The 144,179-nt window shown below is 45.8% G+C and overlaps 2 protein-coding genes across 3 annotated transcripts; both read right to left on the bottom strand.

Annotated features, from left to right (window-relative positions):
* Positions 1 to 13,023: 13,023 nt before the first annotated feature.
* Positions 13,024 to 21,858, bottom strand: LOC142760760 (transcription cofactor HES-6-like). 2 transcript variants are annotated; one of them, XM_075863938.1, is made up of 4 exons: positions 21,679 to 21,858; positions 19,199 to 19,294; positions 14,127 to 14,205; positions 13,024 to 13,718 (listed from the first exon to the last, which is right to left on the bottom strand). In XM_075863938.1, exons 1-4 carry the CDS (start codon positions 21,733 to 21,735, stop codon positions 13,402 to 13,404), a joined length of 549 nt encoding a protein of 182 aa, XP_075720053.1. In that variant the 5' UTR covers positions 21,736 to 21,858; the 3' UTR covers positions 13,024 to 13,401. The 2 variants fall into 2 exon arrangements, with proteins under 2 accessions (XP_075720053.1, XP_075720054.1); XM_075863939.1 differs by having other exon boundaries at positions 14,127 to 14,202.
* A 42,625-nt stretch (positions 21,859 to 64,483) lies between these two features.
* LOC142760759 (vesicle-associated membrane protein 1-like) lies at positions 64,484 to 143,878 on the bottom strand. The gene is made up of 5 exons (XM_075863937.1): positions 143,796 to 143,878; positions 107,722 to 107,791; positions 67,353 to 67,511; positions 66,032 to 66,083; positions 64,484 to 64,809 (listed from the first exon to the last, which is right to left on the bottom strand). Coding segments are annotated over exons 1-5 (300 nt in total). The 5' UTR covers positions 143,798 to 143,878; the 3' UTR covers positions 64,484 to 64,792.
* Positions 143,879 to 144,179: the final 301 nt, after the last annotated feature.

Below are 144,179 nucleotides of genomic sequence, written 5' to 3'. Positions count from 1 at the left end.
ATGGCCGCACCGTCCATGAGGCGAGATGAGCCACCCCCTCTTGCATTAATTGTACCTGCGTCTATACGCCGGAGATACAATTACATTCATTAGCGCTGATTCCGTGCCCCGACCATTCTGCGCCGTACAATGACGCTGATTGGCAGGGCAAAATTACTTGCCCCGCCAATCAGCACCTTTCAACGACGCTAGCGGCGTGATGACGTCATCGCGCCGCTTCCATTGTTGAAAGGCGCTGATTGACGGGGCAAGTCATTCTGCCCTGCCAATCAGCACCTTTCAACGATGCTAGCTGTGCGATGCCGTCGTTCAGCCCCAACAGACCTGCTCAGAAGTGAGCAGGTCTGCATTGCCACCGGACGGCGCGGGGAACGGGATCATGTGAGTATGTAAAATTTTTGGTTTTTTTCTAATAAAACTGTGAGTGGCATTATCTACAGAGGGGTCTATATGTGGGGATGTGGAGCACTATCTACAGGGGGAGCTCTATGTAGGGCACTATCTACAGGGGTGGGCTATATGTGGGACAGTATGTATATACATATGTGAGGCACTATCTACAGGGGTGGGCTATATGTGGGACACAATATACAGGGGGAGCTATATGTGAGGCACTATCTACATGGGTGGGCTATATGTGGAGCACTATCTATAGGGGGAGCTATTTGTAGGGCACTTTCTACAGGGGTGGGCTATATTTTGGACACTATATACAGGAGTGGGTTACCTGTGGGTCACTATCTACAGTGGGGCTATATGTAGGGTAGGGCACTGTCTACAGGAGTGGGCTATATGTGGGCTATATGTGGAGCACTATCTATAGGGGGAGCTATATGTAGGGCAGCACGGTGGCTCAGTGGTTAGCACTATTGCCTTGCAGCTCTGGAGTCCATATCTGGGCACTATCTACAGCGGGCTGTATGTGGGGCACTATCTACAGGGTCTTCTATATAGGGCACTATCTACAGAGGCTCTATGGGGGTCACTATCTACAGGGGCTATGGGGGCACTATCTACAGTGGGCACGGTGTGTGTGTGTGTGTGTGACACAGTGTATTATAATTGGACACAGTATATGGTGCTATTATAATTAGAGGTGCAGTGTATGGCGCTATTATATTTAGGGGCATTGAGAATTTTATCTTCATTTATAGGTGCAGAAATATTTTAAAAGTGAGAAGCTGAAGACATTTGAGCGGAAAACTGCAGAAATGGGGTGTGGCCGGGAGAAGTCATCATAGAGGTCTGGACCGGATGGAGAAGAAAAGAGAAAAAGAACAACTAGAATCTGAGATAGTCACCAGTGAGTCACTTAATGTAAATGTTTATTCTGCCTCTAATCAGTAATATAGTCACTGTATGGTCTGCAGTGAGATGATGGGTGGTATGATTATGATATGATTTTTTTTGTGAAACAGCATCTCCCAGTATATCCTTACATTGTTCGAGCCATGCTGGGAGCTGTAGTTTTACGCCGTACAAACCTATACGGCAGGGGTTGCACTGTATTTGTTCTGGTGCTGTATATATGTACTGAGCTTGGTTCTGGGGCTGCATATATGTATTGAGCTTTGTTCTGGTGTTGTATACATGTACTGAGCTTTGCTCTGGTACTGTATTTATGTACTGAGCTTGATTCTGCAGCTGTATATATGTACTGAGCGTTGTTCTGGTGCTGTATATATGTACTGACCTTTGTTCTGGAGCTGTATTTATGTACTGTGCTTTGTTCTGGTGCTGTATTTAGGTATTGAGCTTGGTTCTGGGGCTGTATTTATGCACTGAGCTTCGTTCTGGGGCTGTATATATGTACTAAACTTGGTTCTGGTGTTGTATATATGTAATGAGCTTTGTTCTGGAGCCGTATATGTCAGAGCTTGGTTCTGATGCTGTATTTATATATTTATGTATAGGATATATTTATAATAATAAAATTGCAGGGCAGATTGAGTTGTTTTCCATTCATTTTATATTTAATGGGAACCTGTCTGGTAGTTTTAACCCATTGAACCGCCACCATGCGGTAATACATGACCTGACAATATTTCCAAATGTATTTTTTTTTTAGAGGCCGCAAAATCTATCAAATCAACTTTTAAAACGACGCACCCTTTATGCTAATTACTCATTAAAGGGTCATGGGGCGGTGCCGCTATCTTGAAGAGTCACATAGTCCTGCCTCCAAACCCACCTTTCCATGTTTGATTGACATCCCCTGGCTGATACAACTTTCTCGGATGCGCCATTGCCTTGTACTACTTGGGTACGGAAACGTGCAGCAAGGTGTACTCTGCCGGGCTTCATCGCTGCACCATGCATTCCAGGGGAGTACAAGGCAACGGCGCATCCGCAAGAGTTTGAGGAGGCTGGTAGTGATGTAGAACAGCCAGGGGGATGACAAAATCTGGGGGGCGCCATTTCAATTTTCGCCTCAGGCAGCAGAAAAGCTAGCCTGCAGCCTATAGGGCGCTGGAAAGACTTCCTGCGCAGGCCGGCGTGGTGACATCAATGCATCACACTGGTCTGCGCATGTGTCCCGACTGGAGCCTGTGCAGCAGTCCGTCTGTCGCGGAATGGGGCAAGGTAAGTACAATATATTTTTTGGGGGGCTGTGTGGCACTATATACAAGGAGGGAGCAGGATGGCACTATATACAAGGGGTGAGCAGTGTGGCACTATATACAACGGGGTAGCAGAGTGGCATTATATACAAGGGGGTAGCAGGGTGGCACTATATACAAGGGGGGAGCAGGGTGACACTATATACAAGGGGGGAGCAGGGTGGCGATATATACAATGGGGAGCAGGGTGGCACTATATACAAGGGGAGAGCAGGGTGGCACTATATACAAGGGGGGGCAGGGGGGCACTATATACAAGGAGGAGCAGGGTGGCACTATATACAAGGGGGAGCAGGGTGACACTATATAAAAGGGGGGAGCAGGGTGGCACTATATACAAGGGAGGGAGCAGGATGTCACTATATACAAGGAGGGGTAGCAGGGTGGCTCTATATACAAGGGGGAGCAAGGTGGCACTATATACAAGGGGGAGCAGGGTGGCATTATCTACAAGGGGGAGCAGGGTGGCACTATATACAAGGGGGGCTGTGTGGCACTATATACAAGGGGGAGCAGGGTGGAACTATATACAAGGGGGGATGTGTGGCATTATACACAAGGGGGCTGTATGGCACTATACACAAGGTGGGAGTTGTGTGGCACTACTTAGGGGGGCTGTATGGCACTATTTACAAGGGGGAGGGCTGTGTGGCACAATCTACAGGGGTCTGTGTCTGGCACTATCCCAGTACACGAAGTGATTTCTAAAATAGGATTCGGCATGTTATCCTCTCTAGCTAACTAAGCCAGCGAGAGGCCATTCTTAACCCCCTGCTCAAAAACTCTCCGTTGGGAATATAAGGGTATTTTCCTGGTGAATTCAGTTATTAAAAGGGTATATTCACGTTGCTTCACAGTGAATATAGTAAAGGCCGAGGAGTCCCTAGTCCTGAGATATTCCTCCTCCGCTACAACCAGTTCAGCTTCCAATGCTACACGTTGTTTAGCTAGTCCCTTTCTATGTGAGGATATTTCTCGTACAACCACCCCTCTGATATATGCTTTGAAGGCATCCCACATCAGATTGCTATCAGTCGCTCCTATGTTAGTATTCCAGAAATCAGTAATTTCTTGTTCTAAGGAAGTCGCGACCTCCATGCAGGAGAGTCATAAGAGACTCAATCTCCATATTTGCCGTTTTGCAACTTCAGGGAACACTAAAATGATCATGATGGGAGAGTGGTCCGAGATAACCAAAGGGAGGTATTGTGCATTTACCACATATACTAGAGAAGCATCATTTCCAAATGCCAGGTCGATTCTGGAAAAGGGCCTATAGGCGGGTGAGTGGCATGAATAAGCTAAGGAATGAGGATAGCGAGTCTGCCAAATTTCCCGCAAATGATAAATTGCAGCCCAATTAGCTAAAAGGAAAAACCGCATCGGACTCCCCCCAGTTTATCTAATACAAAGCACAGCAAAAGGTTGAAATCCCTGAGGAGCAGGGCCAAATTAAGTCACCAGCAACATTATATGAGTGAGTAATTGGACAGCGGCTGGAGGAGGATTATAGACATTAACAATGAGAAAGAACGTAAAATGTATCTCACCTAGCAGCACAATGTATCTTCCCCTAGGATCTGTCTTAAAGGACGGGTGTTTGCGAAACTTTTTATATCCATTTGCTTTTAGTTTTTTATGAAAATTTTTATTTATTTGTGTGTTTGTGTTTAAGTTTTTTTTATTTGTTAACTTTTTTTTGTCTATGGGGGCTGCCATTTTTTTTTTCCATCTCTGTATGTGTCGATTAACGACACATACAGACATGGAATACGGCACATACAGCCCCATAGTGAATGCGAACGGGACCCGTTCCATCCACTATGCAGTACGCCGTCTGTGTGGGAACGGCGCATGCGCCGCTCCCACACAGTTCAATTTGAAGGTCTTCGGCCGAGCGACGTCCGGCGCCATTTTCTTGTGGACCGGAAGCCGCGGCCGGACAGTAAGATTACTACTTCCGGTCGCGGCTTCCGGACTTGTGTTCTGAAGCAAGCACTTGGAGCGGAGGGAGCAGACGGAGCGGACAGACCGGAGGGAGCGGCGGCGGCAGGAGCAGGAAAGGTTATTTCCGTGTATGTACGTGTTTTAGTGTGTGATTACTACTGTATGTAAACCTATTACACTGTGTGTTAGCTCAAAAAATGGCGACACACAGTGTAGGAGGTTTGACCGTTCAATCCCCTCCTTTCTCCTGGCACTAGCCAGGATAAAGGAGGGGGGATTCTGTGAGCTCACTAGAGCGAGTGTGTATTCTCAAATTTTGCAGCATAAAGCAATGTGGTTGCTTTATTACATGCCAATGCTGCAATTTTGGGAATTGCTCCATCTAGTGACCAGCACTGGGAAATGTTATAAATTAGAATCTAAAAAAAAAAAAATTTTCTAGCGACACATTACCTTTAACAGATGTATCCTCACATTGTAAAGACTTGTGTACCAGCAACGAGACCCCACTTGAGTAACTGGAGTAAGAGGCATGATAACCATACCTGACCCATGGCCAGGGACGTAGCTAAAGGCTCATGGGACCTGGTGCAAGAATTCAGCTTGGCCCCCCTACCACTCCCCAACACCCCTGACGCACCTATGCCCAGCTGCCTTGCCCAACAGCCCCCACAGTATAATGCCACCCATAGCCGCCCCCACACAGTATAATGCTCCCCATAGCTGCCCCATACAGTATAATGCTCCCAGTAGCTGCCCCATACAGTATAATGCTCCCATAGCTTTTCCCCACACAGTATAGTGCTCCCATAGCTGCCCCCACACAGTATAATGCTCCCCATACAGTATAATGCGCACCATAGCTGCCCCCCTACGGTATAATGCCCCCATAGCTGCCCCACATAGTATAATGCTCCCATAGCTGCCCCACACAGTATAATGCCAGCATAGCAGACCCCATACAGTATAATGCCCCCATACAGTATAATGCCCCCATAAATACCCCCATACAGTATAATGCCCCCATAGCAGCCGCATATGTCACGTAGGGTTCGTGGACCCACAGGGCCGTACTGCTTTGGCGGTATGGCAGCTGGCCAACAGGGCAGGTCAGAGTCTATAGTTCATATAGGGTACCTGTGGCAGCTCGGTCAGTAGCAAGGCAGGTTTGGCTTGGACTAGGCAGCAGGTAGACGTCAGGCATGGAGTAACAGGACAGGCGTGGTATACAGCACAGCACGGCAACAGCTCAACACGGCACTAGATCAGGATACAGGTTACAGGATACAGGAACAGGGAACACTGGGAGCAGGAAACACTAGGGGACCATTTGCAAGACAAACGTAGGATACGACAACAACGCTCAGGCGAGGGAGGAAGGGGCTGAGACCTTCTTATAGCCCAGGGTGCTCTGGGAGCAATCAGCTAAATCTCCCACATGCGTGCACTCTGGCTTCTTGAGTCTGGACTGAGCTCGCGAGCGCACCCTGGTAGTCACTGTGGAACAGGACAGCCGTATGTGCAGACATCTCTGGAGAGAAGGGTGTCGACTGGATGGAGAGAGTTCATGGTCAGAGACCACGGACGTTACACCATGCAGTATAATGCCCCCCTTAGCTGCCCCCCACAGTATAATGCCCCATAGCTGCCCAACACAGTAGAAATCTCCTCATAGCTGCCCAACACAGTATAATGCCCCCATAGCTCCCACATACTGTATAATGCCCCTCATAGCTGTCCCCACAGTATAATGCACCCCTTATCTGCCCCCACAGCTGTCTCCCCACAGTGTAATGCCCCCATAGCTGCCACCATACCAGCCCCCCATACAGTATAATGCCCCATACCTGTCGCCCCACAATGTAATGCCCCCATAGCTGTCACCATATCAGCCCCCCTGTATAGTATAATGCCCCCATAGCAGACCCCATACAGTATAATGCCCCTCATAGCTGCCCAACACTGTATAATGGCTGGCCCTTATAAATGCCCCATAGTATAATGCCCCAATAGCAACCCCATACAGTATAATGCCCCTCATATCTGCCACCATATCAGGCCCCCCATACAGTATAATGCCCCCATATGGGCATAATAGAAAAATAATACAATTACTTACCTATCCCCATTTCCACGATGGGTGGAGGAGGAGATCCTTCTCCTCCTTCGCCCTGTGTTACGAATGACTCAGCGCAGACAGGCGCGATGACGTCACTAAATCGCACCTGTTTGCGCAGAGTCGCTAATGGCTCACGGCACAGTGAATGCTGGAGGAAGGAGCCTTCAGCTCCTTGCTCCAGCATTAAATTCAATTGTATCTGCGTCCTGAGGACACAAATACAGTTGGAACCAGGACCTCGATGAGTGGCTCGCGACCCCTCAGAGGTCTTCACACGACCCCCCAGGGGGTCGCAACCCAGAGTTTGTAATGTATTGTATCGTGCAGTTTGTATTTTTGCAGTGGAGAGAGAGGAGAGGGGGGGCCTGTAATTTAACCCCCCCTGTCTCCCCTCTCCACTGCAAACACAGACAGTACAATACAACACACATACATTACGGGCCCCCTCTGCAGCTCACCTGGAGTCCTCATGCTCTTCCGCACCGGCTCTTCCACAGTGGCTGGAACGCTCTTCACGTGACGTCGCGGTCACATGGTACACTGAGTGTACCATGTGACTGTGACATCTAAAAGAGCCCTGACCGTAACCAGGAAGTGCCCCCCAGGCTTAGGGCCCCTGTAGATAGCACCACATACAGCCCCCCTGTAGATAGTGGCACACAGCCCCCCCTTGTAGATAGCGCCACACAGCCCCCCCCTTGTAGATAGCGCCACACAGCCCCCCCTTGTAGATAGCGCCACACAGCCCCCCTTGTAGATAGCGCCACACACAGCTCGCCTTGTAGATAGTGCCACACACATCCACCTTGTAAATAACGCCACACAGACCCCCCTTGTAGATAGTGCCATACACAGCCCCTCTCTTGTAAATAGTGCCACACACAGCCCGCTGCCCCTTTGTAAATAGCGCCACACTCCCCCCTTTTAAATAGCGCCACACTCCCCCCTTGTACTTAGCGCCACACTGTAAACAGAGCAGCGAGCGGTAGCCTACCGCTACCACTCTCCAATCTGCATGATGTGACTTACTGGTGGAGGCGAGGAGGTAATGCGGCGCAGGCAGTGGCGGAGTTCCTTCTGACTAGGGTCGGTGACAGCCAGGGCCGGCCTTAGGTTGGATGGCGCCCTGTGCGGGACTCTCTATTGCCGCCCCCTACACAAACCTGAAATTAACCACATTTATAGACACGCATATACTGAAACATATATACTGTACATACGTAAATACAGATATTTAGACATACAGGCAAATATACATACACACATCTGGAATATATGCATACAGGTAAATATATAGACGTACACACACACACACACACACACACACACACACACACACACACACACCAGCAGATAAATACACAGACCGGAACATATACAAATACATAAAAGGCACATACTGTATATACAAGCACAAAGACACATTCACAAACAGACCCATATATACCCAGTACAGATAATGTAGTAGATGTTACCTGCAGTCCTATGTAACACCACAGATAACACACAGTGATTACTCTCTGAGTGCAAATAATGTAGTAATGTTACCTGCAGTCCTATGTAACACCACAGATAACACAGTGATAACTCTCTGAGTGCAAATAATGAAGAAATTACCTGCAGTCCTATGTAACACCGAAGATAACACAGTGATAACTCTCTGAGTACAGATAATGTAGTAGTGTTACCTGCAGTCCTATGTAACACCGCTGATAACTCTCTGAGTACAGATAATTTCGTAGATGATAACTATACCCACAGACAGATACAAACACACACACAGAGGCATATATATAAATATAGGTCAGCAGAGTATATAAGGGACAGCAGGGTATATAGGGGTCAGCAGGGTATATAAGGGGCAGCAGAGTATATAAGGGGTAGCAGGGTATATAAGGGGCAGCAGGATATATGGGGCAGCAGGGTATATAAGTGGCATCAGTGTATATAGTGGCAGTAGGGTAGATAGGGGCAGCAGGGTATATAGAGGCAGCAGGGTATATAAGGGGCAGCAGAATATATAGAGGCAGCAGGGTATATAAAGGGCAGCATGTTACATAAGGGGCAGCAGGATATATATGGTACAGAAGGGTATACAGGGGCAGCAGGGTAAATAGGGGGCAGCAGGGTATATAGGGGACAGCAGGGTATATTAGGGGCAGCAGGGTATATAGGGGCAGCAGGGTATATAGGGGCAGCAGGGTATATAGGGGGCAGCACAGATATCTGCATTTTATCTGTTCTACGTTAATATTGAACACACACTTTTACAAAGAGACAAACACATGCAGAGACACACACACACACTGTAACATATACACATACAAACACAGTGACATATACTGTATACCCACTACACACACATATACACACAGACAGACATAGACACTCACCATGTCTCTTTGCCGAAAGGATCACAGGTTTCTTGCAGGACGGGCTGTGGACGGAGCCTCCACCTCTGCTGTTATTTACTCTGTGTGTGTAACAGCAGAGCACAGAGTAGAGGCAGAGCCCAGTGGTGCCCCCTGCATGCTGGGAGGTTGCAGCATCCTCTGCGCTTGCACACCCCTAAGGCCAGACCTGGCGACAGCCCAGGAGTGTACCAGTCCAGTCATCTGACCTCATGTCACTGACATGAGGTCAGGTGACAGGTCAGGTGACTTGTCCACTCCCTGGACCCCAGTCAGAACGCCGCTGCATGATCTCCTGGCTACTGCAGGTGTCCGACATACAGGGTGCCTATCAGCAGTGATCAGATGCCCTGCGGCACCCCCCCTTTTCTACCTCCTAGTTGCGCCCGGGGCACATGCCCCACCTGCCCCCCCCTAGCTACGCCCCTGCCCAACAAGTCTTTGCTGGTTGTAGTAGGACTGCTTTTTGATACATAGCTAGATCCGGCACCCCCATTCCTTCTGACCCAGACAGATTAAATAACGTTGTCTTAGCGATTCTGGCCAAATTAGCTCCCCATATCAAATATAAAATTGTTTTCTGCAGCTCCGCTATTGTCGATTTTGGAAAGGGCAGTGGTATGCATCTCATAGTGTACAGTATTACAGATAGAATGTTAGTTTTAACTATATTTATTTTAGCTATCCAGGAGAAGGAAATTTGTCTTGCTTAGTTTAAAGGGTAACTAAACATTGCCAAACTTCTGACATGTCATAGTGACATGTCAGAAGTTTTGATTGGTGTGGGTCCGAGCACTGAGACCCCCACCAATCGCTGAAACGAAGCAGCAGAAGTACTCGTATGAGCGCGCAGGCGCTTCGTATCTGTTCGGCTTATTCCGGAAACCCGGTGTATCCGAGTACGGGCTCAATAGAAAGTCTATGAGCCCGTACTCCACTACATCGGCTTTCCGGAAAAAGCCGACCAGAAACGAGGCGGCTCAGCACTCACCCGAGCGCTTCTGCCGCTTCATTTTAGCGATTGGTGGGGGTCTCAGTGCTCAGACCCCCACCAATCAAAACTTCTGACATGTCACTATGACATGTCAGAAGTTTGTCAAACGTTTAATTACCCTTTAAGAGCATTTAACTTAATAATTTTAGGCAGTGAAGTTGAGCTTTGAATGCCCAGATAGGTCAAACCCTTTTTTGGCCCATGAATATGGAAAACTAGACTTTATTACAGAAGATAATTCTGCGTTTGAATTAATAAGCATTAATTGACATTTAGTTACGTTTATAGTACGAGACCCTCAAGTAAGCTTGTCTGTTTGTCTGTCATGCACTTATTGAGCGTAGGGACCGTCGCCCAGTTGTACCCCGTCGCCTAGGGCGGGTCGTTGCAAGTAGGCAGGGACTGAGTGGCGGGTAGATTAGGGCTCACTAGTCTGTTTCCCTACCCCCGTCATTACATAATCACAAGCCTGAGTGATGGAAGATGGAGTCAGTCTCACAGACATAGAAGCAGGTGCAGACTGATTACCTATGGGCGTTGACACAGAAGCTGTGCCTGGCAGATCCTTTACAGTGGGTTTATATATTGTTTTTTTTAAATATTCTTGAATGATATGAAGATAATGGTTAGAGATAATATTTAAATGTCAGTAATGAAACATTAGCTCTTTCCTGTGGTTAAGACCCGAGGGAAATCTCGTGTTGAGATGATAAATCTAGAATGTTTCACGTGTTAGTAATCTATGTTTGAGATCACCTCCTCTGTTAGTCCTAATTATTTTTTCAATACCGTATATTTTGAGAAAATTGATATTTCTGTTGTGACAGGTTATAAAATGTCTGCTGACATTTGAAATTTTAACGATGGTTGGGTTTCTAATATAGCTTAGGTGTTCTAAAATCCTGACCTTGAGTCTCCTTGTGGTGCAACCCAAATATTTTAGATTACATTGAAAACATTCAATAATGTAAACTGCGTGGTCACTGTTATAGTTAATGTACGTTTTTATTGGAAAATTGGTTGCACCATTGGAATCTGAAAACTTCTTAGTGGTTTTGCTGACTGTGCATACCTTGCAGGGGTGGGACCCACACCTGAAAAAGCCTGTGTAATGTAACCAAGTTGGAATTGTTTTATGAGATGGCAGAGATGAGGGGGAAAGAATGTTCCCCAAAGTTGGTGCCCTGCGGGAAACTATGCGACAGCCGTTCTTAAGTATTGATTAAAGTTTAGCATCCTCAAAAAGTATGGGAATATAGCGGTACACCATATCTCGTATTTCGTTGAACTGATTGCTGAATTGTAGGACAAGTGTGGGTTTTGTTGCTCTCAGAGCTCCTGAGGGGTCACTATCTATCCTGCGATTATTTATGGTTAATAGGTCCTTCCTGTCTTTGGAGCTAACTATAGCTTGCGCTCTATTAAGGGTCCATTTCTTATACCCCCTATTAGATAATTTTTTACAGATTTTTTGTTGCTCCAGTATGAAACTTTGGTTGCTGGTGCAATTTCTTTTCGCCCTGGTTAGCTCACCCACAGGTATTGACGAAATGGTATGCTTGGGGTGGCTACTGGAAGCATGGAGGATGGTGTTACCAGAAATGGGTTTGTGGAAAATCTCGGTCTGAATGATTTTACCCGCAGTACCCAACAATGTCAGATCCAAATAGTTAATAGTGGTTTGGTGGAAGGTATGGGTAAATTTCAGATTGAAAGAATTAGTATTAATATATTCAAGGAATTCGGGTATGGCAGAGACATCTCCCTCCCAGATGATCAGGAGGTCATCGATGTATCTGCCATACCAGTGCACCTGATGAAAAAACGGGTTGAGAACAGAGAATAGAGCAGTTTCCTCCCACCACGCCATGACAAGATTTGCTATAGAGGGGGAAAACTTGGCGCCCATGTAGACCCCTCTATTTTGAAGGAAAAAGCAACCCTCGTATTGAAAAAAGTTATGAGTCATAAGGAATTGGAGTACATCTAACATGAAAAGCTGTAATGTCTCATCATATGGGCTATACTTTGATAAATGATGTTCTAAAGCTTGAGTGGCTGTAGAGTGGGGTATGGATGTATATAATGCCACCACGTCACAGCTCAGCCAGGTGTGATTATGGCCCCAAGTTTTGTTGTCAAGAATATGTAGGACATCTTTGGTGTCTCTAAGGTGACCGGGGGTTCTCTGTACAAGAGGCTGTAACAAAAAGTCCAGCCACTCAGATAATTTTTCAGTGAATGACCCAATGCCAGAGACAATGGGGCGCATGGGTGGGGGAATGATACCTTTGTGTGTCTTGGGTAGGGCACTCCTAATACCATGAATGTCCTTGTTTATTCTAATTGTCTGTGTCAGAGGTTCAATTGTAAGGTTAAAGATTAAGGGTGATAAAGGGCATCCTTGACGGGAACCATTTGTAATGTTGAATTCTTTTGAATTAAACCCCATGTTAAACACTCCTGCAGTAGGGCACGTATAGAGCGATATTATTGCGTTCAATATAAATCCGGAGAAACCAAACTTGACCAGTGTAGATCTGAGTAAAACCCCAGCACACTCGATCAAACACCTTATCAGCATCAAGCGATAGGATTGCACTCGGGGTTCCGGACAGACCAACCAGCTGGACCAGGTCGACCACTTTTGTGGTAGCGTCCCTGGTTTGTTTATTTGGCATGAAGTCAACCTGATCTTGCGAGATAAACATTTCTTGTTTTGTAATTTTAATACAATTCTATATATTTGTCATATTGGTCAAATGTGATATGAATAGTGCGTTTAGACCGCTACTTTACTTGCATAGACACAGGGATGCCCGGCCGACATCAGTGTTACAATCTCATATAAACATCAGTTGGCAAATGGCATTAATAAGCTTATGAATAACATAACACAGTTTGATGTATATATTATAATTTATTCAGTAAAAGGAAGTTGTAAATTATCGTGTGAATAGAAATGTTACATGTTCTGTAATAAATAGGGTGAAAAAAGCCTTCTACAATGCAGGCTACAAACATGGGGCTCCAGCCAGAAGCACCTGGTCTTTAGTACACCTACTGGGGTATGCACCCCAATGTGTTAAAGCATATCTATAAGATACATATATATACTGTATGGAAGACAAGCTACAGCCAACAGCAGGTTCACTCTCTGCTCCTATATCCAATGTAACTGCAGGGTACAAGTTAAATACACAGTAAGGGTGGATAAAAATGCTAAGGAGAGAGGGGAACAGTAAGTCTGCCTATGGCGTTACCCAGTCTGCACTATAAAGCCCCTTTAACTAAGGTGGCATGACATGGTTACCATGGTCTCCACATCTTCAGTGAGCCCATAAGAGGACAATGTTTCTGCAGTACATTCATTTGTGGTTTTGTGTCAGTATCACATTTCAGAGTGGGTGGTGGAGTCCTTCCAACGCCCTCCTCCATCATAAAGGGCGGCTCAGACTTTGCATCCATGGCCTTGGGAAGTGATTTTAACAGATGATTGAGAAGTCGTGCACCAAGGGCCTGATCCATCCAGTCACAGTTTAGAAGCAGGTTGTGGAGCTCATGCATACACTGAATATATCCTGTGCTGAATCTTTGCTGGCTGTCTACAGTTTGAGATGTTTCACCTGAGAGAAAGAAAGGATGTTGCACAGGTAAAAACAATCATATACTGCCCGATAGAGGTTGTCTCAAAATTGACTAATCAATTAAACCTGCCAGAGATGGGTTGCTAAGTGGGGTTTAGCTATTAGGACGCCCAGTGATCCCACAAATGGGCCAATGACAGTGTCTGCCAATGGGGAAATGGTTTTACATGATTGGTCAACCAACATCGTATTGCATGGGCACTCTCTAATAAAACATCCAAGTGAGCACTGGGAAGTTTGTGTAACTCACATTATTCATTAAGGGACACATTTACAAGAACGGCGCGCTGCAATCTAATCTAGGGACTTGTTTTATAGGATTTGTTTTTGGCAAGAAATTTATGGGTACAAAATGGACCAAAAATACCAATGAATGCAATTTCTCACCTGTGGTTCTGCTTTTCTGAATATTTTCCAGATGTCTCACTGTCATCTCCAGAATGTCTGCTTTCTCCAACTTTGACTGCTAAAAAAAAAAATTAAAATGTAATGCGGCTATTTGGGTTGAATTCATATTCACTGGCGAAGTGATCCATGAACGAATGTTTTAAAAAAACATTCCAGAAAACTAATGTAAATATGAAAAAGTTTTGTTTTTGGATGAGTTACAGGTATTAATAAGAATCTGTCACTGGAGTACAATTTCGTTGAATAATAAGTGAAATGTTCATTTATCTTATTACATGCCATTAAAACATTTTATAAGATGATTGCTAGAACAAAAGGAACATGCCATTCCTCTACAAGTTTACATGCTATGCCCCTTTATACATTGCCAATCCCCGAGTCTGGCATTGGGTTTCCCAACTGAAGTCAATGAAGCTGTTAAGTGCATGCTTTAGGTAAGATCCAGAATAAAATGATCTGCTGACATTTCATAGATATTTGCCAGAAGATTACTTTGGTGGAATTAGTGAGCTCAGGCCAACAGTGATTTACAGACTGAAGGAGCTGCAGCTTTCCACAGAGCGCCCAAAACCTATGGCTCGGCCCGGGGATTTTAGTTACTGAAAATCTCTGATACAACATTCAAAGCAAAGCTCCAATGATCTGAATGTCCGGAATTCGATTTTAACAGATTTCCAGTGATAAAAATCTCTTTGCTGTTATATATCACGCTACAGTATAGAAATTGGAAGAGGGGATAGGTTCAAGCTCCACAGATGGGATTTTCTGACATATATATAATGTGTGTATATAATATATATATATATATATATATATCTCACACACCAGAAGATAACTTTTTGTGTTGATTTTGAATGTAAACCATCCCCAGCGACATTTAGAGATCTGAATATGAAAAAAAGGAGCATGGTGCTTATTTTATATGACGGTGGACTTGGACTCCATTTATGACGTCAGAAGATGAACAGAGACGAACCTTGAGTTATCTAACTGCCTCAACTTGAGGTTACAGCTACTTACTCCTTTCATGACTCTATCCCCTGTACTTATAGACAGTAAGTTCATATAGACAGTAAGCACTCCTAATGTATCTAGCCTACACTGTGTTTGCAGTTGTCTATTTGTGCTTGTTAAAAACATCTAAATGTTGTATTATGGTGACATGTTACATAGCTATATAAATAAATTACAATAAAATTGGCCCCATGTATGCAAATGTAAAATGTATTATCCTTTGCTTTAATTTGGAAAGAATAAACACATAGGGGCAGATTTACGTACAAAGCGGTCTATGATTTAGACAGCATAAATTAAACCAGACAGTCTGGCTTAGGTTTTGTTTGGCACACTTTGGTGAATTTAAAGCCCAGCCCCCTACCCTGCTAAGGCGCAAACATCTGTTCTTAAAATAGTCTAAAATAAAATGCAACAAATTATGCCAAAATTTGGGGAATTTCTCAACACGTTCTAGACACAGACAAAGTAGTAAATCTGCCCCATGGTGTGCCTAAATGTATAGTGAGAGCAAACACTTTTTGTTTTATATTCTTTTTATTATTGTCAAAAACAGACAATTGTAAGCATGAGTTTATCATACCATTAATACATATCTTAAATTAAAGGGGTTGTCCACTTTGGACAATGCCTACTTTTTAGAAGGGTTCCTTGACAACAAGATGATTACAATGTGTCTCTCTGCCGTCACCCCTAGCTATCAACTGTTACTTGCAGCACCACCACAGGAGGAATTAATAATTACACAGTACCTATTCAAATCAATAATTTGTCTGTGTAATGTAGGATAGGGCAGGTCCTCTAGAACGAGAGATGCTCTTTGTAACCGCTCTCCCCTCTAGCCAAGAGTTGAGGATCCTGTACCAGAGGATCCCCTCTATTAACTCAGCATTCCCTAATAGAATATATATGAAACTAGCCCTTTAGGATTATGATCTCCCTCCCCCTTCCAAAGAGATCAGATATTTTTCAATCTTTCCTAAGCATCAGAAGCAAATGATGCAAACGCTGTCATTTGTGGAGTAGTAATAGAAAATAACTTTAGAGATTTGCCCTGGATAAACATTTAAAGAACCATCTCCTTAAAAAATAAAGAGTCCCCTATCAATTCATATATGTGTGACAGTGAAACCCTTTTAGGGCCAGTTCACACTGAGTTTTTTTAAACGTTTTTTAACCCGGAAACAGCGTCGGAAAATGCGCAAAAAAACGGCCGAAAATGCCTCCCATTGATTTCAATGGGAGGCGGAGGCATTTTTTTCCCGCCAGCGGAAAAACCGGCTTGTGGGAAAAGGAAGGGACATGCCCTATCTTCAGGCGTTTACGCTTCTCACCTCCCATTGACTTCAATGGGAGGCAGAAGAACCGTATTTCGCGGGCAAAAAACGGCAGATATTCCTCCTGCAAAAAACTCTGTGTGAACACAGCCTTAGATGGATTTAAAGGGATAACAATTCCTCTTAAAGGGTTTCACACGTGATTCTAAAAATGGCACTTATTTTTTAAAATGTCCATGCGGTCTGTGCGTCAGCCAAACATTGAAGCTGGCCGAGATCAGACTAACTAAATATAAGTCCTGTATTAGAACATAACCAGAAAAAAATTGGAAAAATTAAAGAAGTGGAGGAAGATCAGTTTGGAGAAACCTCTGTTGCATCAGGGGGTGAACGGGTCTCACAGCCATATTACAGACACTAAAATACTGCCGTAATATGGCCATCATTCATGTTGAGTAATATAGGTATACTCCATGCATAGGAAGGTGGAATAAAATACCTACCATGTACCTTTATGCCCACACTTGACAAAGAGGGCGTCACCCTCTAAACGTCGCATGGATCGATGCTGTGATGGCATGTGAAGGGAGGTAGACACTCGGTGTGGCTAGGAAGCATTTGTTACTTATTGTAATGTAAGAATATCCTAATGAAGGAAATGACGTTCGTAAGAAAAGAAAACAGATGTCTGTTAAAGTTTATGTTTGTGGTTCCTGGGTTTAAACTTCAATCTTACTAAATCTTTTAACAAGCTGACAGATGAGGACAACTCACAAACGTATATTTCCAAGTGATTATTTTTGTTGGGAGAAATGTCCTTCAGCCTATACACGACCAGGGTATTTGGCCTCAATGACCAGACATTTTTAGGCTTCGTTCACACGTTCTATTTCTGACAGATCCATGATGGATCAATTTTTAATGGATTGAGACAGAAGCCTGACAGATCCCACTGACTTTAATGGTCCAGTTCAGGACATTCAGGTCTGAGCTAGGACTTCAGACTGGAGGGGGGGGGGGGGGGGAGGGTAACTGCTGTCACGACAAGCCACCTGCTTGGTCATCCAGGTATAACTCTGATGGGCCATCTAAAGTTTGTGTACCAGAATTATGACCATGACTGCCAGCTGTAGGAACATGTTGAACGGTTATTAGGCAAGTTTTACACAAAGCGTTTTGACGCGTTTTCCGTGGTGGTTGTTTTTTTTTCACGATTGTATGGGGGGGGGGGGCAAAAACATGTTAGCTAAAAGTCTATAGTGGAATATGGAAAAGTCTACATACACAGTGTTTTGGTTTGTGGTATTTTTTAAGTTAGTGGCAGTTTTATCGAAACGCACTACACTTTATGTATGACATTTTTCTGTCATTTTCCTTTATAGGCTTCTCCATAGAACTTAATACAAATAATACAAAATGGAAAAATGCCACCAAAAGCGCATATACACAACGCCATGGTGTTTTTTACATGCATTTTAATCCCAGCAAAAAGTGTGTGTGTGAAGGAGGCCTTAGGCTGGGTTCACACGACCTATTTTCAGACGTAAACGAGGCGTATTATGCCTCGTTTTACGTCTGAAAATAGGGCTACAATACGTCGGCAAACATCTGCCCATTCATTTGAATGGGTTTGCCGACGTACTGTGCAGACGACCTGTCATTTACGCGTCGTCGTTTGACAGCTGTCAAACGACGACGCGTAAAAATACAGCCTTGTCAAAAGAAGTGCAGGACACTTCTTTCAGACGTAATTTGAGCCGTTCTTCATTGAACTCAATGAAGCACGGCTCAAAATTTACGGCTGTCAGACAAGCCTCGCAAAATGCGAGGAGGAGGAATTAGGGTATGTTCACACGATGAGAGGCATTTACGTGTGAAAAGACAGACTGTTAACAGCTGCCTCGTTTCACACGTAAATGCTCCTCCTCGCATTTTGCGAGCCGTCTGAGACGCTCGTAAATCTTGAGCTGTGCTTCATTGAGTTCAATGAAGAACAGCTCAAATTACGTGGCAAAGAAGTTTCCTGCACTTCTTTGCCGAGGCAGTCCATTTACGCATCGTCGTTTGAGGCTGGGTTCACACGACCTATTTTCAGACGTAAACGAGGCGTATTATGCCTCGTTTTACGTCTGAAAATAGGGCTGCAATACGTCGGCAAACATCTGCCCATTCATTTGAATGGGTTTGCCGACGTACTGTGCAGACAACCTGTAATTTACGCGTCGTCGTTTGACAGCTGTCAAACGACGACGCGTAAATGGACTGCCTCGGCAAAGAAGTGCAGGGCACTTCTTTGCCACGTAATTTGAGCTGTTCTTCATTGAACTCAATGAAGCACAGCTCAAGATTTACGAGCGTCTCAGACGCCTCGTAAATTACGAGGAGCATTTACGTGTGAAACGAGGCAGCTGTAAACAGTCTGTCTTTTCACACGTAAATGCCTCTCATCGTGTGAACATACCCTGACAGCTGTCAAACGACGACGCGTAAATTACAGGTCGTCTGCACAATACGTCGGCAAACCCATTCAAATGAATGGGCAGATGTTTGCCGACGTATTGTAGCCCTATTTTCAGGCGTAAAACGAGGCATAATACGCCTCGTTTACGCCTGAAAATAGGTAGTGTGAACCCAGCCTTACGGCTGAAACGAGGCAGCTGTTTTCTCCTGAAAACAGTCTGTCATTTCAGCCGTAAAAGCCTCTCATCGTGTGCACATACCCTTAAAGGGGTTAATATACATACCGAGCAAGTTACTTACATCAAGATGAAATGCCCTGATCACAGTTTCTTTCAGTTGCTCCAGGCAAGAATTAATTCGTTCTCTTCTCTTGCGTTCAATAAGTGGCTTTCTGAGCTAAATACAGGGAAAACTTGGGATAATTAATACCTGTATCATTAATGTAAATTAACTAAAACTTAATAGCTTATCTCTTGCGGGTACAGATGCCAGACCCATGACGAGCAGCTGACATGCCATTAAATACTCTGGTCATGCCACCACAATGATTCCTGTTCATACCTGAAATTACACTAAATTCTGCTTAGTAATTACCACACATGTCATACTATATCTACACTAGAGTCACACAGAGCCTGCACAACAGCCACCTTGCAGACATATCCCCATTCTAGTTTCCATACAATTCTGCAAATACTGTAGTCACAGCCTTAGTTTTGCTCATGCGATAGAACCAGCCGCAGCAGTGCCCATATACAGCTGTGGTTAATTCTGCCCATATACAGCGGTGGTTAATTCTGCCCATATACAGCTGTGGTTAATTCTGCCCATATACAGCTGTGGTTAATTCTGCCCATATACAGCTGTGTTTAACTCTGCCCATATACAGCTGTGATTAACTCTGCCCATATACAGCTGTGGTTAACTCTGCCCATATACAGCTGTGGTTAACTCTGCCCATATACAGCTGTGGTTAACTCTGCCCATATACAGCTGTGGTTAACTCTGCCCATATACAGCTGTGGTTAACTCTGCCCATATACAGCTGTGGTTAATTCTGCCCATATACAGCTGTGGTTAATTCTGCCCATATACAGCTGTGGTTAATTCTGCCCATATACAGCTGTGGTTAATTCTGCCCATATACAGCTTTGGTTAATTCTGCCCATATACAGCTGTGGTTAATTCTTAACTTGACACTGATAACTTGCTGCAGCTTATTGATAGCTTATTGTTTAGCACAACAAAATCCATGGAAAAACCATGGAAAAAGTCAAGTTAAAGTTTCTTGCCACAGTGTATTTAACAGCTTACGTGTCAAGTTAAAGATTGCTACATCTGTAATATATAGTCATAGCAGCAGCAGTGCCTACATCATTTAAAGTCCAAGCCACAGCAGTACCCATATAAAATGAGGTGCCAACCACGAGTGCAATACTGACACACTCGCATGTCGCTCCCATCACTGACAGCCAGAAAGTGACATGCGGGCACTGGCAGCCTTTCATAAACTGCTCCTACGTTACGTCCTTTCTCTGCAAAGAGAACTTTGAAGTATGGCAGAAGCAATTTCTGTTAGGACATCTTTGTGGGTTTACAGGACACTGAATAGGATGTTTTTCTAAGCCTGCCTAGTTATGTATCAAAATGGGGACAGTCGATAGATTACTGTATAACTAGGCAGGTTTGTCTTGGAAGTAGAGTGACAACCCTTGTGGGAGCTGTAATGTCAGTTATATTGGTTGTCACCAAGCTTTCCTAGAAATATATATATAAGGCTCTGATCACGCTAGCATTTCCCTTTCCGGTATTTTGACAGCAAGAATTGTGTAGTGTTCAGTGCATTTCTTGCTGTCGAAAATATCAGAACCTTGACGGAAACCTTATGCACACCATTATAAACCAATAGGATCCATTCCATAATGGATCCGTCATAGCTTTCATGGAAAACATGAATGAAAGCCATGAGACTTGTGTGAACAGAGTATTAGAATGACTAATTATATTATTATATTTTTTATGGTGCTGAGAGTTTTTAGCGCTGTACAGAGATTTTATTACATATCACGTTTGGTCCCTATCCCAATGGAGCTTTAATTTCCCTATCATAACTATGTAAGCATGCGCAGGCTCCACAAGAAATCAATACTCTTCCCAACCTGGCAGGAAATGATTGGCAAGAGGAAACCCACACAATCTGCACTTACACTTTATACACATGGTTCAGAACTAGTCCTATACCCATATGGCAGTACTATCTGCTGTACCTTTAGTTAATAAATATACATATTAAAAGTATATACAGCTATAGTACTCCTGATATTGTGGCAGCGTAAGTAATACTTTGGCAAGGATTGCCAGTCTTCATATTCAACCTATACCTGTCAAGACATGCCACCAACTAAGACAGCTGATTTCTGTAGTCTTTTTTTATTGTGATATAAATGAATACAACATAAAGCCACGTGGTATTCATATATGAGGCTTTTATACCCTACATGCTGTGATTCTGAAACAGCCAGACTCAACATGCTGCTTCTTGCTGTGTGTGAATCTTTCCAATTGGCAACTAGACACAGCAAGGCAGCAAAGTTGAAATGAGTCCAGCTGCATAAGTGTGTGTGAACTGTGCCATACTGTGGATCTACAATATGTGTGGATCTGATAGCAGATGTCCCATGCCAATATGTGCAAGGGGTAAGTACCATATGAGAGGTGAAAGACAGAAGGTCTGCAGTGTGCCAGGAAAGGTGTCAAATGTGATACTGATCTGGTCTTACCTTTCTTTCTTGTTTAGAATGGGATAGTTTTAGGGGATCCTTGGCTGCCGCAGACATTGCCACCTGCTAGTGCTGTCCAGCTTCCTAGTGTGATCCCTGGCTGAGATTGGCTCAACACTTCTTGTACTGTATCTCACTGCTGTGGTATTTGTGCCTCTCTAACCTCCCACTCCCTGTGTCTATGCCTTTTTCTATGTCTCTACAACAGTTTCCCGCTCTCGCATTATATACAGGCCTCTATTAGCATGTGAATAGCTCGCTCTTTTCCCTCTCTATTCAAGAATCCTTGGACCAGATGTCCGAATCAGGGTCCTTTGTGAAGATAACACCCCCCCCCCCCCTGAAGCCCCCATGTCACGATGTAACCTTGTCAAAAGAATGCAACTTGTAGATAAACATCATAGGTAGTCATGGTATGGGAGAAGTTATGGAAAATATAGATGCATATGTGCAAAATGAAGTTTGTATTGTCAGAATGATAGTATAAGACTATATGGTATAGTATAAGATATTGAAAACAGTATATAATCCCACTACATTTATAGCTTCCTGCTTGAAAATATTTATTACAGCCGTACTCCACTACAATAACGGCACACACAGTTTAGTTACTATTATTACATACTCTTGCGAATGTGACTTCTTTCATCACTTTTGGTACATTCTGTAGGTTGTGATAGTTCAGGTCGCCTAGCAACCGCTTGACTTCCTGTCTGGTTGACCACCATTTGATTACATGTAGTAAAGTGGTAACACTGCAGCTCTATTATACACAGGCTTGGTTTACATCCTTCCCTTCAGGCATAAAGAAATGTGAGACAAGGTCATGAACAAAACCAAGCAGTCAAGTTCAGAAATAAGAACGATTTAAAGGGAATGTGTCATCAGAAAATGACCTGTGGTTTAAAACAAGTTTTTATGTTAAACATGTTTTTTAAGAATTTTTGGTGATTTTTCTTAAATTTTCTATGTCATTACCTATATTAAACAATAATCCTAAAATCTTGCAGCTTCCTCTATGGCCACTGAGCCTCATAATAGACTGTTACTTAATGTACCATAGAGATCACTTCTGAGCAGATATGATCATCTCAGGCAGGATTACAATTGAAGGTAACAGTTATATATAGATAACACAGGACCCACCAATGACAAGAGATGATGGACACAGTCCGTCCCGTCCCCCCCGCAAAATGACCTCTATACAGGTCACGGAACATGCTCAGAAAACTTTCCCATAGTAGTCAATAGGTCCCCTCCTGTTCACAGGTTCTTATGGTCCATGTGGCTGCTGTAAAGCATACCTCTAAATGCAGTTAAAGAGGCTCTGTCACCAGATTTTGCAACCCCTATCTGCTATTGCAGCAGATCGGCGCTGCAATGTAGATTACAGTAACGTTTTTATTTTGAAAAAACGAGCATTTTTGGCCAAGTTATGACCATTTTTGTATTTATGCAAATGAGGCTTGCAAAAGTCCAACTGGGCGTGTATTATGTGCGTACATCGGGGCGTTTTTACTACTTTTACTAGCTGGGCGTTCTGACGAGAAGTATCATCCACTTCTCTTCGGAGCGCCCAGCTTCTGGCAGTGCAGACACACAGCGTGTTCTCGAGAGATCACGCTGTGACGTCACTCACAGGTCCTGCATCGTGTCGGACGAGCGAGGACACATCGGCACCAGAGGCTACAGTTGATTCTGCAGCAGCATCAGCGTTTGCAGGTAAGTCGATGTAGCTACTTACCTGCAAACGCTGATGCTGCTGCAGAATCAACTGTAGCCTCTGGTGCCGATGTGGCCGACACGATGCAGGACCTGGGGCAGGAAGTGAGTGACGACACAGCGTGATCTCTCGAGAACACGGCTGTGTCTGCACTGCCAGAAGCTGGGCGTTGTGAAGAGAAGTGGATGATACTTCTCGTCAGAACGCCCAGCTAGTAAAAGAAGTAAAAACGCCCCGATGTACACACATAATACACGCCCAGTTGGACTTTTAATTTAAACACGCCCACTTGGACTTTTGCAAGCCTCATTTGCATAAATACAAAAATGGTCATAACTTGGCCAAAAATGCTCGTTTTAAAAAAATAAAAACGTTACTGTTATCTACATTGGAGCGCCTATATGCTGCAATAGCAGATAGGGGTTGCAAAATCTGGTGACAGAGCCTCTTTAACAGCAGCTCAGGCAATATGGCCGTCCCCATAATCATGTACAGGAAATAGAATAAAAAATCTACAACCAGAAAATAAAAATATATTAGAAAAAAAGATTATGTTTCACTATCTGGTTTTAATTAGTAAAAAAAAAATATAGGTGATACTTTCCCTTTAGGCTCTGTGCTATTTCTGTACTAAGTGCAGGATGGGGGTACATTGTGCCGGTAGCAGAGAAGCTTTAAAGAAACAAAAAAAAACTTTACTCTTATCTCCATTGCAGCGCCGATCTGCTGCAATAGGAGATAGGGGTTGCAAAATCTGGTGACAGAGCCTCTTTAAGCTGGACTGATCATACCAACGTGATTGGGCGTTTTAGAAAAGATGGAAGATGACAAAACAACAAACTGAACTTTATAATCTTGTCCTATAATACAGAAAGTTTTTACAGATTGGTTAACAGCGGCTCATAGAAGAGGCAGTCCCTCCATATAAATATTGAATGTTGGCAGTGTGTGTAGTATGGAAAATAGGGAATTATTAAAACTGGGGTGTGCAGCGTATGATCTATTGCAGCCTGCGAGGGAAGAGCTAGAAAATGCCAGGCTTTCGTTTTTACAACAAAGACATCGAATTTTACACAATTTACAGGATCCATTGGAAGTTTTATAATAACTGGAGACCCAGTTTAAGAATATTATTTGTAATATCAAATAATATCAATGACGTTTATGTTACACCTCTCACTTACTATTGACATTAATGTATTCAGTACCATGGACAGGGATGACTGCAGCTTTTATACCTGAAAAGGGACCTGAGAGTTATGCAGCAGGCAGACTTTTTATAATGAATGATCACTTACAATATTCATTCTAAAACTAAACATAATTCTGAAGATAATTTTGTATAATTTGTCGTTCTTATTATTGGACAAGTATACAGTAGTATGACGTGCGTCTGTCACCTTAAAAACAAGCAGAACAGATTGTATTGTATTTTTGTTTTATATACCCTGTTATATTTGCTGACCTATGCAAATCAGACCCGGGCACTGATTCCTGCCTTAAGGGGGTTTTACACTGGGCAATTATCTTGCAAACAAACGTTCATAGAGGCAGCGATCAGCGGATGAACGAGCCAACGCTCATTCACCTGCTGATCGTATTGTTTTAAAATCATAAAATATTATGGTTGTCGGAAGCACATCTCCCTGTGTAAACAGAAAGACGCGCTGACAACATGATAAGAATGAATGGGGATGAGCGATCGAAGTAACGACCACTCGTCCCCATCCATAGCTCCTTGTGACAGGAGCAAGCGAGAGCCGATTAAGGAACTGTCTCGTTGATCGGTGCTCACTGCACTGGCCAAAATCGGCCGTTGTATTAGGGCCTTTAGATTCCAGTGATGGTATTAGCATCCATTGATACTGTGATGAGTGGAATATACAATATATGGACAAAAGTATTGGGACACACCTCCTAATCATTGAATTCAGGTGTTTCATTCAGTCCCATTGCCACAGGTGTATAAAATCCAGCACCTAGTCATGCAGTCGCCTTTACAAACATTTGTGAAAGAATGGGTAAATCTAAAAAGCTCACAGAATTTGAGCGTGGCATTGCAATAGGATGCCACCTTTGTAACAAGTCAGTTCGTGAAATTTTTTCCATTCTAAATATTGCAAGACCAAGTCTGACTGGTATTATTGCAAATTTGAAGCGTTTAGGAACCCCAGCAACTCAGCCACGAAGTGGCAGACCAAGTAAAGTTATGGAGTGGGATCGCGGATTCCAGAGGCGCATAGTGTATAAAAGTCGATCACGCTCTGCTGACTCAATAACTGCAGAGTTCCAATACTCCTCTGGCATTAACATCAGAACAAAAACTGTGCGCCGGGAGCTTCATGACATGGGTTTACATGGCCGAGCAGCTGCATGCAAGTCTTACATCACCAAGAACAATGCCAAGCGTCAGATGGAGTGGTGTAAAGTACGTGGACACTGGACTCTGGAGCAGTGAATAAGTGTTCTGTGGAGTGATGAATCACGCTTATCTATCTGGCAGTCTGATGGCCAAGTCTGGGTTTGGCGCATGCCAGGAGAACTTTACCTGCCTGACTGCATTGTGCCAACTGCAAAGTTTGGTGGAGGGGGGATAATGCTATGGGGTTATTTTTCAGGGGTTAGCTTAGGTCCACTAGTTACAGTGAAGGGAAATCATAATGCTTCAGCATACCAAGACATTTTAGACAATTGTATGCTTCCAACTTTGTGGAACCAGTGTAGGGAAAGCCCTTTTCTGTTCCATTATGACTATGCCCCAGTGCACAAAGCAAGGTCCAAAAAGGAATGGTTGGGTGAGTTTGGTGTGGAAGAACTTTGAGCCCTGACCTCAACCCCATCCAACATCTTTGGAATGAGTGAGAATGGAGATTACAGGCCAGGCCTTCTTCAACATCAATGTCTGACTTCACAAATGCTCTTCTGGGTGACTGGGCAAAAATTCCCCCACACACACTCCAAAATCTTGTAGAAAGCCTTCCCAGAAGAGTCAAAGCTGTTTTAGCTGCAAAGGGGGAGACCAACACCATATTAATCCCTATGGATTTAGAATGGGATGTCATAAAAGCTTCTCTAGGTGTTTTTTGTAGGTGCCTCTAAACTTTTGTCCATATACAAGTAGTAGATCACATCTTATCAGTGTTTTATTCAGCTATATTGAGTTACACATGAGTTAGGCATAGCTGGATGAAACCCACCATGCTATCATTAAAGCTCCAACAGGGCTCGTCACCTAGATCTCTTAGACTCCTAAATATCAAGTCTGCCTACTTATATTGGGAATTAATATACTGTATAACTAAAGAGATTTGTCTCTAAGGCCCCTCTCACATTGCGTTTTCCCTGTACATTTGACGTTTAACACGAAGGAAGTTTTTTTTTTTACCCAGACAACATATGTACATACACAAAGAGGGAAAAGTATTATACCACTCAGAACTTTTGTCTGGGTAAAAATCCTTCTTTCATATTAAACACGTTCCCATTACCTACACACCTTCTATACTGTTACAGTGTATATGCTGTTTTTTACATAGTGTCATTCCATGCCCCCGCCTCGTGCTTCTTATGAAGTCTATACTACTAGAGCCATACAGACTCTATAATCTGAGTCTGTCTGTCTGTCTTTCTGGTCGTTTTTTCTCAAACTTGGATCAAAGAAAAAAAATTAAAATAATTTTTTGTTTATCGTAGACTTCATATGTAGGTGTGAGATCTGGGTCCTATTTACGGTTCCCACTTCTACACAGTCTACATTGCGGTCATACTGTTGATTGCGACTGTAGCAAGTTTAATTCAGTCATTGATCTTTTGCTATTTTGAATGACTACACGAAAAGATCTGGATTGGTTGGATTCTAAACACGTGATTTGTAGTAGAACGGCACTGTGTTCTATGATTTATGAATGGGAACACTGCGTAGTTCTGTGATTAGTTTAATTGGGTCACGTGTTAGGCACTTAAAAATGAATAGCCGATAGCCTCTTTTTATGCACAATATATATTATCCTTATTTTTAGAGCATCATAAAGTTTTATGTGGATATAAAAGTTTTTCTTCCTGTCTGTACATGTGTTATTCCACACAGCATTTGTTCTCAGTGTTTATGCCATTCCTTTTTTATACATATTTTTTAAATTGTTGCATTTCTGAATATGTTTAAATAGTCTATGATTATTATTAAGATATTCTACATGTGGATTTTGCATTTTCAATTGATTAAAAGGCACCTGCAACGCACGCCTAGTATGTCCCGAAAGAAGCCGATACGGCAAAACCCAGGGTCAGGCAGAGACTTGTTGTGCCACGTTTTTATTGATACATGCTGTTTTTAACTTATCTTTGGGAGTACCATTAAAACCTTAAAAATTGTGCTGTGCTGGTGGTGCTATTCTATTGTCAGTTCTCTCAAATCAGGTTTGCCTGAAGGTATTGGGATGGTGTTAGAACTACAAAGGCCAGCCCACATCTATTAACGCTGCACATCCCACATTTACCTTTCCTCAATATGGAAAGTCCCCTTTCATTTACCTTTCCTCAATATGGAAAGTCCCTTTTCATTTACCATTCCTGAAGGTGGAAAGGGAACAGTCCCCTTTCCCTCTGTCCTATAAATGCAGTGTTGGGTGATGGGATCTCAGTGAACTGTGTCTGAGTCCCTGAGAGCAGTGTCGAGTGTAGTGTCACGATCCCAGAGGGCAGTGTTGGGTGATGAAATCCCAGTGCCCTCCCTCTGTCCTTTTCTCTGTGCTATTTTGAAGGCAATAAGTGGTCACACAAAATATTGATTTGATTTAGATTTCTCTTCCGTTCAGTTTGTTTTTGTTAATTCATAAAAAAAATTCTATTAACACTAATATTTTTGAAAGCATTCTTTCTTTGCAGCATTTTTCCACAACTGCCTAAAACTTTTGCACAGTACTGTATGTCGGGAGTCTTCCCGTATACCTCAAAAGAAATGCAGAATAGCAGTGTAGAATGGGCCTTAGGAGTCCAGGGAAGCTATTTGACAACCTATGTAGTTGCCATATGGGAAGTTAGCTTCGCTAGCAATGATTGGTGGAATAGATTGCTTAATTGGGTTTTCTCATGAAGATTAGCCTTTTCTAAATAGAAACCGATCATCAGCTGTTTGCCATAGGTCCAGCTTCTCTCGCCCACCTTTGTACCAGCTATTATTGTAGGAGGAAGCCACAACTAGTTACACTTTTTGACTACTGCAAGGGATTATATAGCTGAACATGGCGGACATTTAAATTAAATGACAAATAGCGACTCCGTTCTGGCTCTTAGAGGTGAGTATGGGAACAGCTCCCTATAACATCAATATACCACAATAGGGCACATGGACAACGGGTGTCGATGTGAGGTAACAGAAGGCAGATACTGGTTTCTCTATATATTTGGGAAAATTTATGAAAAGTAGAACATACACTACATGGACAAATATATTGGGACACCTACGCATTTCACCTACAGGATCTTTTATGATATCCCATTTTAAATCCATAGGCATTAATATGGAGTTGGTGTCCCTTTTGCAGCTAAAACAGCTTCCACTCTTCTGGGAAGGTTTTCTACAAGATTTTGGAGTGTGTCTGTGGAAATTTTTGCCCATTCATCCTGAAGAGCATTTGTGAGGTCAGACACTGATGTTGGATGAGAGGGCCTGGCTTGTAATCTCTGTTCTAGTTCATCACAAAGGTGTTGGATGGGGTTGATCTCTGGGCTCTTTGCGGTTCAGTCAAGTTTTTCCACACCAAACTCACCCAACCATGTCTTTATGAACCTTGCTCTGTGCACTGGGGCACAGTCATCCTGGAACAGAAAAAGGCTGAACCCCAAACTGTTCCCACAAAGATGGAAGCATACAATTGTCTAAAATATCTTGGTATACTGAAGCATTAAGATTTCCCTTTCCTGAAACTAAGGGGCCTAGACCAGCCCCATAGCATTATCCCTCCTCCACCAAACTTTACAGTTGGCACAATGCAGTCAGGCGGGTAACGTTCTCCTGGCATTCACCAAACCTAGACTTGTCCACAAAACTGCCAGATGTTTCATCACTCCACAGAACACGTTATCACTGCTCGAGAGTCCAGTGGTGGCGTGCTTTACACCACTCCATCTGACGCTTGGCATTGGGCTTGGTGATGTAAGACTTGCATGCAGCTGCTCGGCCATGAAAACTCATGCCATGAGGCTCCCGGTGAACAGTTTTTGTACTGATGTTAATGGCAGAGGAGGTTTGGAAATCTGCAGTTATTGAGTCAGCAGAGCGTTGGCGACTTTCATGCACTATGATCCTCAGCACTCGGTGAACCCGCTGAGTTGCTGTGGTTCCTAAACGCTCCCACTTCACAATAATATCACTCACAGTTGATTGCGGAATATCTAGGAGGGAAGAAATTTCACAAACTGACTTGTTGCAACGGCGCCATCTTATTACAATACCATGCTGGAATTCTATACAACGACCCATTCTTTCACTAATGAGGCAGATTGCATGACTAGATGCTGGATTTTATACACCTGTGGCAATGGGACTGAATGAAACACCTGAATTCAATGATTAAGAGGTGTGTCCTAATACTTTTGTCCATATAGTGTATATAGAATAGTGATTTTCCTAGGCAATATAAACAATACATATGTAAGACGTAGCTTTGTCCTTTATTACTTGATACTAAAATGGAGATGTTGAACCACACTACATCCTTTCCTTCACTTCACTTCTATCTTGTGTTAAAATTAAGCATTGATGCCCATTGTTCACTCTGGAGGGGACACATCTCCCACAGCACTAGAATGATTGAGGAAGGAAAAACTCCAGGCCCATGTTTGTTACATGTGTTAATAGGCTTGTTAGCTCACCAAGCAGACAGCTCATACCCAACCACAATGGGTCACCCTCTGCCCCCAGCACCTGCCTTTCCTGCAGAACAATAACATACCCCTCCCGACAAAACTTCTCACAAAAGTCTGTGGATTCCCTGCCCAGCACAAGAGAGTTAAGATTGGGTTCTACCCTCCTTTCCCATGCGCGAACGACAGCTGCCAAGCCTGACACCAGATGCTGAGGAAGCGAATGCACAGAATTCTAAAAGGAGAAAGTTGTTTCTTTGATCAAGGGCAGATTATTATGCAGGAATTTACATGGCAGATGCACAACATAGGGATACACAAGCTCGTACCTACGTTTTTCATGGCTATCTTATATTGTTACTGTTGCCATTATCATTAATATACATATAAGATTTAGGGGTATGGTAATTAGCCAGCCGCATCAACAAGGCCTCTACCTGCTTTCTGTATCTGGGAGGGCGTAAAATCCTTATGTCTCACTATTATCTCTGCTACAGGAGGCAGGTTGATATTGTCTTCAGAAATATTCTGTATCTTGTTGCCTATTACAAAAATGAAAAAAATTACATGTAAATTTAAGCCCTTGATATTTTTTTTACTATTCTATTGAGTCATTTCTTAGCTGTATTAGTGTCTCGGAAAGCCAGGTGACAACCAATACAGTTGCCATTGCAGGTCACAAAGGGGTTTTCATTTATATTTCCCAGTGGAAAATTTGACAGATACTGCATATATTGGCACGTTTGCCACTTTGGAGTCTGGGAAAGCTTAGTGACATCCCTGTAGGGGTTGTAATATGACACTATTGCTTGTCAGACAGATCAGCTAGAAACTTATAACCAGTGGCGTAGTTATAGGGGCCACAGCAGTCACACTTGCGACCGGGCCCCTAAGCCTGGGGGACCCACAGGGCCCCCATCGCCACACAACGCACTAATACTAATTCCTTATGTGCGGTGACGCCGGCACTTCCTGTTTACGGGCAGGGCTCCTGTAGACGTCACAGTCACATGGTACACTCAGTGTACCATGTGACTGTGAGGGGCGTTCCAGCCACTGTGGAAGAGCCGATGCGGAAGAGCATGGAGGACTCCAGGTGAGCTGCAGAGGGTGCCCGTAATGTATGTGTGTTGTATTGTACTGTCTGTGTTTGCGGTGGAGAGAGGAGAGAGGGGCTTTAAATTACAGCCCCCCCCCCTCGCCACTGAAAACATAGACAGTACAATACAACACACAATACAATACATTACAAACTGTGGGTCGTGTGAAGACCTCCGGGGGGTCGCGAACCACTCACCGAGGTCCCGGTTCCAACTGTATTTGCGTCCTCAGGACACAGATCCAGTTGAATTTAATGCTGGAGCAAGGAGCTGACGGCTCCTTCCTCCAGCATTCACTGTACCATGAGCCATTAGCGGCTCGGCGCACACAGGTGCGATGTAGTGACGTCATCATGCCTGTCTGCGCTGAGTCACTCATAACACAGGGCAAAGGAGAAGGATCTCCTTCTCCACCCGTCGTGGGAATTTAATTATTTTTCTATTATGCACATATGGGAGGCATTATACTGTATAGGGGGGCTGATATGGTGGCAGCTATGGGGGCATTATACTGTATGCAGGCATTTATGGGAGGCATTATACTGTGTGGGGGCATTTATGGGGGGGGCATTATACAGTGTTGGGCAGCTATGAGGGGCATTATACTGTATCGGGTCTGGCTGATATGGTGGCAGCTATGGGGACATTACACTGTGGAGTGACAGGTATGGGGGCATTATACTGTATGTGGTGCTGATATGGTGGAATTACACTGTGGGGAGACAGCTATGGGGGCATTATACTGTGTGGGGTCTGCTATGGGGCATTACACTGTATATGGGAGCTGATATGGTTGCAGCTATGGGGGCATTACACTGTGGGGTAACATGTATGGGTGCATTATACTGCATGGGGAGCTGATATGGTGGCAGCTATGGGGGCCTTTACAATGTGGGGAGACAGCTATGGGGGCATTATACTGTGTGGGGCAGCTAAAGAGGAATTACACTGTGTGGAGGCAGCTACGAGGGGCATTATACTGTATGGGGCTGCTATGAGGCATTATACTGTATGGGGGCATTTATGGGGGGCATTATACTGTGTTGGGCAGCTATGAGGAGCATTATACTGTATGGGGTCTGCTATGGGGGCTTTATACTGTGTAGGGCAGCTATGGTGCATTACACTGTGAGTGGCATTATACTGTGTGGGGCATTTATGGGGGCATTATACTGTGTTGGGCAGCGATGAGGAGCATTATATTGTATGGGGTCTGCTATGGGGGCTTTATACTGTGTAGGGCAGCTATGGGGCATTACACTGTGGGGGGCATTATACTGTGTGGGGGCTGCTATTGGGGCATTATACTGTATGGGGTCTGCTATGGGGCATTATACTGTATGGGGCTGCTATGGGGGCATTATACTGTATGTGGGCATTTATGGGGGGCATTATACTGTATGGGGTCTGCTATGGGGGGCATTATACTGAGTGGGGCAGCTATGGGGGCATTATACTGTGTGTGGCAGCTATGGGGGGCATTATACTATATGGAGGCAGCTATGGGGGGCATTATACTATATGGGGCAGTTATGGGGGGAGTTATACTGTATCGGGGGCATTATACTGTGTGGGGGGCATTATACGGTGTGGGGCAGCTATGGGTGCACTATACTGTATGGGGACAGCTACGTGGAACATTATACTCTGTGGGGGTGGCATTATACTGTGTGGGCATCCATGGGGGCTGTTGGTCAATACGGCAGGGGTCCTGTAGTGCTGGGGAGGGGTAGGGGGGCCCAAGCTGAATTCTTGCACCAGGGCCCATGAGCCTTTAGCTACACCCCTGCTTATAACTATATAACTATATTATATATAAGAAATGACTGAAATATTCCTAACAGGCAGGTGGTTGACATTAGGCCTCAATCTACAGGTGACAGGAGATTAGAAGCGCCTGTAAGTGCTGTTATTCTAAAGGGAACATGTCTAGTGCAACACTGACCACCATGTTTCAAAAAGCCTCCTAAAGGGTAACTAAACGTTCAACAAACTTCTGATATGTCATAGCGAAATGTCAGAAATTTTGATTGGTGGGGGTCCGAGCACTGAAACCCACACCAATCGCTAAAACAAAGCGGCAGACGCGCTTGTGTGAGTGCTGAGCCGTTTTGTTTCTGTTCGGCTTTTTCCGGAAAACCGATGTATCGGAGTACGAGCTCATAGACTTTCTATTGAGCCCGTACTCGGATACATTGATTTTCGAAAAAAGCCGAACAGAAACAAAGCTGCTCAGCGCTCACATGAACACTTCTGCCGCTTCGTATTAGCGATTGGTGGGGTCTCAGTGCTCGGACCCCCACCAATCAAAACTTTACAAGACATGTCAAATGTTTGTTGAATGTTTAGTTAGCCTTTAAAGCAATGGATCCTTGATGGATTGTGTTCCCATGGCCAAGGCTAAGATCAGCATGTACAATGCCATGTATTGGCCTGAGTGGTCTAAAGCTTGCATATTTTTACGTTTTGGGTGAAAATCTTGGATGTAACAGCTCACAAGGTCATTATAGAAAATTGTAAGCTCACCACTCATTGTATACTTTTGGCATGTATTGAAGGACCTGGCCTTACTGCTCAACATCAATACCCAACCTTAAGGCTAGATTCACACGAGCATGTTACGTCCGTAATGGATGGAACGTATTTTGGCCGCAAGTCCCGGACCGAACACACTGCAGGGAGCCTGGCTCCTAGCATCATAGTTATGTACGATGCTAGGAGCCCCTGCCTCGCTGCAGGACAACTGTCCCGTACTGAAATCATGTTTTCAGTACGGGACAGTAGTTCCACGGAGAGGCAGGGACTCCTAGCATCGTACATAACTATGATGCTAGGAGCCAGGCTCCCTGCAGTGTGTTCGGTCCGGGACTTGCGGCCAAAATACGTTCCATCCATTACGGACGTAACATGCTCGTGTGAACCCAGCCTAATAGTGCTATATATCAGGTAGAATTGATTTTATATAGATAAGTTAAAAACAGAAAAACTCAGAATACCAACAAAGTCAGTAAAAAACCCCCCCACAAAACTAAAGAAAATATAAACGCAACATCCATCATCTTTTTCTTCAACAGATCTTGTAAAGATGTATCTCTTGGTGCACTAGTAAATTGCTTTATTTTAAAGGTTATGTACACCTGGGAAGAGAACATTTTATTTTTTAATAAATCAATGTTTTATCGGATTTTAAACAACTTTTAACCCCTTCCCGTCGCAGCCATTTTTCAGATTTTCAATTTCATTTATGCCTCCCTACTTTCCAAAAGCCATAACTGTTTTATTTTTCTATGAGGGCTTGATTTTTGCGGGACGAGTTTTAGTTTTTCATGGCATTATTTATTGTACCATTTAATGTACAAGGAAACTGGAAAAAAAATATTTGTGGGGTAGAAAATTAAAAAAACTATGATTCCTTTATTGTTTCTTTGCCTTTTTTTTAACGGAATTCAACGTGCAATTAAAATGACAAGTTAACTTTATTCTGCGGGTCAATAGAATTACGCCGATACCAAATTGATAGTGTTTTTTTCTATATTTTACTACTTTTACAAGGAAAAAACTAAATTGTGAAAAATAAAATGTATTTTGTGTCACCAAATTCTGACAGCCATAGCTTTTTTATTTTTCCGTTAATTAAGCCGCATAAGGACATATTTTTTGTGGGATAAGCTGTAGTTTTTAATGGTACTGCTCTTCAGACTAACCACGACTCACAGTAGCCCGGACATCCTGCAGCAATATCAGTTTCGTACTGACTCTCTCCAGACTCTCTCACTGGCTCAAGCTGTCCTGCTCTCAGTAGCTGCCCAACACTACTCGGGCTCGCCACCCTGACCACGAGGCATATCTGCAATCCATGTAGGGACTGGGAACAGCATGGTTCACACCGTCCAGCCCTTCTCAATGTAGCCCTCTAAAAAAAATACACAAAATATATTCCTATAAAGGGACAGCAGCACACAATACAGTCCTAGATGGCCAATAAAGAAAACAGGCTCCACCATCTCACACTCTAATAAGTAAACACTGTTATGAGTAAGACAGGGGCATTCATGAGTACTGTACATGGAAGTTATAGAATTTGGGTGGAGAGACACTTTAATCTAAATATTGAATTACTTATTATAGATTTGTTTTTGTGGTCTTTACATTTAAACAGCAACTTTGGTGGTGTTTTGTTGGAAACATACTGCTTGGCAACCTCTTAACTTATATCCTTTGTGGTTTTCCTAGTGGGTGGGCCAGCTTTATTGTACAGTCTTTTTACTTGACCTTGACAGGGCATACCTAATCCCTATTTATTAAAGTGTATGATTTATTTATCAATTCACATCACACATCGGCATCGTTTTGGCTTGCAGCGGAATCTAACAATTCCCTTGGCACTTTAAAGGTTAAACCTTCCCCAAGGTCAGAAAAGGCATAATATGTGTTGTGCTATTAGTCTGCATTTCACGCTCCCTCTGTCCTCAACAACGCACATCTGCTGTAGAGGAGCAGATGTCCTGCCAGTGACACACAGACAGCTGACATGATGGCGGCTGCATTGTTCACCCTGCAAGTCAGAGCACTGCCGACTATGGCTCATCTGTAATGCAGATATATAGTGCACTAAAAGTATCAGCCTCAATGGAAAGACCTCTTTATACAAAGATGTTTGCTATAAGCAGGAATTATGAAAACAGTATTGGTTCACTTCCTATTATTCCTTTTTTGTGCAGTTTGTTAGTAGAGACTTGTATATACTTCTATATAACCCCCATCCCCTATACATATGTTGCCTTCCCTAATGCATGGATTGGTGAGATTCTATCAATGGGTTTGTCCCTAAATTGACACAAGAAGTTGTCTGTGCCAAGGGCATATGTATCACATAGACATTGCAACAACTAGGAGGGACCAGGTCAAGGGTCAGGCTGTTCATGAGGGGTTTGTAGCCTCAGCCAACACCAGAAGGAAGTCCATATATAAATTTGTTTGCTCTGGGGTACCCGCTCCACATTGTCTGCCCCTGATCTGTCTCCATTATGTGAAGTTAGATCTCAGAAAATTCAGACAACTCATGGGAACAGAAACACATATGAAGCTGTAGACTGAGCCATTGAAATAATTCACAAAAATGATATTGAAGAAAAATAATTATTGTATAACTAATATTTTTTGCATAATATATCAATATTGACCTTTTAAACAAAAATGCTTCGTTCAAATCTGTGTCAGGGTCCCGTTCTGACGGGAAGCTCCGAAGGAACGTCAGAACGGGATCCTGACGCAGACAAAGGGAAACCATAGGTTTCCGTTTCCATCACCACTGATTTCGATGGCGATGGATCCGGTGCCAATGGTTTCCGTTTGTCTCCGTTCTGTAAGGGTTCCGTCGTTTTCACAGAATCAATACCATAGTCAACTGCGCTATTAATTCCGTCAAAACGACGGAACCCTTGCACAACTGAGACAAACGGAAACCATTGGCATTGCATGTCACCATTAATATAAATGGTGATGGAAATGGAAACCTTTGGTTTCCGTTTGTTTCAGTCAGGGTCCCGTTCTGACGGGAAGCTCCGACGTTTCTTTGCTTCATATTAAAAAGCGGTATTACGTGGCGCTACAAAATGCAAAAGCTGGAACTAAGAGGACCCCATAACATCAGAAGCCCCACAGATGAATGTAGTCTATCATGTAGAGAGAGAGAAACATAATTTTTTAGAGCTCATTCTCACAGGTTTCTTTTGTGGCCTTTGTTTGATGCCGTCTTTTACATATTTGGACCTCATGATATGAGCACTGATGTTGAAACGCTCCATATTACACTACTAGCCCAAGAGCGTGCCTGGATGCTGGTCCCAAGTTATCGTAGTCGGACTTTGGATGACGACTCTAAGAGGGTGAAGCAGAGTAGCACAGAGTAGGAGTAGTTCGGCATCCAGCAGGAACAATGAATGGCTGGGACTGTTATTGAGTTGGCACAGGCAATCCTAGATTGTGCAAAGTCTAAAGAATTCCCTGATCTTCATCTTTAACCCCCACAAGGTGATATGGAATTTGTTGGTAAATTTCGCAGTTCAAGCCCCCCAGAATAGTCCCCCAATAGACAGCTTGGCTTGCAGATGGCGAGTGTGAAACCATTCCGTGGTCAAACAGATCCAGAGTTGGTAACAGGTAGGCAACGTCCGATCCAGTTATCAGTATCAGGAGGCAAGGTCAGGCCAGAGGTCAATACATGATAAATCAGATCAATCGGAGTCACGATGAAAGCCGGGTCAAACACAGGAAAACACAGAAAACCGCCAGGAAACTTACCACCAGCACTGTTAACCAAGCACTGTAATACTGGAGTGGTTCTCCTTTAGAGTCCAGGGGGAGTGACATTACAAGGCAGCAACATTTGTGTACATTTGTATTAATACCAGATATGCCGTGTTCCTCAAAATCCCTGTGTGATCAATGGCGCTAAATGGCTTTAGTCCCAACCAAAGGAAAATAAGAAAAGACTGGTAAATGAGTAGTTTATCCTTGTGATATAATGTCTTGCTGGACTGCAGAGATTTAGCTACCTGGAGAAAAAAAAAATATCCAGAAACTCAGGGCAGTTGAGAGGCAAGTTCTGAAAAAAAAAACATGGTGGAGTGGTCCATCTCATCTGACCCCGGCGTCACTTAGGTTACCCACAGCAATTGTGGACAACCAGAAGTGACAGCATAGTACATAGTCCTGGTGCTTAGGGGCAACTGACTTCAGAACATTTTGACATCCATTTTAAAACCAATGGGGGTGGAGGGTGGATATTGGAACGTTTTTTTTGATACAATACATATTAGAAATAATAGTACAGCACCGCGTAATGAATCCTTAATCTGGCTGTACACTACCAAATAGAAATTATACTTATACACTCCCTTGAGAAAGGCATTGACAAATCTTAGTAGTATTTAGAGAAGGATGTATCCAACACTAATTTGAATAAAACTTCCAATTTATTAGGTCATATTAAAAAACAAAAAGATTAAAACAATCCGAGGATAACGCTTATGCATTTCAAACCACTGGGGTTCTTCATCATAGCGTGGGGTCTCCTATCTATACAGAATTTACACGTCCTGTTAATACATAGGGGCGATTGCACACTTCTGGTTGTAACTAATGTAGATGGTAAGACTGGAAGGTTGTGAGCGACCGATAATAAACATTACTGAAGAACAGTAAAGTGGTGAAATCAAGGTTTGGGAGCTGCAGGACATGTTGTTCTCGAGGTGTGAAGGAGCGCTCAGGCCCTGTTCACAATACTTATTTTCCGGCATATATCAGAGCATTAAAAGGGTCGCATTATGCTCCGAAATACATTTAAAAACGCATAGCAATAGCTTCCCATTGATTCCTCTATCAGACTGGCAGATAGTATATACAGCATTTATTTCTCCAGAGTCCAGTGGCGGCGTGCTTTACACAACCCCAGCCGGCGCTTGCATTGTGCATGATGATCTTAGGCTTGTGTGCAGCTGTTCGACTATGGAAACACATTTCATGAAACCCCCTGACACACAGTTCTTGTGCGGACGTCACTTCCAGAGGCAGTTTGGAACTTTGTAGCGATGCAGCAGAGGATTGGCGACTGTAAGCGTCACACTTCTCAGCTTTTGGTGGTCCCGCTCTGTTCGGTTGCGTGGTCTACCACTTCTGGCTGAGCTGTTTTACTTCTAGATGCTTTCTTTACAATAATAGAACTTACTGTTGACCAGGGCAGATCTAGCAGATAAAAAATATCACGATCGGACTTGTGGCAAAGGTAACATCCTATGACAGTGCCACGATTAGATTGTAGAAATAGTGAGGGGGAAAAGCTTGAAAAAGACTCAGGTGTCATGCACACAACCGTAGTTTTGCAGCCGTATACGATCCGCAATTGCGGATAGTATAAAACACATGCTAAACTACGGGCCAATGAACAGGACTGTGGTTTCCCGGAGAGCCAAAAATATATAAAAAAAGATAGGACATGTCACTGTTCGGTCCACAATTGCGGTCCCAGCAATTGTGTGTGCACGGTCCGTGATTGCGGACGGTCCACGGATGACAATCCGCTGCCCACGCGTGCCGTAAGCACGGACCGTGCACACAGCTATGTCCGTGTGCAGGAGGCCTTAGAGCCGAAACGTTGCTGGTGTCTGTACTATGGAACAATAAAAATATTTGCTTTTTTTTGGAATGTGGACGTCATTGCTTCCTCTTCCAGTGCCATGCTTAGTCACTGAGCTCTTCAGTACGACCCATACTAATGGCAATTTCTCTCTATGAATTTTGCATGGCTGTGTGCTTGATTATATTTACCTGTTTGCAATTAGTGTGGCTGAAACACCTGAGGGTATGTTCACACGGCCTATTTACGGACGTAAATCGGGCGTTTTTGCCCCGAATTACGTCCGAAAATAGCGCCTCAATAGCGCTGACAAACATCTGCCCATTGAAAGCAATGGGCAGACGTTTGTCTGTTCACACGAGGCGTAATTTACGCGCCGCTGTCAAATGACGGCGCGTAAATAGACGCCCGCGTCAAAGAAGTGACCTGTCACTTCTTTGGCCGTAATTGGAGCCGTTATTCATTGACTCCAATGAATAGCAGCGCCAATTACGGCCGTAATTGACGCGGCGTTCAAGCGCCTGCACATGCCGTTACGGCTGAAATTACGGGGATGTTTTCAGGCTGAAACATCCCCGTAATTTCAGCCGTTACGGACGCCCTCGTGTGAACATACCCTAAGGGTATGTTCACACGTAGTCAACAAAAACGTCTGAAAATCCAGAGCTGTTTTCAAGGGAAAACAGACCCTGCTTTTCAGACGTTTTTTTACCAACTCACATTTTTCGCAGCGTTTTCGCTGCGTTTTTTACGTCCGTTTTTGGAGCTGTTTTCATTGGAGTCTATGAGAAAACAGCTCCAAAAACGTCCAAAGAAGTGTCCTGCACTTCTTTTGACGAGGCTGTATTTTTACGCGTCGTCGTTTGACAGCTGTCAAACGACGACGCGTAAATAACAGGTCGTCTGCACAGTACGTCGGCAAACCCATTCAAATGAATGGGCAGATGTTTGCCGACGTATTGGAGCCGTATTTTCAGACGTAAAACGAGGCATAATACGCCTCGTATACGTCTGAAATTTGGCCGTGTGAACATACCCTAATAGTAGGCTAGTCCACATGCTTTTGGTCATATAGTGTACCAATGTATGCCTTTAATAGTATACATAGTCTGCCCTCTAGTGGAAAAACAGAATGTTGACTCATGGCTCTATGTGGCTAGAAAAGTGCAATAATTATGCCTCAAAAAGAGAAAAAAAAATTAATGCGTTTTGGCTTAAACAGAGATGAGTGAATGTGAAATTCACATCTCCTTCCTATAACACAATGGAGCCTAAAATATGGAACTGTATTTAAGAATTTAGGCTTACAATTACCACTGATGTATTGTCAAGTTGCATTTCCGTATGTAAAACGATACAATGTAATATGTAAAATGATATAAATGCACTGGAAGAAATCGGATTTTTCATTTTAGCATTCTGGAGCAAATAAAACTTTATTTGGACAACTTGTAGCTTTTACACATATGTGTTTGAGGATATGTATCAGTGAGCGTTTACGTTTTACAAATTTAAATTTGGGAGGACAGGCAAACAAAAGTAATTTTCTTAATTTATTTTCTTTTGTTCATCGCTAACCTAAAAGTAGTAAGGGCGTATACAATTAGTCTATGTTCAGACAGGGTGGATATGATCCATAAAATCATACAGCGTATTCACCCTGGACCCCGCAGGGAATTCTGGCCAAAAAAAAACACATTAATTGTGGTGCAGTCATTTAGCTGTGGAAAGCTGCAGGGATTTTAAAATCTGCAGCATGTCAATTTATCTCGTGTTTCCGCTTGCAAGTTGTATCTGACTATTTTATTTTTTTTTTAAAAACCCACCAAAATCCGCAGCATAGAAACGCAACTATTTCCACATCAAAATCTAAAAATCGCTCCTAAAAACGCATCAAAAAGCAAACTATTAGGTGCGGATTTTACCAGCGGTTTTGATGTGTATTTTCTGTACCAAATTCCACAATGTGTGCATGTAGCCTAAGGCCGGGGTCCCACGGGTTGGATACGCTGTGTAAAAACTACGTAGCGTATCCGACCTGGAACCCGCATCAGATTCCGTCCATAAAACCAGGTGGAATTTCCGCTGCGGAAAGCAGTGCTGAAAAAAACCCAAGATGTTTATACCTATCCCCTCCCGCTTTTCTGTGCGTAGTCCGGCCTCCTAACAGGACATTGCAGGCCATGCGACCACTGCAGTCTGTGATTGGCTGCAGAGGTCACATGGGATGAAACGTCATCCCAGGAGGTCAGACTGCAGGAAGAAGCAGGGAGTTCTGGGTAAGAAATGAAAAATGCACCACAGGTCAGTTTATTAGTGTTTACGCTGCGGGGTTTTTCCGCAGCGTGACCATGAAATTTTCTAAATCTCGCATCTATTTGACATTACATTAAATGCAGGGCCGGCCTTAGGGGTGTGCGAGCGCATAGGGCGCTGCACCCTCCCAGCATGTAGGGGGCGCCACTGGGCTCTGCCTCTACCCTGTGCTCTACTCTTAGTTACACACACTGAGTAAATAGGAGCCGAGGAACAAGAGAAGAGGAGGAAGCTCCGCCCATAGCCCGTCATGCATGAAGCCTGTGATCCTGTCAGCAGGGAGAGTTGGTGAGTGTATATGTGCGTCTGTGTGTGTACAGTATGTGTGTATACAGTATGTGTGTGTATATGTGTGCGTATACAGTGTATGTGTGTGTGTGTGTGTGTGTAAGCAGTATGTGTCCTTGTGTATGTTACAGTGTGTGTGTGTGTGTGTGTGTGTGTGTGTGTGTGTGTGTGTGTGTGTGTGTGTGTGTGACTCTGCATGTGTTTATGTCTCCCTGTAAAAGTGTGTGTTCAATATTAGTGTAGAACAGATAATATTAAGATATCTGTGCTGCCTCCTATATACCCTGCTGCCCCTATATACCTGCTGCCTCCCCTTATATACCCTGCCACCCCTTATATACCAAGCTGCCCCATGTGTGTATATATATATATATATATATATATATATGCCTCTGTGTGTTTATATGCGGCTGTGGGTATAGTTATTGTCTACGACATTATCTGTACTCAGAGTTATCACTATGTTATCTGTGGTGTTACATATGACTGAATGTAACACTACTACATTATCTGTACTCAGAGAGTTGTCACTGTGTTATCTGTGGTTTGACATAGGACTGCAGGTAACATCTACTACATTATCTGTACTCAGTTATTACTGTGTGTTATCTGTGGTGTTACATAGGGCTGCACGTTAAATCTATGACATTATCTGTACTCAGAGAGTTATCACCGTATGTTATCTGTGGTGTTACATAGGACTGCAACTAACATCTACTACATTATCTGTACTGGGTATATATGGGTCTATTTGTGAATGAGTCTTTTTGCTTGTATATATGCCCTGGTCTGTGTATGTGTGCGCGTGCGTGTATATGTATATATGTGTCTGTATGTCTATATATTTACCTGTGTGTCTAAATATCTGTCTTTATGTATGTATAGTATATATGTTCCAGTATGTGCGTGTACTATATATGTGGTTAATTTTTGGTTTGTGTAGCGGGCGGCAATAGAGAGTCCCGCACATGGGCACATGGTGCCATCCAACCTAAGGCTGGTCCTGCATAAATGTCCCTGATGGGAAACCCCCTTTAAAGGCTATGTAAACCTTTGAACACTTTATTTTTTAAAATAAAACAATGTATTCTAGTGTTTAATTAATGTCTACTTTTCAATAGTTTTTTTTATAACATTTTTTACTTTTTGAGATAGATTCGGTTTCAGCGCAAGATACAGCTTCTGTCAGGTCAGCGGGACTGACAGCTTCGGTGACAGATGTGATCGATAACAGGTGGATCCTGTGTGACCTGCTGTCACCGAAGCAGTCAGTCCCACTGTCCTGACTGATTCGGGTTCAGCGCAATATACAGCTTTTATCAATCCAGGATACAAACAAGCTGTATCTCAAAAAGTAAAAACATTTCTTAATAAAACCCAATTCATTAGTTGCCTTAAACATCATAATATATTGTTTTATTAAAAAAAAAAACAAAACAACTTTCAAAAAGGTTTACATAGCCTTTAACGTAATAGTATATGAAAGTGCCTCAACTATAGCAGCATGATGTAATGTGGGCAATCTCGATGCTGGGCGATTCATCAATCATACACATTCCTATGTGAAACATACAGTACATCTCCCATGCAGCTTGTCTGATAATTTATAGTGTTCGCTCCTGGTGATGGGTAAAACAAATCACACGTCCAGTGAATACAGAACACTTAAGGTATGTGCACACACACTAATTACGTCCGTAATTGACGGACGTATTTCGGCCGCAAGTCCCGGACCGAACACAGTGCAGGGAGCCGGGCTCCTAGCATCATACTTATGTACGATGCTAGGAGTCTCTGCCTCGCTGCAGGACAACTGTCCCGTACTGTAATCATGTTTTCAGTACGGGACAGCAGTTCCACGGAGAGGCAGGGACTCCTAGCATCGTACATAAGTATGATGCTAGGAGCCCGGCTCCCTGCACTGAGTTCGGTCCACTACTTGCGGCCGAAATACGTCCGTCAATTACGGACGTAAATAGTGTGTGTGCACATACCCTTACCTGTTTGTACAACAGTTATGGATTTAGTGTACTGCACATCCATACAGAAACTTTATGCAGCAAATCCGTTACTTGTGGACCCGGCCTCATATTTCTCCCCTTAAAATCTATTTCTGCATACAAATGTATACAAACACACGGCAATATGCAGAAACTCACTCCCAGAGCCAAGACATATATATTGTATATTCCTTATATAACTTTATATTGAATTACTTGTAATAAACGTGAGGCTCTTAGCGCACACCTCTATCTCCGGCCTAGTGCTACAAACTGCATATAATGTAGGTAGGAAATACAGATTATGCTGGACTCCATAATTTCAGCTATATGTGCACTGTGATTCTTTACTTTCCCCTTGAGTTTTGGAATATTAAATCAGGGAGAGTTTATTCTATGTGCACTTTTCCAACTATTTTTATTTTGCACTGCATCAATAAAGAAAAATAACTAAATAAATAAAGTAACGTTTTGCAAATAGTCTTGATTTCAATAGCCTAGTCTTGTGTATACAGCTCCATTGCAGACCTGTGTCTCCAAAGTTACAGACTACAAACAAATCCGGTGTCATTTGATCCTGTAGTCATGTGTTTCTCTTTTCCATCTACCCCCTCTTCTACGGACTATCGAGTAACAAGTAGCCGAGTTCAGATGGCGTTTGTATGTAGTCTGTTAACATGGAGACGCTTAGCGTAAGTTCACACGCTTACTAAAAACGTCTGAAAATACAGAGCTGTTTTCAAGGGAAAACAGCTGCTGATTTTCAGACGGTTTTTTAGCAACTCACGTTTTTCGCTGCATTTTTTACTGACGTTTTTGAAGCTGTTTTTCTATGGAGTCAATGACAAACAGCTCCAAAAACATCTCAAGAAGTGGCATGCATTTATTTTTCGCGGGCATTTTTTAACACGGCCGCGTAAAAAAACGGCCAGTCGGAACAGAATGCATTTTTTCCCATTGAAATCAATGGGCAGATGATTGGAGGCGTTCTGCTCCCAATTTTTCAGACATTTTTGGCTCAAAAAACGTCCGAAAATATACCGTGTGAACATACCCAAAGGACTGCATAGGAGCTGTACACACAAAACTCTAGGATATTTTTTTAGTCTATTTGCAAAGTAATTTTTTTTTTAATGTTAGCCTTGCAGCACTGGGCTCCTGGGTTTTAATCTGACCAAGGACAACATCTGCGTGGAGCTTGTATGTTCTCCCTGTGTTGGGTGGGTTTCCTCTTGGGACTCCGGCTTTTCCAACACCCCAAAAACATACTGATAGGTGAATTACTTTCCTAAGAAATTGGCTGGGTGTGTGTCTAATTTTGAGGGACAGGGACTGATGGCAGTGAGGATAATCCTTGTTGTTGCTATAATTGCAACAGATAATAAATACAAAATGTGTTGCAAAAGTTTATACTCCTTAAAAGAGGACACATTTTTAAAATACCCAATTAGGACATTCTGAGTTGATAGAAGAGGGTCCCAAGATCAGGACCTCTATTAAATAACCAGAGTAGAGAGCGGCTGAAAAGAGCATCTCTTTCTGGAGGACCCGGCGCATCTGTGCATTACACAGACAGCCCCTTGACTTCAATGGGTACCATGTAATGCTTAATTTTCCCTGTGGTGGCGCTGCAGGGAAATTGCTGATAGGTTCTCCTGCAGATTATATTTGATCACTGGTGGTCCCAAAAGTAGGACAACTTGTGATCTGCTTATTTTCAAGGCACTCTAAACAAACAAATTGTAAAAAGCAGACACCCCCCCCCCCCACCCACAACATATAAAAGCATTAATACCAAATAACTCACCACATGACATGATAAAAAATATAAAGTTTCTTTACTGTCATTTTGTCTACCAGATTAGGACAGAAATGAGTGGGTTCGGGACACAAACTGAATATCACATGAGGATAGTGTAGGATTTGGCCACAACCTCTTTGAAGGTAATAGTCGATGTTAATGAACTAAACTTCGGCAAGTCCACAGGGAGCTCCACAATACAGGTGTTTCGTAGGCTGATGACTATCATGTGTAAGATGACGCCGTGGAAGATGCCTTACGTATCTGAAGCAGATAGACACTGCCTCACTGACGGTGACACACTGCTGTACTGTATACTCATTCTGCAACATGGAGCATATATAAGATATTAGTGTTACAGTATACAGATGGACGGACAGGCACGGTGGTTTGTGTTTCCATATATGACTTCGGACACACATCTTTACATATAGTCTTTGTGTCTAGAGGGGAGGTACTGCAGACATGGGACTCAGTAGCTGCAGTGCAGCTCCACCACAACCATCCACAATCAGTAACAGGGAACATTGCTGGTCCTCAACTTAAGGGTATGTTCACACGCTAGCTGTCATTTACGGCTGAAATGACAGCCTGTTTTCAGAAGAAAACAGCTGCGTCGTTTCAGCCGTAAATGCTCCTCCTCGTAATATACGAGGCGTCTGTGACGCTCGTATATCTTGAGCTGCTCTTCATTGAGTTCAATGAAGAACAGCTCAAATTACGTTGCAAAGAAGTGTCCTGCACTTCTTTGCCGAGGCAGTCAATTTACGCGCCGTCGTTTGACAGCTGTCAAACGACGACGCGTAAATTACAGGTCGTCTGCACAATACGTCGGCAAACCCATTCAAATGAATGGGCAGATGTTTGCCGACGTATTGTAGCCCTATTTTCAGGCGTAAAACGAGGCATAATTCGCCTCGTTTACCCCTGAAAATAGGTCGTGTGAACCCAGCCTTACAGGACGTCATGACAAATGCACAAGTATGGGACCAGGTATTGAAAGCCCCAACCAGATTTGCAGTTTACTAGTAGGGGCCACATACCTGTGCAATGCTATGATGATGGATATATTTTGGTATAGAAGAAACATTAAGGTTATATAGCAGTTCATAAAATCCAGTGCCGGAAATGACTGAGGCAGTAAAAAGTGACAACGCAATTTGAGCAGGTCACATTGAAAGGGGTTAAGGATGTGCCAGAAGTGAAACTATTATCTGCCATCATCCACAGACCCCCGTCTTAAGAGGCAGCGCTGCAAGATTAAAAGGAACATAAAAAAAAATACAAATCTTTATAATTATCAAATGCCTGTAAAATAGCTTTTGTATAAAGTAGAGGAAACTCCAAGCTGAAATTTCTCCATGTAAAATACATTGTGATGCTTTCTACCTGTAGCCCTATACATACTTCATTGTCCTATGAGAATGTCCTACATGAAAGAGTCACATTGTATCAGAGATGCCGCTAGCTGAAAAAAATGTGTCAATGTCCAGACGAGATGAGACGGAGTATGAAATGTCCATACACGAGTGGTTCTGACATATTTTATGGTGGCTTTATGTATCCATGAGTTCATTGCGTGGCAGGAGACCACTGTCTAATTTTAATGGGGGACAGACAGACTCCTGTATGTTTATTGCCTGTTTCAATCACATGACTCCATGATCCCCGCTCAGCTCCAGGAGAGAATCTGTATAGTCTTCACAATCTGGACTTCTGTCCTTACAGAAAACACAGCCCTAGAAAGAATGCAAAACAATGTGACTCTGACCCTGTGGACCAGGAGCAGCATCAATATGAAGTAGGATACACGACTTCTCATAAAATTTAGATTTATTTATCAAAACCGTATAGCAGTCGCCCTCAGCAATCTGATTGGTCACTATAAGCAACTCCTCCATTTTTCCTCTGAATCCGTTTTAATAGATCTCCCCCAATGTTTGTTGAAACTGGGCGTGGTCAAGTATTTCAAAAGTGAACAAAACGATCTTAATTTATACCCTCTTTTTACAAGGCTTAAAAGTCCAACAGGGAATGTATTTTTATCTTTAGGCCTTGTTTATACAGTTAAAAATACATGAAAAATCTGCAGCAAATCTACAAACCAAAACCAGGAACGGAACCTAAACAGAAGAAAATATGTAAAGGAAGGCCATATAGATGTGCTCGCCAGGATCCAATTGTGTTTTGGGCTTAGAAAAATGCATGCAAAATCTGCAGCAAACCTACACTATGAGAACAGGGCCCTAGAGGGATACTCCGGGCAAAAGCATTAAATACAACAATTGCCAGGAGTGGAGACACCCAGATTCTCCTCCATAGCAGAATGATTGATATGCTGGTCTGTAACATCATCATTATTACATATCCTGCAGAGCACAAAGTAACGTCATATTTCACATGCCCATTAGCACAACACCGTCATCAGGATTCTTGGATTTCCTTATCAAATTTTAAAAACTTTAAGTGACAATGCGGCTACGGATTTGAAGCAAGTTCCATATACTACTAGAAACGTTGCTGCACGACTACTTTCTCTGCATCATCCTAGCCAGCACTATGGAGGGTTATTTGACAATGGGAGGTCGGCTTTTAAGTATTTTTTTAATGGAATTGCTCTCCTTACGACCAGTAGATAACAGGCTGCCGTTTTCTGTCAGTAAGTAGAATTTTATTATTAACATCAGCTCCTGCATGTAATGGTATTAGGGAATTCCAATTTAAAGAGGCTCTGTCACCACATTATAAGTGGTCTATATTGTACATGATGTGATCGGCGCTGTAATGTATATTACAGCAGTGATTTTTATTTAGAAAAACGATCATTTTTGACAGAGATATGACCTATTTTTAGCTTTATGCTAATGAGTTTCTCAATGGACAACTGGGCGTGTTTTACTATATGGCCAAGTGGGCGTTGTGGAGAGAAGTGTATGGCATTGTACAGAGTGTATGACGCTGACCAATCAGTGACCAATCAGCGTCATACACTTCTCTCCATTCATTTACACTGCACTAGCGATATAGCTATGTCGCTATGTGCAGCCACATAAACACACTATAACATTACTGCAGTGTCATGACAATGAATAGACATTACCTCCAGCAAGGACGTGATGTGTATTCAGAATCCTAACCACTTCTCTGCACTTCTCTGTGATATTTACAGCATAGCAGGCGTAGTCTCGCATGATTACGCTGTAAGCTGTCATTTACAGCGAGATCTCGCTGTTTTGTGCTGTAAATTACAGAGAAGTGCAGAGAAAAGGTCAGGATTCTGAATACACATCACGTCCTGGCTGGAGGTAATGTATATTCATTGTCAGGGCACTGCAGTAATGTTAGGCATTATTCACACGACAGTGAAAAAAAAATGTCCATTAAAAACTGATCAACTGTCAGTTTTTCTTGGCCGTTTTGCATCAATGTCTCTAAATTTTCATCCATTTCCAGTCCGTCTGTCCGTTTTTAATGGTCGTTTGAGATCCATTTTGCATCAGTTTTTCATGGCCGTTAAAGAAACTGATTAATTTCATTGGTCAGGCTTTTTTTGTCCCAGCCCCCTGAAAACACCCAAAGGAAGGTCACATGTTTACCTAGACACTATTTACAGCCTCCCTGTATGATGCCACACACCTCCTGTAGATCATGCCACACAGCTCCCTGTATATGATGCCACACACCTCCTGTATATGATGCCACACACCCTCCCTGTATCTGCCACACCTCCCTGTATATGCCACACAGACCCCCTATATATGCCACACAGCCTCCCTGTATATGCCACACCCCTCCCTGTATATGACATACAGACCCCTGTATTTGCCACACCTCCCTGTATATGCCACACACCTCCCTGTATATGCCACAGAGACCCCTGTATTTGCCACACCTCCCTGTACATGCCACATAGACCCCCTGAATATGATTCCACACAGCCTCACTAGATGCCACACACCTCCCTGTATATGCCACACAGACCCCCTATATATGCCACACAGCCTCCCTGTATATGCCACACCCCTCCCTGTATATGACATACAGACCCCTGTATTTGCCACACCTCCCTGTATATGCCACACACCTCCCTGTATATGCCACAGAGACCCCTGTATTTGCCACACCTCCCTGTACATGCCACATAGACCCCCTGTATATGATGCCACACAGCCTCACTAGATGCCACACACCTCCCTGTATATGCCACACAGACCCCCTGTATATGATGCCACACAGCCTCACTGTAGATGCACACAGCCCCCCTGTATATGATGCCACACAGCCTCACTGTAGATGCACATAGCCCCCCTGTAGATGCCACACAGCCCGATGTAGATGATGCCACACAGCCTGACGTGAATGCCCTACATACTCACCGATGCAGCGCTGTCTTTAGGTAAGGTCCCTCGTCTTCACAGGATCGGCGGCGACGCGATGACACATACTCAAGATCAGTGGCGTAACTACCACAGTAGCAGCCGTAGCAGCTGCTACGGGGCCCGCGGCATGGGGGGGCCCGTGTCGCCCTGACAGGCACATTACATTATGTGCCAGGCCTGGAGGCACGGGCCCCCTCATGCCTAGTAGCATCATCACTAACGTGACACTAGGCATCCGGGGGGAGCGGGCCGGGGGCCCGGTGATAGCCGCAGGGGGGGTGTCCGGGAGCCCGGTGATAGCCGCTGCACTGCACACTGTGCAGTTAAATAGGACGGCGGTAGGTGGTAGGAGGAGTGCTCAGGCAGGGGAGAGGACAGGGGGCGAACGACGCGAGACTTCGGGCGGAGGACAGTACAGTCAGGACTGCCGCTAGTCTATGTCTTCTATGAGGGACGGACCAGAGCTCCCTCAGCCATTACACACAGCGCTGACACTAAGCTCCTCCCATCAGCCTCTGTGTAACTCGGATCCAGGAAGTGTCCGGACTGACTGTGTCTTCAGCTACAGTGGTGGAGGGGGAGCCCGCTGCTCCGTGAGGGCGGTAAAGTACCAACACAACCAGCTCTGTGCCAGTGCATCCTGCCGCCGCCGCCATGTTATAGGTGCGCTTACTGCTGTGTGTAATAAATGCACTAGTTGCCTGTGTAACGCTTACAGGGGGTGTTTGTGTTTAGCTTGGCATAGAGGACGATATTATACAGGGCAGACCAGAAGTTGGTGCAGGCTTTGCAGTGCCTGATGTTTCTATCCAGGTCAGGGCCTGCGTTATGTGGATATTCTATCTTATCCACAGTGTGTATGGTGATGCCGCTGTGTCTGGGTTATAGAGGGTTAATAATCACCTGCTGCATGAAGTCCAGTGCGAATGTTCCTTTGCTGGACCTGTTACTGGAATGATTGCAGGGGTCATGCATGACTATGTAACTAAGGGCTGATTCAGACGACCGTGGCGTTTTTGCGCACGCAAAACACGCGGCGTTTTGCCTGCGCAAAAGCCACTTACCTGCTCCGTGTGGCAGCATCATATGATGCGCGGCTGTGTGCTTTTCACGCAGCCGCCATCATTATGACACGCAATTCGGATGTTTGTAAACAGAAAAGCACGTGGTGCTTTTCTGTTTACATTCATCCTTTTGACAGCTGGTGCGCGAAAGAGGCAGTTCGCACGGAGGTGCTTCCGTGCGACCTGCGTGGTTTTCACGCACCCATTGACTTCATGTACGTGAATCCCAGTCATGAGGTGGTGTAAGAATGACAAATGTGTCTAGCAAGTTGGGGAATATATCTAATTCTATGTTTGCTATTTTGGTTAGGCCCCATGCACACGACTGTAAAAAACACTCCGTAATTGCGGACCGCAATACAGTCCGCAATTACAAACCCTCCAGGTTCTAGCGCTCCGAAAATGTGTCAGTGCCGTATAACCGCGCTGGGAATTGTGGAGTATGTCCTACTTTTCTAATTTTGCGGGGCCGTGCTCTCGAAAAAGTGGCCCGCGGGTGTCGGCGGCCGGCCGTGTACATGAGGCCTAAATTTGTGCACCCTACAGAACTATTTTCAAATCTCCCTTATTTGTCTCCTAATGTACATGATAAACTATATTAATATTTCCAGGGGGGTAGCTAAAGGCTCATGGTGGTCAGAGCTGTAGCACTTGAGTTAAATGATGAGCATGTTAAGTCTGCTCCGCCGGCCCACAAGCTGCTGTTTGACACATTTTTCCCTATTAGGTCGTTCTCCCATGGGTCGAATAAGTTGCGTAAAAATCATGCAGCGTATCCGACCTGGAACCCGCAGTACATTACGTGTGAAAAATCTCACCTTTTTTTCTCTTTTTTCCGAACGTAATTTGCGCTGTGAAAAATAACGCTAATACTTACCCCCTCCGTCTTCTCTGCGCGTAGTCCGGCCTCCTGCGATGATGTTACAGGCTATGTGACAGGCTGCAGCGGTCATATGGGACGAAACGTCATCCCAGGAGGCCGGACTGCAGGAAGGAGAGCATTCTGGGTAAGTATGATTTTTTTTTTTTTTTTTACATTTTTTTCCTGAGTTGTGATTTTTTTTTTTGCCGCGTAGTTGCTGCGATTACGTCGCAAAGGTCGCAACACTTGGCCTTCTGTTGCGAGGTATCTCCCCGCTCTGCCATTAAACGGGTTGTTCCTACATAAGACATGTATCCCCTATGGATAGGGGATACATGTGTGATCGCTGGCATTGATAGGGAGAACGGGGGACCGAAAGTCCCCTGAAGTTCTCCATCACAAACCTCGGACTTCCGGGGTCTGTGTCGGCAGCTCCGTAGAAATGAATGGAGCGCCGGTCGTGCTTGTGCGCATGCGTGACCAGCGCTCCTTTCATTTTTATTGAGCTGCACAGACGCCGGAAGTCAGAGGTTAGTCATGGAGAACTTAGGGGGACTTTCAGTCCCCCGTTCTCCCTATCGCTGCCAGCGATCACACATGTGGATAGGGGATACATGTCTTTTGTAGGACACTATAGGTCGGATTTTTTTTGGGGGTTGGGGCTGCATGACGTTACCTACAGGGGGGGCTGTATGGCGTTACCTACAGGGGGGGCTGTATGGCGTTACCTACAGGGGGGGCTGTATGGCGTTACCTACAGGGTGGGCTGTATGGCGTTACCTACAGGGGGGGGCTGTATGGCGTTATCCACAGAGGGGGCTGGCTGTAAAAAAAGCACTATCTACAAGGGGGGGGGTTGTGTGACACCCAGGGGAGGGGGGGCCCCAGTCAAAAGTTTGCTATGGGGCCCAGCCTTTCCTAGTTACGCCCCTGCTCAAGATGCAGCACTGTCTCCGGTGGTCTGGTCTCTAGTCTCACGGGATCTGCGAAGGCAGCGCGATGACGTCATCGCGTCGCCTTTGGAGAACCCGTGAGACTAGCGACCAGACTAGAAGAAGTCGGCGCTGCATCTGTGAGTATGTGTTGTCGCGCCGCCAATAGCCTGCAAATCCCCATGTCACAGATCCGTTTTTAACGGTTATTACATGTATTGACAGCCATTAAAAAAGGATCCATTGACGTCTATGGGGGCCGTCAGGCCGTTAAAACGGCCAAAAATAGGACATATCCTATTTTTTTACGGCTATTATTCACGGGCTGTTAAAAAAACGGCCGTGTGAATACACCCATAGAACATCATTGTTCTGAAAACGGCCGTGTGATGGCTGTTAAAAGGACGGCCATCACACGGTCGTTTTTCACTGTTGTGTGAATAAGGCCTTAGTGTTTGTGTATGTGGCTGCACATAGCGATATAGCTATATCGCTATATGTAGAGTAAATGAATGGAGAGAAGTGTATGACGCTGATTGGTCACTGATTGGTCAGAGTCACACACTCCTCTGTACAATGCCCACTTGGCCAAAAAGTAAAACACGCCCAGTTGTCCATTGAGAAAGTCATTAGCATAAAGCTAATATAGGACATAACTCCGTCAAAAACGATCGTTTTTCTAGATAAAAAACACTGCTGTAATCTACATTACAGCGCCGATCACATCATGTACAATATAGGCCACTTATAATGTGGTGACAGAGCCTCTGTAAGTAAGGTTCATAAAGGTTATCCGGATTCAAATATATTCACAGTAAGTAATGCACGTGCATGCCCTAATCCTCTTGTGTACTACTTAGGCCTAAGCCCTTATTCACACGACAGGGTTTCCCGGCCGGGTGACGGCCGTTCATAAATCGGCCGTCACACGTCTGCATTAGGAACTATAGACCCCTAATGGGGTTATTCACACGACCGATTTTTTTGACGGCCCGGGAAACAGGGTTGTCAAAAAATAGGACATGCCCTATTTTCGGCCTTTTACCCGGCCCCCATAGAAGTCTATGGGGCCGGGTAATACACGGCCATCACCGGAATGTGTCCCAAGTGATGGCCATGTATTCCGTCGCTCGCGCTCTCTCTCTCCTCCTAGTCCTCCTCACAGTGCAGAGTGCATGTGAGGAGGAGGAGGGTCTTTTTTTGCTCCCTATAGGAGTCGGAATCACCAATCCCTGGCCGGGGATTGGGGATTCCGCTACAGGAAAAGTGAGTGACTATACTGTCCATATATGGACACAGCGACATCACTCACTTCTGAAGCGGAATCCTCGACCCCGTGGTCGGGGATTCCGCTACAGGAGAAGTGAGTGACTACACTGTCCATATATGGACACAGCGACGTCACTCACTTCGGAAGCGGAATCCCCAACCCCGTGGCCAGGGATTCCGCTACAGGAGAAGTGAGCCACTACACTGTCCATATATGGACACAGCGACGTCACTCACTTCGAAAGCGGAATCCCCAACCCCGTGGCCGGGGATTCCGCTACAGGAGAAGTGAGTCACTACACTGTCCATATATGGACACAGCGACGTCACTCACTTCTGAAGCGGAATCATTGACCCTGTGGCCGGGCCGTGTTGCCGTTTTTAACGGCCGATTTTGACCCGTTTTGCATCCGTTTTTTTCCCTGTCCGTTTTAAAATCGGATGAATTTCATTTAAATTTGCTGCCACACACAGCCCTCTGTAGATAATGCCACACAGCACCCTGTAGGTAATGCCACCCAGCCCCCTGTTGCTAATGCCACCCAGCCCCCTGCAGGTAATGCCACCCAGCCCCCTGCAGGTAATGCCACCCTGCCCCCAGTAGGTAATGCCAACCTGCCCCTTGTATGTAATGCCACCAAGTCCCCTGTAGGTAATGCCACCAAGTCCCCTGTAGGTAATGGCACACAGCCCCCTGTAGGTAATGGCACACAGCCTCCTGTTGGTAATTCCACCCAGCCCCCTGTTGGCAATGCCACACAGCCCCCTGTAGGTAATGCCACACAGCCCCCTGTAGGTAATGCCACACAGCCCCCTGTTGGTAATTCCACCCAGCCCCCTGTTGGCAATGACACCCTGCCCCCTGTAGGTAATGCCACCCTGCCCCCTGTAGGTAATGCCACCCAGCTCCCTGTATGTAATGCCACCAAGTCCCCTGTAGGTAATGCCACCAAGTCCCCTGTAGGTAATGCCACACAGCCCCCTGTAGGTAATGCCACACAGCCCCCTGTAGGCAATGCCACACAGCCCCCTGTTTGGCAATGCCACCCAGCCCCCTGTTGGCAATGCCACCCAGCCCCCTGTTGGCAATGCCACCCTGCCCCCTGTTGGTAATGCCACCCTGCCCCCTGTTGGCAATGCCACACAGCCCCCTGTTGGCAATGCCACACAGCCCCCTGTAGGTAATGCCACACAGCCCCCTGTAGGTAATTCCACCCAGCCCCCTGTTGGCAATGCCACCCAGCCCCCTGTTGGCAATGCCACCCTGCCCCCTGTAGGTAATGCCACCCTGCCCCCTGTAGGTAATGCCACCCAGCTCCCTGTATGTAATTTCATCAAGCCCCCTGCAGGTAATGCCACCCAGCCCCCTGCAGGTAATGCCACCCTGCCCCCTGTAGGTAATGCCACCCTGCCCCTTGCAGGTAATGCCACCCAGCTTCCTGTATGTAATGCCACCAAGTCCCCTGTAGGTAATGCCACCAAGTCCCCTGTAGGTAATGCCACACAGCCCCCTGTAGGTAATGGCACACAGCCCCCTGTTGGTAATTCCACCCAGCCCCCTGTTGGCAATGCCACACAGCCCCCTGTAGGTAATGCCACACAGCCCCCTGTAGGTAATGGCACACAGCCCCCTGTTGGTAATTCCACCCAGCCCCCTGTTGGCAATGCCACACAGCCCCCAGTAGGTAATGCCACACAGCCCCCTGTACGTAATGGCACACAGCCCCCTGTTGGTAATTCCACCCAGCCCCCTGTTGGCAATGCCACACAGCCCCCTGTAGGTAATGCCACCCTGCCCCTTGCAGGTAATGCCACCCAGCTTCCTGTAGGTAATGCCACCAAGTCCCCTGTAGGTAATGCCACCAAGTCCCCTGTAGGTAATGCCACACAGCCCCCTGTAGGTAATGGCACACAGCCCCCTGTTGGTAATTCCACCCAGCCCCCTGTTGGCAATGCCACACAGCCCCCTGTAGGTAATGCCACACAGCCCCCTGTAGGTAATGGCACACAGCCCCCTGTTGGTAATTCCACCCAGCCCCCTGTTGGCAATGCCACACAGCCCCCAGTAGGTAATGCCACACAGCCCCCTGTACGTAATGGCACACAGCCCCCTGTTGGTAATTCCACCCAGCCCCCTGTTGGCAATGCCACACAGCCCCCTGTAGGTAATGCCACACAGCCCCCTGTTGGTAATTCCACCCAGCCCCCTGTTGGCAATGCCACCCAGCCTCCTGTTGGCAATGCCACTATGCCCCCTGTAGGTAATGCCACCCTGCCCCCTGTAGGTAATGCCATACAGCCCCCTGTAGGTTGCACCCACCCCCCCCCTCCCCTTCCAGGAGAAGTCACTGACTTCAATGTCCATATATGGACAGTTTAGTCACTGACTTCTCCTGTAGCGGAATCCCCGGCCAAGGTGTCGGGGATTCCGCTTCAGAAGTGAGTGACGTCGCTGTGTCCATATATGGACAGCGTAGTCACTGACTTCTCCTGTAGCGGAATCCCCGGCCAAGGTGTCGGGGATTCCGCTTCAGAAGTGAGTGACGTCGCTGTGTCCATATATGGACAGTGTAGCCACTCACTCCTCCTGTAGCGGAATCCCCAATCCCCAGCTGGGGATTGGAGACTCCGACTTCTACAGGGAGCGTAAAAAGACCCTCCTCCTCCTCATACGCACTCTGCACTGTGAGGAGGAGGAGAGAGAGTGCGAGCGATGGAATACACGGCCATCACTCGGGACACATTCCGGTGATGGCCGTGTATTACCCGGCCCCATAGACTTCTATGGGAGCCGGGCGGCCGGGTAAACGGCTGAAAATAGGGCATGTCCCATTTTTTGACGCCCAGGTTTCCCAGGTTTGTACATTTTTGCCACACACTTCCCTGTGTAGATAATGCCACACACTGCCATCTGTAGATACTGCAACAGCCCCCCTGTAGGTAGTGGCACACAGCCCCCCTGTAGGTAGTGGCACACAGCCCCCCTGTAGGTAGTGGCACACCGCCCCCCCCCCCCACCTGTCTGTAGATAGCGCCACCATTCAGGGAGAAGTCCCTGACTTCAATGTCCATGTATGGACACAGTGAAGTCAGGGACTTCTCCTGGAGAGGAATCCCCGGCCACATCGCCGGGGATTCCGCTTCAGAATTCCCTCACTTCACTGTGTCCATACAGTGAAGGAAATAAGTATTTGATCCCTTGCTGATTTTGTAAGTTTGCCCACTGTCAAAGTCATGAACAGTCTAGAATTTTTAGGCTAGGTTAATTTTACCAGTGAGAGATAGATTATATATTTAAAAAAAACCAGAAAATCACATAGTCAAAATTATATATATTTATTTGCATTGTGCACAGAGAAATAAGTATTTGATCCCCAACCAACCATTAAGAGTTCAGCCTCCTCCAGACCAGTTACACGCTCCAAATCAACTTGGTGCCTGCATTAAAAACAGCTGTCTTACATGGTCACCTGTATAAAAGACTCCTGTCCACAGACTCAATTAATCAGTCTGACTCTAACCTCTACAACATGGGCAAGACCAAAGAGCTTTCTAAGGATGTCAGGGACAAGATCATAGACCTGCACAAGGCTGGAATGGGCTACAAAACCATAAGTAAGACCAGGGGCGTAGCTAAAGGCTCATGGGCCCCGATGCAAAAGTTCTTATCGGGCCCCCCCCCCCGCAAACTCCTCATGGCTGACGGTCCGCAGCTTTCAGTTGCATCGCTGGGTCTCCTAAGTGACCCAACAATGCAGCACTAGCAGCCGGGGGCGTCACTAAGGCTGGGTTCACACACCCTATTTACGGACGTAATTCGGGCGTTTTAGCATTGAATTACGTCCGAAAATGCGGCTCAAAAGCGTTGGCAAACATCTGCCCATTCATTTGAATGGGTCTTACGATGTTCTGTGCCGACGGTCGTTTTTTTTACGCGCCGCTGTCAAAAGGCGGAGCGTAAAAAAGACGTCCGCGTCACAGAAGTGCCTGTCACTTCTTCAGACGTAAATTGAGCCGTTTTCCATGGACTCCATGGAAAAACAGCGAAAGACGCCTGCACATGCCTTTACGGCTGAAATTACAGAGCTGTTTTCTCCTGAAAACAGCACCGTAATTTCAGCCGTAACGGACGCTGCCGTGTGAACATACCCTCAGGGCTTAAAATGTGAGGGGAAATAGCCCCAATACATATGTGTCCGCCCAAAAAAAAATGTGTGTATAGGAGACAGCATAGCATATCTATAGCACTACGACCCTATATACTATGGATAGGATTAGATACATTGGCTCAGCAGACAGTATCACACATGATAGGATTAGATACAGTGGCTCAGCAGACAGTATCACACATGATAGGATTAGATACAGTGGCTGAGCAGACAGTATCACACATGATAGGATTAGATACAGTGGCTCAGCAGACAGTATCACACATGATAGGATTAGATACAGCGGCTCAGCAGACAGTATCACACATGATAGGATTAGATGCAGTGGCCCAGCAGACAGTATCACACATGATAGGATTAGATACAGCGGCTCAGCAGACAGTATCACACATGATAGGATTAGATACAGTGGCTGAGCAGACAGTATCACACATGATAGGATTAGATGCAGTGGCCCAGCAGACAGTATCACACATGATAGGATTAGATACAGCGGCTCAGCAGACAGTATCACACATGATAGGATTAGATACAGTGGCTGAGCAGACAGTATCACACATGATAGGATTAGATACAGTGGCTCAGCAGACAGTATCACACATGATAGGATTAGATACAGCGGCTCAGCAGACAGTATCACACATGATAGGATTAGATACAGTGGCTGAGCAGACAGTATCACACATGATAGGATTAGATACAGTGGCTCAGCAGACAGTATCACACATGATAGGATTAGATACAGCGGCTCAGCAGACAGTATCACACATGATAGGATTAGATGCAGTGGCCCAGCAGACAGTATCACACATGATAGGATTAGATACAGCGGCTCAGCAGACAGTATCACACATGATAGGATTAGATGCAGCGGCTCAGCAGACAGTATCACACATGATAGGATTAGATACATTGGCTCAGCAGACAGTATCACACATGATAGGATTAGATGCAGTGGCTCAGCAGACAGTATCACACATGATGGGATTAGATACAGCGGCTCAGCAGACAGTATCACACATGATAGGATTAGATGCAGTGGCCCAGCAGACAGTATCACACATGATAGGATTAGATACAGCGGCTCAGCAGACAGTATCACACATAATAGGATTAGATGCAGCGGCTCAGCAGACAGTATCACACATGATAGGATTAGATACAGCGGCTCAGCAGAGAGTATCACACATGATAGGATTAGATGCAGTGGCCCAGCAGACAGTATCACACATGATAGGATTAGATACAGCGGCCCAGCAGACAGTAACACACATGATAGGATTAGATACAGTGGCTCAGCAGACAGTATCTCACATGATACGATTAGATACAGGGCCCAGCAGACAGTATCACACATGATAGGATTAGATACAGTGGCTCAGAAGGCAGTATCACACGTGATAGGATTAGATCAAGCAAATAGTAGGAGCAGCACAGTGTAAATACCAAAAACGGCTGGTGCTAGCTTCAAATAAAGGAGTGACACGCTCCTCATGAATGTACAAAAAATAGAGCCCAGAAGCAGCACTCAAATAGCAAAAATGTGAATTTATTCACCCAACAAAGCAACGTTTCACTTCCTCCATGGAAGCATTTTCAAGCAATTAATAAAAACCACACAGTAACATATATAGGAAGAGCAAAGCTTAATTAACAAGTGTTCTAAATCATAGTAGTTATACACTATATGTAAAAATATAGTAATGTGTAAGAATGTAACGAAATACCAAGTGCATATGTGCGTGAGTCAATCACTGACAATAGGTATAGACGCTTTAAAATTTCTGTCAAGTGAAATATGTGTATATAGAACAGTGAAACACATTAATTGCATATTAATAAATAATCAATACAAAACACAAAAGCTGACACTCACCAATCTGGATAAACAAGGAAGTTCTGGCCACGAGATGTACAAACTACGATTTCGGCGCCATCGTCACCGATCTGCGCATGCTCCAACAGTAACTGTCTATTGGATACTACTAGCATGTGTGTATCAGGTAGCGATGACAACGCACATAGACGCAACAGATGACCCGAATGTGTAACTGCTTGGAGATCAAGATCCCACACAGACGCACTAGGGTACAAAGCTTCAAATTACGCCATACTTAATAAGGGCAAATATGCCAATATATTATATCGATGGTCAGGCTATAATTACGACTTGAATTAAAGTTGTGAATATCATGCTGCGTCCCCTTCAAAACAGGTGATTGGCGGGGGTCCTGGGAGTTGGACCCCGCCAATGAACTTGAAGCAGACAGGGACATTAAACTTACCCTGCTCTTCAGCCACGGCGGATGTCCTGACTCTGTACTACAGGGTGGTGGTGACGTCATGCCCTGCGCACCGGAAACAGGAAGGTAAGTACTGTAGTTACTATAGTAATGGGCCCGTGGCTCCCGTTACTATAGTAACTTTTTATTGATGTAGTGCGGCCCCTATAGTTATGCCACTGTTTGGGTGAGCGGTCCCGCTTCACTCCGGTTCTCTGAACCGACTGTAATTTTAACAGCCGGTAAGGGAGAACCGAGGCGAACTGGGCCCCCTTCCAGCCTTGGGCCCTGGGCACTTGCCCAGATTGCCCTCATTATAATCCGCCCCTGGTTGTACATCGCATGTTTCCAAATGTCTCTGAGTTGTGATGGCCGTGTGAAAAAGAAAGGGGCACCATGTTACATATCTGTTAAGGCTGTACACCTACAAGCATTTTTGGGAGCACGTACTCCACAATTTTCCACACTTACTAAGGGCGCAGAAAACTTTGTTGTCCCTAATATTTGGGTCTTTGATTCCGGTGAAGAAAGGCATTTTGTAATACCTCCTAAGTATAGCAAGGATGGTGCTACCGCAGCACTGGAGGTCTGATGTGACACCCTCTCTCGGTGAATGGGTCTGCGAATAACATAATATCATGAGAGTGGAGGAATTGATTGCAGAGATCCATGACCATTCTTCTGTCTTCCTCACCATTTGGTGCCCATGGAAAACTTTCATGGACTCTTTTGAGTTTTTACAATAATATAATAACTTCGTTAGACTCAGACATGTCTGAACCATATCATTCTTCTGAGATCCCCCTTACACCCTCCCCTCTTAATCTAAAGTTTATTTTGCATATATATATTTATTGATATTAGTTCATTGTTGTACAATATCTTTTTCTTGAAAAACCTTAATAAAACAGATTCTACATAAATAAAGATTATTAATATATATTCTTTTGAATCTCTTGATTAATGACCCTGTGGATGGGATTGAAAGTAAGGGTATGTTCACACGAGGTCATTACACGAGGTCATTACAACTGTCCCGTACTGAAAACATGATTACAGTACGGGACAGACGTCCGGCAGCGAGGCAGGGACTCCTAGCGTCGTACATAACTATGATGCTAGGAGCCCGGCTCCCTGCACTGTGTTCGGTCCGGTACTTGCGGCCGAAATATGTCCGTCAATTACGGACGTAATGACCTCGTGTGAACATACCCTAAGGTGTCAGTTTTTGTTGACTATGCAAAACTTTGTGAGATACCTTAAACTCAGCTTGATTGTAAAATATTACAGAAAGTCCACGATAAGCTGGCAGCCTGGGAAGAAGGTGGCAGATGAAATTTAATGTTGATAAATTAATGCAAAGTAATGCACCTAGGCTGCAGTAGTGGTATTAATCCATATACATTCAAATGAATAAAACTGGGGATAACAGAACTAGAGAAAGACCTCGGTATTCTGCTAGGCAGTAAAACTTAGGGTATGTGCACACAACCTGTTTTCAGACGTAATGGAGGCGTTTTACGCCTGAAATGATGGCTCCAATACGTCGACAAACATCTGCCCATTGTTTGCAATGGGTCTTATGATGTTCTGTGCAGACGAGCTGTCATTTTACGCATCGCTGTCAAAAGACGGCGAGTAAAATTACAGTAGCGTCAAAGAAGTGCAGGACACTTCTTGGGACGTAATTGGAGCCTTTTTCATTGACTCCAATGATAACCAGCTCCAATTACGTCCGTAAAAGACGCCGCGTAAAACGCGTGCACTTGTATAAACGTCTGAAATTCAGGAGCTGTTTTCTCCTGAAAACAGCTCCGGAATTTCAGACGTATTTGGCGTTGTCGTGTGCACATACCTTTAATGTCAAGCAGCAGCTGCAAAAGCAAATACGATTTTAGGGTGTATAAAAAGAGGGATAAAAACCTGTGATCTCAATATAATATTGCCTCTAGATAAATCCCTTGTAAAACCACATGTCGAATGCGGCATACGTTGTAAAAAGGATATAGGTCAACTTAGAAAAGAGAAGCGTTAGAGATGGTCTTATTAACATGTATAAGTATATGTGTGGTCAATACAAAGAACTAGCACGAGTTATTTATCTCAAAAACTGTACAAATGGCCAAGTGACATTCTTTACATGTGGAGGAAGTCCGAAGTGACTGCCAATCCAGAAGACTCCTATATGCTGAAACTTTGAGAAATAGAAAAATGATCTAATCCCTAACTTTTGTAATTTTAAAGACTTTAGAAAATATTGGTAAACTGGAGAAATGAGAATGTCTCTGTTTATGTATTATATATTTCTAGTTTTATAAATCGGCACCATGAGCAGTGGGGCTCACAGTCTTTCCCACACTGAGACACCTGAGCACTAGGGAGCCACTAACATTCTGAAACATTCTGTACTGACAATAAGCTCAAGAGCATACCTGGATGCCGTTCCCCACTAGCATAGTTTGGAACTTGGGTGATGGCTCAGGAGTGGTGATGCAGAGTAGCACAGCAGAACAGGAATAGACTTCAGTGGCATTCTACAAACGTATCGAAAGGAGACTAAAACATAAGTTTGGCAGGAGACAAGTAGGATAAATGACAGGAAACATTTTATATTGGCGCAGGCTAACCTGGGGTGCGGAGTCTAAGGAATGCCTTGTTCTTCACCCTTAACACCTGCTAGGAGGTATGGACTTCTTTGCAGGAAGGATTCCTAAATCATGATCCCCAATAGAGTACCCAATAGATGGCTGGTGCTGCAGATATTGGGTATAGAAGATATCATGGATTAAAGCGTCTGGGCCGGTAACAGGTGAGCAACCTCAGGTCTAGAAAACGGTATCAGGAAGTACACAGATTATGGAATAAAGGGAAGTCTAGACAAGCTGGGTCAAAAACAGTAAATCACAGGGAAGAACAGGAAAACTACCAAAAAACTCACCATCAGGCCTGAAAACCAAGCACTGAAACTCTGAAGCAGTTCCCTTTTAAGGTATCGAGCTTCTGACGTCATCTCCTGTGACCAGACCTCGATCCGGATTACAGATTAGTGAGATGTGCCGTTGCCCTATCAATGGGACGGGGCATCTCCGGATTCAACACAGCAGGGGCCAGTAGAGCTGACAAGTGCCCTTCAGAAGATCAGGTACAATCCCTAGCATGACCCGCCACCGGGTAGATAGAGTGCAGTGGGAGGGTAATTTCGGGTCGCGATCCCCAACAATGAGTATGCTTTAGGAGTGTGGGAGGACATATAAGTACCTGGTGGAAACCCAAACATACAAACTTCATGTATCTCTTGGGTTAATTGGATCTGAATCCAAGACTCCACTACTGTAAGGCAGCCCAATGTGCTTACACTACAGATGACTGCAGACGTGATGTTGAGCTGACAGAGTCATGTTTGTTTCAATAAATAAATCGGCATTGGTTTTCTCCTGCGTGAATAAATCCAGTTTTAAGCTGGCCATAGATACCTGCCGGTGAGATGTCAGAGTGTAACCCTAGTCTAAAAGCTGGCCATACATGCCATAGACACCAGTGGACAGTAAAACATCTCCTTTTCTCAGTTGTGTCTATAAAATTACTCTCATAAGAAGATAGTAAGTAAAGACCCAGCCACTCATGATAACAGACATTCTTTTATTTTGGAATAATGACATTTGCTGTGTTTTTTTTCTCTCTTCATCCTTCGTCACACATTTTTGATAAATGTAGTGATATTGTCTGTGCCAGTTTGAAAGTTTTTCATTGCATTTGGCAAGAAATAATTAAACTATGAATGATGTGATGTCAATCTCAAAACATGGTTTATGGTAAATGAAATAAGTCACTATGATGATATCCGATCACACGGAGGGAAATTGAGGATAAGGAGAGTTCTAGAGAAAGGTGCGCAGTAAAGAAGATACAAGTGCACACTTCCACAGCATCAAGTGCAGAAATAAACTGTAAAACAGAAAAAGGTAAAAGAAAAAATAAGGTTAACAAATGGATTCAATATTTATAGTTTTGGTTTTTTGCAGCGATCAACCTTTGGGTTAAATAACGGTATATTATAATAGTTTGGACATTTATGGACACAGCAATACCAGTTATGTTTATTTTTTACATTACTTTAGGGGAAAATGAAAAAAAGGTGTTTTTTAAATATATTTTTTGGTATAATATTAAAATACTTTATTTAACTGTTTAAAAAAAAATAAAAAAAAATAAATAGTCCTCTTGGGGACTTGAACAAACGATTGTTTGATCGCTGGTACAGTACACTGCAAAACGTAAATTTTTATTGGTTTCCCAGGATGCCATGACAACCACAAACACCCCAAAATCGCATCTTAGGGGGGCCGATGGGGTGACGCTCTTTCTAACCCTCTTTCTAACAATTTAGATGTCGCGGTCCCTATTGACCGAGGCATTTAAATGGTTAAATGTCCGTAATCAAAGTTATCTCCGATGGGTTAAATAATTTTACTTTCTTCTGCAAAGTGTGACTTGTGTCTTCTTTATGTTATCACAAAAGCTTTATTATCGCCAGTGACGCCTAATGCCGGGTTCCCACGGGTCGGATACGCTGCATAAAAAACTGTGCAGAGTATCCGACCTTTGCACTTTTTAAAATACAGGCTTTTTGTACGTGTTTTCGCCATGTTTTTTAAGCATTTTGTGTGTGCTTTTTGCACGTTTTTCTTTGGCGCGTAATTAGGATTCCAATTGACTATGGGAATATTTGGCATGTTTTCAAAGCACTTTATGCGACAAAAAATTAACATGACGCTTTTTTTACCTGACACATAATTGACATATTCTTGCGTAAAAAAGCGTGTTGTATGTACTGACAGCGCACTTTCCCATAGATGTCGATGGGAAGTTTAATCAAGCATTTTTAATGCATATTTCGGCGTGTAAATGCACTAAAATATGCGTCAAATGCATGCCGTGTGGACAGGGCCTTATTGCATTTCCCTCCACAATCACAAGGTAGTGCTCAGTATCTGCACTGCCACAAATGGGAGTCATAGGGGTCACGAATATACTTCTCCCACATAGAATTCTGTGAGAGGTGTCGTTATGAGACAGGCAGTATGCTACACTTATGCAATTTCCTGAGACCGCTAAGGAGAGCAGGTTGTCATTGAATTATTGTCTATGAGGCATTTTATTTACTTACTAATAAGAATGATGAACAATAGTGTGCCTACCGCTCCCATAACCAGCATCATCTGTAAAGAGATTAAATATTATTGTCTCACCTGGCCAATCCACTTCATGCTGTATCATTGTTAGGCCAGGGCTACATGGTGAATTTTGCCATGACACATTGCACGACAAAGATCATTGTGTCGCGCTGCCTGCATCGCAGTGTCGCGCTGGTTGCATCTCAAGTCTGTATTTCCTGCGACTGTCGAGCAATGTGGCCACATTAACTTTCATTATTGTGATGCAGCCAGCGTGATACTGCGATCCCTTAGCGATCTTTGGCCGTAAAACCTGTGTCATGGCCAAAGTCGCCATGTAGCCCCAGCCTAATTGTCATTTTGATGACAACAGAAAAGTTAGTAAAGTGCAAAAACCAAATAATACTTATTATTTTTTAAGAAAATATCACATATGTAACTCCTTCATAATGCAAATTAGGTGTTCATAGGGACTGTTGTATTGAACTATGTAGACATTCCATAGTCCATTCAGGGGTAAGCACTCCACATCACTTGTTTTACATAGGGTAGATTAGGGGTTAATGATAGTATTTCTGTTATTATGCCTGGTGGTCTAGTGTGGTTTAGAGGTTAATACCGAATATAGCTGGTGATTAAGGGGTTAATGAGTTATGTGCAGAGTATTTCCATAATACATCTTCATAGGATTTGGACCAAATCTCCTGCTTCTTTTCATACAGCCCTTGAGTTGAATAATAAAATTCTGTCTGCAATTAGCGACCACCAGGGGGAGCTCATTGTATACAATGTTATACAGTTAATGCTTGCACTTTCAATCTTTCCAGTTAGCCAATATTATGTATCTTTTTAACTACAAACCTTTTTGTTTTACTCTATGGCCACCTGGCTGCCTCTCCTAGGTGGCCTGCAGACTCATGAAGTTATCTAAAAACATTCATGACCTGTGTAGTTGGAGACCTATGCTGTAAAACCTTGTCTAAAAAAAACTTCTGTAGCATGTGGTGGACCACTTATATATTGAATGCTTATATTGAATGCTTATGTTCTCATTATTTATTTATAGCTATGGCAAAGAATATGAATGCATCTACAGTATTTACTGCCCACACTATAATGAAAGGTACTTTGGATAAACTCAGTAATGCATAAGCTGGTTGCATTAAATTCATCTGACTCACAGCCGCTCTCATAGAGCAAGGTTGTGGGATAATCCACTTTCTCCTCCGGCACCCTTGTTGAACCCCTTTAAAAACTATTACATATAATACGTTTATTTCAGTTACCTGTACAAGTGAAACCTGAGACTCTCACCTTACAGTTGTTCCACCAATATTTCCTCTTCAGTTTAGCTGCACTGGTCTCAAACTGCGACGCTCCTGCCTGCAAGGCATCGGCCCTGTTGTCCAGCTCTGACAGCTTCTGATCTCTGTCCAGGACCTTGTCTACATTAACACGCATGATGCCCACCACCTGCGACCACCATCAACATCCACGAAAAAACATACAACAGAAATTAATGTGACGCAAGAGGAAAAACACCATAACAAGAACTGTGACCCAGAGAGTTCATGTTTGTTGTCTGTGCCATATGCCAATAGTCAAAATAAAACACGACTATACGTGGGGGACAGTGAGGCAAAAACGAAAAACTGTACTACTAGAAATGCTCTGAATACACCCTTGAGTGAAGCGTTTAAATGTTTTTAAGGGCAGCATATTAGAGAAACAGGTCTGCTGGGCTGTTGATATCAGCTAAGATCGTAGACTTAGGGTATGTTCACACAGCCTATTTTCGGCCATTTTTCGGGCCATAAATGCCCGAAAAATAGACGAAAAATCGGAAGCAGAACGCCTCCAAACATCTGTCCATTGATTGCAATGGGAAAAATGGCGTTCTGTTCCGATGGGCCGTTTTTTGAAAAACGGCCGTGTAAAAAAACAGCGGCGAAAAATAAGTGCAGGACACTTCTTGGGACGTTTTTTTGAGCCGTTTTTCATGGACTCTATTGAAAACAGTTTAAAAAACGTCCGTAAAAAACGCAGCGAAAATCGCGAGTGGCTTAAAATACGTCTGAAAATCAGGAGCTGTTTTCCCTTGAAAACAGCTCAGTATTTTCCGTCGTTTTTGAGTTTGCGTGTGAACATACCCTTATAGTTGTGAATCCGTTGTGTTCATGAGAAAACTCCTTCTGCTTTGTATGTCTCAATATGAAATAAGAAGCAAATAAAAGTACAGTAGGGCCCCATAGACTTCTATACAACAGGGAGGTAATTTACGGACAAATTCTACGGTCATGTGCATGGGGCCTGACAGCTGCAGTCCACAAGATTTCATGCAACTCAATGTATTCATTTGGACTGTAGCTCAATAGTTCAAATCAAACAGTAAGAGTACGTTCGCACTGGCTATTTTCAGCTGTTTTTCGGCCAGAACGCCTCCAAACAACTGCCCATTGATTGCAATTGGAAAAACGGCCTTCTGTTCTGATGGGCCGTTTTTTTACGCGGCCGCTTTTCAAAACGGCCGCGTATTAAAACAGCCTTGAAAAAGAAGTGCAGGGCACTTCTTGGGACGTTTTTGGAGCCGTCTTTCATTGACTCTATTGAAAACAGCTCCAAAAACGGCCGTAAAAAACGCAGCGAAAATCGCAAGTGGCTTAAAAAACGTCTCAAAATCAGGAGCTGTTTTCCCTTGAAAACAGCTCCGTATTTTCAGACGGTTTTTGAGTTTGCGTGTGAACATACCCTAATACTGCAAAAAGTCTAGGAGAAGCCCTGGCCTAAAGCTTCCGAACTGTTGTCTTGTCTTATCTTATCCTAAGATCTCATACAATGGGTATACGATGATGTATTTTATAGATGCAGATCAATGAGAATTAGGCGGAATATGTAAGAATAGAGAGACATATAAGTTTATTCCTGCTCCTTTATCTACTTTAGGCCTTATTCACACAAACGTGTCCATTTTGCGCGCGTAAAAAACAAAGCGTTTTTCCTGCGTTGCAGTTCTGTGTGACATTCGTGTACAGTGTGCGTCTTTTACGCGCGTATGTCATCCGTATCTCACACGTTTTTTACATCAGCAAAAAAACCTAAAGGAGGTGTTTTTCTTTTTCTCATAATTTCTTTAGCAACTGTTGCGTGAATCAGGGACAGTACACGGATGTGCGTCTGTGTGCTGTCCGTGATTTTCACGCACCCATTGACTTCAATGGGTGTATGATGCGCAAAAAACGCACAAGAATAGGACATGCAGTGAGTTTCACACCTCGGACACACGCTGCGTGAAAAACACTGAACGTCTGAATGGCCCCATTGAATTGCATAGGTCCGTGTGACGTCCGTTGTTTTATCGCGCTTAACACAGACGTGATATACGCTCGTGTGAATAAGGCCTAAGGCCAGGATCACACACACAGTTTTAGTGCAGTTTTTGTGGCAGTTTTTGGCTCAGAGGCAACTGTATGTGTGATCCTGGCCTTAAGGTTCAGTTAGATTATTCATGGACAGATTGTAGTTTAGAACAGCATCTAAGGCTGGGTTCACATTGAGTTTTTTGCAGGCAGAAAATCTGTCAAAATTCTGTCTTTCGCTGTGTTTTTCGCCCGTGGCCAATAAGCGTCGCGGGCAAAAAACGCTGTAAAATACGCTTTCTCTGCCTCCCATTGATGTCAATGGGTGGTCAGAGACGTAAACGCCCGAAGATAGGGCATGTCGCTTCTTTTTCCCGCGAGACGGTTTTTCCGCTCGCGGGAAAAAATGGCTCCGCCTCCCATTGAAATCAATGGGAGCCATTTTCGGACGGTTTTTGGCGCGTTTTTGGAAAAACGTGTAAAAAAAACTCTGTGTACTTAACCTAATATGTTCATACGAGCAAAGCTGGAACATGTCTTATGTGTATTCCTGGTCTGATATAGTCTCACATTCATAACACCTGATAATCAGTTAGGCCTTAGGCTACAGGGTGCCCTGTGCGGAATTGACCTTTGGTGCCCACATTCCATTTATCATTTTTATGTATTGTCAGCATTTGGTGCTTTTGTTTGTGCATTTGTCACGCTGAAAAACGCGTAAAAAATGCTTGGTTTAAGGGTCCTATTGACATCAATGGTATAGCGCAACGTTAGTGCATACAACGCGTTTTGTTTAAAAATGTGTCGCAAAAAAAAGAAGCGTCAGGTCAATTCTTTGGCACGTAAAACATGCTGAAAATGCGCCAAAAACGCACCTGATTTTTATAGTGAATGGGAGTTTTGATCGAATAGCAAAAAAACACGCCGAAGCCATGCAAAAAACGCGATGAATACGTGTCAAAAGCGCCTGTAGTTTAAAAGGAACTTTACAAAAACACTAACAACAAAACTTTGTTGTTTTTAGCACAGTGTGAACAAGGCCTATGTTCTGTTATGGCTGTTTTCACATTACGTCGTATCTGTCCATTTATCATATGCGGAGGAAAAGCTCCTGGCGCATACATTAAATGGACTCAAAAAAACGTGCAGTATAATTATTTTTTACTGGACGCCACTACATAAAATAGCGCAGTCCCACCCGAACTGAGGCTTTTTTAACCTCCATCAGGTGTATGGGACTGTTAACCATACGTTCTGGGAGCTTTCCCAGTGCATACATTACACAGATGGGCAGGATGTAATGTGAAATTACCTTTAGGCTGAGTTCACACGGGGTGGATACGCGGCGTAAAAGAACGCAGCGTATCCGCCCTGTGCGCTGCAGACAAACTGTGGGGCAGTTTCTCGTCTGAAATGTCCGCTGCGAAAAACTGCAGCACTTAGCCAGGCCGGCCCCGTGATGACGTTTCATCCATGTGACCGCCACTGAAGTGGTCTCCTGGGATGAGAGGTCAGCCTGTGATTGGCTGCAGCAGTCACATGAGATGAAGCATCAGTCCATGAGGATGAAACACAGATTCTTAGGTAGGTATAATATATTAAGCACAGTAGAAGGAAGTCGGCACCACTCTCAATCTTCACAGCATGGAACAGGCAGATAGATGCAAGTGGAGTCAGGGTTTCCTCATTTAAGTATAATATATTGTTTGTATGCAGGATTGCGGCGAGTGAAAAACGAAAATGAAAAAGCAAAAAATGTCAGTCCTGAAAGGGTTAAAATAAGAAAGCAGCCCATACCTACCTCTCTCTTTCCAGACGTTCCTGAGTTGGGGGCTCCCGTCACCTCTGTTCTCTGCAGTGGTGACATCACGTCGATAGTACATCACCGCTGCAGCTGCTCTGTATACAAAGACTGAACAGAGGTGACGGTAGCCCCCAGCGCAGGAACATCTGGGAGGAGAGAGGTAAGTATAAGTTCTTTTTTTATTTTAACTTCTCCTCTACTGCTTCAACAGAATTTCTTTTTAACCCTTTTAATGTAATGTGCACAGGGTCTAAAAAGGCAACAAATGGTAAATGTGCCCTATGGAGCAACTAAATAATGTGCCCATCTGCCATTTATTACCAGTGTCATTCAGTGCCACCTTGGTGCCCATTTGCCACTTATTTCCCCTTTAGTGTCCTTATGTTCAGTGCCCACTTGATGCATATTTGCAATTTACTGCCCCTTTAGCACCCTTTGTCACAGAACAATAAATGGGCATAAATGGCAAATGGGCATCGAAGGGGCACTGAACAGGACACTGAAGGGGCAATAAGTGGCAAATGGGCTTCAAGGTGGCACTGAATCCTCTGCCCTTTTGCCATTTTTAGACCCTCATCAGTGCCCCATACAACCAAAGCCCACAGTCTCACTGACCTGCTGGGCTTCTTACAGTGCACTGTGCCCACTGATGCTGCTGGAGATGAGCCCTGGGGAAATAGTGGTTCATGCCAGAGCAGGAACACATGTTAAGATAGTCTCAGGTTAAGATGGTCTGATCATCACTCAGGACGTAAGACGAGGAGGGGGAGCGGGTGAGCGGTAGTCGCGGCGCGGTGCAGTCAGTATTGAGGTCAGTGAGTGACAACTGACCCGCTGGCACCCTGAGCAGTAGCAGCAGCGCGGGGCATACTCACCCGCTGGCGCCCCCCTAACAGCATGGCGCCCGGCGCCCTGTGCAACCGCACCGGTCGCACGTAGCTAAGGCCGAACATGCTGATAATCTATCTAAACATACAGTAGCAGATTATTATTTTTTTTAGAAACCCCTGGCAAAATCTGCTTGTGTTACATTTTGATTTTGTTCTAAAATTCCCTCTATGCATTGCAAAGGGTGAAATCCACAGTAAAAAATCTGCAGTATTTACACAAATAAATAAGCATGCTGGGGATTTGAAACTGTGGCACACTCTGATTTTGATTAAAACCTCTTGGCTATTTTAAGGGACAGACCCAGCCGAACAAAGGTCCCCAAGGTTGTCCTGAGTTATGCCCTAACAGCTGCCTGTGCCTTTTATAAACACAGGCAGTAATGTATTGGAATACATAGGTATTTCAATGCATTCAACTGAAAAAATAAAATTGTAAAGAAGTAAAAAAACAAAAAAAAAACAAGTGAGAACGATAAATACAGAATAAATACAATTATTTTTACCGAAGGTCATAACGTTAAATCATAGAGTTCTGGTTACCTACAACCAGGGATGGGATCCGGCTAGTGCACACCGGTTCTCCCGAAATGGTTGTTAAAATTATCGGGGTGAAGCGGGTACCCGGAACCAGTCCCCTGCAATTAATTGTATCTGTGTCCTTAGGACATGGATGCAATTGATTTGCCTAGCGCTGCCCTGGCTCGCCATTCGGCGCTTTCGCGATTATGCATTCAGCGTGATGACGTCATCGTGCCGCTGCGTTGTTCCGCTGTATGAGGTCTAGAGGACGGCGCAGGAATGGGTACAGGTAAGCATATAATGTTTGTTTGTTTTTCTTTTACAGTGGGCAGTCTAGGGGGCCCTATCTACAGGGGACTATATAGGGGCCCTATCTACAGGGGACTATATAGGGGGACCTACCTACAGGGGATGCTGCAGGGGGCCCAATCTACAGGGGGCCCTATCCAGGACCGCCATCAGGAATTTCAGGGCCCCCTACAGGTAAATTTTCTGGGCCCCCCTACCGTGGCACCGCCTGTTAACGGTACTCCGTCCAGCACTATATCATGGTACCCAGGGCCGCCATCAGGGGAGGTATTAGGGGTACTGATGTGAGAGGCCCGGCCAAACCTAATTGAAAGTGGGGCCCGGCAACTGCCGCGACTTGCCTTTGGTAGAAAAAAAACAGGCCCCTGCAATGGGGCCCGTTTTTTTCACCAAAAGAATGTCGTGAGCTGCGGGCCCCCCTTTCAATTAGGTTTGGCCGGGCCTCTCACATCAGTACCCATAATACCCCCTCTGATGGCGGCCCTGGGTAGCATGGGGGTCGTCATGGGGGCCGTCAAACACTGCCGCCCGTGCGACCGATCGCGCGCACCCGCAAACTCCCGCGCATGCGCACCCGCGACCGCCTGCAACCGCGCACCGAATTTTGAGGCAGATTTTGACCTGCCCACACTATCTTGCCGCGTTTTTTGCCCGCGGCGATTGAGGACAGGAGACAAAAAACGCAGGGAAAAATGCATTTTCTGCCTCCCATTGATTTCGATGGCAGGTCAGAGGCGGAACCGCGGCAAGAAAGGACGTGCTGCTTTTTCTTTTTTCCGCGACTGGCTCCCATTGATTTCAGAATAAATCAATGGGAGGCGGTTTTGGAAGTTGTTTGGTGCTGATTCTGACGCAGTGTCCGAGTCAATATCAAGGCCCAAAAACTCTGTGAACTGGGCCTTATTGTTAGGGCTTATTCGGACGAACGTGTAATACATCCGTGCAACGCGCGTGATTTTCACGCGCCTCGCACGGACCTATGTTACTCTATGGAGCCGTTCAGACTGTCAGTGATTTTCATGCAGCGTGTGTCCGCTGCGTAAAACTCACGACATGTCCGATATTTGTGCATTGTTCGCGCATCACGCACCCATTGAAGTCAATGGGTGCGTGAAAATCACGCCCAGCACTTCCGCAGCCGTATAAACTATGAATGAAAACAGAAAAGCACCACGTGCTACAAACATACAAACAGAGTGTCATAATGATGGCGGCTGCGCGAAAATCACGCAGCCGCGCATCATACGCTGCTGACACACAGAGCTGTTATGGACCTTTTGCATGCGCAAAACGCCACGTTTTTGCGCACACAAAAAGCACACGCTTGTGTGAATCCGGCCTTAGGGTAGGAACACACTAGGCATGAACACTGCGGATTTTATGCAACACATTTTATTGTGGAAAATCCGCAGCGTATTACAGTCGCAGCAGAGTGGATGAGATTAGAACAAATCTCATCCACACGCTGCAAAAAAAATGGACCTGCAGTGTGGCTTTTTAAGCCGCAGCGTGTCAATGTATTCTGTGGAATCGCTGCTCCTCTGTTGCGGAAATGCTGCGGTTCTGCCGCAAAAATCACACATGAGAAAAAAAAAAGGTACTTTTTTACATTTATAAAAAAAGTTTAGACTTGCCCCAGCCGTAGTCCTGGTGACGCGATCCTCTATTCTTAGCGCAGCCCGGCCTCCTGTCATGACGTTTCATCCCATGTGACTGCTGCAGGTCACATGGTCTACAGCGTCATCCCAGGAGGCGGGGCTACGTTCAGAAGAGAGAGATGCGTCACCAGGACTACGGCCGGGGTAAGTCGAAACTTTTTTTTCCCTGCAGGATTCCCGCAGCGGACACGCCTCACGAAACCTGCGCCACTATTTGGTGCGGTTTTGCTGGCGGAATTCCCTGCGGCTACCGGGGCGGATAAGCTGTGTAGTTTTACTCAGCATATCCGCCTAGTGTGTTCCTTATGATGTCGCTCCTGGAACTGCTGCCGGTCTCTAAATAGGCAGTTGGTCCAGTAGAATTTGGAATTATTTTTTTTTGTGAACCAGCTTAAAAAAATCCAAAACTTTTGTGTTAGGGCCTGTTCACATCACCGTTCCCTTCCGTTCCGTCTGAGGTTTCCGCCGGGTGAACCCCGCAACGGAAAGTGAAAGTGACAGCTTCCGTTTCCGTCACCATTAGCGCAGTCGACTACGCTATTGATTCCGTCCGAAAACCTGCCGGAATGGTAACGAACGGAAACCATTAGCGATGTTTCCGTCACCATTGAGATCAATGGTGACTGAAACGGAAGCTGTGCTGTCACTTTCACTTTCCGTTGCGGGGTTCACCCGACAGAAACCTCAGACGGAACCCCGGAGCGGAAGCGAACGGTGATGTGAACAGGCCCTATCACAAAAGTTTTGTGTTTTTTTAAGCTGGTTGACAAAAAAAAATAATTCCAAATTCTACTGGACCAACTGCCTATTTAGAGACCGGCAGCAGCTCCAGGAGCGACATCATAAGGAACACACTAGGCGGATATGCTGAGTAAAACTCCACAGCTTATCCGCCCCGGTAGCCGCAGGGAATTCCTCCAGCAAAACCGCACCAAATAGTGGCTCAGGTTTCGTGAGGCGTGTCCGCTGCGGGAATCCTGCAGGGAAAAAAAAGTTTAGACTTGCCCTGGCCGTAGTTTAGGTGACGCATCTCTCTCTTCTGAACGTAGCCCCGCCTCCTGGGATGACGCTGTAGACCATGTGACCGCTGCAGCAGTCACATGGGATGAAACGTCATGACAGGAGGCCGGGCTGTGCTAAGAATAGAGGATCGCGTCACCAGGACTACGGCCGGGGCAAGTCTAAACTTTTTTATAAATGTAAAAAAGTACCTTTTTTTTTTCTCATGTGTGATTTTTGCGGCAGAACCGCAGCATTTCCGCAACAGAGGAGCAGCGATTCCACAGAATACATTGACACGCTGCGGCTTAAAAAGCCAGACTGCAGGTCCATTTTTTTTGCAGCGTGTGGATGAGATTTGTTTAAATCTCATCCACTCTGCTGCGACTGTGATACGCTGCGGATTTTCCACAATAAAATGTGTTGCATAAAATCTGCAGTGTTCATGCCTAGTGTGTTCCTACCCTATGGCCGGATTCACACGAGCGTGTGCTTTTTGTGTACGCAAAAACGTGGCGTTTAGCGCATGCAAAAGGTCATAACCGCTCCGTGTGTCAGCAGCGTATGATTCGCGGCTGCGTGATTTTCGCGCAGCCGCCATCATTATGACACTCTGTTTGTATGTTTGTAGCACGTGGTGCTTTTCTGTTTTCATTCATAGTTTATACGGCTGCGGAAGTGCTGGGCGTGATTTTCACGCACCCATTGACTTCAATGGGTGCGTGATGCGCGAACAATGCACAAATATCGGACATGTCGTGAGTTTTACGCAGCAGACACACGGACACACGCTGCGTGAAAATCACTGACAGTCTGCACGACCCCATAGAGTAACATAGGTCCGTGCGAGGCGCGTGAAAATCACGCGCGTTGCACGGATGTATTACACGTTCGTCTGAATAAGCCCTAACAATAAGGCCCAGTTCACAGAGTTTTTGGGCCTTGATATTGACTCGGACACTGCGTCAGAATCAGCACCAAACAACTTCCAAAACCGCCTCCCATTGATTTAATCTGAAATCAATGGGAGCCAGTCGCGGAAAAAAGAAAAAGCAGCACGTCCTTTCTTGCCGCGGTTCCGCCTCTGACCTCCCATCGAAATCAATGGGAGGCAGAAAATGCATTTTTCGCTGCGTTTTTTGTTTGCTGTCCTCAATCGCAGCGGGCAAAAAACGCAGCAAAAAACGCGGCAAGATAGTGTGGGCAGGTCAAAATCTGCCTCAAAATTCTTTAAGGGATTTTGAGGCAGATTTTTTCGGCCTGCAAAATACTCTGTGTGAACAGGGCCATACATAAACAGCACTTTGAGACACTTTACTCACCGTGTCAGAAGAGCTGCTCCCACTCCAGTCCTCTTCAGGCGATGTCTTCGGTCCAGATGTCGTCCTTCACCTCCAGGCTCCAGGCTCCAGAAAATGGCGGGGATCGTAGAACTGCCGCCGCGCAACAACTAGACTCCTCCCCCTCTCCTTACGCAGCCACGCTCTGGAGAAAGAGGAGGAGGCGGAGTCGGACGAGGAGGCGGAGTCGAACGAGGAGGACGAGGAGGCGGAGTCGGAGGCGGACGAGGAGGACGAGTCGGAGGCGGGCCAGCAGGTAAGTAGACTGCGCCGCTGTCCAGTGTGGCTGTCCTTCCCCCTATATCTTGTGTTACGGGCGCACCGCCTCCCTCTCGGCGGCGCGCCTGGTCGTTCGCGCGTGGGCGCGCGCGCTTGCGGTCGGTCGCGCGCTCGCTCGTACACGCGCAAGCGGGCGGTGTTTTGCGGCGGTGATAAGAGGGGGGCCCGCAGCTCACGGCGATGTTTCACGAGAGGGGGGCCCGCAGCTCACGACATTGTTTTGGTGAAAAAAACAGGCCCCATTGCAGGGGCCTGTTTTTTTCTACCAAAGGCAAGTCGCGGCAGTTGCCGGGCCCCCCTTTCAATTAAGTTTGGCCGGGCCCCCTACACTACTACCCCTAATACCCCCCTGATGGCGGCCCTGGCCCTATCTACAGTGTTCCCTATAAGGCCGCGCACCTTCCACAGTCCAGATTGCCTTCACACAGTGCGGATGCAGTGGCGTCGTTTTGTTTTTTCAGGGCTGTGCGGCAATATACAGGGGGGGGGATTGCTGTGTTGTAATATACAGGGGGGAATTGCTGTGTAGCACTATATACAAGGGGAAGGGGATGCTGTGTGGCAGTATATACAAGGGGAGGGGGGCTGTGTGGCAGTATATACAAGGGGAGGGGGGATTGCTGTGTGGCAGTATATACAAGGGGAGGGGGGCTGTGTGGCAGTATATACAAGGGGAGGGAGATTGATGTGTGCCAGTATATACAAGGGGAGGGTGATTGCTGTGTGGCAGTATATATAAGGGGAGGGTGAGATTACTGTGTGACAGTATATACAAGGGGAGGCGGGATTGCTATGTGGCAGTATATACAAGGAGAGGGGGCATTGCTGTGTGGCAGTATATACAAGGGTTGGGGGGATTGCTGTGTGGCAGTATTTACAAGGGATGGGGGGCTGTGTGGCAGTATATGCAAGAGGAGGGGCGCAGGTGCAGCTCCAGGTTTATGTGGGCCCTTGGGCGACACAGACTTAGTAAGCCCCTTTGTGGTGGAACTCACAAAGGCAGTAAAATTGCAGAAAATGTCACTTTATGCTCCCATATAGAAGTTAGGCCCCCAGTTTGTACCCCCATAAATTTAGTGCCCTCTGTAGATTGCAACATAACCCTCATCCCTGGTAGTGCCACACAGCCCCCCCAGGTAGTGCCAAGCAGCCCCCATCCCAGGTAGTGCCACACAGCCCCCTCTCCCAGGTAGTGCCACACAGCCCCCACCTCCCAGGTAGTGCCATACATTCACCACCTCCCAAGTAGCTCCACATAGCCGCCACCTCCCAGGTAGTGCCACACAGCCCCCTCCTCCCAGGTAGTGCCACATAGCCCCCCTCCCAGGTAGTGCCACACAGCCCCCTCCTCCCAAGTAGTGCCACACAGCCCCTACCTCCCAGGTTGTGCCACACAGCCCCCACCTCCCAGGTTGTGCCACACAGACCCCTCCTCCCAGGTAGTGCCACACAGCCCCCTCCGCCTAGGTAGTGCCACATAGCCCCCTCCCAGGTAGTGCCCCACAGCCCCCTCCTCCCAAGTAGTGCCACACAGCCCCCCTTCCCTGGTAGTGCCACAAAGCCACCCTCCCTGGTATTGCCACGCAGCCACCCTCCCTGGTAGTGCCACGCAGCCACCCTCCCTGGTAGTGCCACTCAGCCTCCCTCCCTGTAGGAGTGGAATCCTCAGCCAGAGCATTACCAATGCTCTGGCTGAGGATTCCGCTTCAGGATAAACCCCTGACGTCTCTGTCCATATATGGACAGTGTTGTCAGGGGCAACCCCAGAACCATAATCCTGGGGCAGAGCGCTACTAGCACTCCGCCTGGGACACTGCTCTGCTCCTGACAACATGAAGTCCCGGTGCAGAGCTGCTTGTAGCTCTCTGCCTGGGTCTCCTTCTCTCCTCCCGACATCACTGTCCATACATAAAAAGTGATCCCGTGACGACGGCAACGACAGCGGCCGAGCGGGCCTCCCCAAGGGTAGTGGGCCCGGCACTTGCCTGGGTTTGCTGGGTGCTGACGCCAGCCCTGGAGGGGGATTTCTGTGTGGCAGTATATACAAGGGGAGGGGGCTGTGTGGCAGTATATACAAGGGGAGGGGGGATTTCTGTGTGGCAGTATATACAAGGGGAGGGGGCTGTGTGGCGGTATATACAAGGGGAGGGGGGATTGCTGTTTGGCAGTGTATACAAAGGAGAGGGGGATTGCTGTGGTAGTATGTACAAGGGGAGGGGGATTTCTGTGTAGCAGTATAAACAAGGGGAGGGGGGATTGCTGGGTGACAGTATATACAAGGGGAGGGGGATTGCTGTGTGGCAGTATATACAAGGGGAGGGGGGATTTCTGTGTGGCAGTATATACAAGGGGAGGGGGATTGCTGTGTGGCAGTATATACAAGGGGAGGGGGGATTGCTGTGTGGCAGTATATACAAGGGGAGGGGGGATTGCTGTGTGACAGTATATACAAGGGGAGGGGTATCCAAAAAAGAGACCGTGAAGCAGCACTCAAATAAAGGGAATTTATTCATCCAACATGGAACCACAACGTTTCACCTCCTCTATGAAGGCATTTTCAAGTTGAAAATGTTGGATGAATAAATTCACTTTATTTGAGTGCTGCTTCACAATCTCTTTTTTGGATATCTAACACATAAGGAGAGGTCACTCTGTAAGGGGGTCGAACACTGTACTTCCCCTTACGTAAAAGAACTGAGTTTATGCTTTTTATTAAGTCTGTTCTATTGTCTATTTGTTTTGCCGTGTATGTATTAAAGGGAATGTGTTGCCAGAAAAACATGTTTTTTTTTTAAAAATTAAACATTTAGTGTGTGGGTGATTAAACATGGTTCAAATTTTTTTTATTTTTTTCACGAGTCAGGAAATAGTCAGGAAATATTATAAATTAATTCTAATTTATAATACTACCCATTTTTGGTCACTAGATGGAGCTATTCCCAAAATTGCAGCATTGCAACAATGGGTTAAAAGCCCTCGCTCTAGTGAGCTCTCAGCATCCCCCCCTCCTTTATCCTGGCTAGTGCCGGGATAAACGAGGGGTTTGAACGGTGTAACCTCCTACGCTGTGTGTCGCCATTTTTTGAGCTAACACACAGCGTAGTAGGTTTACATACAGTAGTAAACACACACAAACAAGAACATACATTGAAATCTCTTACCTGCTCCTGCCGCCGCGGCTCCCTCCGGCCCGTCCGCTCCGTTTGCTGCCGCTGGTCCAAGTGCACAAATCCGGAAGCCGCGACCGGAAGTAGTAATATTACTGTCCGGCCGCGACTTCCGGTCCACAGGAAAATGGCGCCGGACGGCGCCAATTTCGAATTGGACTGTGTGGGAGCGGCGCATGCGCAGTTCCCACACAGACGCCGTACACTGAAGTCAATGGGACGGGAGCCGTTCACAGTCCCTATGGGACTGTGGCTGCCGTATTCCATGTCTGTATGTGTCGTTAATCGACACACACAGAAATGGAACAAAAAATGGCAGCCCCCATAGGGAAGAAAAAGTGTAAAAATAAGAAAAAGTAAAACACAAACACACAAATGAATATAAACGTTTTTAATAAAGCACTAACATCTTTAACATATAAAAAAATAATTTGTGATGACACTGTTCCTTTAAGTGTGTATCAGCTGTAATAATTTACTTTGGCCACTAGATGGCTCCATCCTGGCAGGAAGAGATAGAAAGCAGGAAGGAGGAAGTGACGTGCAGTGTGAGTGGAGAAAGACTGAGAGGGGCTGCTCAGAGTGTGTGAGCGAGGAGGCCCAAACACTGACACCTTAGAGTAAGCGGGTGAGCTGCAATATACACACGTGGCAAGGGCTCGAGTGAGGGACCTGAAAACCCTGAGTACTGAGCGGTGTTGTACAACTAGGTCCGTGTAATGACATGGGGATTCAAGCCAGTTTATAGAACACATGGAGCAGTGAGCAGTAAAGACTTGTCCTCCCCTTTGATAGCCAAAGACTGGTCTGAGGACACCAGTAAAGTAAGTGACCACAATAGATGGCCAGCAGGATCACAGATAAGGGTGTGTGTGCAGTGTCTAGATATGCCAGGTGGGCCGGGAGCCACCAAGGACTGTGAATACCCAGATTGCTAAGCAGGGCATAAGCCACGGAGTACTGCTCGAACTGTATGCCAGACGGGGCGGGAGCCGTCAAGGGCTGTAATCAGCCGGATTGCCAAGCGGGGCGGGAGCCGCTGAATAGGCCTAAGTGCTGGATTGCCAAGCGGGGCGGGAGCCGCTGAATAGGCCTAAGTGCTGGATTGCCAAGCGGGGCGGGAGCCGCTGAATAGGCCTAAGTGCTGGATTGCCAAGCGGGGCAGGAGCCGCTGAATTGATATAAATGCTGGATTGCCATGCAGGGCACAAGCCGTCAAGGGCTGGTAATGACCAGGTTGTCAGCCAATGGATATAGTTGCATTTATTAAGAGACTGTGTTATTGCATTTGTAACGTTCAAGTATTCTGCCTCTCCAAGAGAGTTTATCTCCAGTAAAGTGTGAACATTGAATCAACTGTGTCTGCTACATTATTGTACCTGTATAAAGGGGGCCTGCAATTTCTCCTGGTGTGGACTATTTAGTAGCAAACCAGACTTGATAAATTAGCCACTGTGGCCCCCCATGCACCCTCTAACAACTCCTTTATTTTTGAAGCTTTGCACCAGCCTAGTCAGGCATTTGTTCACAGTGCTGCTCCAATCCTTTGCTTTTTTCTACAAGGGGAGGGGGATTGCTTTGTGGCAGTATATACAAGGGAAGGGGGGGATTGCTGTGTGGCAGTATGTACAAGGAATGGGGGGATTGCTGTGTGGCAGTATATACAAAGGGAGGGGGGATTGCTGTGTGGCAGTATATACAAGGGGAGGGGGGATTGCTGTGTGGTAATATACAGGGGGGATTGCTGTGTAGCACCATATAGAAGGGGAAGGGGGGCTGTGTAGCAGTATATACAAGGGGAGAGGGGACTGTGTAGCACTATATACAAGGGGAGGGGGGGGATTGCTGTGTGGCAGTATATACAAGGGGAGGGGGGCTGTGTGGCAGTATATACAATGGGGCTGTGTGGCAGTATATACAAGGGGAGGGGGGATTGCTTGGTGGCAGTATATATAAGGGGAGGGGGATTGCTGTGTGGCAGTATATACAAGGGGAGGGGGATTGCTGTGTGGCAGTATATACAAGGGAAGGGGGGATTGCTGTGTGGCAGTATGTACAAGGGAAGGGGGGATTGCTGTGTGGCAGTATGTACAAGGGGAGGGGGGCTGTGTAGCAGTATATACAAGGGGAGAGGGGGCTGTGTAGCACTATATACAAGGGGAGGGGGGATTGCTGTGTGGTAATATACAGGGGGATTGCTATGTAGCACCATATACAAGGGGAAGGGGGGCTGTGTAGCAGTATATACAAGGGGAGAGAGGGCTGTGTAGCACTATATACATACCTCCCAACCGTCCCGGATCCGGTGGGACAGTCCCGGTTTATCACCACTCTCCCGCCGTCCCGGGCGGTCTGTAAATGTCCCGCTGGGCGCTGCATCAGAACAGCTGATCACTGCTGACTGCAGCAGCGAGCAGAAGAAGGCAGGAGTCTTGCGGCGGTGTTCTCACTGGGATCGATGCGAGCCCGTGAGTGGACCAGTCCAGTCACAAGACCTGTCACATGACCTGTCATCTGACCTCACCGGTCAGGTGACTGGACTGGTTCACTCCCGGGCCGGCATCGACACCAGTGAGAATGCCGCTGCAAGACTCCTGCCTTCTACTGACTGTGAGTGATGGGGCTATTCACACAACCGATTTTTTGACGGCACGGGAAACCTGGCCGTCAAAAAATGGGACATGCCCTATTTTCGGCCGTTTACCTGGCCGCCCAGCTCCCATAGAAGTCTATGGGGCCGGGTAATACATGGCCATGACCAGATGTGTCCCGAGTGACGGCCGTATCTTCCGTCGCTCACGCTCTCTCTCCTCCTCACAGTGCAGAGTTCATGTGAGGAAGAGGAGGGTCTTTTTTTGCTCCTTGTAGGAGTCGGAATCCCCAATCCCCGGCCGGGGATTGGGGATTCCGCTACAGGAGAAGTGAGTGACTACACTGTCCATATATGGACACAGTGACGTCACTCACTTGGGAAGCGGAATCCCTGACCCTGTGGCTGGGGATTCCGCTACAGAAGAAGTGAGTGACCACACTGTCCATATATGGACACAGTGGCGTCACTCACTTCTGAAGCGGAATCCCCGAGGAGTGACTACACTGTCCATATATATGGACATTGAAGTCAGTGACTTCTCCCGGAAGGGGGGGGGGGTGCAACCTACAAGGGGCTATGTGGCACTACCTACAGGGGGCTGGGTGGCATTACCTACAGGGGGCTGTGTGGCGTTATCTACAGAGGGTTGTGTGTGGCAACAAATTTAAATGAAATTCATCCGATTTTAAAACGGACAGGGAAAAAAACGGATGCAACACGGGTCAAAATCGGCCGTTAAAAACGGCAACACGGCCCGGAACAGAATCGGAAAGGATGAAAAACGGCTGGGAAAAAAGGCCCAAAACGGCCGTTTTTATCGGCCAACACAAAGGACCCTGTCGTGTGAATAAAGCCTACCTCTACCATTCTCCGCTCTGGCGGCAATGTGGCACCTACATGGGTACTGTGTGTGGAGCTATCTACAGGGGTGCTGTGTGTGGCGCTATGTAGAGGGGGCTGTGTGTGGAGCTATCTACAGGGGGCTGTGTCTGACGCTATGTACAGGGGGCCTGTGTCTGGCGCTATCTACAGGGGGCCTGTGTCTGGCGCTATCTACAGGGGGCCTGTGTCTGGCGCTATCTACAGGGGGCCTGTGTCTGGCGCTATCTACAGGGGGCCTGTGTCTGGCGCTATCTACAGGGGGCCTGTGTCTGGCGCTATCTACAGGGGGCCTGTGTCTGGCGCTATCTACAGGGGGCCTGTGTCTGGCGCTATCTACAGGGGGCCTGTGTCTGGCGCTATCTACAGGGGGCCTGTGTCTGGCGCTATCTACAGGGGGCCTGTGTCTGGCGCTATCTACAGGGGGCCTGTGTCTGGCGCTATCTACAGGGGGCCTGTGTCTGGCGCTATCTACAGGGGGCCTGTGTCTGGCGCTATCTACAGTGGGCCTGTGTCTGGCGCTATCTACAGGGGGGCTGTGTCTGGCGCTATCTACAGGGGGGCTGTGTGTGGCACTATCTACAGGGGTCTGTATATGACGCTATGTACATGGGGCCTGTATCTGGCACTATCTACAGGGGGCCTGTGTCTGGGGCGATCTACAGGGGGGCTGTGTGTGGCACTATCTACAGGGGGCTGTATCTGACGCTATGTACAGGGGGGACTGTGTGTGGAGCTATGTACAAGGGGCTGTGTGTGGCGCTATCTACAGGGGGCTGTGTGTGAAGCTATCTACAGGGGGGCTGTGTCTGACGCTATCTACAGGGGGCTGGAGCTATCTACAGGGGGGCTGTGTGTGGAGCTATCTACAGGGGGGCTGTGTGTGGAGCTATGTACAGGGGGGCAGTGTGGAGCTATCTACAGGGGGGCTGTGTGTTGCGCTATCTGCAGGCTGGCGCTATCTACAGGGGGGGCTGTGTGTGGAGCGATCTACAGGGGGGCTCTACTGGATGATTTTTCCATTGACCCGTAGCAGAGTTACACAACTGGAAAAAAAAAATCCCCATCATCTAACTCTGCTACCTGTCAATTGAAAAGTCATCCACCACAGGGTTTCCCTCTTGATTTTCATTGTTCTCGGCTTTTTGGATGTTATACCCAAGATAGGAAGTAACACAAAGACGATATAACCGGATCCATAATATCTGTGATATCCAGACAGTCTAGAGATCTGGAGTGAGAATGTGTGCGTGCTATTTGCAGAAGGATCTGGCTGTGATTTGATGTGTTTATGCGGAATATTGGGCGTGGTTAGGGGGTGTGGCTTAAAAATGTCCCTCTTTTTCTAATTCAAAAGTTGGGAGGTATGCTATATACAAGGGGAGGGGGGATTACTGTGTGGCAGTATATACAAGGGGAGGCGGGCTGTGTGGCAGTATATGCAACGGGATTAGGACTGTGTGGCAGTATATACAAGGGGATGGGGGATTGCTGTGTGGCAGTATATACAAGGGGAGGGGGATTGCTGTTTGGTAGTATATACAAGGGAAAGGGATTGCTGTGTGGCAGTATATACAAGGGGAGGGGGATTGCTGTGTGGCAGTATATACAAGGGGAGGGGGTATTGCTGTGTGGCAGTATATACAAGGGAGGGGGATTGCTGTGTGGCAGTATATACAATGGGGGGGGCTGTGTGGCAGTATATACAAGGGGAGGGGGATTGCTGTGTGGCAGTATATACAAGGGGAGGGAGGATTGCTGTTTGGTAGTATATACAAGGGAAGGGGATTGCTGTGTGGCAGTATATACAAGAGGAGGGGGATTGCTGTGTGGCAGTATATACAAGGGGAGGGGGATGCTGTGTGGCAGTATATACAAGGGGAGGGGGGATTGCTGTGTGGCAGTATGTACAAGGGGAGGGGGGATTGCTGTGTGGCAATATATACAAGGGGAAGGGAATTGCTGTGTGGCAGTATATACAATGGGAAGGGGGGCTGTGTAGCAGTATATACAAGGGAGAGGGGGGCTGTGTAGCACTATATACAAGGGGAGGGGGGATTGCTGTGTGGCAGTATATACAAGGGGAGGGGGGCTGTGTGGCAGTATATACAATGGGACTGAGGCTGTGTGGCAGTATATACAAGGGGAGGGGGGATTGCTGTGTGACAGTATATACTACGGGACTGGGGCTGTGTGGCAGTATATACAAGATGAGAGGGGATTGCTGTGTGGCAGTATATACAAGGGGAGGGGGGATTGCTGTGTGGCTGTGTATACAAGGGGAGGGGGGATTGCTGTGTAGCACTATATACAAGGGGAAGGGGGGCTGTGTAGCAATATATACAAGGGGAGAGGGGGCTGTGTAGCAGTATATACAAGGGGAGGGGGGCTGTGTGGCAGTATATACAATGGGACTATGGTTGTGTGGCAGTATATACAAGGGGCGGGGGGATTGCTGTATGGCAGTATATACAAGGGGGGCTTTGTAACAGTATATACAAGGGGAGGGGGATTGCTGTGTGGCAGTATATACAAGGGGAGGGATTGCTGTGTGGCAGTATATACAAGGAGAGGGTGGGATTGCTGTGTGACAGTATATACAAGGGGATGGGGGATTGCTGTGTGGCAGTATATGCAAGGGGAGGGGGGATTGCTGTGTGGCAGTATATACAAGGGACGCCGTATGGCATTATCTACAGGGGGCTGCGTGGCGCTATCTACAGGGTGCTGCATGGCGCTATCTACAGGGGGGTCTGTGTGGCCCTATCAACAGGTGGTCTGTGTTGCGCTATCTATAAGGACAGTGGTATAAGAGGGATTCTTTCATTGATGCCTGTAATTGGTGTTTATAACTGTCGTCTATTTTATTGCTGTACTTGTAATATTATAGTATTTAAAAAAGTTTATAGGTAATGTTTAAAAAGTGAGCTTCCGAAGATATCTGAGTGGCAAACTTCAAAAATGGGTCCTGGCCAGGAGGCATCATCATAGAGGTCGTAGCCAGGAGGCGTCATCATAGAGGTCTGGAACGGATGAAGAAGAAAAGAGATAAAGAACGACTCCAATCTGAGAAGACGTCACCTGTGAGACACTAAATGTAAATATTTATTCTCCCTGTGACTGATCAGTCACTGTATGATCTGTAGCGAGATTGTGGGTGTTTCGGTCTTTTTTGTGAAACAGCAACTCCCAGCATATCCTTACCATTGTTCAGGCTATACTGGGGGCTGTAGTTTTATACTTTACAAACTTATATGGCAGGGGTTAAACTGAATTTGCAAATGATCTCTGTACTGAGCTGTATTTGGGATTGTGCTGTATATATGTACTGAGCTTGGTTCTGGCACCGTATCTGTGCATTAGCTAAGAGATTTGTTGCGGCTTACTACGCACGCTGCACTGTCCTCCACCCTTCTCACAGTGCAGAGCCTAACTAAATGGGCTGAGCACGCTTTGGATATTGAATGTGTGCATATACAGTGAAGGAAATAAGTATTTGATCCCTTGCTGATTTTGTAAGTTTGCCCACTGTCAAAGTCATGAACAGTCTAGAATTTTTAGGCTAGGTTAATTTTACCAGTGAGAGATAGATTATATATATAAAAAAAAAAGAAAATCACATTGTCAAAATTATATATATTTATTTGCATTGTGCACAGAGAAATAAGTATTTGATCCCCTACCAACCATTAGGAGTCCTCTAGACCAGTTACACGCTCCAAATCAACTTGGTGCCTGCATTAAAGACAGCTTAAATGGTCACCTGTATAAAAGACTCCTGTCCACAGACTCAATTAATCAGTCTGACTCTAACCTCTACAACATGGGCAAGACCAAAGAGCTTTCTAAGGATGTCAGGGACAAGATCATAGACCTGCACAAGGCTGGAATGGGCTACAAAACCATAAGTAAGACGCTGGGTGAGAAGGAGACAACTGTTGGTGCAATAGTAAGAAAATGGAAGACATACTAAATGACTGTCAATCGACATCGATCTGGGGCTCCATGCAAAATCTCACCTCGTGGGGTATCCTTGATCCTGAGGCAGGTGAGAGCTCAGCCGAAAACTACACGGGGGGAACTTGTTAATGATCTCCAGGCAGCTGGGACCACAGTCACCAAGAAAACCATTTGTAACACATTACGCCGTAATGGATTAAAATCCTGCAGTGCCCGCAAGGTCCCCCTGCTCAAGAAGGCACATGTACAGGCCCGTCTGAAGTTTGCAAATGAACATCTGGATGATTCTGAGAGTGATTGGGAGAAGGTGCTGTGGTCAGATGAGACTAAAATTGAGCTCTTTGGCATTAACTCAACTCGCCGTGTTTGGAGGAAGAGAAATGCTGCCTATGACCCAAAGAACACCGTCCCCACTGTCAAGCATGGAGGTGGAAACATTATGTTTTGGGGGTGTTTCTCTGCTAAGGGCACAGGACTACTTCACCGCATCAATGGGAGAATGGATGGAGCCATGTACCGTCAAATCCTGAGTGACAACCTCCTTCCCTCCACCAGGACATTAAAAATTGTTCGTGGCTGGGTCTTCCAGCACGACAATGACCCGAAACATACAGCCAAGGCAACAAAGGAGTGGCTCAAAAAGAAGCACATTAAGGTCATGGAGTGGCCTAGCCAGTCTCCAGACCTTAATCCCATCAAAAACTTATGGAGGGAGCTGAAGATCCGAGTTGCCAAGCGACAGCCTCAAAATCTTAATGATTTACAGATGATCTGCAAAGAGGAGTGGGTCAAAATTCCATCTAACATGTGTACAAACCTCATCATCAACTACAAAAAACGTCTGACTGCTGTGCTTGCCACCAAGTATTAAGTCATGTTTGCCAAAGGGATCAAATACTTATTTCTCTGTGCACAATGCAAATAAATATATATAATTTTGACTATGTGATTTTCTGTTTTGTTTTTTTTTAATATAATCTATCTCTCACTGGTAAAATTAACCTAGCCTAAAAATTCTAGACTGTTCATGTCTTTGACAGTGGGCAAACGTACAAAATCAACAAGGGATCAAATACTTATTTCCTTCACTGTAGGTCTATACGTAATGGGGGAGTATAATATAATGAATGTGTGTGGGTAGGTAGGTATGTAATTATATACATAGTGTGGCAATCCAGCTAAAACATTCTGGAAAGGGAATTTCTTTATTTACAGTCCACTTTAATACATGGTGTATTTTCAATATTGTAATTGTTTTATTTGATTATTAGAATCATTTTCCATGGAGCGATACACCGCAGAGCCCCCCCCCCCCCCCCCCCACAGTGCGTATGTCTTTATCGGCAAAACAGAGAACCTGTTGTTAAAAATTGTAATTCCGCCCCTGCCTACAACCACCACTAGGGTGTCTATACCGGACAGGCTGGAGCCATAGAACAGGCTGCCTTGCTTGATCAGGGTTCACCAATATTATCAAGCCCTTAACAAGTTAATAGTACATGAGCACTAGGGCTGCAGGTTTATCCTTGGCATTTTCTATTCCACTATGAACCCCTAGACCCATCTGCCATCATGTAACCCCTGTCCACGTGCTTTTGGCAGCAAAAAGACTGCAAGATAGGCTCATGAACTACTTTTCAAGAAATGTCGCAATTAACATATTCTATCGGATATTAGATGAAGAGCGCACATGGAGCCATTCTGATATTATACTATTCTGAGCCTCAGCATCTTGGTTACTCGGTCCTTATCCTGATGCGTACTGGGAAGCGAAATACTGGGGATCATGAGAGGGAGGAAGTTTGTTTGGGTCGGGGCAGTTTCAATGAGGTTTCTTATATTATTTATGATTTATTGTTTATTAACATTTATTATTAACATGCTTTTCAAAATTTACATAAAATAGGTGTTTCTGTGATTTGGGGAGCTTTCCTGGGTGGAATGGAGCCTCAAAATTTCCCTTGATTTGGTGGAAGTTATGCTAACTACAGTTTGTAACTTGTAAAGAAATGGCCGGACACAACATGAAATGATTGGGGGAGGCAGACATGACCAGGGTTGCAGGGGAGAAGGAAAGAGGTGAAAAGTTCAAATGGTGGAGGGGGAGGAAGGAGAAGGGGGGGTGGTTCAGGAGGGGGCGAGGTTAACGAGGGCATATAGGTAGGATGAGGACCAGGTTCGCGCCATTCACACCCAAAAAAGCAGGTTAGCCCTTGTCACTGACCTGAGGCGCGATGCAGGCCCTGATGGAGCAGGTGCGGCAGGCTGTGGCGGAGCGGGGTATGGCCTGGCTTGAGGAGGAGCTCAGGCGGACAGGTCCAGCGGTCTCGGAGCAGGAGCTGTCTGCAGGGCTAGAGGAGGCAGCGTGAACGGGCGCTGCCGGGACGCAGGCATCGCCAGAGGAGTCGACATCCCCCCGCAGGCGGTCACGGCGGGTGCGGCCACCGGAGCGCCTTAGCTCTGACGCTTTACCCAGGGCTCTGCGCAGGCTTGGGAGCCCCTCGAGGGACCCTTCGGGCTGGGCTTCCGCTTCCACCGCTAGGGGGCGGAGGTCCCTGTCCGGGAGGAATCCCGGTCGCCGGTCGGGCCCTTTGGAGAGAGGAGGACAGGATCCCAGGCTGGAGGGACAGCCTCCCATCTCCAGGTCGACACCTCGTGGAGCTGCGGCGGGCCGATCTCGCGATGCACCAGTCGGGCGGCCCGCCTGTCAGCAGGATGACATCCCTGGTCGGTCACGCAGGCCACAATCGGTGGTGCTGCAGAGGCAGATGGAGGAGGAGGCAGTGGAGGGAGAGTGGAGGTCGGGACGGCCCCTGGTGACGCGTGGCGATTCCGAGGTCCAGGCCGGTGGATACGGCTGTAGAGCCTGCGGTGCGGCATCAGGCCCCAGATGTCCGGAGGCGGGTGAAGACGGAAGTGTGCCGATGGAGGATGGTCGTCGTGGGGGTCCCGTCGCCCCGGCTGGTGGGAACTCAGCGCCCACGCAGTCTGGTGAGTCACTCTCACCGTTGCATACGTTTTCAGCTATATTTAGATCCCCAGGGGTTGGTGGGGGTTCCCAGGGGGAGGCAGTCAGAGATGTTGAAAATAGTGGGTTGATGTCTACTGTTAGTGGGGGGGAGATGTGCAGGAATTGCTTGGCTGTGTAAAGGCGTTGCTAGAGCGTTGTGAAGGGGGCAGGTTGCCCGCTACATCCCCGGTCGCGGCGTGGGTGCCTGCAGCGGGGGGGGGTCGGAGAGGCAGCGCACCCCCTGAGGGTGGTTCCCATGGCTGAGGTTGGGGGGGGTGACGGTTGCGGTTCAGACAGACAAGGATAAGGATGTGGATAGGGTGAGGTTAGATGATAAAGCAAAAGGTGAAGTGTACGTTTGTTTTGAGGATTTGTTGAAGGCACATTTAAAGCCTGAAGTAGAAGAGAAAATTTGGAAAGATGAACACGTCGAAATCTTCTCGCTTCTTCCCTTGGAAAATTTAACTTAGATAAGGGTAAAAGGTGGGAAAGTAAAAAGGAGGAGGAGGAGAAGCGTCGATACCGTTTAATCCCTCAGACGTTTGTGAACTGGTTACAGGCGTTTGCCATTCTGGGGAGTTATAGGGGAAAAGGCGCCGGAAAATTGTTCCGCCCTTTTCGGGTACATGGATGCTATAGGTGAGGCGCATCGGTCGTATGGTGGTCAGACTTGGTTGCGGTATGATGAACAGTTTCGTCAGAGGAAAGCGGTTCGTCCCAACATTCGGTGGGACAATAAAGACATTGGGCTTTGGTTGAAGGTGATAGCCCCGGCTAAGTTCGGGCAGTCCTTTCAAGGGGGGGAGGGCTGGGGTGGCCGGCCCCTCAGGACAATCGGGACAATCTGGGGGAGGGACAGGAGGGTGGTTGGGCTTGTGCTGGCAATTTAATGACGGCCAATGCAAGTTCAGGGCGGGATGTAAGTTCAAACATTCTTGCTCCTCCTGCGGCGGGACTTCGCACGGCTCCGCAAAATGTTTCAAAAAGGGAAAAGGCAAAGTGGGGGTGGCCATGGGCCCGACTCCGGTGAGGTGGGAAGAGATGGAGCCGTACACCTAAATAGGTTCCCGGATAGGGAAAAAGGGGAGTTGTTGTTTTCAGTTTGGTTTTGTGATCCCTTCCCCGGCTCACGCAGTCCCTTTTTCTTTACGGAATTTGAAGTCGGCGATGGATTATCCGGAGGTGGTGTTGGACAAGTTGCGTAAAGAGGTGGGGTTAGGGCGTATGGCGGGTCCGTTCTTGTCTCTTCCCGTACCGGACATGGTGGTATCGCCACTAGGGGTTGTTCCAAAGAAAGAGCCAAATAAATTCCGGCCTATCCATCACTTGTCGCATCCGCGAGGGTTGTCCGTCAATGATGGCATTGCCCCTGAGCTGTGCTCGGTGGTATACACATCATTTGAAGCAGCGGTCGAGTGGGTGCGGCGGTACGGTGCTGGGGCCCTTATGGCTAAGACCGACATTGAGGCGGCTTTCCGGCTTCTCCCGGTTCACCCGGACAGCCATTCGTCCTGGAATGGGTAATCCGCCAGGTGCATGGGTTAGAGTCGGTCATCCATTATTTGGATGACTTTCTGTGTGTGGGCCCATCAGGTTTGGGGGTGTGCGCTAATTTGCTGGGGGCAATCCAGTGGGTCGCTCATCGTTTTGGGGTTCCGTTATCCCCGGAGAAGACTGAAGGGCCCAGCACTTGTATAGTTTTTCTTGGTATTACCCTGGATTCGGTGGCAATGGAATGCCGACTTCCTAGTGATAAGCTGGGTGCGCTGCGATGGGAGGTGAGCAGGACTGGCCGGCTTCGTAAGATTCAGCTGCGAGATTTGCAGTCGTTATTAGGGAAACTTAATTTTGCTTGCCGGATAATGCCCATGGGCAGAGTTTTTTGCAGGAGGTTGGCGTCAGCGACGGCGGGGGTTAGAGCCCCACACCATTTTGTGCGGTTGACACGGGAGCATCGAGATGGTTTGGCAGTGTGGAGGGAGTTTTTACACTTGTATAATGGGAAGTCATTACTTATCTCGCCCGGGATGGATAATGTTCAATGGGAATTGTTTACAGATGCTTCAGGTAGCGTGGGGTTCGGTATATATTGTAAAGGACAATGGTGCGTTGGGCAGTGGCCGTGTGAATGGGTATCTTTGGGACTGGTTCGTAATCTTGTCCTTCTGGAACTCTTCCCGATAGTGGTGGCGGTGGAAATTTGGGGGGAGCGTTTTAAAAATAGCAAGGTGCGGTTCCACTGTGATAACATGGGGGTGGTGGTGGCAATCAATAATGTATCGGCGTCTTCCCCCCCGGTGGTTAGGTTGTTGCGTCGTCTGGTGTTGCGATGTTTGTCACTCAATGCTTGGATTGTTGCGGTTCATGTTCCGGGGGTGCATAATGACATTGCAGATTCTCTCTCTCGCCAACAGTGGGAGCGGTTTCGTCTGTTGGCACCGGAGGCGGATCTGGAAGGGGTCGCTTTCCCGGAGCGGCTTTGGGACTTGGTTTGCGAGCAGCAGGCTGTTTGATCAAGTCCTCTCTAGCGCCTGGTACATGGTTGGCATACGACGCGGCATGGAAGGACTGGGTGTCGTGGTTAGCAGGTTTGCCCGAAGTCGGGTCTCTGGAGGAACAGGTGGTAGCTTTATTGGGCTTCTTGGGGCAGGTATCGGTAGAAGGCTGGTCGGTGTCGAAGGTGAATCGTTTTATTTCAGCTTTGGCCTTTGGTTTTAAACTAAGGGGGTTGGCGGACTTGACAAAGGATTTCTTGATTGTCCAGGCTTTGAAGGGGTTTCGAAAAAAGGGGGCGGGGCGGCCGGACGGACGTCGCCCGGTTTCTTTCACGCTTTTGGAGCAGTTAGGTGACGTATTGGTGAGCGTGTGTTTTTCGGTTTTTGAAGTAGCATTGTTTCAGTTGGCTTTTTCGTGGGCGTTTTTTGGGGCCTTACGGGTGGGTGAGCTAGTTGCCCCCAGCAAGAAGAGAGCGGGGGGTTTGCAATCAGAAGATGTACTTGGAGGTGGGGAGAGAGTGGAGTTTTGGGTGAGGCGGTCGAAAACGTATCAGGGGGGTAAGGGTAAACGGGTGGTGCTGGGGGCAGTGGCGGGGGCAGGGATGTGCCCGGTGAGGTACTTTGCGCGGTACTCCACGCTAAAAAGGAGTAGTGGGGGGCCGCTGTTATGTCATAAGGATGGTTCCTTCTTGTCACGATGCCAGTTCACAGTTGTTTTCCGTAGGTGTTTGGAGGTGTTGAGTTTGGACAAGGCTATTTACTCACCACACTCTTTTCGTATTGGGGCAGCTACGGAAGCTGCGTCATGGGGTCTGGGGCCTGAGGTGGTGAAGCGCATAGGTCGTTGGGATTCTGTGAGGTATAAGTCCTACGTGCGTCTCCAGTTTACGTGATTTGCGATCACGGCTGTGGTGGGATGGGGGTTGTTTGCTCTTTTCTCTTATTCATACCCTCTCCTTCCCCCTCTCTCTTCTTCTTGTCGTTCCTCATTCTTCCTCTCTTAATTCTATTGCCGGGTGTCATCTTTGTTATTCTTCTATTACAGGTGGCTCACCTGCACTGGTGTGGATACTTGGACACTCGTATGTGCACTGGGGGGCTTTAAGGGCTGATGTTCGGCCGGATGGGCGGCAACTGGGGTTCCAAAGGTCATCGGTGGTGATACGGTGGCTGGGCACGCGCGGCATGGTGTGGAGTCGAGTTTTGCCGTTTTTTCTTCGGTATGCTCAGTTGGATCGGGTTCCTGAATTGTTGGTCCTTCATGTGGGCGGTAACGATTTAGGTACTCGTCCATTTAGAGAGCTAATTCGGGATGTTAAATATGATCTTATCCGGCTGTGGTCCTGTTTTCCGAAGGTGAAGGTGATTTGGTCTGAAATTGTACCGCGGAGTGTATGGCGAAATGCGCTTTCGGTAGAGCGTATAAACAAGGTGAAAGTTAATCGGGCGGTTTCCAGCTTTGTGGTGAAAAATGGGGGTTTTTTTGTCCGGCACTATGATTTTGAGGATGGCCAAGGAAAATATTGGCTAGGTGACGGAGTTCATCTGAATGCGGTGGGCATTGACCTCTGGGCTTTGCGTATTCAGGAAGGGATTGAACGCGCAATGATGGATGGTGGGGGCTCGCATGCTTAAAGGTGGTTTAAGTATGCTCGTGTGGCGGATTGGGGGGTCCTTGGAGTTGGTGGTAATTTGAAGTGGGGGATTCATCAGAGGTATGGTCCCTAACAAGTACATAATTGCTCATGGATATGGGCGTATTTTGGCCTCCTGCTGGGTGGTGTCCCGGGGAGTGGTTTTACATACTTGGCAAGCCAACTGCGGAGTAGAAAGGTGCCCCTGAGCCTGTAGGGAGACGGCTGGGGGTAAGTAGCTATACAGGGGGCAGTTAGGGGCCAAAGTTTTGGAGCTCCAAGGACTTCCCTTTCCTAGTAATGTTATTTATAAAGCTATGTTTTATGTTCATGTAAATTTGTTAATAAAATGGCTGCTGTGGCCGAAATTTTCCAACCCACTGTCTCGTGTGTTTTACTAGGGATGGGAGAGTGGCATGGAAGAAAGGAAGGGCCATGAAGCAGAAAAGGGGGTGAACGGTATTGAAGGGGAGGTTAAGTAAAAGGGTTTGAAGGGGGCGAGCTCTGTAATCCCATGGTCATGTCCATTTCTGTACTGTAAAGGATCGACCCTTCACTTTGTACTCTTAAGGGCCTGTTCACATCAGCGTTGCCCTTCCCTTGAGGGGTTCCATCTGAGATTTCCGTCAAGTGATCCCCTCAACGAAAAGGCAAACGGAAACCTTAGCTTCCGTTTTCCTCACCATTGATCTCAATGGTGACAGAAACGTTGTTAATGGCTTCCGTTGTTTTGACGGAATCAATAGCGCTGTCGGAAACCTCCGGCGGAAGCCCTAATATGTTGTGTCAACGTTACCATTGTGACTGCTCTATCCTAAAAAAAAACATTTTGAAAAGAAAAATCACAAATCAGCATCACTGGAATGAAAACAAGTCAGCCATACAAATGACCCTATAGCTACATGAACCCTAGGGCCGGGTTCCCACGTAACGTAAACGCTGCAACAGTATTCTGTGCGGAAATTCCGTAGCATTTACAGTAGCAGCAAAGTGCATGAGATTTAGAAAACCTCATGCTCACGCTGCAGAAAAAACACACAGCGTAAAAGTTAATAAATTGACCCGCGGTGCAGAAATGAAATTCGCAGCATGTCAATTTATGCTGTGTTTTCGTTGCTTATTATTTGTGGGTTTTCCCCATTGAATTTCATAGGGAGGCTAAGGGTATGTTCACACGAGGTCATTACGTCCGTAATTGACGGACGTATTTGGGCCGCAAGTACCGGACCGAACACAGTGCAGAGAGCCGGGCTCCTAGCATCATACTTATGTATGACGCTAGGAGTCCCTGCCTCGCTGCCGGACAACTGTCCCGTACTGAAAACATGATTACAGTACGGGACAGTTGTCCGGCAGCGAGGCAGGGACTCCTAGCATCGTACATAACTATGATGCTAGGAGCCCGGCTCCCTGCACTGTGTTCGGTCCGGTACTTGTGACCGAAATACGTCCGTCAATTACGGACGTAATGACCTCGTGTGAACATACCCTAAGCCTGCAACAGAAAGTCAAGTGTATTGACTTTTACGGCGGATTCGCAGCGATTCTGCCACAAAAATTGCAAATAAGAGAAAAAAAAGTTATACTTACCCAGAATTCCCTGCTTTTTCTCCAGACCAGCCTCCTGGAATGACATTTCATCCCATGTGACCGCTGCAGCGGTCACATGGCCTGCAATGTCATCTTAGGAGGCCAGACTACGTGTAGAAGAGAGGGAGGGGGTAAGTATAAGGCTGGGTTCACACACCCTATTTACGGACGTAATTCGGGCGTTTTAGCCCCGAATCACATCCGAAAATACGGCTCAAAAGCGTCGGCAAACATCTGCCCATTCATTTGAATGGGTCTTACGATGTTCTGTGCCGACGGTCATTTTTTTTACGCGCAGCTGTCAAAAGGCGGCGCGTAAAAAAGACGCCCGCGTCAAAGAAGTGCCTGTCACTTCTTGAGACGTAAATGGAGCCATTTTCCATGGACTCCATGGAAAAACAGCTCCAATTACGTCCGTAATGGACGCAGCGAAAGACGCCTGCACATGCCATTGCGTCTGAAATTACGGTGCTGTTTTCTCCTGAAAACAGCACCGTAATTTCAGCCGTAACGGACGCTGCCGTGTGAACATACCCTAAATGTTTTTGGTTTTTTTCAGAGCTGCTTTCCGTAGCGGAAATTCCACCCAAAATGTACTGCGATGTGGTGCGGTTTTACGACCGGAATGTGCTGCGGGTTCCAGGTTGGATACGCTACATAGTTTTTACGCAGCATTTCCAACCTGTGGGAACCCGGCCTTAGGGTAAGTTCACACGCAGCAGATTTGTTGCAGAAATTTCTGTGACTGAAAATCAGTTCCATTCATCTGAATGAAGTTGTTTCTGCAACAGCTGCATGAACTTCCACTAACCCCAATATAGATGAACAGAACTGATTTTCAGTCCCAGAAATTTCTGCAACAAATCTGCCCCATCTGAATTTACTCTAGATGCTTCGCTACAATTTGCACCTCAAGAACTTCCTAAAGTAAATGGTTAACACAAGCTTAGAGGAGAAAAGCATAAAAGATTATCATGGGCAATTTTAAAAGTAAAGGTGAGGGGCTTTTATCAGAAAAGTCAGAAATGGTTTTATGGCATGGGAAACTGGGCATACAAGGACGGAGCTGGCAAGGATGTTACCATTAACCCCTTTACAGCCCTAAGTGGTAATTGTTTTTTGCTCAGGGCACCTTTTGCTATGAAACCAACCTTAAGAAAAGTTTAAAGTTTTAATTTGCAGGTTTTCTTAATAAAATCCCTATAGGAAGTCATTTCAGAAGTAGTCCAGGCAATAAAATGGGTGCAGTTTTGGTAAATGAAGGTAACATATTGGCGTTAGACACATTATACATTACGTGTACATTATTTGGGATAGTATTAGGGACATTAGGGTTTTTTCCTGTTATTACAGTTTGATATAGGTCATGAAACACTAATATGTGGGGGTCTGCGGCTGAGAATGGGCCAGTTTTAGTCTCCGATTGTGCCCCATTGAATGGGAGCTATGAAATTGCTGTCAGGAGTTCGGAATTATGTTATTGAATGTCAGTATTCTGTGTCAGGCAGATTCTGCAAGAACAAATAAAATGACTGGTTGCATAAAAAAGGCATCAATGGACCAAAAACACTGTGTTGTTGACCTAAATTATTTCTTCAAAGTTAATAAAGGAAAATAAAAAGTTATAAAGGAAAATAAAAAGATCTGCCAGATAACCGAGTCATGCCGACAGTGACGACAATACAATTGACCCGGAGGCATCTGCTGCAACTCGAGAGATGCTTTTCTAACAGAAAGACTGTGAAATTCACTGCTGAGGGAGCTTGTCATGGCAGAAGAACCAGATCATTTCTTAAAGGGACCCGTTATAAGGCTCTGATTTATACTTTCTCTTCTTTACTACATAGTACAAAGAACAACATTTAACCAGGGGGAGATTTGAGCTGCAGTACATAGGGTATAACATAAAATCTGTCTTGTAAATTGCTCAGTAAACCTGTTTTTTTTATGGGCGAAGATCGCTTTAAAAATGGAAAAAGTTGGTTGACCTGACTATAGGGCAACAAAGTAGCCAATCGTGGTAAAGCTAAAAAAAAGTTTACTTTTTTTTACATTTTCATTTAAAAAAATGTAAAATTAAATTTTAAATGGTCTTACTAAACGGATGTCCAGACATATTCAACTGTATCCCTATAAAGTTTCATACATCTACCATAGACTACCATTATGGAGGGATATATATATAGGGTCTAGGGGGTAATATACAGGGATAATGGGTGTTATATATGGGGATGATGGGGGTCCCTGTATATAACTCCCATCATCCCTGTATATACCAGCCAGCCATCATCCTTGTATATAACCCCCCAACGTTCCTGTATATAGCCCCATCTTTCCTGTATATAACTCCCATCATCCCTGTGTACAGGGTTAATGGGGCTACATACAGAGATGATGGGGGTTATATACAGGAATGATGGTGGTTATATACAGGGATGATGGTGGTTATATACAGGGATGATGGTGGTTATATACAGGGATGATGGTGGTTATATACAGGGATGATGGAGTTATATACAAGGATGATGGGGGTTATATACAAGGATGATGGGGGTTATATACAGGGATGATGGGGTTCTATACAGGGATGATGGCTGGTATATATAGGGAAGATGGGGAATATATAATGGGATGATGGCTGGTAATATACAGGGATGATGGCTGGTATATACAGTTAGGTCCAGAATTATTTTGACAGTGACACAAGTTTTGGCATTTTAGCTGTTTACCAAAACATATTGAATATACAGTTATATAATCAATATGGGCTTAAAATGCAGACTCTCAGCTTTAATTTGAGGGTACTCATCCTAATTTGAGGAACGATTTAGGAATTACAGCTCTTTAATATGTAGCTGCCTCTTTTTCAAGGCACCCAATGTAATTAGACAATTATCTCAAAAGCTATTTAATGGGCTGCATGGGCCTCATTAATCCATCATCAATTAAGCAGGTAAAAGGTCTGGAGTTGATTCCAGGTGTGGCATTTGCATTTGGAAGCTATTTCTGTGAACCGACAACATGAGGTCAAAAGAACTCTCAATGCCAGTGAAAAAGACCATCGTTGAAAAAAATTAAGAAATCCATCAGAGAGATAGCACAAATTTTAGGAGTGGCCAAATCAACAGTTTGGTACATGCTTGAAAAAAAAAAAAAAAAAGAGCGCACTGGTCATCCCGTGAACTCCAAACGGCCTGGACGTCCATGGAAGACAACAGTGGTGGATGATCGCAGAATCCTTTCCATGGTGAAGAAAAACCCCTTTACAACATCTACCCAAGTGAAGAACACTCCCCTGGAAGTAGGTGCAGGGTCGGCCTTAGGATAGATGGCGCCCCGTGCGAAATGATCTTTCGGTGCCCTGTGCAAAATGATCTTTCGGCGCCCCATCCCCATCATTTAAAAAAATGCCCCATAAAAAAAAGTATAATGCCCCTTTAGTGCCCCCATACAGTATAATAATAATATTTAATAATATAATTATTACAACCCCTTCAAGGACACAGTATTTTGACCTCTAATTGTGGCCACAATATTATGCCCCCTGAAGTACCCCTACACAGTATAATGTCCACTTAGTGGACCCCACACAGTATAGTGCCCCCTGTAGATTTTGCCATACAGCCTCCCTGTAGACAGTGCCATAATCCCCCACCTCCTCCTTGTAAATCGTGCCATACAGCCCCCCACCTCCCCCTTGTAGACAGTGCCCCCATACAAAAACAAAAATTGTACTCACCTATGCCCCGTTCCCACGACGAACTGAGCTGCTCCACAACGGGATGCTTGCGTAAGCCGGCGTGATCTTGTAGCCTAGTACAGAGTTTCCCAACCTTTTCGGACTTGAGGCAGCACTGGAAAAATACAATTTCCTCAAATTTACCAAAAATTGTTTTGAAAAAGGCTAAAAACAAGCACTAAACTTGTAGTGTATGTTCACTCAGTGTTTTTTGTAAGGCAAAAAAAATCTGCCTTAAAATTCCTTCAGGAATTGACAGCGTTGTTTGACCCATTTTTTTTTTTTTTTTGGGCGTTATTTCTTAAGCCTTTGAAGCGAATGCAAAAGGCGCAGGCAAAAAAGCTCCAAATTCATTTTAATTGGAGGTCAGAGGTGGAAACCACTTGAAGACCATCAGCCCCCCACTCACAGTAAAATGACCATCAGCCCCCCACTCACAGTAAAATGACCATCAGCCCCCACTCACAGTAAAATGACCATCAGTCCCCCACTCACAGTAAAATGACCATCAGTCCCCCACTCACAATAAAATGACCATCAGCCCACCACTCATAGATTCCCCCTGTAGATAGTGCCACACAGCCACTTGTAGGGAGTGCCACACAGCCACCTTGTAGGTAGTGCCACACAGCCCCCTTGTAGATAGTGCCACACAGCCCCCTGGTAGATAGTGCCACACAGCCCCCTTGTAGATAGCGCCACAAAGCCCCCTTGTAGATAGCTCCACTCAGCCCCCTGTAGAGAGTGCCACGCATCCCCCTGTAGAGAGTGCCAAACAGCCCCCTGTAGAGAGTGCCACACAGCCCCCTGTAGGTAGTGCCACACAGCAGTGGCGGATTAAGTAAACCATGGGCCCTGGGCTGTTCCACAAGCTTGGGCCCCCTTCTCCACCACCGCCCTGCCACGTCATGTCTATATTAAACACCACCTTTCTGTGTGAGCATTGACAAATGAGTGCTACGATTCCCCTTGTCAAAGGGCTGTGTCCCTACATACTGACAGTCTCCAACCATCGCTGACAGTATCACACTGTGTAGGGACACATCCTCCTGACAAGGGGAATGGTAACACGCATTTGTCTATTAGTCCTGGGTACACAAAGACTTTATGTGGAATACAAGGATTTCCGATAACAGACATGTCAGGAGAGGTGACAGATAAATGCAATGACTCACAGGAGATGTCTTCACTGATAGGTCGTTCTCTTTTCTTCTCCATCTGACACAGACCGTTATGGCGACTTCTCCTGATGACTGCAGAGTTTCCTGATGAGAAATCTTTTCCCCTTGATTCTGTAGCCATTTTCAGCGTCTATAGCAACATAAAAATTCAGACATAAACACCATAAATTGTCTTATACCCCAGACCCCTAAGCAAATTAAGACCCAGGCCCATACATTAACTCAAACCAATAAATTCAGTCCCCAAGAGGTAACTAAACATTTAAAAAACTTTTGGCGTGTCATAGTGAGAGTGATATGTCAGAAGTTTTGATTGATGGGGGTCCCAGCATTGAGACCACCACCGATCACTAAAACAAAGCAGCAGGAGTGCCCGGGTGAGCGCTGTTCCACTTCATTTCTGACTGTCTTTTCTCGGCGCGGTGTACGGACTCATAGACTTTCTGTTGTGCCCATACACCGCATGCTCGGCTATCAGAGGAAAGACGATCAGAAACAAAGTGGCAAAGAACTCACCTGAGCGCTTCTGCCACTTTGTTTCAGCGATTGGTGGGGTCTCAGTGCCCGGACCCCACCGATTAGAACATTTGACATGTCACTATGACATGTAATTTTTAAAAAAAAGTTTCGTTAGTTACCCTTTAAGCAGTCAGACACCCCTCCCCAGTGCATCTGACTGACTGCTGAGTGCCCTATGGGAGGGTCTAAGTGTCTGACACTTAGGGCGGATTTACACGAGCGTGTGCACTTTGCGCACGAAAAAAATGCGTCATTTTGCGCGCGCAAAAGGCACTTAACAGCTCCGTGTGTCATCACCATATGATGCGCGGCTGCGTGCCTTTCGCGCAGCCGCCATCATTATGACACTCTGTTTGTATGTTTGTAGCACGTGGTGCTTTTCTGTTTGCAATCATAGTTATACTGCTGTTGAGCAAATCACGCACGTCCCACGGAGGTGCCTCCGTGTGGCATGCGTGATTTTCACGCACCCATTAACTTCAATGGGTGCGTGATGCGCAAAAAACGCAGAAATATAGGACATGACGTCAGTTTTACGCAGCGGACACATGCTGCGCAAAAATCACTGACAGTCTGCACTGCCCCATATACTTGCATAGGTCCGTGCGACGCACGTGAAAAGCACGCGCGTTGCACGGACGTATTACACGTTCGTGTAAATCCGCCCTTATGGCTCTGGGGGGGAAGGAGTTATTCCCCTATAGAACCCTGAACAGTCAATCAAACGCTCTGACCCCCCCCCCCCCCTGCAGTATAATAACTACTGAGGGCTCCATGGGGGAGATTATACTGCAGGGGGGGGGGGGGGTTCTGAGCATCTGACTTACTGCAGAGGGCTCTATGGGTGGGAAATTATTTTGCACACAAAAAATGTGAGATTAAACACCCTATATACAATTCATACTAACACCAAACACTATATATTCAAACCACACACACTATATAGACTTACATTATAGACACTATAAACACAGCACACACTATATACACAGCACACACTATATAGACTTACATTATGACACACACACATAAACACACACACGCTACATAGACTTACATTATAGACACTATAAACACAGCACACACTATATACACAGCACACACTATATACACAGCACACACTATATAGACTTACATTATGACACACACACACACACTACATAGACTTACATTATAGACACTATATACACAGCACACACTATATAGACTTACATTAACACACACACACACACACACACACACTTACTTACCAGCCTCTTCCTCTGCGGTGCTTGTCTCTGGCAGCCTCCAGGACCTTAATCATGTGACTGTGACGTCACCACAGGTCCTTCACCCTCTAGTTTCAGTTTTGCCGTTATCCGGCAGCTGCTGGAGGTTTAGACAGGAGGGAGAGTGCACAGCGGCACAGAGGAGCAGACTGTCAGGGAGACTCCAGCACCTGCCCATCACAATCTCTGACAGTCTGCTCTCTACAGCTGATGTGCTGTGCCCCTGTTCCCTGGCCGCAATTGACTCCCCCTGCACATTCCCCCCCTCCTCTTTATCAGCACGTGGGACCGATGATCACTAGAATGCGGCCGGCAGCAGCAGCCCTGGAGAGTTTTGGTTCACTTGTGTGCGGTGTGGGAAGCTATGGGCCCCCTGCAAGCCTTGGGCCCCGGGCGACCGCCCGAAACGCCCATATGGGGATCCGCTACTGCCACACAGTCCCCTATAGGTAGTGGCACACAGCACCCTGGTAGGTAGTGCCACACAGCACCCTGGTAGGTAGTGCCACACAGCCCCCTGGTAGGTAGTGCCACACAGCCCCCTGGTAGGGAGTGCCACACAGCGTCCTGCTAGGCAGTGCCCCACAGCCCCCTTGCAGGTAGTGCCCCACAGTCCCCTTGTTGGTAGAGCCACACAGCCCCCTTGTTAATAGTGTCACACAGCCCACAGTCCCCTTGTAGGTAGTAGCCCACAGCCCCCTTGTAGATAGCACCCCCCTTCCTGTAGATAGCGCCACTGTAGCTTCCTGAAGGAGCGGAATCCCCGTGTGGCCGGGGATTCTGCTCCTGGAGCACTCCGCTTCATGTCACTGTCATCTGTGTCCATTTATGGGCAGTGATGTCATTGGCTTCTCCTGTAGTGGAATCCCCGGTCACAGAGTCAGCAACGCTCTGGATGGGGATTCCGCTTCAGGAGTTTCCCCTGATGTCACTGTCCATATATGGACAGAGACATCGAGCAGAGCGCTCCAGGAACGGAATCCCCGGCCACACGTGGTGCTAGTAGATAGCAGAGCAGCTAGATACCGCCATGCTCTGCTATAGTGCTGTCGCTACTGCTGTAGCAGCCGCAGCGGCTGCTAGTGGCGCTGCTGCCCTCATGTCAGATGTCGCCAATAGCAGCCGCTATGGCTGCTACAGCGGTAGCGACGCTACTGAGTGAAGAAGCACCCGGGCGGAAAGGCAACTGCTGAGTCGCCGGGCCCGGGCGCTTCTAAAACAAGCAGGGGAAAGGAGCCAGCGCAGCGCCCCCTTCCACCTGCTGGAGCGATGCGCCCTGTGCAAAGGTACATGTCGCACACCCCTTGGGCTGGCCCTGAGTAGGTGTATCAGTATCTAAGTCTACCATAAAGAGAAGACTTCGTGAGTGAAAAGAATTCGGCCAGTTCTGGAACAGCATGAAACTAAGATCAACCTGTACCAGAATGATGGGAGGAAGAAAGTATGGAGAAGGCTTGGAACAGCTCATGATCCAAAGCGCACCATATCCTCTGTAAAACATGGTGGAGGCAGTGGGATGGCATGGGCATGCATGGCTGCCAAAGGCACTGGGTCACTAGTGTTTATTGATGATGTGACTGAAGATAGAAGCATGAAAAAAATGATAGATCCGGAGTACTAAAATTTAACTTTTACTAGTATGAATAAAATAGGTATAAACAGATATATAAACAATAGGAGGAACCCATTTGCCAATACTGCATACATATACTTAATTGTTTCCCATCGTTTCAAATTGTTGTCAACAATATTTTTGTATTGACAGCAGATAAAGATCAGTCCGCCTTTATAAGGTTTCCCAATTTAGAATGGTTCTTTTGGTCACATATGGAGGAAAGGAATGTTGGGACACATGTCCTCCTACCCCGTTTCTGTCGGTAAATAGTCCTCCACATCAAAGTGTCCAGAAATAATGTTACGTCCTCTCCTGGATGGTGAAAGAGCGACAGGTGGGTCAGATTCAACCAAATGCAGCAAGGTTGATTGGGCGTCGCTTCACAGTACAGATGGACAATGACCCAAATCATACTGCGAAAGCAACCCAGGAGTTTTCTAAGGCAAAGAAGTGGAATATTCTGCAATGGCCAAGTCACTCACCAGATCTCAACCCGATTGAGCTGCATTTCACTTGCTGAAGACAAAACCTAAGGGTATGTGCACACGTAGTGACCAAAAACGTCTGAAAATACAGAGCTGTTTTCAAGGGAAAGCATCACAAAGGAGGAAACCCAGCATTTGGTGATGTCCATGGGTTCCAGACTTCAGGCAGTCATTGCCTGCAAAGGATTCTCTGTAAAGTATTTAAAAAAACATTTTATTTATGATAATGTTAACTTGTCCAATTACTTTTGAGGCCCTGAAATGAAGAGACTGTGTAGAAAAATGGTTGCAGTTCCTAAATGGTTCACAGGATATTTTTGTTCAACCCCTTGAATTAATCCTGAAAGTCTACACTTCAATTGTATCTCAGTTGTTTCATTTCAAATCCAATGCGGTGGCATGCGGAGCCCAAATCATGAAGATTGTGTCACTGTCCAAATAATTCTGGACTTAACTGTACAGGGAAGATGGCTGGTATATACAGGGATGATGGCTGGTATATACAGGAATGATGGCTGGTATATACAGGGATGATGGCTGGTATATACAGGGATGATGGCTGGTATATACAGGATAATGGGGTTTTATACAGGGATGATGGGGATTATATACAGGGATGATTGGGGTACCTCAGGTCTATCACTAGCTCTTGATTTTGTAATGTGTACGTAAAAATGTTGGTCTGTCCTTGATTTATAGTTGTGCAGAAATCACTGTAGTGGAGGTTGACGACCCTGCTTGTCTTGCAGACATGTACATACATTTTTGAGGGTATCTAAGACTATGCAAAATTGCTAATTCCAAGGTTTTCCCATGGAAGCATCAATAACAAGAAGACCCCTAGTAAAGTTATTGCTGAACAAATAGAAACACATGCAAATATAGCAATGTATGTCCGTATTTTTATTATGAAGTGAAACATTTAACACATAGCAAAGTAGAGTTTATAAAAACTTCTTGCTTGTTATTTGGCTTTATTTCAGTGGCATGCTGTTCACATTTTGGGACTTTGTTGCCATCTAGTGGTAAGTGGTCCCATTGCATGACCAGAGACATTCACAATGGAACTACTCTATTTCTATATTTTAATTTTAATTGCAACTGAGTCCTATGTTTAGAATTAAGTTATCTTCACCACAATCATCTATTACAGTATAGAGGCACACCTATATCACGTGATCAGGCGCCGAATCAAGTCACCCTAATACTAAAGTTACTTGACTGTTATGCTACGTGTACGCTTTCTTTTTTTTGGGGGTGCACATTCTGTCTATTAACCCCTTTACAACCCTGTATATTTAACAAAAAACAAAACAAAAAAAAACACGCATCTAAAAACGTATGATCAAGACAACACCTTTTTATATGCTCTATTAGGCCATATGGACATCATAGAGGCAGGTTCTGTGCTTGGGACGCCCCCTCCAAAAAGCCATAATGAAAAGCTACTCTGTAAAAGTGTCTCCCGCTCTGGCTAACTTGAATCATACATCTGAATGGATGCCAAGTTCTCACCTGCAGAGGTCACTGAAGAGGAAATGTCTGACCAAACACGGTTTTCAATGGCAAAATCAGCAGTTTGTGGTGGTGTTTTTGTTTTTTTAACCACACAGAAGAGTGACTAAAAAAAAGGAGAAGTCTTCCATTTATATTTTTCCTTTTTTTTGGATCCACTCCTGTGTTAAATTGCATGTATGAATCCAGTCTAAAGATTGTCTGCCTTTGAACCTTTTTGTCATAGAGGACTGCCATCAATAAGTTATTTCTGTACTGACACCTAGTGGCCAATAACAATGTTACAGAAATATTTTGTCACTAAAAATACAACTTGCCCGAACAACTAGACTTTCTTTTGTAGGGGGAAATTTTCCATAGTTAACAATATATAGCCCCACAGGAAAAATTATATAAAAGCATCACTGTCAAATAAGACTCAATTATTTCTTATGGAGGTGAATTCCAGCTACAATTACCAGTAAAAGGTAACAATGAGGGTCATGTAACAATAGTGTTCGTATAATACATTTATAATATCAATGACTCTGAATCTGCAACATATTTCTGATAATGTCATTGGATGATTCCTAAAAAAATTTATGTAACATCAGGGTATGTGCACACACACTAATTACGTCCGTAAGTGACGGACGTATTTCAGCCGCAAGTACCGGACCGAACACAGTACAGGGAGCCGGGCTCAAACATGATTACAGTACGGGACAGTTGTCCGGCAGCGAGGCAGGGACTCCTAGCATCGTACATAACTATGCTGCTAGGTGCCCGGCTCCCTGCACTGTGTTCGGTCCGGTACTTGCGGCCGAAATACGTCCGTCAATTACGGACATAATTAGAGAGTCGGCCGGTGTAAAAGGCCTTTAAGACACTAGTACTTACCTCATCGACTTGGGCCTGTGTCTGAAGGAGTTTGCGACTGCTACTTTGGGGCATACCTCCTGAGCCTGACCTAAACACCAGAAAAGGAGAACATGGTTACATATTACTAGACTGTTAATAATTAATTGAATACTTGTTATTATTACGATCATTAATAATCGTGCAAAGCCCAGCGTCTCTATCTTTCATTATATTCAATAAGATTACAAAGGTTTTTGTTCTCCAATGTCTATTATAACTGTTCCAACACTGGTTACAAATCTAAATACCCTTTAAAGGTAGAATATTTTTTTTTTTTAGTTAAACAATTATTATTTAAGTGATTACACATTGTTTTAATTTTTTTAATTTTTTCAGAAGTCAGGAAATATTATAAATTAGATTCTAATTTATAACATTTCCATGTGCTGGCCACTAGAGGGAGCAGTTCCCAGAATTGCAGCATGGTCAATGTGGTAAAGCAACTTCATTACTTTATGCTGCAAATTTGGGGTAGTCACACTCTCTCTAGTGTCCTCACACAATCTCCCCTCCCTTATTCTGGCTAGTGCCAGGAGAAGGAGGGGTTGGAATCTTCAAACCTCCTACACTGTGTGCTGCCATTTTCTAAGCGACTGCACAGTGTAGGAGGATTAGATACAGTGCTCAGCAGACAGTATAACACGAACATACACGAACATACACGAACATAATACACACATCACATACACGAACATAAATTACCTGCTCCTGCCGCTGTTGCCGCCTCCACTCCTATTTCTTGCGAATTCGCTTCCTTGAACATATGGCTGGAAGCCACGGCCGGAAGTTGTCATCTTACTGTCCGGCAGCGGCTTCCGGTCCACATGAAAATGGCGCCGGATTTCGCTCTGCGAACGAGCTTCGTTTTGGTCTGTGCGGGAGCGGCGCATGCGCCGTTCCCACTCAGACGGCATACGCTGCAGAGAATGGAACGGCTCCCGTTCGCATTTTCTATGGGGTTGTATGTGCCGTATTCCATCTCTGTATGTGTCGTTAATCGACACATACAGAGCTGAAAAAAAAATGGCAGCCCCCATAGAGAAGTAAAAGTAAGTACAAAGTAAAAAGTAGAACACAAGAACACAAATAAATAAAATGTATGTTAATATCATATTAAAAGCAATATGATAAAAAAAAAAAGAAAAAAAAAAGAAATTCATGACACCTTCCCTTTAAGAAGGCCAATGATGGTTGGCATGGTAGTTGGTTGCAGTATTGTGGTAAAATGAATTATAAAGCTATAGACAATTAGTTATCACCCAGAAAAAGGCTGACAGAGAAATAGATTTTTTATAAGCTCGTTTAAAGAGAACCTGTCCCTAGGTCAAATAAGTTGAACTGGTTAACTGACCTGAATAGCGCTGTCTTCCTGAATCCAGCGCTTTTTTTTTTTCTTCCCAGACCCTCCCCCCTCCTTTTCCTGGGATATGGCTCACTGTTATTTTGGCTCCCTATATGCAAATTTTCTGTAGTTAGCCAACAGGGTGGAGCTAGGTACTCTGTCTCTGATGCTGACCAATCAGTGCGAGGCAGCTCGAGGGTAGTTCATACCCTGTTGGCTAACTACAGCAAATGAGCATACAGGGAGTCAACACAGCAGTGGGCCATATCTCTGGAATGGGGGGGGGGGGGATCCAGGAAAAAAATAAAAACACTGGAATCAGGAAGAGATTGTTATTCCGGTCACATAACTAGTTCAACTTATATGACCTGGTGACAGGTCCTCTTTAACCCCTTCCCAACATTTGTCATATAGATACGTCATGGAAAGCCAGTGCTTCCCACATTTTGCCGTATCCATATGACAAATGGTGGACACAAGCTCAGAAGGTGCCACCATCCCCGGGTGTCAGCTGCATGTTACAGCTGATACCCTGCTGTAATGGCGGGGACCGAAGTTAGCTTTGATCCCCGCCATTAACCCCTTAGATGCAGCGGTAAAAAGCGATCGCTGCATGTAAGCGGTTTGCAGCTAATCGGCACCCCAGCAATGAAATTGCCGGGGTGCCGGTGGCTGCAATGGAAAACGGAGGCCTAATACTCCAGGTCTGCCTAGTACGGATGCCTTCCAGGCACTGCCCAGGGGCGGGGCCTAAAAGGCTTCCGTAGCTGACGGCAAGATGGTGCCGGCTCAGGAGATGACCCAGTGCCATCAGCGGTGTATGTCATCTGTATGTTACAGCTGACATCCAACTGTAACTTCAGGAAATGGAGCTAGCTCCGATCCTTACCATTAACCCCTTTGATGCAGCGATCAAAATCAATCGCTGCATCTTAGAGTTTGGTAGCAGATCGGCAGCCCTGCCATGCGTTCGCAGGGCTGTCCACTGCTACTATGGCAACAGGAGGCCTATCAATGGCCTCCTGCTCTGCCATTACGGAAGCCGATTAGGAACCGCTCGGAGGCAAAGCCTAATTGGCTTTCTGTCAGTGAACGACTGACAGATTTAATACATAGCACTACATGGGTAGTGCAATGTATTAGAAAAAAAAAATCATACAGTTGGATCATCAAGTCACCACGTTTCAAGTAATAAAATAAAACACAATCGGCCTTTTTCCCTTACCAAGTCCTTTATTATTGAAAATAATAAATAACCCATACATATTTGGTGATCGTAACGGCCTGAACTATAAAAATATTGTTATTTATTCTACATGATGAACGGCGTAAAAAGAAAACACGTAAAAAACAATGCCAAAATTTCTGGTTTTTGGTCACTTCGCCCTACAAAAATTGGAATAAAAAGTGATCAAAAAGTCGCATGTATCCAAAAATTGTACCTATAAAAACTATAGATTGTCTTGCAAAAAACAAGCCCTCATACAGCTCCATTGACGTTATGGTTCTCACAACATGGCGACAGAAAAAATACATTATTTTTACAAAAGTAACTTTATTGTGCAAAAAGTTGTAAAACATCAAAAAGTTCTATAAATTAGGTATTGCCGGAATCGTACTGACCCGCAGAATAAAGTTAACATGTAATTTATAATGCTCATGTACCCCCACATTATAAACAGAGATACTACTACCGAGCAAAATCCTTGCTCCAAAAGCAATGCTCTTTTCCTATCCCCCCCAAACATTTTTTAATAAAAGTTACACAATACGGCCTGTCCCACAAAAAACAAGCCCTTATATGACTACTTTGACGAAAAAATTAAAACGATATGGCTTTCAAAACGTGGAGATGATAAACTATGGGGAGTCAAATGTTCAGACTATTTGAAATTCTGCAAAAGGTAAGATATACATTTAAGTAAATCTAAATAAGAAATATTTTGTGCTAATTAATTTCTTAATGAATCGTCATAGTAGTAGGAGTTTTAAATTAATGGATACAGAGCTTCAAATCCCCTGCATAGACATAAATTTAAAAGACAACATGCAGGCTACCTGCTGCCACCACTAGAGGGAGCTTAGGAGATAACTGCATACTTTTATACACACACACACACACCTCAATAACACTGTATGAAGTAAGCTTCATAGCTCCCCCTAGTGGTGGTTGCCAGAAGCCAGCATGTTAGGGGTGTGGCCTAGCGGCGAATGTGAGCAGACGTGTGTGGCTGGAGCTCCTGCTGTGCTCATCCTGAGCATACCTATATGTCCCGTTGAATCCGGGAAAATCTCTTCCCAGGTACAGTCTGACACTGCAGATGGTTGTGCTGGAGTGCCCTGCCACGATGACCCGCTCGAAGAAGCAGAGGATGCCGCCGCCGAGTCCCAGGTCTGATTCCCAAGATGGCGCCGATGAGTAAGACAGCCGGAACATAGGCCTCCGCCAGGATGCAGCCGATAAGCTAGAGCGGTTCGCCGGTACGCCTAGAGCGGGAGGCTCGGCTACACTGACATCTCGGTCGGCTGGAGAACAGGCTGCTGGCGGCTCCTCATACGAGTCTCGATACTCTGTACTGGAGGAAACATGGGGAGTGGGGAGGAGGTGAGCGGGACCACGCTGGGTCAGCCAGGTACTGGCGGGAGGGATGAGCGCTAGGAAGGGGGAACCCTCCTTAACAGACATTTTGCCGTCAGTCAAACAGAATTCAGAGGTCCTCACTACACTAACCTGCCAGATGGGGGGGTTTGAAAGAGGAAATTTTGTTGCTGAGAAATGACCTGCAGAAAGTGGCGGAGCGCACCACAGCTATTGAGGGGAGAGTGTCAGTCATGGAAGATGCTATTCCTGCCTTTCGGCTTGATGTACAATCACACTCTCAGGCTGTGGCTGCCTTACAAGCGAAGGCGGACGATATGGAAAATCGGCTGCAACGTAACAATGTCTGCCTAGTGGGGGTGCAAGAAAAAGTGAAGGGCACAAACCCTGATGACTTTTTTGAAAAATGGCTGATTGACACGTTTGGCAGAGAGGAATTGACCCCTCTATTTGCAGTGGAGAGGGCTCACAGAGTGCCGACCAGACCTGGCCCTCTGGGGTGACCGCCGTGACCAGTCCTCATAAAGATCCTACACTATAAGGACAGAGATAAGATTTTGCGGAAAGCGAGAGAACGTCAAGATATTTCCTTTAATGGGGTGAGAATATCCTTCTTTCCTGATTTTTCAATCGAAGTGCAACGGAAAAGGTCGAAATTTCTGGATATAAAGAAACACCTTCAGGCATTGCAAGTTCAGTATTCTATGATGAATCCGGCCAGACTTAGGGTGGTAGCCCTAGGAACTACTTCCTTTTTTGAGACGCCTAGAGAGGCGGTCCGATGACTAGACAGCAATGAAACTCGACATGAGGAAGAGGAGACTGGGCGTTGATCCCAGCGTACCCGGGCTTGGATGAAGACGTCGGCGCTGCGGGACTGTGGCGGGAGTTTCGGACTTCTGCATAACTGGCACAACTTGATGATTTCTAGTTGGGCTTTATTTCTGAACTTCCTGGTATCCTTTGGAGAACAACATGCAGTGATTACCAAGAACTGGGGGAGGAGTTTTTTTTGGTTGTTATATGTTTATAATGTGTTGAAGGGATGGATGACTATTCGTACAGGGCAGTGGGAGTAACAGTCAGATGAGTATGGCTTTGTATATCTCTGGTATGTGATCAATGTTTCTGAGGTTTGCAGTAATTGCCTGCCGATGCTCGCAGACGTGGGTTAAGACAGACACTGTCTGTTGCCCTGACCCTTTTGGTGGGGTAGGTTTATTGGGTTTACTACCGGGGATTGGGAGGGGGTGGGATGGGGGGAGTTCACTTTAGCCGGCCAGATTTACACAACTCATGATGCTGGGTAGGATGTATTGGTTTATCTTGGGGTTTGATGGGATCACTTAACTGTTTGTCCTGGAATGTTCGGGGACTGCGTGAATCCTGGTAACGTCATGCTATTTTTTAATTTATTAGACAACCGGATGCGCGGGTGGTTGGGTTGCAGGAAACGCATATGACTAGGGACTCGGTGTCCTTGCTGCACAGGGCCTGGATAGGACATTGTTTTCATTCGTATCACACCACTTACTCCAGGGGGGTGAGTCTTCTCATACATAGGGTGGTACTGTTTATTTGTCATTCTTCCTTTATTGATGGAGAGGGGCGGTATGTGGGAGTACATTGTTCCTTATATAATTGGGAATGCGTACTGGTGATGCTCTATGTCCCCCCCCCCCCCTCCATTTTCCAGTGTGTGTATTAGAAAAATTGTGGAAGAATTGTCTAAATTCCTGGAGGTACCACTTATTTTGATGGGGGATTTTAACGCAGTGATGCATGCTGAATCAGATAAATTTCAAAGGGGGGATGGCAGTACCAGGGGAGGGATAACAGCGTTTGGAAGGCTTATTACTGAGATAGGTTGGCGGGATATATGGAGAGATAAACATCCGGAATTGTGTTAGTACCCATGTGCTTCCTCCATGTATCAGTCTCTTTCCAGAATAGATTTAATATTATGCTCTCCTACAGCGGTACACTTTATTGCACAGATAGAGTATTTACAGAGAGCATTGTCGGACCATTCTCCTATGTTACTAAAGGTGGAGATTGAGGGACGGACAGGACGAGGTCAGGGGTGCTGGAAATGTAATGCATTTTGGTTGATACTGATCGACAATAAGAAGGTACAATAAGAAGGGAGAATAATTATATACATACTATCAGGGGGGATGGGGTAGGCAGGAGACTGATACGGGGAGGATCTTACAGGTATTTAGGAAGTTTTACTCTACTCTCTATGTCTATAAAGCAGGGTACACACTGCAACAGCTAGAGGAGTATCTAGGGGAGGTTCGCCTTCCCAGATTGGGGAGGGAGGAGGGAACATTGTTGGAGGAGCCTATCTCTCTGGAGGAGCTTCAAGAAGAAATAGGGACACTGGCGAACGACAAGGCTCCAGGGCCGGATGGCCTCCCAGTTGAAGTCTTTAAGGAATATGGGGAGGAGCTTGCTCCTCAATTATTGACTACTCTGATTGAAAGTTTTGATAGGGGGCGACTTCCGGATTCCATGTATGAGGCCACCAAAGTGGTTCTGCCTAAGGAGGGAAAGGATATTCAGCTGCCAGAATCCTATAGGCCAGTGTCCCTGTTGATGGCAGATATTAAAATTCTGGCGAAAGTTTTGGCACTGCGGCTCTCTAGAGTAGTGGCTGGGGTGGTGCATGGAGACCAGTCTGGCTTCATGCCGTCTAAATCGACGGCGGTGAACCTGAGGCGCTTGTTTCTGAACTTGCAGGTGACCCCTGATAACCCTATTGGAAGAGCCATTCGTTCATTGGATCCTGCTAAAGCTTTCGACTGTGTGGAGTGGGGTTATCTGTGGTCAGTCCTGGATAGAATGGGTTTCGGTCCTAATTATGTCAAATGGTTTAAGCTGTTATACGTGGCCCCAACTACAAGGATACGGACGAATGGCGCGTTCTCTGACCGGTTCTCGTTGGCTAAGGGGACGCGTCAGGGCTGTCCCTTATCGCCGTTGTTATTCGCTCTAGCAGTGGAACCGTTGGCATGTGCAGTACGCCAACCTGCACACACACAGGGCCTGAGATATGGGGCGGTGGAGGAGCGTATCACATTGTATGCAGATGATATGCTGTTGTTTATGGCAGATAACGCTCACACCCTGCCGATAGTTATGGCCCTTATTAAAAGCTGTGGGAAGTATTCAGGATTAACAATAAACTGGTCAAAATCTGCTCTCATGTTAATAGATCCGGTTGCTATCCCGAATGAAGATGATGGGGTATCGATACCAGTTGTAACGGAATTTAAATACCTGGGTGTTAAGGATCTGCCAGGCACAGCTTCTGTATCCACGCCCACAGGTAATCAGTCTGCACCTGATTCTATGTCTGTGAGACTGACTCCATCTTCCACCACTCAGGATGGCAGGCTTAGGAGTGGGAGAGCCTATCACAGTCTGGCCAGACGGAGCTAGCTCCCGCCCTCTGTCTATTTATACCTGCCTTTCCTGTTCCTCCTTGCTTGTGAATCTTCTCTGTTGGTTTCCTGGCCCTGCTGCAGCTTCTGTACTATTTGACCCTGCTTCATATGACCCTGGCTTACTGACTACTCTTCTGCTCTGCGTTTGGTACCTCGTACACTCCTGGTTTGACTCGGCTTGTTCACTACTCTCCTGCTCTGCGTTTGGTACCTCGTACTCTCCTGGTTTGACTCGGCTCGTTTACTTCTCTTGTTGCTCACGGTGTTGCCGTGGGCAACTGCCCCGTTTCCCTTTGTTCTGTGTTTCCTTGTCTGGTTGTCTGTCGTGCACTTCCTGAGTGTAGGGACCGTCGCCCAGTTGTACCCCGTCGCCTAGGGCGGGTCGTTGCAAGTAGGCAGGGACTGAGTGGCGGGTAGATTAGGGCTCACTTGTCTGTTTCCCTATCCCTGTCATTACATATTCACAAGCCCATATACCTACTCTACCCTGGTCCCTCACACCACTATGGACCCCCTTGAGACCCTGGTTCAGCAAATGCAGGGTCTCTCCCTACAGGTCCAGGCCCTGGCTCAGAGGGTCAACCAGCCTGATGCTACCATGGTAGTGCCCCTCACCTCACCTCTTGAACCCCACCTCAAGTTGCCTGACCGGTTCTCAGGGGACCGGAAGACTTTTCTCTCCTTTCGGGAGAGTTGTAGGCTCTATTTTCGTTTAAAACCCCACTCCTCAGGTTCTGAGAGCCAGCGGGTGGGTATAATTATGTCCCAGCTCCAGGAAGGGCCCCAAGAATGGGCCTTCTCCTTGGCTCCTGACGCCCCTGAACTTTTCTCCGTTGATCTTTTCTTTTCTGCTCTCGGACTCATTTATGACGAGACTGACAGGACTGCCTTTGCCGAGAGTCAGCTGGTGACCATACGTCAGGGTAAGCGACCTGTTGAGGAGTATTGCTCTGACTTTAGGAAGTGGTGCGTAGCTTCTCGGTGGAATGACCCTGCCTTAAGGTGCCAGTTTAGGTTGGGTCTGTCGAACGCCCTGAAAAACCTGCTAGTTAGCTATCCCTCTTCTGACTCCCTAGACCAGGTTATGGCTTTAGCGGTACGACTTGACCGACGTCTCAGGGAACGACAACGTGAACGTTTATGCGTTTTCTCCTCTGACTCCTCCATGATGCCTCCCGAGGTTCCGTTGCTTCGTTCTTCCACGGAAGACTCGGAGGTACCCATGCAACTCGGGGCCTCCGTGTCCCCCCAACAACGTAGGGAGTTCCGCAGGAAGAATGGTCTCTGCTTCTATTGTGGGGATGACAAGCATCAAGTGAACACCTGTCCTAGGCGTAAGAATAAGCAGCCGGAAAACTTCCGCGCCTAAGTGATCATCGGGGAGGTTACTTGGGCGCACAGGTATTTCCCGTAAATATGAAACGTAATTAAATCTTGCTTTCCTTTCAGGTCTCTTTTGGTGGTAGGTCTGCTACCGGCAGTGCCTTCGTGGATTCAGGGTCGTCTGCTAATATCCTGTCTGTGGAAATTTCTATGCCTCTAGCTATGCCTTTGATTGATTTGCCTAAACCTGTCCCGGTAGTGGGTATCGACTCCACTCCTCTTGCTAATGGTTATTTTACACAGCATACCCCTGTTTTTGAACTCCTTGTTGACTCCATGCATTTGGAGCAGTGCTCTGTACTGTTGATGCAGGGATTATCGTCTGATTTGGTTTTAGGCCTTCCCTGGTTGCAGTTGCATAATCCCACGTTTGACTGGAATACTGGGGATCTTACCAAATGGGGTAATGAATGCTTGACGTCATGTTTTTCTGTTAATTCTATTTCTCCCCCTGAGGAGGTGAACACGCTACCCGAGTTTGTTCAGGACTTCGCTGATGTTTTCTCTAAGGAGGCCTCCGAAGTGTTACCTCCTCATAGAGAATACGATTGCGCTATCGATTTGGTACCAGGAGCTAATCTCCCTAAGGGTAGGATATTTAATCTCTCTTGTCCCGAACGTGAAGCCATGAGAGAGTATATCCAGGAATGCCTGGCCAAGGGTTACATTTACCCCTATACCACCTATACCGGTAGGTCCTGGCTTCTTCTTCGTAGGGAAGAAGGATGGTGGTCTTAGGCCATGAATTGACTACCGTAACTTGAATAAGGTCACTGTAAGGAACCAGTATCCCCTTCCTTTGATTCCTGATCTCTTTAATCAGGTTCAGGGGGCCCAATGGTTCTCTAAGTTGGATCTACGGGGGGCGTATAACCTTATCCGCATCAAAGAGGGGGATGAGTGGAAGACTGCGTTGAACACGCCCGAAGGTCATTTCGAATACCTCGTCATGCCCTTTGGGTTGTGTAATGCTCCCGCGGTCTTCCGGAATTTCATAAATGAGATTTTAAGAGATTACCTGGGGGTATTTCTTGTAGTGTACCTTGATGACATACTTGTGTTTTCCAAGGACTGGTCCTCCCACATTGAGCATGTCAGGAAGGTGCTCCAGGTCCTTCGGGAAAACAAACTGTTTGCGAAGACCGAAAAATGTGTGTTTGGGGTGCAGGAGATACCATTTTTGGGTCAAATCCTTACACCTCATGAATTCCGCATGGACCCCGCCAAGGTCCAGGCTGTGGCGGAATGGGTCCAACCTGCCTCCCTGAAGGCGTTACAGTGCTTCTTGGGGTTCGCTAATTATTACAGGAGATTTATTGCTAAGTTCTCGGTCATCGCTAAGCCTCTTACGGACCTCACTCGCAAGGGTGCTGATCTCCTCCACTGGCCTCCTGAGGCTGTCCAGGCTTTTGAGGCCCTTAAGAAGTGCTTTATTTTGGCCCCGATGTTGGTTCAGCCCAACCAAATGGAGCCATTTATCGTGGAGGTTGACGCGTCCGAGGTGGGAGTGGGGGCTGTCTTGTCCCAGGGTACCAGGTCCCTCACCCATCTCCGTCCCTGTGCCTACTTCTCCAGGAAGTTTTCGCCCACTGAGAGTAACTATGATATTGGCAACCGCAAACTCTTAGCCATTAAATGGGCATTTGAAGAGTGGCGCCACTTCCTGGAGGGGGCTAGGCACCAGGTAACGGTCCTTACCGACCACAAGAATCTAGTTTTCCTAGAATCGGCCCGGAGGCTAAACCCGAGACAAGCTCGATGGGCGTTAGTTTTTACCAGATTCAATTTTTGGGTTACCTATAGGGCTGGGTCTAAAAATATTAAGGGTGATGCACTGTCGCGTAGCTTCATGGCCAGCCCTCCTTCGGAGGAAGATCCTGCTTGCATTTTTCCTCCAGGTATAATCATTTCCTCTATTGATTCTGATTTAGTCTCTGAAATTGCTGCTGATCAAGGTTCAGCTCCCGGGAACCTTCCTGGGAACAAGCTGTTTGTTCCCCTGCAATTCTGGCTAAGGGTACTTAGGGAAAATCATGACTCTGCACTATTTGGTCATCCAGGCATCCTGGGTACCAAGCACCTCATTGCCAGAAACTATTGGTGGCCTGGGTTGCCTAAAGACGTTAAGGCCTACGTCGCCGCTTGTGAGGTTTGTGCTAGGTCCAAGACTCCCAGGTCCCGACCAGCAGGCTTACTACGTTCTTTGCCCATTCCCCAGAGACCTTGGACCCATATCTCCATGGATTTTATCACCGATCTGCCTCCATCTAAAGGCAAGTCAGTGGTGTGGGTTGTAGTAGACCGCTTCAGTAAGATGTGCCACTTTGTGCCCCTCAAAAAACTACCCAATGCTAAGACGTTAGCTACCTTGTTTGTCAAACACATCCTGCGTCTCCATGGGGTCCCTGTCAATATTGTTTCTGACAGAGGGGTACAATTTGTTTCTTTGTTTTGGACAGCCTTCTGTAAAAAGTTGGAGATTGATCTGTCCTTCACCTCTGCCTTCCATCCTGAAACTAATGGCCAAACCGAGAGGACTAATCAGTCTCTAGAACAATATTTAAGGTGTTTTATCTCTGACTGTCAATATGATTGGGTCTCATTCATTCCCCTCGCCGAATTTTCCCTTAATAACCGGGTCAGTAACTCGTCAGGGGTCTCCCCCTTTTTCTGTAATTTTGGGTTTAATCCACGGTTCTCCTCCGTTTCACCTGGTAGTTCCAACAATCCCGAGGTAGAGGTCGTTCATCGGGAACTGTGCACAGTCTGGGCCCAGGTTCAGAAGAACCTAGAGGCGTCCCAGAGCATACAAAAAACTCAGGCAGATAGAAGACGTTCTGCTAACCCCTTGTTTATGGTCGGGGATCTGGTGTGTCTAAGAACTTGCGCCTCAAAGTCCCGTCCAAGAAGTTTGCTCCCCGGTTTATAGGGCCGTACAAGGTCATTGAAGTCCTCAATCCTGTCTCCTTGCGACTGGAGTTGCCCCCATCTTTTCGAGTACACGACGTGTTTCATGCCTCCCTCCTTAAACGCTGCTCCCCGTCCTTGGCTCCCTCGAGGAAACCTCCTGTCCCCGTTCTCACCCCTGAGGGGGTAGAATTCAAGGTGGCCAAGATTGTGGACAGCAAGATGGTCCAAGGCTCCCTCCAGTACCTGGTCCATTGGAGAGGATACGGGCCTGAGGAGTGGACTTGGGTACCCGCCCGGGATGTTCACGCTGGGTATTAGGAGGTTCCACCTTCGTTTCCCCAATAAACCAGGTCCATCTAGAAAGGGTCCGGTGGCCCCTCATAAGAGGGGGGGGTACTGTTAAGGATCTGCCAGGCACAGCTTCTGTATCCACGCCCATAGGTAATCAGTCTGCACCTGATTCTATGTCTGTGAGACTGACTCCATCTTCCACCATTCAGGATGGAAGGCTTAGGAGTGGGAAAGCCTATCACAGTCTGGCCAGATGGAGCTAGCTCCCGCCCTCTGTCTATTTATACCTGCCTTTCCTGTTCCTCCTTGCTTGTGAATCTTCTCTGTTGGTTTCCTGGCCCTGCTGCAGCTTCTGTACTATTTGACCCTGCTTCATATGACCCTGGCTTACTGACTACTCTCCTGCTCTGCGTTTGGTACCTCGTACACTCCTGGTTTGACTCGACTTGTTCACTACTCTCCTGCTCTGCGTTTGGCACCTCGTACTCTCCTGCTTTGACTCGGCTCGTTTACTTATCTGCCCCGTTTCCCTTTGTTCTGTGTTTCCTTGTCTGGTTGTCTGTCGTGCACTTACTGAGTGTAGGGACCGTCGCCCAGTTGTACCCCGTCACCTAGGGCGGGTCGTTGCAAGTAGGCAGGGACTGAGTGGCGGTTAGATTAGGGCTCACTTGTCTGTTTCCCTCTCCCTGTCATTACACTGGGGGTTAGAGTTACGGCGAGAGTGACGGATTATATGTTCCTTAATATTATACCAATGTTGCCAAAAATAAAGCTTCCACTTTCTGCTTTGGGCAGAACTAATTTGATCAAAATGATCCTCATGCTGCAAGTGCTATATGCCATTCATAATTCCCCGATATGGATCCCTAAGCATTGGTTTAGGAGGTTGCATAACCTTTTTCGAGACCTAGTGTGGAGAAGGGGAGTGCCGAGAATAAAACTGGAGAAGCTGCAATTGCCTAAGGACGAGGGGGGCCTGGCTTTGCCCAATGCGTGGGTGTATTACCTGGCTGCTCAGTGCCAGCATTTTTGGGGGTGGGAACATGCGGATAACTGGGGGTCCTGTGCACATATTTTATCATATTTGGGGGGGGGGGAATCCGCAGGCAGGACTGGAAGCACACACATATAAGAGGCTAGCGGGTAATAAACCAATATTACTTCTCATGCATAAAGTGTGGTGGCAATGTAAGCAATTACTGGGGATAGGGGCGTGTAATAAGTATACTCCACTTTGGAGGAAACCATATCTGTGGGAATTGTACCAATTGGAGGGAATGCAGGGTTGGTAACAAAAGGGCATCATAAGGCTGAGTCAGCTGTAGGAGGAGGACACCCTCAAATCCTTCCAGCAACTACGGGATGGTTTTCAGTTGGATCCGCATCTGTTTTATCAGTATTTGCAGATCCGTCACACCTTACAGGCACAAGCTACTAGGATAGACCTGACAATACACGCACTGGGAGTGTTGGAATATATTGCGAAAGCAGCTACATTGAAGGGGTTGATCTCTTTGGTATATCGTAGACTGTTGTCTGAACATCAGGGGGATCTTATTCCACTGTGTTAAAGCTAAATGGGAAAAGGATGTGGGGCCTATTCCCAAGGATCACTGGGGGGGATATACTGGCGTCAACAAGTGTTCTGTCAATTAATGTGGCGCAAAGGAGATCCCAACTCTTTTTGATACACAGGGTATATAGGACCGCCTGGGTTCTGAAATGCATGGGATTTAGAATGGATGCTAAGTGTCCTCGGTGTCCGGAAGAAAAGGCGGCTATTTATCACATGTTCTGGTCCTGTGGGGTTCTGGGGAACTTGTGGGGGGAGATGTCTGAGTTAGTGGGACGGGTATATGAGGTGCGGATTCCAATAGACCCAATAGTGATGCTCCTGGGATATGTTGGGGATTTGGAGGGGGAACGGCTGGATTGTTTGGCCATTGCCAAAATGTTGCACTAAGTGAGGAAGTGTATAGCTAAGCATTAGTTGGATGCAGAATCACTTTCGATGCAGGAAATCATTGGTACGATAAATTACAAGGTTCTGATGGAGTATAAGATATATTCATAGAGGGGGTCTCTTAAGAAATTTGAGAAACAAAGGGCTAGGTGTATCGACCATTATGGATTGGCATCAGCGGAATTCCTGACACTACGCTCGTCTCTTTCAGATTAGCATGGCAGGGAGGACCGAGGGGCATACTGATGGAAGGGAGGGTGGTGCTTTGTTATTGGGTAAGGCAGCATCTCTGCAGGGGTGGAGTTGGTATATGGAGACTGGTGGGGGAGTGGCACTAGTAGATATGGAGTGGGAACTCATGTGAGATTGTTACTCTTTGTTTTGACTGTATGTATATGGTACATCTATGATTGGGATGGGAAAGGAGATGGCCTGGCAAAGCCAATAACAGGTGTTGGCATATTGTAACCTTTTTTGATATATGGACGGCTGGGTGGTTGCAGGGGGGACAGGGGAAGGGGGAGTTTGGGATGGGTGGATTTGTTATGTCGGCAATGCATACTGGGTCTTTGATGTACTCGAAAAATTGCATTTACGACTGTATGATGACCTGTAATGATGTTGTTATTTGTTGAATAAACTTGAACTGATTTAAAAAGAAGCCAGCATGTTAACCCCGTAATGACCAAGCTTGTTTAGACCTTTACAACCAAGCCAGATTTGTCAAATCTGGTATGTCTGACTTTATCAGAGAATAACTCTGCAATAGTTTTGCATATCCAAGTAATTCTAACATTGTTTTTTTTGTCACATGTTGTGCTTTATTTAGGTGGTAAAAGTAGACGGATACCAGGGGCGGATTACAATGAGGGCAATATGGGCAAGTGCCCGGGGCCCGAGGCTGGAATGGGGCCCAGTTCACCCCAGTTCTCCCTTACCGGCTGTTAAAATTACAGCTGGTTCAGAGAACCGGAGTGAAGCGGGACCGCTCACCCAACCAGTGGCGTTGCTATACACTACACTACGCACTACACAATAAAAAAGTTACTATAGTAACGGGAGCCGCGGCCCATTACTATAGTAACTACAGTACTTACCTTCCTGTTTCCGGTGCGCAGCGCATTACGTCACCATCATCCTGAGTCAGGACATCCGCCGCGGCTGAAGAGCAGGGTAAGTTTAATACTCCTTCTGCTTGAAGCTGATGGCTTTGGGTCCGACTCCCAGGACCCCCGCCAATCACCTGTTTTGAAGGGGACGCTCATACGAGAGATGCTTCCCCTTCATTCCGGTCACTTGCTCACATTGTGAATCCGTGTCGGCGATTCACAGTGTGAGCGAGTAAGTGAAATGAAGGGGAAGCAGCTCTCATACAAGTGCTGCGGCCCCTTCAAAACAGGTGATTGGGGGGTCCCGGGAGACGGACCCCAAGACAACAGCTATTGATGGCCTATCCTGAGGATAGGCCATCAATGTTTAGGGACTGGACAATCCCTTTAAGCCTACGATGTTGCAGGCTTAGAGGGCCCATGAGACAGGATCACAGATTGTGTGATGCTGTGTGCTGGGCCCTGTATCTAAGCCAATCACATGGTAGGCTTAGATACAAGGCCCATGTGTGATCCTGTCTGCTGGGCCCTGTATCTAAGCATCTTACATAAGCACATGGTAGGCTTAGATACATGGCCCATGTGTGATCCTGTCTGGTGGGCCCTGTATCTAAGCCTACCACACGTGTTACTAATCGTTTTTGTTGTGTTTGTGTTCTTTTACAGGTTCGGTCGTTGGACTACGTCGGATTCCAGGACTACTTCGATGACAGCGTTTTTAATATCAATAAAATGGTTAATGAGGGTTGTCTGGGGGTTTTTTATTTCAATAAAATATTTTTTCTATGTCTTTATTTGTTTTTTCAACTTTATTACTACCGCCTTAGTAATGGATGCCGGCTGATTGACAGCGTCCATTACTAAGGCGAGGCTTAGTGTTAGCTGGTACATAGGCTAACACTAACCCCCATTATTACCCCGGGTGTCGGGAAAAGCCGGGTATGATCCAGTACCTGACCATCTGTAGTGATGGTCGGGCAATGGGGCAGCCGCAAGCTGGTATTATTGGGCTGGGAAAGGCCAAAAACTGTGCCCCTTCCCCCCTGGTAATGTTAACCTGCTGCTGCTGCTGGCTGGTTATGAAAAATGGGGGGGGGACCCCACCAGATATAACTACAGCAGCCTAGCATTACCAGGGGGGAAGGGTCACTGTTTTTGGTCTTTCCCAGGCTGATATTACCAGCCTGTGGCTGACCCAGTACCCGACCATCACTACAGATCACTACAGATGGTCGGGTACTGGTTCATACCCGGCTCTTCCCAGTACCACTGGTGGCGGTGGGTACCGGTGTAATGGGGGTTAGTGTTAGCCTCTCTGCCTGCTAACATTAAGCCTCGCCTTAGTAATGGATGTTGTCAATCAGCCAGCAGCTATTAAGGCAGTAATAATAAAGTTTAAAAAAATACAAGGACATAGAAAAAATATTTTATTGAAATAAAAAAACAAACACAACCCTCATTAACCATTTTATTGAGAATAAAAAAAACGCTGTCATTGAAGTAGTCCTCGAATCCGACATAGTCCAACAACCGAACCTGTAAAATAATACAAACACACAAAAATAATTAGTAACACATAAAAAAGCAAAACAATTCTTATACTTACCTTTTCTGGGTCCAGCGCTGGAACCGCAATGTCAGCCAGCTGGTCCCTATATCTAATCCTATCATGTGTGATACTGTCTGTTGAGGTACTGTATCTAATCCTATAATGTGTGATACTGTCTGTTGAGCTACTGTATCTAATCCTATCATGTGTGATACTGTGCCGAGCCACTGTATCTAATCCTATCCATAGTTTGTAGGGTCGTAGTGCTATAGATATGCGGTTTCCTACACACACACACACATACACACACACACACACACACACACACATTCAGCATTCTTTTTGTTAAACAGCAACTCCCAGCATATCCTAACCATTGTTCAGGCTATACTGGGAGCTGTAGTTTTATGATGTACAAATTTATATGGCAGGGGTTTAACTGAATTCGCAAATTATCTCTGTACTAAGCTGTATTTGTTCTGGTGCTGTATATATGTACTGAGCTTGATTCTGGTGCTGTGTGTGTGTGTGTGTGTGTGTGTGTGTGTGTGTGTGTGTGTGTGTGTGTGTGTGTGTGTATGTATGTATATATACATATATATATATATATACATACACTACCGTTCAAAAGTTTAGGGTCACTTAAAAATTCCCTTATTTTTGCAAGAAAACCACAGTTTTTTTCAATGAAGATAACATTAAATTAATCAGAAATACTCTATACATTGTTAATGTGCTAAATGACTATTCTAGCTGCAAACGTCCTGGTTTTTAATGCAATATCTACATAGGTGTATAGAGGCCCATTTCCAGCAACCATCACTCCAGTGTTCTAATGGTACATTGTGTTTGCTAACTGTGTTAGAAGGCTAATGGATGATTAGAAAACACTTGAAACCCCTTGTGCAATTATGTTAGCACCGCTGTAAACAGTTTTGCTGTTTAGAGGAGCTATAAAACTGACCTTCCTTTGAGCTAGTTGAGAATCTGGAGCATTATATTTGTGGGTTCGATTAAACTCTCAAAATGGCTAGAAAAAGAGAGCTTTCATGTGAAACTCGACAGTCTATTCTTGTTCTTAGAAATGAAGGCTATTCCATGCGAGAAATTGCCAAGAAACTGAAGATTTCCTACAACGGTGTGTACTACTCCCTTCAGAGGACAGCACAAACAGGCTCTAACCAGAGTAGAAAGAGAAGTGGGAGGCCCCACTGCACAACTGAGCAACAAGACAAGTACATTAGAGTCTCTAGTTTGAGAAATAGATGCCTCACAGGTCCTCAACTGGCAGCTTCATTACAGTGAAGAGGCGACTCCGGGATGCTGGCCTTCAGGGCAGAGTGGCAAAGAAAAAGCCATATCTGAGACTGGCTAATAAAAGGAAAAGATTAATATGGGCAAAAGCACAAAGACATTGGACAGGAAGATTGGAAAAAAGTGTTATGGACAGACTAATCGAAGTTTGAGGTGTTTGGATCACACAGAAGAACATTTGTGTCTCTCAACAACTGAAAAGATGCTGGAAGAGTGCCTGACGCCATCTTTCAAGCATGGTGGAGGTAATGTGATGGTCTGGGGTTGCTTTGGTGCTGGTAAAGTGGGAGATTTGTACATGGCAAAAGGGATTTTGAATAAGGAAGGCTATCACTCCATTTTGCAACGCCATGCCATACCCTGTGGACAGCGCTTGATTGGAGCCAATTTCATCCTACAACAGGACAATGACCCAAAGCACACCTCCAAATTATGCAAGAACTATTTAGGGAAGAAGCAGGCAGCTGATATTCTATCTGTAATGGAGTGGCCAGCGCAGTCACCAGATCTCAACCCCATAGAGCTGTTGTGGGAGCAGCTTGACCGTATGGTACGCAAGAAGTGCCCATCAAGCCAATCCAACTTGTGGGAGGGGCTTCTGAAAGCATGGGGTGACATTTCTCCCGATTACCTCAGCAAATTAACAGCTAGAATGACAAAGGTCTGCAATGCTGTAATTGCTGCAAATGGAGCATTCTTTGACGAAAGCAAAGTTTGAAGGAGAAAATTATTATTTGAATTAAAAATCATTATTTCTAACCCTGTCAATGTCTTGACTATATTTTCTAGTCATTTTGAAACTCATTTGATAAATATAAGTGTGAGTTTTCATGGAAAACACAAAATTGACTGGGTGACCCCAAACTTTTGAACGGTAGTGTATATATACTGAGCTTGGTTCTGGTGTTGTATATATGTACTGAGCTTGGTTCTGGGTCTGTATATATTTACCTTCTCTTAAGGTAAAAATATATGTTAAATCTACTTTTACCTTAAGAGAAGGTAAATATATACAGTAAAAACGAAATCCAAAAAACCATGGAGGAATCTCAGTTTTTTCCAATTCACCCATTATACGGTACTTTACATGGTGCCAATAAAAACTATAACTCCTCCCGCAAAAAAATAATCCTTCACACACCACTCCATTGACGTAAAAATAAAAAAGTTATAAAGCTTCTGACCACTTCAGTGTCTCAAAGTATTCGGCTTTCTTTCTTCTATATGGCTCATTCTGCTTTTACAGCTAAATTAAAACCGTGCCAGATCTGTGGCCGCCTAAACAGAAATCTGCAAATACATACGGTACAGCGTCTTTGAAGTTCGCGGGGGGGGGGGGGATGGGGCCCAGACCTGAAAAAGTGCCCGAGGCCCATGGTACCCTTAATCCGCCCCTGACGGATACGATTTGCGTAAATTAATTAAAAAGTAAAAAAATGTATCACATTCTGTAAAAATTTTAAGTTTTCCCTATTTTGAACTGCAATATGTCACATATGTACATACATACTGTACACATTTTTTTTTATTAGATATACATTTCCGTCTCTTTACTTTATTTTTGCAAAAGTTTTGATTATTATTGAATTTGTAAGTACATTTTGTTTTCCTGCACCATGCCAAGTTTTCAGAGGCTCATAGGTGTCAGCATGACCCTATTTGAAAACTACACCCCTTCTAGTATTTATCTAGGGGTATAGTGAGTATTTTGACCCCACAGTTTTTTGCTAAATTGAATGCAAAGCAGGTAATTAATTCATTGTATTAATTCAAAGAGATTTCTTTCTAAAGCGAACATGAGAATGAAGAAACACACCCCAAAATCTATCACTCTGTTTCTCCTGTGTTCAAAAATACCCCCCATTGTGGCCTCAATCTGCTTACTAGACGTGTGGCGGGGCCAAAAAGAGAGGGAGCACCCTTTGGCTTTCAGGGCACAGTTTAATAAATTCTAGGTCTTATATCATGCATTTAGAGGCATTGAGCAGTAATGGAGTGATGAGCAATATCTTCCAAAAAATGGAGGAAAATGTATCCAACTATGTTGCAAACTCGAGTCTGTTCACTAGATAGAACACCTGCAGGGCTGTCATGAAAAGTTGTTGTTTTTTCAGTGACTGGTTGTACAACGTCTTTTTAGATCCATCAATCCCTATATGAAGGACGAACGTGCCAAGTGACACGGTACACCATAACAGGCCCCTGCCCGGCAAGGTATGAACCGCTATGTGCACAAAACAACCAACGTATATATAAAGGATCAGTGTCCAAAACCATCTATAGGAATAGTAAAGGATCACTAATCCCCAAAATAATGTCAGTATTTCCAGAAGAATTGTCGGGTGTACTACATCCAGTAAGAACCAGAACAAAACTAACAAAGCCCATGGTGTATTGATAAGGAACAGCTTGATTACTAGAGATCCTCCCAAAAAAAACATCATGCCCATATCACGGTACAGAAATAGGAATGTAACAGCTGTATGTGGCCAGACATAGTCATAAGAAAAAGGAACTACATCCTCAATTTATTCTTGTAATCATTGCTAAAACGCTCGACTTCTACTAATTCAGGGGTGGCATAGGCCGCACGTGTTGCATTTATCCACATTTTTTATTTCAAGATCACTTGTTGGGGTCCATGTTCTGAATAGACAGATGTGAGCTCTTGCATGTTATTAAAAAAAAACATTCATTTGTGAGTGATCAAGTCCTGGATTTAATTGTCCACATTTGTATAAAAAAAAAATCATAAAGGGGTCAAATTAGTTTTACAGTCTGAAATAAATACACTTTACTACCTCCCCATGAGAATCCCTCCCTCCCTTGAAAAGCCTATAAACTAAACACAAAATATGAATAAATGAAATTGACTCCCTAAAAAGAATTCCCCCACCCCTGCCTTTTTTGGTGTTCCCTAAATGTTATATAAAACCAATAATTAGAAATGGTGTGATATGTCTCAAAACAGGGGAAGTTGCACAGGCCTGGTTTTGAAGAGCACATGGGGCAGTAAAAGCTGGTGTAACGTCCGCGGTTGTAGACCGCAGACTCCTATTATCCTGCAGACGTTTTCCTCTCCGGAGATGCCAGCACATGAGCACTAGGGTGCGCGCGTGAGCTCATTCTCGGCCTTAAAGTGCTAGCGCGCACACATGTTAAAGATTTATCTGATTGCGCCCAGATCACCCTGGACTATAAGAAGGGCCCTGCCCCTTCACTCACTGTCTGAGCGTTGTTGTGTTTTCCCGTGTCAGTCTAGCAAATGGTCCCTTGGTGTTTTCCTGTTCCCAGTGTTCCCGTTCCTGCTACCTGTATCCTGTATCCCATGCTGCCTTGTTCCTGTGCCTTAAAGAGTTGGAGTCGTGATGTGTCACACCACGCCTGGTGTCTGCTGCCAAGGTCGCATTTGAGCCTTGCCATCGCTACTGTCTGGGCTATCACAGGCACCCTTGCTCGGACTATAGACTTTACTTGGTACCCTGTTTGGCTAGCTGGTATCCCGATACGACGCTACGACCCAGTAGGTCCACATACTCACAGATCGTGACAGTACGCTCAGGCCATGGACCCCGCTGGTCAACCCAAGAAAATGATGACGTCACAAACCATGCAAGCAGATATGCTAGTCTGCCAGTTATGACAGGACCAACTCCTCCAGGCGGTGAATGCCATCACACATCGGATGGACACACAAGCTGCAGCCGTCTCAGCATCCGTTCCTGTTGCTCCGGCTGTTCCTCCTGGCAGTACCGGTGTTGATCCTCGTTTCCCATTGCCACTACTTCCTCGCTACGACAGAGACTCGAGTATCTGCAGGGGATTTCTGAACCAGTGCCAGATCCACTTCAGTCTCCATACCAGAGCATTTTCTACTGAGAGCGCAAGGATCGAATTTATCATATCACTCCATGGGCAAACCCTATCTGGGAACGACAGGGGCCAGAGACCCGCGACTTTCAGAGTTTCCTACAGACTTTTTGCACAGTGTTCAAGGAACCTGGCCAAGTCTCCTCAGCAGCTACATCTCTCCTGACCCTTCACCAGGAGGACACCACCATCAGCGAGTACGCGATTCACTTCAGCACCCTGGCGGCAGAGCTGTCCTGGAACAAGGTGGCCATGGAGGCTACATTCTGGCAGGGACTGTCACTCAGCAGACGCACTTCAGGACTTTGTCTGTTTTGCGGACCCGGAGGCCATATTGTGCGTTCATGTCCTCAGAAACAAAAGAGACTAAATTGCCTAGAATTGGTTGGAGAGACAACACTAGGGGGAACGACGCTAGATAAGAAGTTCTCCTCCAAACTGTCCATTCCTGTGACCATTGGGTCTGGGGAGAAGACGCACAGCGTGTCTGCATACCTGGAATCTGGGTCCGCAGCAAACTTCAGAAAAGACCTAGTGGATCTCCTCCAGTTGCCCACAGTCCCTCTAGAGACATCTTTGGCTGTGGCATCAGTGAATGGACTACCTCTGCCCGACCTGATCGTATCTGAGACCAAGCAACTGGGACTCCAAGTTGGAGCCCTTCATTCAGAACTAATTTCCCTTCTTGTCTTGCCTAAAGACATCAATCCTGTCCTGCTGGGCCTGCCTTGGCTTCCACTACATGCCCCAGTTCTGGACTGGAATTCCGGGGAGGTTCTCCAATGGGGATCTAAATGTCGCAGCTGCTGTCGGTTACAGATTCATCCTGCCCAGCCTACCCTGCCCCGCTCATTGGCAGGATTGCCCCCCCCCCCGCTTCTCTCAACTTGCAGATGTCGTCAGCAAAAAGGAGGCTGAGACGCTTCCTCCACACCGGGCTTATGACTGCCCCATTGAACTGGTTCCAGATGCGTCTCCCCTCCCCCCCCCCCCCCATGGCCGGGTATACCCTCTCTTCTTGCCAGAGACTCAGTCCATGTCGACCTACATCAAGGAGAATGTGGAGAGGAGTCTCATACAAAAATCCTCCTCCCTGGCCGAGGCCGGGTTCTTTTTTGTCAAGAAAAAAAGACAGATCTCTTCAGCCTTGCATTGAGTACCGTGGTCTCAATCAAGTCACGGTCAAAAATAAATATCCGTTGCCAGTAATTTCCGAACTATTTGACCGCATACGAGGAGCCAAGATCTTCTCCAAACTTGACTTGCGTGGGGCTTACAATTTAATTAGAATCCGTCAAGGTGATGAGTGGAAGACTGCGTTTAACAATCGAGACCGGCACTACGAATACCTGGTGATGTCCTTCGGTCTCTATAATGCTCCCGCGGTCTTCCAGGAATTCATCAATGACATCTTCTGAGATCTCCTCTATGTTTGTGTTGTGGTCTATCTCGATGACATTTTGATTTTTTCCCCAGATTCGACGTCTCATCGGAGACATGTCCGTCAAGTTCTGCTACGACTAAGGAAGAATCGCCTGTATGCCAAGCTGGAGAAGTGCGTGTTTGAGAAGAATTCTCTACTCTTCCTGGGCTACATCATCTAGGATCAAGGCCTCAAGATGGACCCTGAGAAGGTAAAGGCCGTTGTCATGTCCATGACCGCGGGCCATCAGGCTCACTCACCTCCTGACGGCCACAGCCATGGGTCTGTGAGCACTGGCCCCAGTCTCCTCCTCAGGAAACGCGAGCACTCACTTCCGTTTATCTCAGCTGGGTCCCGTAGGGTGCTCTTAAAGGGCCAGCGCGCACACCTGAAGTTAATGCTAAAATTAGCCCATGAGCACCCTGGACTATAAGAAGGGCTCAGCCCCTTCCTCCCTGGCCTGAGCGTTGTTGTCATACCCTAATTTTGTCTAGCAAATGGCCTCCTAGTGTTTTCCAGTTCCCAGTGTTCCCCGTTCCTGTACCTGTATCCTGTGTCCCGTGCTATCTGGTCAAGTGCCGTGCTGAGCTGTAGTCGTGCTGTGCTGTATTCCACGCCCGTCCTTCTACACCATGCCTTACATCTGCCTTCTGCCTAAGTCCCAGCCGAGCCTGTCATTGCTACTGTCCGAGCTGCCACAGGTTCACTATACGAACTATAGACTGTGACCTGCGTCCTGTTGGCCAGCTGCCATACCATCAAGGCGGTACGGCCCAGTGGGTCCACGCTCCAAATGTGACAGTCATCATGGAATGGCCACGTCCTCAAGGGTTGAGGTCCATACAGCGGTTTTTGGGATTCGACAACTTCTACTGGCAGTTTATCCCACACTTCTCTTCACTGACGGCCCCCATCTATACCCTCACCAAGAAAGGTATGAACACCAAGGTGTGGACTCCAGAGGCAGAAGCTGCATTTAATAGCTTTAAGAGTGCCTTCACGTCAGCCTCAACCCTCCCTCATCCTGATGTATCGCTACAGTTTTCATTGGAGGTGGACGCCACCGCAGTTGGTGCAGGTGCACTTCTGTTCCAGAGAGGTTCTAAAGGGAAGGCAATGGTATGTGGCTATGTGGGTATATGACTTTTTTTTGGAGATCGGGAATTACTGGCCATCAAATTGACTCTGGAGGAGTGGAGTCATCTACTAGAGGGTGCAGCTCACCCGATCCTGATATTTACAGACCACAAGAACCTTACCTATCGCCAGATGCCCCAAGACTGAACCCCCGTCAAGCCAGGTGGTCGCTTTTCTTTGCTCTGTTCCAGTTTGTGCTCCACTACCGCCCTGCCAACAAAAATGTGAGGGCCGAGGCCTTGTCTGTGTTGTTCGAGACAGAGGACACCGTGGACTCTCAACAAAATATCATTGATCCGTCCTCATTGATCCGTCCTGTATCATCTCTGTTAATCCTCTGCAAGTTAGAGACATCCCTCTGGGGAGGACTTGTGTACGCCTAGCAGAGAGGAGGTGAATCCTTCGCTGGGGACACAGCTCCAAACTTGCTGGGCACGAGGGTGCCCGTAAGACCCGAGATTTGCTTGCCTGTCATTTCTGGTGGCCCACACTGCCCACAGACAATGTGGACTTTGTCTCAGCCTGCACTGTGTGCGCTGCCAATAAAGTTGCTCACTCCAAGCCTGCCAGTCTGCTCCAACCTCTGCCTGTGCCCAACTTTTCCTGGCAGCATATAGCAATGGACTTTGTCTCAGACCTTCTTACCTCTGCTGGATGCAATACGGTCTGGGTGGTGGTGGACCGGTTCTCGAAAATCGCTTACTTTGTTCCACTGACCGGCCTACCTCCTGCCTCTCGACTGGCCAACCTCTTCATCCAACACATCTTCCGCCTGCATGGCTTACCTCTGCATATCGTGTCTGACCTGGGGGTTCAGTTTACCTCTAAGTTCTGTAGAGTCCTCTGTAAACTCCTTGATGTAAAGTTGGACTTTTCCACAGCCAGAGGATCAATCAGATCATGGAGGACTATCTACAACATTTAATTTCTAGGCAGCAGGATGACTGGGTGCAGCTTCTTGCTTGGGCTGAGTTCTACAACAACAACACAAGCTAGTCCACCGCCTCCACACCATTCCTTATTGTCTACGGCAAACATCCACGAACGCCTCTCCCTGTTTTTGCTACGTCCCAGGTGCCTGCAGCTGACTCTGCATTCCGGGTGTAATGACGGGGTAGGGAGACCGACAGGTGAGCCCTAATCTACCCGCCACTCAGTCCCTGCCTACTTGCACGGCCCGTCCTAGGCGACGGCGTACAACTGGGCGACGGTCCCTACGCTCAATAAGTGCACGACAGACAAACAGACAAGGGTACACAGAAGCTAAGGGAAATGGGGCAGTTGCCCACGGCAACACCGTGAGCAACAAGAGTAGTGAACGAGCCGAGTCAAACCAGGAGTGTACGAGGTACCAAACGCAGAGCAGGAGAGTGGTCAGTAGAGCCAGGGTCAATTTGAAGCAGAGGTCAATAGTACTAGCAGGAACAGCAGAGCCAGGAAACCAGACAGAATCACAGGCAAGAAAGAGCAGGAAATGAAGGTATAAATAGACAGAGGACGGGAGCTTGCTCCGTCTGGCCAGGCTGTGATAGGTTCTCCCACTCCTCAGCCTACCAACCTAAGTGGTAACAGATGGAGTCACTCTATCAGACCTAGGAGCAGATGCAGACTGATTAATCACGGGCGTCGACACAGAAGCTGTGTCTGGCAGATCCTTTACAGTACCCCCCCCTTTTATGAGTGGCCACTGGACCCTTCCTAGGTGTACCTGGCTTATTGGGGAACCGAAGATGGAACCTCCTGAGCAATACCCCAGCGTAAACATCCCGGGCGGGTACCCAAGTCCTCTCCTCAGGCCTGTATCTTCTCCAATAGACCAGGTACTGGAGGGAGCCTTGGACCATCCTGCTATCCACAATCTTGGCCACCTCGAATTCTACCCCTTCAGGGGTGAGAACAGGGACCGGAGGTTTCCTCGAGGTATCCAAGGACGGGGAGCAGCGTTTCAGGAGGGAGGCATGAAACAAGTCGTGTATTTGAAAAGACGGGGGTAACTCCAGCCGGAAGGAGACAGGGTTAAGGACCTCAATGATCTTGTACGGCCCTATATACCGGGGAGCAAATTTTTTGGATGGAACTTTAAGACACAAATTATTTGAAGATAGCCACACCAGATCCCCGACCACAAACAAGGGGTTAGCAGAACGTCTTCTATCTGCCTTTTGTATGCTCTGGCACGCCTCTAGGTTCTTCTGAACCTGGGCCCAGACTGTGCACAGTTCCCGATGAACGACATCTACCTCGGGATTGTTGGAACCACCAGGTGAAACGGAGGAGAACCGTGGATTAAACCCAAAGTTACAGAAAAAGGGGGAGACCCCCGACGAGTTACTGACCCGGTTATTAAGGGAAAATTTGGCGAGGGGAATGAAGGAGACCCAACATTATAATAGTCGGAGCTAAAACACCTTAAATATTGTTCTAGAGACTGATTAGTCCTCTCAGTTTGGCCATTAGTTTCAGGATGGAAGGCCGAGGAGAAGGACAGATCAATCTCCAACTTTTTACAGAAAGCTCTCCAAAATAATGAAACAAATTGTACCCCTCTGTCAGAAACAATATTGACAGGAAACCCATGGAGACGCAGGATGTCTTTGACAAACAAGGTAGCTAACGTCTCGGCATTGGGTAGTTTCTTGAGGGGCACAACCCACACCACCGACTTGCCTTGAGATGGAGGCAAATCGGTGATAAAATCCATGGAGATATGGGTCCAAGGTCTCTGGGGAATGGGCAAAGAACATAGTAAGCCCGCTGGTCGGGACCTGGGAGTCTTGGACCTAGCACAAATTTAACAAGCGGCGACAAAGGCCTTAACGTCTTTAGGCAACCCAGGCCACCAATAGTTTCTAGCAATGAGGTGCTTGGTACCCAGGATGCCTGGGTGGCCAGATAGTGCAGAGTCATGATTTCCCCTGAGTACCCTTAGCCGGAATTGCAGGGGAACAAACAGCTTGTTCTCAGGAAGGTTCCCGGGAGCTGAACCTTGATCAGCCGCAATTTCGGAGACTAAGTCAGAATCAACAGAGGATATGATTATACCTGGGGGCAAGACACAAGCAGGATGTACCTCCGAAGGAGGGCTGCTATGCGACAGTGCATCTGTAATATTTTTAGACCCAGCCCTATAGGGGACCACAAAGTTGAATCTAGTAAAGAAAACAACGCCCATCGAGCTTGTCTCGGGTTTAGCCTCCGGGCAGATTCTAGGAAAACCAGATTCTTGTGGTCGGTAAGGACAGTTACCTGGTGCCTAGCCCCCTCCAAGAAGAGGCGCCACTCTTCAAATGCCCTTTTAATGGCTAAGAGTTCGTGGTTGCCCACATCATAGTTACTCTCAGTGGGCGAGAACTTCCTGGAGAAGTAGGCACAGGGACGGAGATGGGTGAGGGACCTGGTACCCTCGGACAAGACAGCACCCACTCCCACCTCGGAGGCGTCAACCTCCACGATGAATGGCTCCATTTGGTTAGGCTGAATCAGCACTAGGGCAGAGATAAAGCACTTCTTAAGGATCTCAAAAGCCTGGACCGCCTCCGGAGGCCAGTGGAGGAGATCAGCACCTTTGCGAGCAAGATCCGTAAGAGGCTTAGCGATGACCGTGAAGTTAGCAATAAATCTCCGGTAATAATTAGCAAACCCCAGGAAGCACTGTAACGCCTTCAGGGAGGCAGGTTGGACCCATTCAGCTACAGCCTGAACCTTGGCAGGGTCCATGCGGAATTCATTATGTATATATATATATATATATATATATATATATATATATATATATATATATATATATATATATAAAAGGGCCCTGCCCCTTCACTCATTGCCTGAGCGTTGTGTTTTCCCATGTCAGTCTAACAAATAATCCCTTGGTGTTTTCCTGTTCCCTGTGTTCCCATTCCTGCTACCTGTATCCTGTATCCCGTGCTGCCTTGTTCCTGTGCCTTAAAGAGTTGGAGTCGTGCTGTGTTACACCACGCCTGGTGTCTGCTGCCAAGGTCCCATCTGAGCCTAGCTATTGCTACTGTCTGGACTATCACAGGTACCCTTGCTCGGACTATAGACTTTACTTAATAAGCTGTTTGGTCAGCTGCTATCCCGCTATGGCGGTATGACCCAGTGGGTCCACATACCCACAGATCATGACACCTGGTATCAGTCCTCCTTCCATGTTTACTGCACACCCGGCCTCTGTTTTGGAGGCATCTTTTGTTCTCAGTGGCAGGTACAGGGGGAAAGAAGAGGTGCACAGTAAGCCTTTGGAAATCCTCTGACTCAAAGGATTCTCCAAGTGCAGGGGAGTCAAACAGGAGATGCTCTATAATATTTTCCTGGTATTTTAGGAAACTGAGAGTTCCTTGCATCTTGCAGAGCACATAGCTATTATAAGAAGCCACCTGGATGAGGTAGAGTGCTACCTTTTTATACCAGGCCCTAGTTTTGCGTTTGACCAGGTATCGTTGTAGGACCTGGTCAGATAGATCGACTCCCCCATGAACTTATTGTAGTCCACTACACAGACTGGTTTCCTCTCATCAGAGGTAGCTGTGCTCTCTCTCACTGCCACTGTGGTGTCCTCATGAAGGGTGGTCAGCATCTAAACCTCCTTTTTGTCACTCCACTTGACAGCAAACAACTGGTCACTGGCAAATGAGAGCAACGCACCCCTTGTTATACGCCTGGATACCAGTTGTTGAGGGAAGCTGGATCGATTTTTACAGGCCCCTGTACTAGCAGCATGGAAGAGCTAATACAGGTGGACAAGGCTCCATTTCTGTAGGAATGGCACCATGAGTTCCCAGGCGATTTTCTCACTAATGCCATATCCCTTGGGCAGCCTGGGGGATTAAGTTGGCGGTCCCTGCCCTCATATATTAAAAAAAAAACCCTAAAGGTGTAGCCCGTTGTGCTCTTGCACACCTTATACAGTTTGACACCGTATCCGGCTCTTTTGGAGGACATGTATTGGCGAAAGGATAGGCGGCCCTCGAAGCTTATAAGAGACTCGTCTACCGATCATTTTTGGCCTGGGGTGTTTAAATGGCTACGGTCGTGTGCATGAGGCCTAAGGGTATGTTCACACACTTACTAATAAACTTACTAATATACGGAGCTGTTTGCAAGAGAAAACAGCGCCTGATATTCAGCCGTTTTTTGCGGCCGCTTTTGGAGCTGTTTTTCTATAGAGTCAATGAACAACGGCTCAAGAAGTAACATGCACTTATTTTTCGCAGCGCTTTTTTCCACGGCCGTTTTTCAAAACTGCCGCGTAAAAAAATGCCCCGTCGGAAAAGAAAGCCGTTTTTCCCATTAAAATCAATGGGCAGATGTTTGGAGGCGTTTTGCTTCCGATTTTTCGGACGATAATAAGCTGTGTGAACATAGCCTAATTGGTATATCACAGTGACCATATGATCAGGGACCAATTATAACAGTCCCTGATCAGTAATTATGCACAGGCAGACTCTGCCTTGCAGTTACTGCGCATGCATGCACCATTTTGTTTTTCTAATGGAAGGGAGCGGGGGGTACAGATCAGTGGCTGCGGGGGCCTACCATTAAATTTTTTTATCTCCTCTCACCAAACATTCATGGTGAGAGGAGATAAAAAAACTCATTTTCACTTGTTACATCATTATAACCCACCTCTGGGACCCGCATCTTTCTCTAGATCAGGGCCCCCTAAACCCTATTCTAGCTTACTCGGCTCCCTCCCGGGCACTACCTAGTCGGGTGGTCGGAAGTTAAGGAAACAGTCGAGTGCTCGCCGAGCTACGCTGTTTGCGTTACTCCCATAGAAGTGAATGGGAGTTACTGAAACAGCGTAGCACGGTGAGCTACGCTGTTTCCGGAACTTGGTAGATCGGTAGGTTTAGGGGGCCGCGTTCTAGAGATAGGTGCAAGTCCAAGAGGAGGGACCCGCATCTATCGATCTTTTATGGCATATCCTCTGGATATACCATTAATGTCCATGATGAGAAAACCCCTTTAACTTATAAATCTATGTCTATGCAGGCAATTTGGAGCTCTGTATTAGAAAAACACAACTACAGATATATTAAGAAATTATCCAGCACAGTACAGAATAAAAATGACATGCTGATAAAACGTAAAGATGTATTTTATAGGGGTTTTCTGATCTTCTGTGAACAATGCTTAGTTAATGTATGATGTATATCTACTTATATATATATATATATATATATACACACACACACGCATACACACACACACACACACACATATACTTGATGGTCACACTCTACTCCTGTGGCTTCAAATAGTGTTCATTCATTTTGTCTATTATTGCTGGATACCGAAACTCCCTTCTACCTCTGTAGCATTAAAAACTCTGCCTGGCAACTCTCCCTTCCTGCCCATTACCTTCACCCTCATGTTCCCCTGCCTCTATAAATACGTTGTGGATGTTGGCAGAAAAGTTGGTTAATTAGCACAAGAATAAATTTGACACTTACGACTAAAAGCAATCAGGCTCCTTCATCACAAATTCACAAGTCTTTCCAGGTGGTGATAAATTTATCAGCTGAGAAGATTTATTTTTAGTATCTGGTTAAAACACCTAGGACTTTGTATATCAGTCTGTCTACAACAGGAAGATTGCACAGGCCTGACTTAGGCCCCATACACACGACCGTAAAAAATGTCCGTAATTGCGGACTGCAATTACGGTCCGCAATTACGGATATATTCACTTCTATTGTTCACAGACACCTTCCCATTTATTTACGGGAAGGTGTCCGGCCGTAGAAGTGTACCACAAAAGATACGACATGTCCTATCTTTTGTTTTTTATGGTCCGTGCCTCCATACTTTGTATGGGAGTACGGGCCAACAATGCGGGTGGCAGTCCGCGGCCGTCGACGGCCAGCCATGCCCGCAATCGCAGCATGAGATTACGGCCATGGCAGTGTGCTTGAGGCATTAAACTACGGAGCTCAAAGCGTGCCTTCTCTCCAAGAGTGCGGATAGTTCTGACATTCTAGAAAATAGATGAATCTAGGAGGTCCCATATTGCAATATATGCGTTAACTGTGGCCTAAAAATGGCATACACATGCGACAGGCTAGACATTTCCTACCCTCTTTATTATGTTGGCACAACTTTAAAGCTGCATTACATTAGATAGAAATATGGTGCAGATACCACCATCTTAGCAGCAATGCTACAAACACAAAGATCAGGGTCACAATTATGTAATCCTTCATAAAAAAATTCCCGAAAACAAAAACATTTTGTTACAGGTTATACCCATATAAAAAAAGCAACATAGCCAAGGATGTACAGATGTAGCCAATTTTATCTTGACTTAGCGTGATATCATACAACAGAAGCCATAGAAAATGTCAAGTTAAAGTTTCTTGCCACTGTGTTAAAAATCAAGATAAACATGGCTACGTCAGAGAGGAATTTTTCCCCTATTGAGGCTATTTGCATCAACCAAATGGTGTTTTTGCCTTTCTCTGGATTAACACGGTTGGACTTGATGGACCCTTTTTTTTTTTTCAATCTTATCAACTGTGATACTATGTACATACATACTTACTGTACATAATACAGTAGAATGTGCCCAGGTAATCGGAATTGGCTTATATGATTATCAATCCTGTTGGCCAACTACAACTAAAGGGACCCAGTTGATTATTATGTTTTGTGGGTTACATGTCCCTGTCCTATAGAAGGTGAGCTGTCTCAATCATTACAACCGTAAGTAAGACAGTGCCCTGTTCTTAGACCTCTACAGCATAGTGAAGGGCCCGTGACTTAACACAGACATGTTCCAATATGTCAGAAGTGCTCAATTTCTCGCTTTACATGGCCTGATACTTGGCCAGATTATCATCAAAATACTGCCCTACGTATAGACAACTTAAAGCTGACCATACATATAAGATAACTCTCAGCCGAACACTCATTTGGCTGACCTCCCTATAAACATACATGTTCGGCTCGGCTGAGCATGCATGTTTATTGCAGTGGGGAGAGGAAGATAAGGCACTATTAGACAGCTATACTCCCCACTGTGGTAAAGATCAGATAACAACAGTCTCTGAGGGCACTCTTATATCCTCATTCAGACAGTTAATGGTCCCAAGCAACTTGGACTTGGTGTGGCCAGGGAAGCTTTTATTGGATCCAATAAATTCTCTAATATGTCTTCATTCTGGTCCATTGGATACAGGATTAATATCATTTTACCATCAATTCCACTCTAATATAAAAAAAGAAATCCCTTGTCAAAAGGACTTTGAATTGAGGTCTTATGTCAAATTCATTACTACTCCCAGAAGGGTTGTTTTTCCAGATGACTGAATGGGAGCGCTGTGTAGTTATAATTGCTACATAACTAGACAAATTTACCACTCAGGAGTCTTGGAAATCTTGGTAAGAAATCTTATGGGAATTGTGGCGGCAGAGACTTGTCACTTTTGGAAAACACAGAGTGCAGAAAGAGATATACTGTAAGTAATACAAGACTGAAGAGAATTTTTAACAATGAAACAGAAGAGAACAACTCAAGGGCTGATATTTACTGGTGACATTTTGGAAATTGCCTAATTTAGTAAATTTGGTACTGAAAGGTCATCTTTTGTTGACACAGGCCTAGTTCTTGTAACGTTTAGCCTCACACTGCAGCAGATTTGTAACTGTGTTTCATAGAATCGAACAATGCCGGATTCTGGGAATGTTCTCATCTCCCCCTTGTTACATACACATTGAAAATGAGCTGTGATAAACACACTAAAAATATCCCGGATTTGTCAGCCTCTAGAGGAGTTCAGTGTGAAATTTTAATTAACATGAATTTAAGGAAAGAAAATAATGCACTTAAGAGGAAGACATTCTGATCTTCAGATCCGATGTGTCTGCATACAATGTACAGATACAAGACAGGATATAAGGCCGAATCTAGATGTGACTATGGACAGCACCTGAAGTCATGGGATTGTTGCCTCATATAGTCATACCCATAGAAATGCATTAAGTCTCATAATGTGTGTGATGTTGCAGCTGTCACCAGGTGGGCTCCCCCCTTGCAGGGTCGCAGCCATGCCACACACCTGGACAATTGGCAACTGTAGTCCTCATGATGCCAAGGCCTATTAGACATACTGTATAGACAAATTACTTTCCATTTTCAGATTTAGAAGGGTATAAGAAATCTTTGAGCATGGGTTTTGGTGCTAGATTTCAGGAATGATCACATGGACAGTACTATTGTGGGGCCATTCACTGCAATGACAGATATGAGATATGATTTTGGTACTAAGGCCAAAGAAAACATGAGGTACCAGAATTATCACTTGGACAGTATAAATGAAAACGAGCTAAACACTAAAGGCGCCATACACATTAACAGGTTGCCAACTGCAAGCTGTATATAAACAGGCGGTCAAGGTCCTTAAAACCCGCGCCATAGTGTATTTACGGCATGGGTTTTAGCTGGCCGCCCAAGCAATCAGGCAGCTGAATGTCAGGTGCCTGGAATTCAGTACTGCCGGGGACCCTGAAGAGAAGATCAAAGCAGCTTTCGCTGCTTCTATCTTCTCTGATCGCTCAGACACAGCGCTCAATAAGTGCTATGTATAGAATAGATTCAGCGGAATAGCAGCTGCCTCTATTGGTCTTGGTGATCATGTGACTGGTCACATGATCGCCGGGATGCCATTAGTGTCATGCTGCTGCTGGGTCTAACTAGACCCAGCACTATCCTATTACTGAGTATAAGACGGCTGATTTCCCTTGTGCAGCCCCAATTACAGTGGAAAAACATGGTGTAAAAGAAAATAAATAAAGTCCACAAAAGGACTTTTCTGACCTTTGAGGGACAAATGATAATAATAAAAAAAATAAAAGTAAAAATAAATGATAAATACACATAAAATACCCACCCAAAAAAAAACGTTCCACCCGCCAATAATTGTCGTGACGCTAGCCCTTACCCAACTACCCTAAAACAGACATGTAATATATCAAAATTTACGGTAGACAATGACAATCGCAAATAAAGGTATATTTCAGGTAACACTATATTAATACCATAAAAAATTAGCTGAAATGTAAAAAAAAGCATATTTTTTCGCTATTATTTTCAAACTCTAAGCCTGAAAATGCAAAAATAGCAAAAAGGATGTGTACAAAAACGATGAAAAAAAGAAGCCTGCATTGTCTATGAAAATTTTTTCACAAAAATTACGTCGCTAACCCAACAAATATTTATAGCTATAGCTGTTATAGCTATAAAGTTATAGCTTTTTAACTAACACGTGCTAAAAATGGCTAAACAGTGTCTGGTCCTGAACCGGTTAAATACATGTCCTTAAGAAGAATTATCAATTATTTCCAAGCTAGAACAGCATGGTGTGTGCCTTTAGTTTTGTCAAATATAAACCCATGAATAATAAAATACCCAGTGCATTGAATTCTAGAGGTGCAACACGTGAGGTATCAGCTATGAGTATACAGGTAGTGAGAGGTCTGAAGGGGTATCACCACTGAGTATACGGAGACATAGAAAAACAGAGGCCATGAATAGAGGATGGAGTGATCAGCGTATAAACTGGGTGTACGAGCAGAGTGGAGCTATTAAACTGCCAGCCTTGGATATGCAAAATGTATAAAATGAGAACGTGTTTCAAGTATAAAAGCAATAAGTGGAAATGTCAAGTCTGATTATCTGCAGTGAGTATAGGACTACGAAGAAGGGGTAGTAGTGTATCATTGCTGGATATGGGACAAATGGTCATCTTGGCAGTGCAATAAATTTAGGAATTTTAATTGGAGTAATAGGATTTTAGTGTGTATAACCATGGCAAGAGGCTACCATCATGATTAGGGTACTAGTGCTCATTATCATAGCTGTGAATATAAACATGCATTAGAAGTAATGAACATATCACCATTGCCTCAATACATTAGTGACAAGACAATCAGCAACCTGTCCCTAAAACATATGCAGCAAGAAAGTCCAATGTAGCAACAATAGCCATGTGAATATTGACCGGGCTGCAAAGAAATCCAGTGGTTGATGGCTGAGTATACGAGTGCATGGAGTGCGCCATCAGCTGAGCAATGATAAAGTATTAGAAACTGGATATATCAATGCAACAAGAAGACTATCGGCACTTTAATATTCGTTCTGAGTATGTGATACTATAGAGTTGCCAGCAGTAACATCAATATACAGAAGCATTGGTTATTATATGGACAGTCCTGAATATGTGATATTATAGAAGTGTCATCGCTAACATTAATATACAGTAGCATTGATTATTATATGGACCAAGTGGAGGGATAAATGAATAAGTACTGAATACAAGAATAGAGTATCAGCACTTTAATATCAGTCCTGAACATGTGATATTATAGAAGTGTCATCACTAACATTAATATACAGCAGCATTGATTATTATATGGACAGAGTGAAGAAATAAATAACTTAGCAGTGAATATAAGAATAGGTTATCTGCACTTTAATATGAGTTCTGTTCTGTATTAGAGGAGTTACATGTCAATAGGCTTGAGTGTAGTAATGAGAACACTGAGAAGATGATGAGAATATCAGTACTCAGTACAAAGACAATACATACAGTCTAGAATTGGATTCATGGACAGCACAGATCCAGAGAGCATATTCCTATAGTACAGGAGAGATCAGCACTGACAGAGTGGACAGCTCCTGCACATCTACTACTCACATGGTGTCCTGGAATCTCTGCAGATCTCTTCTCTTCTCAGGAGCTCACAGGGATCTGCCAGGTTGATGGTGGAGGCAGCACCCAGCCTAGTAGTGTCTCTAAGTAGGAGGAGGTGGGAGAACACATGATAACCCCCCCATCTTTTTTATATATATAAATATGTACACACAGAGGTGTAGACAAGTCAGGAGAAGCCGTGACTGGTGTTATAAGGTGACAGGTACCACCTCACTAATACATGTCCTAGCTCAGGTACTGGTATTCCTAAGGAGAAGCAGAGCAGGCAGCTGCAGGAGTCATCACTAACCTATGCCCTAATAAAAAGAGCTAATGATCTGTGTTGTCTATGGCAATGCCATCTCACAAAACAAACACTGAAGAAAA

Source organism: Rhinoderma darwinii, chromosome 4 (genome assembly GCF_050947455.1).
Source record: "Rhinoderma darwinii isolate aRhiDar2 chromosome 4, aRhiDar2.hap1, whole genome shotgun sequence".
Taxonomy (NCBI): domain Eukaryota; kingdom Metazoa; phylum Chordata; class Amphibia; order Anura; family Rhinodermatidae; genus Rhinoderma; species Rhinoderma darwinii.
The sequence above is the reverse complement of the archived record's forward strand: the minus strand, read 5'-3'. Positions and strand labels throughout refer to the sequence as shown.

Bases quoted from the DNA above. Each gene is read 5' to 3' on its own strand.
- LOC142760760 (XM_075863938.1), bottom strand. From the start codon at position 21,735: ATGTCTGCGGCAGCCAAGGATCCCCTAAAACTATCCCATTCTAAACAA. The intron at 19,295-21,678 runs GTAAGACCAGAT...CCCTGTATTTAG, and splicing joins ATTCTAAACAAGAAAGAAAG to CTCAGAAAGCCACTTATTGA. The intron at 13,719-14,126 runs GTGAGAAATTGC...TCTTTCTCTCAG, and splicing joins TCAGAAAAGCAGAACCACAG to GTGAAACATCTCAAACTGTA.
- LOC142760759 (XM_075863937.1), bottom strand. The intron at 67,512-107,721 runs GTAAGTACTAGT...TGGTGGTCGCAG, and splicing joins CACAGGCCCAAGTCGATGAG to GTGGTGGGCATCATGCGTGT. The intron at 66,084-67,352 runs GTGAGAGTCTCA...ATCTCTTTACAG, and splicing joins ATTGGTGGAACAACTGTAAG to ATGATGCTGGTTATGGGAGC.